General features: G+C 42.8%; 2 protein-coding genes and 1 long non-coding RNA gene across 9 annotated transcripts; all 3 read left to right on the forward strand.

The window, feature by feature from the left end:
• Window positions 1-2719: 2719 nt before the first annotated feature.
• Window positions 2720-55031, forward strand: LOC138117963 (uncharacterized). Of its 4 annotated transcripts, XR_011154927.1 has the most exons (7): window positions 2720-2807; window positions 3349-3401; window positions 11132-11236; window positions 29111-30342; window positions 46349-46511; window positions 50243-50432; window positions 50898-55031. It is a non-coding gene; the product is annotated as an uncharacterized lncRNA (long non-coding RNA). The 4 variants fall into 4 exon arrangements; XR_011154926.1 differs by lacking the exons at window positions 46349-46511; window positions 50243-50432; window positions 50898-55031 and adding an exon at window positions 36704-37264 and having other exon boundaries at window positions 2730-2807; XR_011154928.1 differs by lacking the exons at window positions 46349-46511; window positions 50243-50432; window positions 50898-55031 and adding an exon at window positions 30447-37264 and having other exon boundaries at window positions 2730-2807; window positions 29111-30334.
• An 8812-nt stretch (window positions 55032-63843) lies between these two features.
• Window positions 63844-80451, forward strand: VDAC1 (voltage dependent anion channel 1). 4 transcript variants are annotated; one of them, XM_069028663.1, is made up of 9 exons: window positions 63844-63907; window positions 71446-71515; window positions 72075-72124; window positions 72343-72495; window positions 72586-72638; window positions 74790-75017; window positions 77984-78134; window positions 78620-78677; window positions 80047-80451. In XM_069028663.1, exons 2-9 carry the CDS (start codon window positions 71449-71451, stop codon window positions 80208-80210), a joined length of 924 nt encoding a protein of 307 aa, XP_068884764.1. In that variant the 5' UTR covers window positions 63844-63907; window positions 71446-71448; the 3' UTR covers window positions 80211-80451. The 4 variants fall into 4 exon arrangements, with proteins under 4 accessions (XP_068884764.1, XP_068884763.1, XP_068884766.1 ...); XM_069028662.1 differs by lacking the exon at window positions 63844-63907 and adding an exon at window positions 64948-65063; XM_069028665.1 differs by lacking the exon at window positions 63844-63907 and adding an exon at window positions 65022-65063 and having other exon boundaries at window positions 79507-80139.
• Window positions 80452-81448: 997 nt separating this feature from the next.
• Window positions 81449-87385, forward strand: C13H5orf15 (chromosome 13 C5orf15 homolog). Its single transcript, XM_069029052.1, has 3 exons — window positions 81449-81593; window positions 84477-85063; window positions 86115-87385. The coding sequence occupies exons 1-3, from the start codon at window positions 81491-81493 to the stop codon at window positions 86244-86246; spliced, it is 822 nt and encodes a 273-aa protein (XP_068885153.1). The 5' UTR covers window positions 81449-81490; the 3' UTR covers window positions 86247-87385.
• The last annotated feature ends 56051 nt before the right edge of the window (window positions 87386-143436 follow it).

Here is a 143436-nt window from a genome sequence, read left to right on the forward strand (position 1 = left end):
TTTAAATTTTAAGAATAATTGTGAAAAACCTGGGTTAGGTAGATGAGAATGAGGATCACTGATGACAATGGGGCTGGATGGCAGCAATGAACTGCTGAAGTGAGTGGCAGACAGTGAAACTGGTTTTAGTTGTGGTGACCTGGGACATCTGAATGGAAAACTGCTGTCTCTGGATGCTTGAGAGGAGAGTAAAAGGAACAAGACCCAAACCAGAGGCTGCTTCACCAAGAGGTACCTGCAGGGACTGGTGCTGCTGAGGAAAAGGAGAAAGGGCTGGCTGCAGCTCTCTCTGTAATCCCCACATTAGCACATCGAACTTCTGCAGAACAGAGCTGGAGGCTTTGGCGGCTCCTGCCTTACACGAACACCCGTTTGAGCCCCATGGCAGGAAGCCCTCCCTGAGTCTTTGCAGTCTGACCAACTCCTCCCCAGTGCCAGAGCCATGCAGGAAGAAAAGGGGAGTGAAATGGAAGCAGCTGCTAGGAAGTGAGACTAAAGGGAAATTGTCAGGATAATGGTGGTGGGATAGAGTGGCCAGATCAGAAACTAAAGGAAAATTATTCCAATGTCTAAAATTGACCCATGTGACTTGGGGTTTATTGGCCACTTCTGATACATCCAGCATCACTCCAGACCCACACCAAAAGATGGGTTTTTTTCTGCACTGTTTTGTTTTTTTTTAATGATTGTTAGAGATTGTTTGTGACAAAGAAGAAAATAATTGAAGAGATGAAGTGGAAAATGAAGCAGGAAAAAGAATATGGGATTAAGAGGGATGCTGAATTTATAAATGTTCACACCAAAATTACTGAAAGAAAAAGGAGGAAAGAACTGAACTTATTTTAAAATTGGAAGTCATCAGGGCAGAGCTTTCTGTTGATGACTGCAGAACACTTCATTTCCAACTTGGAATATAGTTTTATTTATTTTGCAGACATTACTTCTTTCAGGTCTTTACTGATGACTTTCTCAAGACACTCTGACAATGAACCAAGGTGAGCTTGTCAGCATCATGCTTTTCTGTGCTTCACACTGAAAAATGAAAGGAAAGTGAGGACATGTAAAAGCAGAAGAGAGGATTATATTCCTGTATCATTTATGACACCCCCTCTATCCTTGATATTTCCCTCTTGCCAACAGGTTTGTTACTTCCCCCAGCTCAAATGGGTGTGGGGGACCTTGTGCGGAGCACAGCAGGGCTGCTCCTACTGACTTCTCAGTGTTTCTGAAGTGGCTATAAAGAAACCAGATTAAAGCAGCATTAAAAGCTGTGCTACAAATCCTACCATATTAAGCAAGACAATTCTAATAGATGTTTTGGGCTAACTGAACAGAAGGGGTGCCTTGGAGTTGAACTACATGTTTCAACAGTATGTTGTTCTGAAAAGTGTTGTATATGTGCCGACATCCGCTGCTGGCATGTGTGCAGACTGAAGCTTGCCAGCTCCTCCTAATCTGGAAAGAGGAGACATGCAGTGTTAAATACATGTGTCATCACTAGTCTTCCCCCACCCCCCCACCCCAAATTTTATCATTTGGTTGTGCAACACATTTGAACCAAGTCAGCCCATTTAGTTTAGATGAACTGAGGCCAAGTAACTGTACTGGAGCTGACTTCAGAGGCTTGAGAGGAGCTGCTGGTGTAGCTCTTCCATAAGTAAGCGCAAACACTGTGTTGTGCTCCTTATTCTACTCCTTAGACAAAGGCCTTTTGGTAGGGCTGCTGTTGGAGGGAGGGAGAGCCCCTGAGAAAACAAACAAACTGCAGCTCATTGCATCATATGACTTTTGACTCCCATCGTGTTAAATCTTACAGGCAAAACAGGGTCAGGCCTAAGCAGGGCTTACAAAGGGGACTCCAAGGAAACCTATGGTGCAAGGGGTGGTTTTGGTGACTCAGTAGGTGACACGGGTTCTTCTGAGTCAGGATTGAACCTGTGTTCTCGCATGACGTTAGCATACCCGAGCTTAGGATGTGTTTTAGACTGACAGCCTACTACTCGTGCCAGTAGGGGTCCTGGGAGACTTTTGCACTCATACAGAGGGTGATTTTAGTCTCCTGGTTGGAGTCCAGCTGGGTGAATTGTGCTTTGCCCCCCAGTATCTACTTTGTATGGTGTTAGTCATTGCCCCCTTTAAGGCTGTGACCATGGTCCCTACCATGGCCCTGAAGTACCTCTGGAGCTGTGCCACACCTTTAACTTGTCAGGTGGAAGTGAACACCTGGCACCTACAGCATCAGCTGCACAGGATTTAGGGAGGGCTCTCAGAGCTCCCTTCTTTCTCTCTGATGATGGCTACAGCATCAGTGGTGAGTGAGCCCAGTGGTTTAAATGAGCTTGAGTGTTATCCCCAGGGGTTGGACACACTCCCTGGGGCTCTTGGGGTGACTGGAGCTGTCTTGTGTGGCTCTGCACTGCATCACCAGCACTTCACTTGTGTGCTCAGTAGATACCCACAGCTCTCCTCTGTTTAAATGGCTTTTGTGTTCTTTATATCGTTCAATAAGTGGGCTGAAAACAGAAGCCCTGAATACAGTCAGGAATACAGAGGACATCTTGGTGGACCCTGGTCCAGACTTTAGCTCTTAAGACCTTCAGTTTTAGGTTGTATGTGAGTTTATTTCCTTAATTCTGTGGTGAATCTGTTCTGATCCAGAATGATGCAGTAGCATCAGATGAAGGCTATGGAGATGTGGAAGGTGTGCAGTTGCCATAGGCAGTTTGCTAACAAAGAGAAGCTGTGAAAAGTTGGTGATTAGAGAAGAAAGTACAGAAGCAGAAACTTTAGAGGGACAAGAAGAAAAAGTATGTAAAAATGTGATCCCCCATTTTAATGGCTAAACATGAATTATGTTATGAGATGCTTTCATCTTAGTATAGGTTAGCATTCACCAGCTTTTATATTTGTATATAAATATTTTTCTTGAAGTAAAGTCAGCCTAATTGGAAGTAAGAGCTATTCTATGTCGTTTATTTTAATACTCTAATATATTTCCCCTAGTTAATCATTGCTATTTCTAAATATAAATTTCCTTTCCTTTTCTTTCAAGTCACTTAAAATGAAAGGGCCTGCTTTACTCTTTGACCTTCTCTAACAAGCAGACCCTTGAAATGCAGAATTTCCAGAAAACGAGCTGTAGGAACAACAGATGGATTTAGTAAATTACAGCCTGCAGATGAATTGTATGAGGAGTCAGTTTGGGATGGAGGCTTAAAATACACAGAAATTTTCTGTGCTGTAGCTTGTTTCTTGCTGTCAAACACTGCCTGGTAAATGTGTAACTGGTGTGATGTTGGCTTTCTGCACTGATTGATTTATAAAAGCTATTCCGTCCCAAATTACCAGCTCTTTGGGTCTCAGCCTACAACCCTACTCAGCCAGGAGACTCTGTCCTCTAGGTATGTTTTGGTATTTTGCATTTCTTTTATTTGCTAAAGCTATTCTGACAGACTACTTACCCTGATCAGCAGATTCTAAAACTTGTTTGTGGTTTCCCAGGGATTTCATAGACAAATTATTAGTACATGTGTATTTGCAGGACAGATGACTCCTAAATGATAAAAATGTAGTTTATAATCAAAATGCCTTGCTTGTAACAATAATCTTGAGCTAAACATTTGCTTATCTCCTAATATGTTAGTCCTTTTCGGGATTAACAACTCATTTTTCAAAAGCGTGGTCTTGGTTCTGCAGACCATGTTGACATAACTAAATCTTTGTGGGTTCATGAGATGTAATTGTGTGCAAGGACTGCAGGAATGGACGGTCACCTCAATAGGTTTCCTCAATGTGATTTAGCTCTTGCTCTGGGGTGTGAAGCTCCATAATGTATTTGATGCAGAGCAGAAGCAGTAAGTTGTCATTGTGATCAAACACAAAGCTTCTGCGGGGAAGAATAAATTATTTGCATGGGTGTGATGAATGCTTGAAGGGAATTTGATAAGTGGCATGTTGAGCACTGGGAAAATTTCTGAATATGATCCATGTTGTTCTTTGCAGTGTCAGAAACTTAACATAGGCTATCATCCTTAGCTCGGGTTATTGCACAATTTTATTAAAGGTCTTAAAAAATGAATCTAAGATAGAATGGCCATCAATATGAGATCAGGTAGGCTTAGGGGTTTTTGCATAAATAAGGATTTATTTCTATCTACTCTTGTATTCGTAAGATGGTCAATAATTTTCCTTTTACAACAATTTCCTGTGATACGTCTGAGAGTGCAGCCCTTGAAGTCACTTGCATTTAAATCAGTGTGTGACAGACTTCAGTCTGCACTGGGGTTTTTTGCATGTAGCCTATATTTTTCACTATGGGACTCTCAGGAATCCTGTCTACTTGAGCTAAAATATGATTCCCTTTTGTAAGGAAAAGATGCATATGGTAATAATAATCTCATCAACGCTTGGGAAACTCATGCAAAATACCCTCAGTGCTGCTTTCTGCTTGCCCTCTGAAAGCAGGCAATGGTATCAGTGGCTGCAGTTCAGTACTGCCCTGGTCCCACACAAACCCAGTGGCACCCCTCAGGGTGCAGCCCAGCTCCCATCCCCAGGCATGCCCTGACACCCTTGCAAAGGAAATTAGTGCGTGTGGGGGGTGGCTGTGCATGCACACCCCTCCTGGAACGGAGACAGTGTGGGGCCAGGGTATGTACCCAGGGACACAGGTAGAAGGGAGCATCTGCCCAGCCATGTAGATCTGCCTCTAGGGAATCCTCCCATACAAGGGTGTCTGGAACTGTAAATGTTCTGCTTGCAGAGCAGGTCTCAGTGCCGCAGCACTTAATGTGCTGTTAGCATCCAGCAGCCAGGCTGCAAATGCTGTGTTCACAGTTGGTAGTGGTGTTACGAGACTGCAAAATTTTCCCACAACTCACAGATCCAAGCAGGACTGCTTCCATGAGAAACAGTGACACAGTGCAAATTTGAACAATTCCAGTAGAACAGCAACCCTCGCCTGTCTCTATGAGCTTCTTCCAAAGCAAGACCTGTGTACCTTCATCTACGAGAGAAGGTACAATATGTTTGCCTTTTCAGAAGGTCTGTCCCACAAAAGTTATGTGCACTGTAGGTTTCATGGCATTCCTAGAGCTGCTTCGGTGTAAAAGGGCTGCAGTGATGCACAGTAACCCAAATAACTTTTCTGTGGCATGATTAGCTACCACTCTAAGGTTTGCATCTCCATAATATGAGTTGTTGGCACAGAATATTGTTGAGTTGTACAGTCCTTTTCTTGAGCCACTCACAGCAAGGCTATGTAACGGGTCAAGGGCTGAAATGTCCAGCTGGAACTCTACAGAGAACTGCTCAGGAAGGCAGAATGTAATTACCTGTGTTGGAGTCTGGCCAGGTTTCCAAGATTAACACCTTTCATCTTGACATCAAATCTTTAATGACCACATGTGGTAAAGACATTTGTTCAACATCTCATTTGGGAATGTGCCATTGTCACTGTGCCTCTGTTGTCTTGTATTGGTTCAGTATTGGTTTAAAGGAAAAATTGCTCTCAAAGTCCTTCATAGACAGCCACACATTTCCTCTGGAAATTCCTATTTGAGTATAACCAGGACCTACTGGTCTGAGTTTTCCTTCCTCCAAATGATCTAGTCCTCTGTCCTCCTTACAAGCTAATAGAGAACACTGTAATTACCCTTATTTTCAGGCTGCCAAATAAAGTAATTAGAGAAATAGGCATTATGATTTTGGAAAGATACATTAGAGAATGAAGGGGAGTGATGAGAGCATGTTCTCATAGAGCCAACTAAAACACTGCTGAGGAGATTCAATGCTTCTTCTTGGCAATCCAAGCAGACAAAAGAGATTCACAGGGATTTACTCAAACAGAAGGATGGCAAAAATTCTCCTTTCTTCTTCTAAGCATATGACATTTGGAAATCCAGCTAGGGAAATAACTTATGGAGAGACTTTCTTGAGCAGTACCCACCATTTAGAAATGGTGGAATAGTATGAAGCATCTTTCTTAAAGGTATTTGTTGTGATACTTGAGATGGTCTAGCTGAAGCAAAGAATATTGAGTTGCATTTACTTATTAATTAGTCTTGTTTATACTCTGTAAAAGACTTCTCCTTATGACCATTAAACACATTAAAATTTTCATGCTATTAATCTCTGTTTAACTGTAACTTTTGCTTAAAAATAATTTAAAATATCTATATTATGAGGGGTTGATGCACATTGAACAGAAGCACAAAAAGAATGTGTGCACCAAGGGCCAGGGGTCAAGGAGATCAGGAGCACCTCATATTATGCTGAATGAAAACTCTATGCATGCTGTAATTTTTAATGGCTTTGGAGAAATGCCTCTTCCTCAGCAGCAATTTTAATTGCTGAATGAACAACTGGATCCCAGTTTTTGCCCCTCTTATCAATGAACTACATGGTCCTCTCCACATGCCAAGGTGGTGCATAAGGCTTCAGTCTAAGCCTTGGGTTTCTTCCCTTGATTGCACATCCATGAAGCTCTTCACACCCACTGTTCTTTAGGTACTTTGCAGTGAAGATATGTAAGTGTTTTCATTTCACATATTAGAAAAAAGAAGTTTAGATGTTGCTTGTACAAAGTTAGAGAGAAAAGAAAACTTTGTTAGCCTCTCTTTCAATACTGATATTGGATCACACAACTGTAAAGTAAGGGAATTTCCTGAGCTCAGTGTGAACCTTCCTGGGTTCTGTACAAGGTATTTTTGTTCATATGAAGTAGCATTTGAAGTACAATAAAATTCTAACCTGTGAACTGAAGCAAGAATTTAACTTGAGCTAAATTCTCCTCTTCCAAAGGCCATTTTGTCCCAGATTATTGACAGGTATATGTTTATCAGTACAATCTGTGATCTTCAAAACAAATCAGTCCACTTTATGCCTGGCATCTGTCCCACTGGAACATGTATCTGCTATAGTGAGCTCATATGCTCACAGGTGTGAATGCTGTGTCATTTTGCTGTGCCCCTGTTTAACTGTTCCTCTGCACTGTCTGAGGTGGTGCCTCTCCTAAGGGGCTGTAAACCAGCAGGAGTTTGGTGCTTTCTTGTCTAGAGTGTGACCATACACTGTGGCAGTTTCCATAGAAAGAAGTGTTGTAAGCCAAGGCAGAGAAGAGGTTTGTAAAAGCTTTGGTTGTTTTTCCTTGAGGCGTGTACAGCCCATTTGGCCAAAAAGAAGCTACAGCAGCAGCTGTAAGCACTGTGTGCCTCACCTCTTGGGGTGCTGCACCCCTGATCAAAAGGAGCAAAACGATCTCTGTGTTCTGTGCAGGTCTTGCTGTGGATGTCAGTACGGTTCTGTCTTGGTGCATTTTGTAGCAATATACCATATTCTTTAAGAAAATGAGCATGATGACTTTCAAATATTAAGTACAGAAGTGAAAAGAACAGAGACTGTAGCATCCAGACAAGACTGATGATAGGTCACATACAGAGACTACCTGGACCATCTAGAGACTAAATCAAGATCAACTTGTTTATTACAATAGAAATATCTGCGATAAATGTTTTCTTTTCTTGGGGTTAAACAATGCATATCTGAATCCAGAAAAGGTTTGGGATGGGGCCCTTTCCATCTTCCATCAGAATCTGATTATGTGCTTTGTTTCTCATTTTTCTGTCAGTGGCACTTCAGCATTCCAAAATATTGGTATATTTATGGCTTTCTCTAGAAGTAATAGTAAGAGGCATGTGCTCTTCTTCAACTGCTCTTCCTGCTGTCGCTCTGTCTGATCTCATGAATGTGCTTTTGATGCCACGAATAGTTGTGAGGCAAACCTGGAACCACCCCTTGTAGCTCCCCAGCAAAGGGGAAAAGTCTTACAAATGCTTTTTGTTTTAAGGTATTGGAAAGCACAGAGTTTCCCCCAATTATCACTCTTGATGCCACAAGACTCTCACAGTGGGGAGGCAGTGGGAATGCCAAGTCCTATCCCATTCCCCTGCATGTCTTGCCCTACTGACCCATTCTTGCCCCTCTTCCCCTAAGGCACTGAGTGTTTGGGGCATAAAATATCTCTTTGCTCTTTGTCTTAGTGACTGAGGAGACTCCTTCCAGGGCCTGAAAAGGTTAAATGCACAGAATCAAACTGTTTCTCACTGGTTTTGATGCTGTGGGGTTGGCAGGACTGTGGATGCTCACCTGGCCCTGGCTGAGGAGCCAGCTGTCCCTGCAGTGCTGGCTCAGGGGCAGCCGTGCCTCTCCATCCTGCTGCAGGATGAGCCGAGCAAACCTTTCCCCCTCCTCCTGCCCCTGTTGTGCTCAAGTTGGCCTCCTTCCACAGCCAGCCATTGGATCTTCGTGTGGCCATGCCCCGGCAGGCGCTGAGCCTCACTCCCAGCAGCCTCTGCCCAGGCCTCCACTGCTCCAGCATCCTAAATTTTATCCCCATCTATGTGAGAAGCCATAAAGTCCTTGCTCCTGCAGTCCCAAGGCTTGGCTTGCTCTCTATCTCATTAAAAAAGCATAGTAAAAATTCTGTTTTTCATTACTCCAAAGAAAAGCTTGGAAAAAAGGTCCCTGTTGTCTGAACCAGATAGGAGGAGAATGCCTGAGCGTCTTTATCCATTTTGGGACTCTTTTATAATCACATGATTTTTTAAAAATCGACCTCTCTATTATTTAATTTTATGAGCAGTCTGACTAATGACTTTTGTAAACTTGTGTTGGCAGAACTAACAACTGCTTAAATAAAATGAGTAATTGTTTTCATTCATCAGTTGCAAGAGCAATTACAGTTTCAGCGTTCTGCCCCCAAATGGGGGCCGAATCTTCCGGTCATGGATTATTTATACTACCTGTCTCCCTGTTTACATTCTTCAGCCCACTGATGGCTCTATTCAGTGTCCAGGCCCCTTCTTGTAAAATCTGGTTGCTTCAGATTTGGCTAATCCAGGTAACTGCTTCTCCTTTTGATTTCAAGCATGAAATAAGTCATAATGAATTCTTGTAGCTTGTTTTGTTCATTTGGTGGTAAGTGGCTACTAAAATGGTAAGATGTTAAATGTTGAGAGTCCTTCACATAATTTTCTGACATGTAATGTTTTAGGGAAAAAACCCCATTGAGTCACATTGAATGGTTTGGGTTGGAAGGCATCATTAAAGATAATTTTGTTCCAATCCCCAGCCATGGGCAGGGACACCACAGCAAACCCCAGGTTTCCCTGATCAAGCACACCCTGTGAAAGAACCAGAAATAGTTCAATTTGAAAGGGTTAAAGAAAAGACTAATCTGTCACCTGCCTGCTGAACGAGAGCTGTGGGACAGTGAATGAGCTGCTCTGGGAATGGTGCTGGTGATCCCTGGTACCCCGGGCAGGAGTGAAGGATGAGTCTCATTGTCTGGGATTTTGTCGTAGTTGTGTGGTTGGAAATCGTACCAGGATGGAACAGCTCAGCAGGGATTCAAGTCATCTCTCCTCCGAAGGTCCACTTGTGGTCATGTACATGGCCTGGAGCACAGGGAGTGTCCAACCCATGGGAGCAGTGGGAGAGATGTGTAGCAATGGAGTCATATTGCTGTAGGCACCTCTGTCCCTGAATCTTTATTGCTTTTTGTGCCACTTCACTGCAACATGGAAAAGGCACAGGAATTATCTACTTTGGCTCTATCTTAGAGCTGAAATTGAGCCAAAAGCCCAAGAAAAGACAGCTTTACTGGATTCTGCAGTATTCTGGGCACAGATTGAAAGTTTGTAATGTTCTCTTTTCTTTCTAGTGGGAAGAAGTAAAACTGATGCTTTGAAAATCATTGAAGTCTAAATAGCAAATTTCTCATCAAATCCAAATTTCATAGCTTTCTCCTATTTCTGCCACTGCAAACTCCATTTCTGTGTATGACACCTGGAAAGGCACAGTGTTCATTCCTAACCTCCTGATCTGCTTCTTGTCCAGAAAGCAGCTGGTGTTGATAGGAAGTAATTCGTGGGGAGGGGGTGGGGAGGGGAACATGGAATCAAAGTGGTAATCTTGACAGTCTACTTTGTACTTGGCAGATTTCAAAACACTTCCCAAAGTGAAAGTGCCTAATTTTAAATCCTTCAGCCACCCAATGTGCTTGTTAAGAGGAAGGAGGGGAAACATTTGTTTGTGACAGAGCTATTAAATGTAGGATTTGTGTCTTATAAACTGGTAGTGTTGCTTTTCCAGGCTGATTAGAAATGGTGAATAGATTTGGGTCCCATGGCCCTTGAAATGAATGCAAAACTCACTCCACTCCAATAGGAGATGGATAGGGAAAATTGTTCCTATTCCAGTGTCTTCCCCTGTGAGTGTCATAGTAACGTTGTCTTGAATTGCACAAACATTGTAGGCAGGTTTTGAATGCTCTGGAAGCAATCCTTAATGCTAATGGGTAGTAAAGCGATACCAGAGGTATGAATCTCCAAGAATTTAATTTTAAATGGTGTATCTGAAAGCAATGCAATTCTATTACAACATCGCACCTGCTTTGCATATATATATATATTTCTCTTTTCAAGGCTCTCAATATGATTTATGAGCAGCAATTAACTCAACCTTTTAACAACGTGTGACAGGTGTTGCTGAGCCCATTTATGAACTAGGCAAGCTGAGGCACAGAGGTGTCAAGCATAGTTTGGCAGCGATGGTATTGCAAAATGAAGACCAGAACCCAAGAATCCTGAATCACAGCCCCTATTCTGTGAGCTCTCCATTTATTGCTAGGAGAGAAGATCATTAAAATCCACTGGGCTTGTCTGGCAGACTTTATAAACTTATGAGTGCTTTTAAATGCAGTGGGGTTATCGTTATTAAATGATGAATGTAGGAGGGTTTTTACATAATGCTGAAGAAACACATTAAACCATGATGGAATGAGAATCAATATAGGTCATTAGAAATAAGAATTCTGCTGAAACAGATTTTGCCTGTCATTCAGCAATGTTTATATACTGTGCTTGCTTTATGCTGCTCTACCTATGTAATAGAAAAGATTTTTTTAAATGTAAGTGTCAGGTGGCTTTTAGAATATTGTACTTTAGTGCTCACAGACCTTGGGCTTCCTTCCCCTGGTCAGCAGGACTGAGACTCTGTATCATAGCCTGCAGCATCAGGGGAGGTGTGGGCTCTGTGTACTTTATGCTCACAAGATAATCTGGGGTTTCAGATCCCTGCTGGAATACTGGCCTCGGTGCTCTCACTGGCAACTTCATAGGATGGAATAATGCTCCTGACTGGGCAAAGGTGATGGGAAAAAGGTGCTCCAATCAAGGTAAAATTTTCCTCTCCTTAGCAGAGACCACAGCAGTGCACAGACCTTGCAGTGTCCCTTGGGGACCAAGTTCATCCTCAAATGCATCACTACTGAGACAGAGATGGAATTAGAGATGAATATCTACTTCCAGTCATGGTCCTCAGAGGGTCTGAAAAGTTCTAGATCAATAGAAGAGGGGTACTTCAGCTGAAACCTGGTTATAGCACCTGTTTTGGAATAGAAAAAGGGGGTCTGAGCCTCTATTTTTTCAGCTCTGTGTGCAAAAGAAGAAATTTGTAATGTATATTGTAGTTCCTACCTGCAAGTACATTCATATTAGTAATACATTAAGAATTCCAGAAGTTCTACCTTGCTAACTGGGGAAGGATAGAAACATGTGAAAACTTGATAAATGCAGCATGGGGATTTGCCATGTGTTTAACTCTTGGAAAGGGAAATGCTTTATTCACATCTGAAACTCACAGCTAAGTAGTAGTGGAAATAGCACTTTTTTTGTGTTGTATGGAGTTTTCTGCTGTATGGCAGATGATTTAATTAGGGGATTTTTTTTAATGAAAAAGAAAAGTAGAATACAGATGTGGGTAATTGAATATAGATTATCCTGTTTCTGGTTTTAGTGTAAATGCATTTATTATTTGTAAACCTGATTCATTTGTAAAGTCATACACCAAAAAATGGACACACATTCAGAATTATCCATGCCCTTTATGAGTGTGGGCAGTACTTTATAAACTGGTGTCAAAATGTTCCCCAGTAATAGTCTGGGCTACCAGTACATTTATTGCTGTTACTGAATAAATCTTCTATATGTTTATTTTCACATGCAACTGTATTAAACTCTGGGCAGTATTTCACCATTTGCAGATAAGTACTTACAGAGAATCAGGTAAGCCGTTAATATGGCTGAAAATAACCTCAGAAATATAAAACCCATTCCCAAAATCAAAACCAAATGCAAAAAAAGTGGCCTTTTAGGACCCTGTAACCCAGCACAAACATCTCAGCCCATGAGAATGGATGGTCTGATGATCCTTATGTTGCTCTGGACTCTTGATTCAACTCCAAATTGTGCAAAATTGTAAGGCAATCCCTGCCTATTGTTTGTTTGGTGTGTTGGTTGTTTTTTTTTTCCTCTAGCTGAAGGTGCAAAGCAAAATAGGTCTGTGGTCCCGCTCCCATTACAGACTGTGAGAGTTTGCTTACACTGAAGTCACTGACAAAACCCTCAATAGCTTTAATGGGGGCAAGAACAGGCTCACCGTGATTTAATCTAAAGTGTTCAGCTCAAGGCAGAAAGACGGGGGCTCTTTGAAAATGACAACTTGTGGGTTTTGGAGAGGTTATTAACATATTTGTCATGGGGGAAAGAGGGTAAATAAGGAACTTGAAAAGAAAGACAGATATTAATTACGCTTCAGACAACATTGTTGTGTGCTGATGACATGCTGCGGCTCTCCAGACGACTATAATTTGCAAGGGAACCCAACGAGTAGGAGACTTTACAACAAGCTGAGCAATTAGTTCTTCCTGAGTTGCAAGAGTGACATCATGTGTGCAAAACATGCCTTCGCCTTCAGCTAACAACACATACTCATTTATTCTTCCTGTAGGGTCACTGTTGGCTGTGAAGGCCATTAAATCATTCCTCTGATGGATGCGTTAACTTTCGGAGCCAGGTGAATAAGGGTCCCTGAAGTGCAGATGAAGGAACACGTGTCCAAAGCACCAACTATCAACAAAAGCACCCCCAATGTTTGATTTTATGTGCTATAGCTGGCTTACAAAACTCTTGTATTCTTTTAAATACCTTAAGTTATTCTCCATGGTCTTGAAAATTTGTCCCTGTTGTAGGGTCTGACCTGATAAGTGAGTGGGTTTTGGTTGTGTTTTTTTGTTTGGTTGGGTTTTTTTTTTTTTGTTTGGAGGTTTTTTTGGTTTTTTTTTTTTTTTTGGTGGGGTTTTCTTGTATCTGAGATTTGTCAAGACATTGTCGGACAAGCTGAGGCTTGCTTTTATGAGCTCTTTATACAGAGTTCTGGGGAAGAAGCAAGGATTTTATTTGACTAGGAAATTTAATAGAAGTTAAATACTTAAACAGTAATGTTAATATATATCTGGGTATAGATTTCCAGTAGTGTGTGCTTGGTTTCGTAAGCTGGATCACTTAGTGTTTTGCACTGCATGAGTTTATTGAAGAGACTATAAAGATCTATCTGATACTCAATGAGGAGTAAATTATGTCATTGATCTGGAGAGACAATTACATTTATTCTTTAATCAGATACATAGTCCCACTGGAGCCACATAACAACTTACCCACAGTAAACTAAGCTCCTGCTTAAGTGCTTTGTAGAATCAAGATCCAAAAAAACCTAACTTGTGAAGATATTTCAGATCTGCTGTCTGTTAGAAGTGTGATGCAAATTGTCATGTAGGTTTTTTTTTTCCTCTGGATTAATGAAAAAGAAGAATGAGATGTGAACAAGCTTGACTTTAGAGATCCATTTCATGTGTGAAAATCTGTTGTATCTTTTGAAGAAAGCTGTTACTACAAATACAAAATGAGCATTTTACCACTATATTTTTTCTAAATATAGCAGTGGGCACAAAGATTTGGCAGAGCAGATGCAGAACGGGGCTTGGCACAGAGAGCTGAGGAGTTTTGCATCAAATGAGAGAGGGTTTCTCTTACTGTGATGATGTTCTAGACAGGGCTGTGCACATCCTCTTTGCCTTTCCCCAGTATGATAGCATTTGCCCAGTGTTGGTGGCTTTCAGTGCATCTTTATCTGTCCCAGATTTGCCATTTCCCAATGAAGCAGAAGGGAAAGCTCCTCTTTTCAGCAGTAGCCCAGCCAGACCCACGATACCCCTGTGCTGCATTCTTCTGTGGAAGTCCAGGGCAGTGACTTCAGTACAGCAGGATCTTTGGATCTGACCACCCACCCCAAGATTTCAGCAAGTAATCTATATGGTTCTTTTGTTTGTTTCCAGCTCACATGTTTACATAGTCCCCAGAAGCTTCTAAAATTAGAACCTGAGGAAAATAGAAACCTGTTCTCCCAAGCCAGCAGGATGTTTTAATAGGAACTGTTATTGCTATTATTAAGAATAATAATAATCTTATGTTAACCGAAGGCAGGGATGAATCTTGCTGGGCTGTGCCTGAATGTGTGCCATGCCTTTATATCCTTGCAAAGCTGTGGCAAGAAACTATCCCAGAGAAATGGAAAAGCTGATGATGGCTGTTCTGTAACAAGTGATACAAAAGGAAACTGTGCTGTCTTTTAGTGCCTGAGACACTGAAGTTTCCTGGTATTTCTTCTATTTGTGACAGTTCATCCAAGCAGAGAGAGGCAGATCATGTACAGCACTCAATTTAGTTTTCTCCAGTAAAGTTCCTGTTTTGATCACAGCATTGTAGGCAGGCAGACATCTGAGAAGGTGACACTAAAAGCACCAAGAAGAGCTGAAAGAGAGGAAAAGAATTCTGACTTCTGTGAAAAAGTCTGAACCCTGCTCCTCAGCTACAACTGCAGGGACTTTCCTCCTAACTGAACCCTGAGGATCCCTTCATATGAGCCTGTTCAGTTAACTCCTTTATCTGTAGCTGCCAGCATGGCCACAGATGCGATAGGGGAAGCCACTGGTTTTGGTGGTGTGGTCAAAAGAAGGGTGAGGCATGTGTGCAGGAACTGTCTTTTTGGCTACAAGCTCTGCACAGCCTGAAGAATGAACCTCCCACAGAGCCAGAGCCTGCCTGCTTCGTGGGACATTCTGATTGAATTATTCCTCTGGCAATGCACCCCCTGAGCTAAACTTAAATAATATAAAGCTGGTGACAGGCTGGTTTAGGTTTTAAGTGCATGTTTTTGATTAATTTGTTATATTTCAAGAGAAAAAAAAAATGTGTAAACTTGGTCTTTTTAAAATACTACACTGCTTTTCATGAGTTGTGAGTCTACAAAAATTGTATGCCTTTTTTGCCTACCTAATGTACTTTTTCATATATGGAAGAGGCAGAGTTGGGACATTCCACATTTAAATAAATACTCAGCAAAATGGTGTAGAGCAAACGGAGGTTCTGTAAGGATTAGGGTGAAGCTTTAATATGAAAAAAAAAGAAGCACTAAATGCAACTATTAAAACCCATACATTCTTATGCTCTGTTCCCCTGGCCATACTGACACATGGTGTATAGAAGAGGTGAAAGTTCTCTCTTCTACACCCACACATTCATGTGTGCCTGTGCTCATACCCACCAAGCTCCCACATAGCATGTAAGAGAGAACCTATTTAGTGGTTTTAATAAAACTACAGTTTCATAGCTCTAATAATCCATAGTTGGGAAAATACATGCTTTCTTCCTTCATCTTTAGACTTATTTGAGAGATTTTTGTTTTGGGGTTTTACTGGGTGACTTTTCCAATGAACTGATTTAAAATCATTTCATTTCTTCGAAGACAGTAGTGGCTACCATAGAAATACGTCTGCTGCAAAACAAGGAATAATTAGTTTATGTGTTCCTTTGTGTCCCTTAATTTCTTCCATTCAGGATTTTTAAGCATATAATTATAGGGATTATTCAGCTTCATGATTTTTTTCCCCCCTCTATAAATTCATTTAAAGACAAAACTCTGATGTTTGTAGAGCATAAATAATAATGATTATATGTGGTAATTAGTCCAACCCGTTTGTCCACATAGCAGAAACAATGTGTTTTCTGTCAGAGGCTGCAATGCTGACTAGTGGCCACTCTGAGCTTCCACTGTGGCATCTTCAGTTATCTGTCTCATCCCTTACTGCTACTCAACCAATGACCCTTAAAAGTTAGAAATGGGACTTTTGAGAGCCCTGCAGGACACTTTCTCGTGCCGTTCAAGTTCTGGAACGGGCTAAATTTGACAAGAAAGGCATCAGCAGGCTCCAGAGGTCTCTAAGGTTGGGTGACAATTGAGCAAGGATGGGAGTATTGCGACACTGGGGTTAAAGGTTGTTATTTAATACCTCTGCCCTGGCTGGATTTGCCGAGTAGGCAAAGTTCTGCCTCTGTGGAAGGGCTGAAACTTGTAGGACTTCTCCAGCAACGATTGTGATGGATCAGGCTTTTTGCAAAATGGCAGCTTTCCCTGAACACAGGGAAGGGTGCTGGAGCCCTTCAGAGTAGTTCAGATTAAATCACCTTGCAACTATTGTCCCGTGAGAGAGATGTTTTTTTTTTCTCTAAAGGTCCAAGATGAATAAACAGGAATAAGAAAGAGTCTTGTCATAGACTTTTTCCTTTTCTCCAGTCCAATCTGTCTGGAAACATTCCAGACAAGGGAAAAGCATCAGGAGCAGGGGTTATGCACAGCCTTTTGTTGCCCACAACCTGCTGCTTGGGAGCCAGGATGCTGTTTATGGATGGAATAGGTATGGCCCTATGCTCCTGAAATCCTGAACCTGGGGAGAGGCAAGGCCCTATGCTCCTGCAATTCTGAGCCGGGGGAGAGAGGTATGGCCCTATGGTCCTGAAATCCTGAACCATGTCGTAACTCTGAACTCTTCTTTGGAAAAGAGGAGAATACTGCCACTACCTGTTCTGGTAAGTATATTCCAGTGAATCTCCTGGATCAAACCTTTAAGGAAAAATAATAACCAATGTCACGTGGCTTTCAAGGGCTCTGGTCCCAGCTAGGTTAGAATCATGGAACGGTTTGGGTTGGATGGGACCTTAAAGCTGGGACCTTAAAGGGACACCTTCCACTAGACCAGGCTGTTCTAAGCCCCGTCCAGGCTGTCCTTGAGCCCCTCCTGGCACGGGGCAGCCGCAGTTTCTCCGCACAAGGCGGCGATCCCGCCGATCCCGGCGATCCGGCTGTCCCGGCCGCCCGGGGCCGGACCCGCGCGTTCGCTCCGCGGGCGGCCCGGCCCCTCCCGGCACCGCCCTCTGGCGGCCGCGGGCGGGCGCTGCGGGCACGGGGAGCTCCGGGCCGCGCCTTCCCTGCGGGGCGGTGCTGCCGCTCGTCGCGGCCTGTCCCGCGCGGGTTGGACTCGGAGGGGTGTCGGCTTGCTGGGCAGGGCTCGGGGCTCCAGCGGGTGCTCAGAGTGACCACTAGTCTAGCATAAGACTCTTATTCCTGTTTATTCGTCTCGGAGCTTTGAAGAAAGAACATCTCTCTCAAGAGTCAATAGTTGCAAAGTGGTTTAACCTCTGAACTAGGGAGCCATCCCTGCTCAAGGGGCAAAGCTCAAGTCCCTGGTTCTGACGCTGCTTTCAACGAGTTCTGATCTTGTACAAACCTAATTCACACCTTGACATAATCTCTGATAGTCAGAACATAATTTCCAGTGCTTTTTTTTTTTTTTTTTTTTTAATGCTTTTCATAGATGAACTGTCAGCTTTAGTTTATTGAAATATAAAATTAACTTCCTAATGCAAGGATGGCTTTTGGTAATAGAATATAATAACCAGGAATGGACACTCAGGATAGAGCATTCCACTTAATGCAATTCTTGCACAATTATGAGTTGCTTACCTTAAGAATTATTCAGAGGAGTAATAAAAAAAAAAAAAAGTAAGAAAATTCTAGTTAATAACCTGGACAAAACAATTATCCTTCTAAGAGTCTTTATTGAATCATGTATGCAAAGCAGAGGAGTTTTTCATAACAGATGTATTTAATCTTGATGCAATAATGGTTTTAACCCCACAGTGTCTCTCAATTCAGTTAGAACTTAGACTAGTTCTGATGTGCTTGAATAGAGCCTCTGGGATCACAAACAAGATTCTACTATTGTGGAAGCCCCTCAAAGTCGTGTTATTTTCCAGCACTAACCATAATAATGAATGCCTGGAAGATCATTTATATAATGGCTCAATGGTTAGTTTTCATAACTGCCTACAGCAGGCTTTTGGAAGCTCTCCCAGCGTTTATTGAAACAAATGTTGGAGTGAGACCACTGTGTTTGTGTCGTAGATGTAAACTCTGGAGCAGTGCGTGCTGTGAGGTTGTTCTCCTTGTGCCAGAGTTTTACCCTTCCAGGGTGAGGGCAGCATCTGGCAGCTCTTCCTGCTCTCTGATTGCCATTCAGACTGACACCATTTATACTTGGCTCCTGCTGGCACTGGTGGTCATATCTTGGAGCACAACAAAAGCTCACGTCCATGGACCTGCATCAAACACAGCTCATGTGGAAGCAGAGATATCAAGAAAAGACTCTCCTAGAAGTGAGGATGTTGAACTTTATCTCATTGCATCCCATGATGTGGTCAGGTATAAATAGAGCACTGGATCTTACATCTGGCAAAGCATTAGTGGATCACCAAGACCATTTCCTTCCTTCACGAGGGATGATTCTCCTTGCTGAATATTTGCTGGTGTTTTATTGTGCTGGCTTTTGAATTCTCCAGTGAAGAAGTTTCTACAAATTACCCTTTTACCCCCAAAGTATTGCACATTCTAATTTTCTTCTTTGATTTTCTTTCCTTGTGTTGAGTCTAAATTTCTCTTTATTCAGCTTCCTGTAATTGCTCCCAGATATCCATCCTACCCCACCCCACCTGCTCTGCCCCACCCCCCTGTGTGAAGCAGGTACCTGTCAGACCTTCCTGGACTGTTTCCTTTGGTCAAAGATATACAGATGTAATTCCTCTAATCTTCCCTCTACCACCTGTTCCCTCAGGCTCTTCATTATTTTCTTAGCCCTGCTCTGAACAGCTTCCCATTTATCAATATTATTTTATGATGGGTTCTGAATGGCTCCTTCTGCCATCATTCTCTCCTCTTCCCAAATCCACACAATGCATGGAGGTTGTGTTTTGGGTACAGACCTGGCTGATCCCACTCTCTTAGCTAAGGGACCTTTCACAACCAGAGAATACCTTGTCCCACCATGTAGCCATATGCTCTGCAAGCAGGAGTATGGCACATCAAATGCTTCTTGCAGTTAAATATCTACCCAGAATAAAGCATCCATGGCAAGCGTGACTGATGAGCGAAGAAGACAGTTTTTTCTGATGACTCAAAAATCGTTTTCTGAGGACATCTTTAGTGTCTGAGATCTTGTCTGGCTTTTTTTTACAGGTGGGAACAGTCATTGAGACACAGTTATAAGTCATGTAACTTGCTTTTTAAATCACGATTTAGTCTCCATCAATATTATCTGCTGAGTGCAGAAGACCAGAATTTGTGCTTGCAGTGTCGGTCTCCTGTGTGCTGGAATTCCTGCTACCATGGTATTTCTTGTGACAATGATGGAATGCAATGCTGGAGAGGGACTTTTTACAGTGACGTGTAGTGACAGGACAAGGGGGAATGGCTTCAAACTGAAATACAGTAGGTTTAGACTGGATCTTAGGAAGAAATTCTTCCTTGTGAGAGTGGTGAGGCTCTGGCACAGGTTGTCCACAGAAGCTGTGGCTGCCCCATCCCTGGAAGTGTCCAAGGCCAGGTTGGACGGGGTTTGGAGGAACCTGGTCTAGTGGAAGGTGTCTCTGCCCATGGCAGGGGGTTGGCATGGGATGTGCTTTAAGGTCCCTTCCAACCCAAACCATTCTGTAATTCTGTGATTTCTGACTGGGTGTGGTATATGTGCCTGTGTTGTTTTCTAAGGACTTTTATATTTATCTCAAAAATAAGTAGTTGAAGTCTGCAAGTGGAGTTAGTTTTGGATAACAACATTTTGAGACTTGAGTTAACCTAACCTCTTTGATACAGCATACAGATTTCATTCTGTAATGGACAAGTAAGTTTGGAGAATATGTTTAGGAGTCTTTTTATGATAAATTATGTGTATACGTAGAACAAACCCCAACTTCTAAAACACTAAGTACTAGTAGTAAAATATAATGACCACCAAGTATTTAATGTCTTGAAATAGAGCCCCAGAGAACTATATTGGAGTGTTTTGTCAGCTGAACATCTTTTTAAGAAGTTAATCTTTACAAGAACAAAAGAAAAAGCTTGAACAATAAGTCTGCATGAAATAATTGTGTAAGTAAATATCAAGCCAGTTAAGGGAGGAAAACCCCTGTGAGCCTTGTGCACACAGTGTGTGTGAACAATAATTCAGACCATGGCTGAAATGGGTGGCCACACCTTCCTTTGGGATAAATCATCAGTGTAATGTGTGGATTTGGCCCAGGGCTTGCGATTACGATGTCCTGCTTCTGCTTGAAGTGCAGGATGTTCTTTTGGATGTTTACCTTTGCCTTGGCCAATGCTGAGAAGAATAAGGGAAGGATATGGGTATAAGGCAGGAGCTCCTGGGACAGCAGTTCTTTTGCTCAAGGAAAAAGATCTGAGATCTGAGCCAGTGCTTTTGTTGTTATTGTTGTTAGACAAAGACTGTGAAAGAAAATATGAGCCCAAGTCTGCCATGGAGATCATCCTGTGTAAAAGTGCTCCATCCTCCTCACACAAGCCAAGCCTGTTCCTGGAGAAATCTTGAACTGCAAGTGAAAAGCAATCAAGGTGAATTCTTCCCTGTTCCCACCATAGATCTCTCTCAGCAGAGTGAAATTGCATCATCTCTGTGGACTTTCTGGGTAAGGTTGGTCACTAACTGTTGTTGAGGGTTTAAAAAATGTAGAAAATTGTATCATTACAACATCCATGAATCTGAAGTTGCGTTGTGCTTGGTTTAGTGTTCACTTTGATCTGCCTGGAGAATCTAACCATAGTTAGCTGTTTAATAAGCAGGGAAAGGACTTCTTGTGTACTTTTGGCTGATCCCCTGAACCACTACAGGAAAAACTGCCTTCATCATTCGGGTGAAAAACTCTTTCATCTGCTCTACATGACTTCCCATGTGGGAGCCCCACACCTTCTCCAGTCAGCTGATTCCAGTGCTTTCCTCTCACTAGAGGGTTTTCTTGATGTCTAACCTGAATCTTTCTTGCCAGAGTCTAAGTCTATCCTCCTCACTGAATTTTCTGCAGACATGCCCAATAAAATATTTTCTTGCTTGGATGTCTTTTAGAAACCATGGTCATGTCATTCCCTTGCTGGTGGCCCATTCACTGAGCTCAGCAACCTCATAATTCTTAGTCCTCTCTAATGGGCCATATATTCAGGTTGTCTGATAATTCTTCTCTTTGGTTTTGTGTTCTTGCACTCTCTCCAACTGTTCCAAATCTTTCTTGAAGTTGAATCCCCAAAATGGCTTGATGGTAGCACTGACCACATTGACACAGAACACAGCTGTTGCATTTTGTTGTGTATTCTACAGGAAATACTGCATGTTCCTTTTATTATTTTTTTTGTTTTTGCAAACAAACCACAATAATTGACTCCTGTTTGGTGTTACCCTTTCACAAGGTATATCTGCAGGGGTGTATTTGTGCTTATTCATTTCATTTATACTTGTCCACATGGGACTTCATCCACTTTTATTTCTGTTGTAGAGATCATGTTGCTCTTCCTCTTCTTCTCTGATGTGTTTGCAAAGGCTTCCATGTCCACATTATCTGGAAATTGAGTTTCCTTAAGATCTGTGATGAACCAATGTGATAATGAGGTGTTGATTGACTCTTTAGCTATGGCTGGACACGCAGGTCCTGGGGAATGGGGGTAGCCACTTTGACACTCATGCTGCAGAATCAGTCAGACTTTATAGGGCTAAAAGTGGCCAAGTACCCCCAACTGTTTTGTCTAAATATGACCGAGGCTTTTTTTATGGCTGAAAAACTTTTTTTGTAGAAAGTTCAGATCAGGAATTACTGAATCCCCCTGAGGGCTAAAACATTACCTTCTTTGGGAAATGGAAGCAACCTGAGAGCCACAACCTCATGAGATTTCCAGCTTGTACCAAGTAGTTTCTGTTTGGGTAGGAAGCACTGCAGTAAAGGGATCTGAAGATAAGAAGGGGCAGAAAACTTTCAAACAGAAAGTGCGAACCAAAGCTCAGTGAAGTCGATGGAAACTCTCTGACTGGTAGCTCGTGGCCATGTGGAGGGCTGTTTAAGAGGAGCACAGAAAGAAAAGCTAGACTGTTGAAGCAAAAAGACTTTGAAGATAGGAGAGGAAAATACATTTCTGTAGTAACTTCTACGGCTCTTGAAAGACAGCCTTCCACAGGTAGCTTGGAAATGTTTAGAGAAAGACCTTTTGAGTTAAATAATAATGGTAACACAGGACTCAAAAGAGAGAAAAAGGAGGTGGAACAGAATAAAACCAAAACAGAAATACAACAAATTTAGAAAAATTAAACAAAACTACTGGCTTTCTGAAACTCCAGGTGGTGTGCGCTATCCTGCATCCTTTTAGGGTTTCTGATTTGAAGATTTACTTTCTCCTGTCGTACAGAGCACACCATGGTTTCCACAGAGAAAACTTCCCATTGTTTTCAGCGCAGGAGCAACAGCTTCTTGGGCAGTGGGGATGATGCAGCCATAGGCTCTGGGTGTCTTTGGGACCAAATGCTATGCAGATTCTTTCCCGTTGTCCTCTTGTACATTTTGCTGCCATTCAATTAAAGGTGCTGTGTGATGCGGCTGGCTGAACGCAGCATTTTCCCCAGACAGATAATTACTCTGCCTTTTGCCTTGTCCTTCTAATTGCTATTAAAAGTGGTGCTGTTGGCACCTTTTGTGAGCCTGCAAGTGTTCGTGTGTTTACATAAAGTCTGAGGGCAGAATTTGTCTGTGCAATAACGTTTTATCAGCAGCAGGTAGCAATTGCAGGAGAGTAAGTCCCTGTCTGCTGCTTGGTTTCCAGAGCCTGTAGACTGCTCGTTACAATAATGAGAAATGTAAGTAAGCAGCGTCGCATCAGCACTTGCAGTCCCACTTTCTATTGCTGTCATCAAAGGGTTTAGGAAAGTTTGCATTCAGAGTAGTTTTTTTACTAATGCACATATAGATGTGCATATTACTGTCTGGGAAATCTTGTGCTGTACCTAGCAACTTATGAGTAAGGCACGATCTGGGTTTGGGCGCTTGGTTCAGTGGTTGTGGCCAGGTGAGAGCTGGGATTGAGTGCAGAGAGTCAATGTAACTCCAGATATCCCAAGAAAGAAATGTGTCTGGGAGTGGGACCATGACCAGAAAGCTAAAAAAGTGAAGTTGTACCACCCTGGAGCATGAAGGTGGTGTGGATTTTAACCAAAAATCTGGAATCATCCTGACACTCACAAAGTACTTAGGGGAGGATTGTAGTATCCCACTTTGCAGATGACTCTTGTTAATTTATGCCTTTTCTTTTGTTTTGTTTGGGGAAGTGGAAGCTTTGTCCTGGCACTTACACACTTGTATTGTATTGCAGGGACAGAATTACTGCTCTTAGCTCGGATTTCCAGCTACTGAAGAGTTAGTGTGGAAATCTGGTAGTAAATCCCATGGTGATTTCCCAGCGTTGGATTTCGTGCAGTACTTTTAAGTTTACCAGCCACACATAGGCTGGATAAAATTGATGCTGGTAAAATTAGCAAGAAATGTGTTACTACAGAGAATCTTGAAATGGCATCAAAAGGAGCCCCAGGAACTCACCAAGGCATTATAAGCAGCCTCTGTTGTGGCCAAAAATAAAACATTTACACAACCCAGACCTTGAAAGTGAAAAAAAAAAAAAAAAAAAAAATCACAGAAACATTTACTACAAATGAGAAATCAATCAACTGAAAAATGGTATTTGTACCCTGAGAGTAACCTTTTTCTTTTAAGAGCAATGTTTTCAAATTTAATAATTGCTTTATTTTTCTGTTTCTTGCTTTATATTGTCCCTCTACCTTGGAATAAACTAAAGTGGGGGATTGCCACAAAATCTGTGCAGCTTTTACAGCTCCTGTGAAATTTGAAGAAAGACATAAAATGGAAGATACCAAGCTGGCCTCATCCAAGTGCCAACTTTCATTTCATATGAACACTCAAAATTTGGATTTTGCACAAGCTGAAACACAACTATGTGTTATATTAAAGGATCTGACATTTTACTTGTGTACCTGCCCATGTGTTAGATTTTCTCTTGCACTCAGACGCTATTTTTGATGTCCAAGAAATACTGAGGTTCCAGTGTACTGCTTCAAACCCCCAGGAAGGGTAAAATTTGTTTTAACCTATGCTACATTAAATGATTTTACAGTATTTCAGTTCACATACCCTTTTTTGGTGTACTTCAAGAATAGCCTTTTTTTTTTCTTTCCCAAACCTACTGCAACACAATTCTTCCTGGTTTTGGGCACTGGGGGAATCTTTACTGGAGAATGGAATGATAAATTCAGGAAAGCCTTCAGCCTATTACTCGATTTCTGTTTCCCATTCTGGTTTTACAGACAAATTGTACTATCAAAGTTTTACATTTAAATTTTTTTTTACCAAGACCAAGAAAGAAACCATCAATTTACAACTGAACTCTATTAACCATGAGGAGAGAAGAAGACTCTTGAAGCCACTGGATTTCTGTAAGAAAGCAAAGTTAGTCAGTCATCATCTGGATTTTACTGGATTTGATTATTTCAATTAATTTTTAAAGTTTCATTGCAAAGAAATGTATATCCTCTTTGGAATTTCTTAAGTGTTGGGATGAATATTTAACACAGGATTCCCAGGGATAGGGCTTTGAAACACAACGTCATAGCTATTACAATATAATGCATGGTCTCTTAAATATTTTTTTAATATCTTTTGCTTCCTTAAATCCTTGCCAGAAAAAAGGAAAAGAAAGCTTAATAAAAAATAAGCAAATTGCTTTTCTGTTTACTAGAAGCAGGTGATTTCTGTGAACACTTGAATGACTCTTCCAGCAGTGCTGGGAAATTAGCACATGGATCTCATCAACTTCTGGATTGGCTCCTGTCGTCTGAACTGAATCTTGTGTGAGTTATCATAGTTCTGCTGTACCCCCAGGGCTTTACTGATTCCCACTAGCTGATGATGGAGTCTCTTTTTCCCCCCAAACATGTGCTCAGTTTTTTATAAACTATAAATAAAGCATTATCTGGGTCAGAGGAGCTTCACTGCGGGTTCAGCTGGGGCTCTGGGCTTTGGTACAGACCCCACCTGTCCTCTGGGCAGACAAAGCCACGGGGACAAGCAGTGAGATGCAAAGTGTACAGGTGAATTCTGCTTAGGATCTTCCATGTCGCAATTGCTTCGCTCAGGAGTTCAGAAATTGTTTTTCTCCTAAAATGCCAAAGAAATATTTGAATTAAAGAAAATTATTTCACTTTTACATGTTTGGTTGTGCTTTGGTGCAGGTCAAAGCCAGACCCAGAGCCCACAACTGCTCTCCCAGCAGTGCTGGATGCTTTGGGATTGGCTGTAACTCACGGAAAGCACATAAAAATTTATTACTGAAGAGGTAAGAGAGAAATACAGAGCTGAGCAAACTATGAATTTTAAAAGTTTCCATTGTTTACTTATCTCATTAAGAATCTACCTCCATGCAGGCACACAAGCAGCAGGTACAAATATATCTTGATGTCTATCTTTGTTCCACTGTACGTTTGCCTGCAGCTCTCTATAGATAGAAACATAAACTGTGTGTATATCCTGCTGCCTTTTGAAACGTGCAGAACATTACCAACAGTTTCTTTTCTCTAGTTTGCTCAAATGCTTGTGGTTAGATATTCTGAAAGTATAGAATTAAAAAAAAAGAAAAAGACAAAAAGATTTTGACACTTTGAAAATGAGTTGCTTTGTTAAAAGTATGTTTTCAAATATTTCTTTTATTTTTAATAAGCCAGCAAACTACTTTGTTTCTCGGCTTCTGCATGTTGTATTTGATAACATAAAATCAGATAATATTGTTGATGAATGTATATTAATTCAGAGCTGGAGGCACATATAGTGTGTGGCAGTTGATAGGTGGAAGTTGAGTGATACGGTGGAATTTTCAGAGCAGGACTGTATTGTGTGTTTGTTACCAGGAAAGTCTGGATATAAGAAATAAAGCTTTGAGTACACAGAGTTCTTTTTGCACCTTATTGGCTGTCTCAAAACCCAAAATAAAAGCAGAAGTTGAAAAGAAGAAATTTAAGTAAGGCAAAAAGGACTCTTGTTATTTTATTCAAATAAGAGAGCATTTGGTAGCAGCATTTAAACATGAAGAGTTAAAAAGGGAAAATTCCTTATTGAAATTGTACTAAAAGAATATAATGAACAGAAATTATATTTAATAATTGAATTAAGATTATCTCTTGGATAAATTTGATTATCTTCCGGATTGACCATTAACATTCAAAATATAGAAAGATTATGAGCACACCTGGCCTTATTATTTGCTAAAACAAGACTGAGTCAATAGGATCAGCACTTTGAATGTAATAATTCACATCGGTTCTTGGAGACTCAAAGGAACAAAGATCTGTAATGTGTTATTTCAAAGAGTTTTACTTCAAAAGTTATTAAAAAAATTGCAATAGATTAGTACTTAAGACAAACTCTTCAGTCTTGTAAATTTATAATGCTGAAGTGCTGTAGATAAACAACCAGGGTTCCCACTTTTTAGTATTTTTCACTGCCACCGTGTCATACTGAATTAATTCAATATTACTTCTAGTTATGATTCTACAGGGTTTTCTTTTTTTTAATGCAGTTAGTTTTCATCTTTTAATACTTTTTTTAAAAAATACTGTACTTTTGATAATACAAGTCCATTTGGAATGACACTGGTATGAATTACTACAAAAAAATTTATGGCTTAATCTCGATATCATAAAATAAATAGTAAGTGGTCAATGATTTTGGTGCCAGGAGGATTTACAGCTGTGGTTTATGAAAGCTCTTAACACAGATATTAAGTTAACCAGGGGAATTTCTGTATCAGACCATTGGGAACATACTGTTAATATTGCATTTGTGTCCTCTGCACCAGAACCAGCACTTAAAACCCAGCTGGCAAAATCCATCCAGGATCATGGGGAAAAACTCCTACTCCACTAAGTTTACAAAAACTAATGTAGAAAATCATCAGTTTATCTGACAGGGTTCTAGCTTGGAAATGAAGAGAAACACAGTACTTAGTATTTTAAGTGGATAATTATTTACTGAGTTTCTAATCCTTCAGCTGTGTACTCTGACACTAACGTGCTGTGACTGTAAAGGGGAACAGGTTTGTAAGGAACTTGTAGCTTTTTTTCTGCTTCAGGCTTATTAGAAGTTACTACAAGTAGCTCAAGAAAGGCTTTTGCATGAAGTGGATTTATGACTAGCCCAGATAAATTCCAACTGTTATTGACCCACAACTGGCTGGTGTTGTTCTAGGGAATTGTTCTGTCCCTTGATTCAATGGTTTTAGTTTTCATTTGCTTCCATGTGTATTACAGCCTGAAAAGTGAAAACCTGCTTCCTGTGGGCACTGACTGTAGTAGAAGCAGCTCACATGTGAGCTGAAAAAATTGAAATAAAAATAAATCATGGAATCCCTGAATGGTTTGGTTTGGAATGGATGTAGTGGTCTCCTGGTAATGTATCAAGGTGCTAATGTTCTCCAAGGAGAGTGTTCCTCCTGGAGCACTGTGTTCCCTTCCTCAGGGATGTATGCAGAATTGCCTCTGGTTTTGTTGGAAGCTCCTTGCATGGGCTCGGTTTGGGCTACAAGAGCTCTGATGGCATCAATTTGTGATTCACAGTTTTGAGGAGAGCTTTGCCTCAGTGAATGAGCCGAAGCAGCTCTAAAATGCTCATTAAGCTGACATGGAGCTCTGAATGAGCTGTATTCCCTGATACACCTGGGCTTAGCAGGGCTCTGGGAGGCCTTCTAATAGAGTTTTTGAAAGAGGTGTTTTACATTAGAGTGTGGGGAAAGTGGAGGCTTAGTTTTTTGTATACAAATGCACTGTACTGTGATGTTGGGGTGGTCAAAAAGAGAAGGCATTGCAAGTGTGCGAGTGCAGATATGAGTGCTGACTTGGAGAGCTGCTTGTCACAAGGATGGGACCAAGCAGGGCCCTTTGAGCTCTTCACACCTGGAGTCCTGGGCTGGAGGGCAAGCTCCTGGTTCAGGGATGGCTGAACTCCTGGAAAGTGTCTGGTCAGCTGGTTAGACTTTGCCTCACACAAAGGTGTGAGGAAAGAGGAATTTGTAGGGATTGATCTTTGATATGGGAGGAAGCAGTATCCTTTTGGCTGTGCTGTGAGGGAGACAGGGCTTTGGCTTCAGTTTTGACTGATCACTTTGACCGGGCACTTTGGGAAGTCTCTTACAAATGGTACAATTCTCACCAGCCCCTCTCAGAGCTGGGCTGGGTGCCCTGGTCCAGTCCTGTCCTGTTGGCTCACCAAGGGCTCTGCCTGCTGCATCCCCATCCAGGTCTATTCACTTTCCTTGCTGCTGGAGAATAGTCTGTACCACTCACACAGAATCTCCCCGTCTGTCCTCGCTGCAGGTTTCCCCTTCAGAAACCATTTGAGTAGTTCTGTTAGTGAAAATCATAACCAAGGAAAGTTTTTTAATTTGAACAGTCAGACAGACACACACACACAAAAAAAACCCCCAAAGAATGATCTGGAAAAAAATCCCCCAAACTCCATTCGCCTGCCACACAGTGACAAATGGAAAGAAGGGTGGCTACTGCCTGTACTCGACAACACTGCGATGTGATATTTTCAGAGGTATCTCGGGAGCATCTACCACATTTACAGCATGTGAGGCATCTCATCTGGAGCCGTTTTGATCTCCTGTAACCTACTCACAAACGCACATATTTCATAACAGGCCCTGCACCCTGATAAGGATCTCTGAGTTTCTTCTGCGCGGTATCTGCAAACAATTCAAAGCTGTTCCACACAAACAAATGTGAGAACCCCCTGACCACAGACTGCCTTTAGAGCAGACCAAGATTTGATGTTACTCATATCTTCCAGTACCTGTCAGAGTTCAAACAGGAAACCTGGTTTTTCCTCTCATGTCAACAACTTTTTTTCTTCTTTTTTTTTTTCTATCTGAACAGGCGTTTGGCAGCAGGCTCATGCTCAAGCGGTGGAAGTCCTGTATTTCTACAGGACAAACAAGTACGTGCTCTGGTACGTCATTGCTGACATTAACAAGAACTGAAGATGTGGTTTTCGGTGATCCTGTGGGTGCTTCTGTAGAAACGGACACATTGGCTTTGAACAACCACACAAAAAAGGGATTCATTCATACAGGATATAGGTAATGTGCAGCCGAGGGCTCGCCGCAAGTAGTGCTTTGCTTGGGAAACGTCAGAAAAAACTGGCTGCTCTTTCTCCTGGTATGGCTGTATTTTGTGCTTACACAGTAACACTTTTTATCACTTCAGCCTGTTTGTCATTTATATGATATCCTGCTTGCCAGGGCTCCAACAATGTAATGTGAAAAGTTTAAACTAAATAATTATTCGTATTCACTGATTAGGAAGTTTCATCTGAACACCTAAACTAATGATTAATTATCATGTCTCCAGAAAATATGAAAAAAAACTCTTGTCCAAATCAGCAATTTGGCCATAGCCACTCATGAATGTTTTGGCACTGCTGGGACGAGAAATTAGGAATTATAGCTGACGTGCATTCCTCTTACACTGTACTCATTACTTGATCTTTCATAATGCAGATCAATAAATGTAGCAACTTTCAGAACTTTCCAGTCCAGGCTTGGAAATGCTTCAATAACATTTAACTTAACCTCTCCGTGAATGCTGGAAGTGGAAATTTATAGTGGAGAACAATTCTTGACAAAGACTAATATTTGTGACAGAAAACACTGACTCTGTCAAGGAATGGATGACTTCTCAGGATTGTTTTCCCCCATTTGATTTATGCCTGACATGCAAAAAAACAACTCAAATACAGCTGTGTTAAGAAAAGAACACACAGGCATTTCCATGACTTTCATCTTGCTTTGTATTTATGTCATGATAAAACATGCTTTTGTGGCTTGCATCATCAAGGGGCAGAACATCTGGAAAAGTCTTGTTACAGAAAAGTGTCCATAAAACTAAATATGATTGTTCTCTTTTTTTCTTTTAATAAAACTCTCAAAGCAAACAGCTGGATAACAGTATGACTAGTAGTAATACTTGCTGTGAGCTGGAACGACAGTTATAGGCTCCCAAAGGAAGAGGCAAAGAGGTGTCACGGAATTTCTCGGTGGTGAGCCGCGGCAGAGGAGTGTGTGACAGTGGGTACCCCTGAACTGCCCTGAGGAACAGCAGGTAAAAAGGTAAAACAGCCTTTGGGAACCACCTGCCACCCTTGAAATCACACAGACCATTTCAGTATTTTGCTTTTTTCCTCTTTATCTCTTTATTTCTATATTTCCAATAGGATTTCTGCCCAGATGATTGAGTTTGATTCCATGTGTTTTTCCAGTAGCTGTTTCAGGAGCTAAAATCTGTTATCAAAAATGGCACTGTTTTGACATTTGTACAACTCTGTATTGGTGCTCTGTATGTTCCCACTGAGCAGCTGCAGGCCTGGAAAGACCTTCAGCACCTGCTCTGTCTACCCATCTCTGCCTTAAATGCTTGTAAACCAGTGGCAAGAAGAATGGAATCATCTGTGTTCAGTAAAGAAAATATTTATTTTCTAATTTTCTTTACAAGTCTTAATATTTCATGAAGCCTCAGTGAAAAAAACATGCCAGGTATGGGCTGCTTGGAAGTCTGATTCAGAGAAGAAACACAGACGTAGGTTACATTGTTAAGGTCAATGCTGTAACAAACATCCTGCTGAATAAATGAGTACCCATGGTTCAAACCAGCAGCTCTTATCAGAAATGAGTATTAGAGCATTTACAAGCTTTTAATTATTTGCCTTCTGCTTTGAAAAATATCTTGACATGTCCACTTGGTTGATGCCCCTCATTATCCATGGGATCTGCCCTTACTGCCCGCAATTCCCTGGGGCTGATCCTGACTCAGAGTGCTGGTGTGTGAATGTGATTCTGCAGATGTGCCTGGCTGGGCTTTCCTTGCCTCAGGGTGGCAAGAGAGGGGCTGATCCTGAGAGCCATCTGGTATCACCAGAGTTACTGATGGAATGGATCAGTTCTTGGGTGCTCACATTCCCCAAAGGCAACTCAACGCTCCATGTGCACCACCATCTTCAGAGGGGTTTTCATAAAAGTGCTGCTGATCCCTGCATAGTCAGGGGTATGATGAGCTGAAATTGGGTAAATATAAGTAATTACAACCAGCTAGTGTTCTAGGGCAAACTGGGCTTTACCCAGTAATTGTAGGTATTGCTGTCACCAGTGTGTGTACAGTGGCGCATATTTTTATTTTACTAGTAATTGAATGATAGATCATGGCTACTAGCCTGTGTATCTAGGAGAAAACAGATAAATTAGGTTCTTCTTGAAGGGTTCTCTTACAAATAGGAGACCTGATCACTCTGTAACCTTTAGAAAACAAATGGTTCCCATTGCTGGAGATTAGCACATGCATTAGGAGCTCATATAACCCAGCATTCACAGCAGTTTGGATGAACACGTTCATTGGTATTTATATAGAGTTTTGAACTGATTGAATGCGCCTGTGGAGAATGTAACATCATGCCCCAAAGAGCAGTGCAGCTCCTGACCCCCTGCAATGTGCCAGTGAACTGGACTCCTACCAGCACAGCCAAGTTCTGGGAATTCAGTTATAGTAAAACCTGTTTGTTACTATATTTCATGTTTTTACCAAGGCCATTGCACACTGGAGTTGCCCAGACCCAGCCTACCAGCCCGCCTGGGTGGTGCTCTCCCAGGTGAGTCCTGTGGGGTGTGATATGAGTGTTATCTCAGCTCCCTTCCCCTTTAGTCTGGCCAGAACCGCAGCAGGGCCACCCTGCCTGATGCTGCCTTTGTCAGAGAAGGAGCTAACCTGGTGCCCCAGACTTGTTTATATCAGCTGTTAGATGGAAATTCTTTTGGACTCTGGGTTGGATTTTATGTTTGAGATGGAAAACTCTATACCATTATCCTTCCATGTATCTTCCTATTGAATTTTACAGTACAGAAGACAGAGGGAACAACCGGTTGGATTAAATAAAGTGTTTTACAGATTCTGCTCCAGAACCTTTGCTTGATCTCTCAGACTTCATATGGTAACAATATTGATTTACTGGGGACACCTAAGCCTCTAACAGAGCTCAGAGAGGGATCTGGACCTGCCTCTGATGCTCTGGTACCTGCCTGCTTTACATTGGGCAGCAGGGCAGGGAGAGATACATGCGAGAAACCACAGCCTGCCCTGTTCTGGGTCAGCTGCCTTAGGATGCCCTTTTGAGGGATGACTTGGGACTTTTGGGAATGTGCTTCGTGTCTTCAAGGCCATAAATAACCTCTAAGATGTCAGGGTGGCATGTAGTGGGGAAGAAGAAGGTCCTGCCTTCCTCTTTCCCTACACTTTCCTCTGTGCAGCTTCAGCCACACCTGGACAGGCTGTCTGCAATGTGTGAAGAGTTCACCAGGGAAAAACAGGCATCCCTGTCTGCTGTGCAGAATCCTATTCTGGTTAATACCCACCACAGGAATCACAAGATCATCACTCAGGCCAGTGGCAATCTGCTGAAAACAAAGGGTTCCTTAATAGTCAAGATAAGCAGATAAGGCACTGCTGTGCTATTTAAAGTGCAGTGTTTATGCCTGAATAAAGTTACTCCAATTTTGGAGCAGAGTGTTTGCTGGGAAAGCTGTATTTACATTCCACCCCAGGGACTGAAGCGCCCTTGCACACTTTCATGTATCTCCTTTCTTCAAAGTCAGATGTTTCACCTACAGCTTCATTCCTGCCTACAATTACAGCAGGCAGCTCCCTTCAGTCCTTTTGTAGCTTTTTTTTGATTAACAGTGGTGGCAGGCACAGAGGTGGCTACGAGCTACGTCTGCACCTCATTACCTCACTCAAAAGAAATGTTGTGTGCTTTGGGACAGCCCTGTGAGTTAGGAAAATGGTGATTTACAGATGGGGAAGAGAGACAAAGAGCGGGCGAGCGCCTTGCTCGGGATCCCACGGGATGTTGGCAGCAGGGAGTTGTATTTCTGTCTAGTGCCCTAACCACTGATCCATCCTGTCTCCTGCTTTCGGGCGAGAGAGTCTGAAAATGCCATTGATTTGCACTTTCTAGGTCTGGGGAAGAAAGGTAGGGCTGACTAGACTATACAGGGAGACATGCAAAAATAAACAGAAGACAATAAACAGCATAATGTAAATTAGCTTTGTAAAACTTTAATAATCTAAGATGCTATTTAGAAAACACAAGCAAGGAGATGTCTGTTAAAAAAAAAAAAAAAGAAAGATATGATTTTAACCAGATAAAATCCCTTTAATTAGTCTGAAATTCTTGCCTATGTTTTATAGCAACACACTTCCATATGCATGCCAGAAAGTCGGGGAAACATGGAAATCATTGTCAATTTGCAGCATTCACTGCTGGGATACAGCAGATTATTTCAATGAAGGCTAGATAAACTCTGTGTCTGTAGAAAACCTTTCTTTGGTGGTCTCTTTGCATTGACATCTTCTACCACACATCTGGTTTGGGAAGGAATAAATGAGCCTATGCTCAAGAACCAGGCTGTTTATATGATGCAATATTTAAATGATTTTTGTTTTTCATAAGTCTGGAAAAGTAATTGTCATCTTGGTGGCACTGGTTATAACACTGAATCCCTCTTGTTGTTGTGGGTGAACCTGGGCCACAATGGAAAGCAGTATTCTCCAAAATAGAGATTTGTTTGCCCTCACTGATATGGGGACAAGGCTTCTCCTACATCTGCTCAGCACCAAGGCGGTCCTGAAGGGAGTTTTGGAGTGTACCATGACATAGGCCATGTGGATTAATGGTTGGAATAAAAGTCACGAAATCTCTTTGTTCATGGAGATGCACAAAAATGGATGATGGGGAGTGCTGGGACCCAAAGGTGTGGGGCACAGGAGGAGCTTTGCACCAGCTGTGGAGTAGGTTCAGGGCAAGTGTGTACTGGGGAAAGGAATGTTCTTGCATATTTTCCATTGCACTAACCACAGGCAGTTTGTTTTCAAGCAGTTCTGTTATTGCACTGTGGCAGGAATGGGCTGCGTGTCCCTCCCATTGCTGTGTCCCAACCTGACACCCGAGGCATGTGGGGGCTCTGGGGCTGAGAACACAGTGCTGGCCGGGGAACCAGGACAGGAGCTGCAGATCCTGAGGGCACCTGCTTGCTCTTGCTGACACCCTGCCTCTAATCTCGAAACATTGAAGGTGTTTTCCCCAAATCTCTGGTTGCCTCCATGAGGTGTTTGTTTGGCCCAAGCTTTGCTGCCGAAGGGGGGACACCAGCTCTTTCCCATCCCAGCTTCCCCAAGAAGGGTGGTGCAGCCTTGACCGCAAGCACCAATTAACCACCTGTAAATTAGTGCTAATTATATTTTCCCATCAGGTTTTAAAGCCACTGTGGTGTTTGCAGTGACAGTGGACAAGCTTGGGTGTCACCTGCAGCAATCAGGCAACTTTTCAAGGTCGTCTTTCTGCTGTGCAGATGCAGCACAATGAGAAAAAGGGGTGATTCAGAGAATCCCATGGTTTGGGATGCATGTTGGCTTTCAGCTCACAGCCCAGGGCCTAGAGCTGGCATAAAGGGGGAAACACAAAAGATATATCACAGCAGGGAACCCCCTGCCTTCCCCACCAATGCCCCGTGATTGGAACATGGGGAAAGAAATTTCCTTTTCTGTCTCAAGTTCTTTGCTGCCTTTGTTTCCAGGTGGCTCCATACATGAATGGTCTTTTGGTCTCCAGTTTTCACAAAAATGCTTGTACAGCTGAGAAAAAAATCAGAGCACAGCTTTGAAAAGAAATATTTTTTATTTATACCTTCTAGCATAGTATTTTTTTTCATAGCCATACTCTCCACAGCCGAGTCTGTGGTTCTACCAGAAGAACTGTTAGCAGCTGAGGACACCTCCATCCTGGGGAACTCCCCTGGAGCACCCTATATCCCCGTGAAAGGACCCACCCATGTCAGGTGTCCCCTTGGTGGCTGTTCCCTCAGGAGAGTTCAGGGCATCCCACCTTATTCCAGAGAAGAACCCCAGTGCTAAACTGGGGTATTGGCAATGTCTGCTGTCAGGGGTTATATGGCCTTGGAAGAGGCAAACCCTTGATTTTCCAGTCACTTACCGGCCTGGGTAAGAGAAGAGCTGTGCAAATAAATGCAGTGTTTAATAAAAGTGAAAACTGACAGAACTGGGTATTTCACACTCACTGTAAAATTGAAACCTGAGTTTTTTGGTTGAAAAATTCACTGGCTTTTTTTTTTTTTTTTTTCCATTTAGACGTGAGTGATTTTTGAACAAAGAGAGGAAACTGTTTAGAAATGAGTAAAATTGGTGCTATCATTAAGCAAAGGGGATTTGCAATGGGAATAGCTCAGTTTGTGCTGACATATGTGTGTGTGTTCCCATGTGAGAACTCAACAAAACACACGTTTGGGGCTAAGCATTAACTAATGTGTTTGAGCATCACTCATGAAGGGAAGGTGAAAATGCTCTGCAGATGCACTTGACAGCTGTTTGCCAAGTCAGAGAAGATATCTTTTCCTTTCTACATGCTCTTGAACTGTGGTTTTGTAAATGTTTTTTTGTTGGGCAGTAAGGCCCCTCACTACAGGAAAGACATTTGTAGAATCAGAATTGTTAAGGTTGGAAAAGACCTTTAAAATCACCCCATTCAACAATGAGGGGCTGGAGCATATCCAGAGAAAGGCAATGGAGCTGGGGAAGGGTCTGGAGAACAAGACTGATGAGGAGCAGCTGAAGGAGCTGGGGGGCCTCAGCCTGGAGAAAAAGGAGGCTCCAGGGGGACCTTTTTGCTCTCTATAGCTCCCTGAAGGGAGGTTGGAGCCAGGTAGGGTCCATCTCTCTCCCAGGGAATAAGCAATAGGACAAGAGGAAGTAGCTTCAAATTGTTCAAGGGGAAGGTTTAGATTGGATATTAAAGAAAATTTCCTCACTGAAAGGGTGGCCAAGTCATGGCAAAGGCTGCCCAGGGCAGTGGTAGAGTCACCATCAGTGGAAGGATTAAAAACATGTAGGTGTGGCGCTTGGGGACATGGTTTAGTGGTGGGCTTGGCATCAAATGGTTGGATTTGATGATCTTAGAAAGCCTTTCCAACCTAAACAATTCTGTGATTCTAAGAATGCTCTGTCCCTCCAGGAATACTTGCCATGCTTCCTTTGCATCCCATTCAGCCATGAGTACGGGAGTGTGGTTTACAGTAGTGGTCTGAAAGATGGGATTTGCTCTGATTTGCGCTGATCTGAGGCTCAGCACAGATCACCTACATCCCCTTTTGTCTCTCTGAGTGCAGAGCCCTGGCCTGCAGTGCTCACATTATCTGACTGATGGGGCTGCACTTTGGGAGAGAGGAGAATGTTTTTGCTGGATTAAGGAGCTAAACAAAGCCCAGAGTCAGATAATAATTACGGATCAGTAACCCTCCTCTTTTTCAGAATTACCCACAGGTTTTTTTATCTTTCCATCTTTGAAAGAACATTATTTTTCCTGTACTTTTGCAAATATTATCGCTGTTTCTCTACGTTTTCTGTCCTTTCCAGACATTCCCCTCTTCTCATCATGTTGCGGATATATTTAACAGAAGAAAACCCAGTGGATTTGTTGTCTGCTCTGTGGTAATGATGGGATCACTTAGCTTTGCTCAATGCTGCTCTGAAGCAAGTCAAGAGGGAGCACAAGCCTAATAAAGATCAGGTCACAACATGCACATGGATTTTTGAAAAATCTGGGTATTGTAGGGTTTTTTCAAGTTGGGCTCCTTCTCATGTTTTAGACGAGAGTGTTACAGTGACAAGACAACCAGATGTAAATGAACTCTTGATTTTGAGATGACAAAGATAATTAAATGCCAGGAAAAAGTTTCTCCTCTGCTGCCATTTATTGAAAAATTTACATTTTCTTGAATGCATCCTTTAGGTGATTAATAAAAAACAAAAGACAAATCCAATATCTGAAGATGTGTCACACTCATATGAAATGAAATAGGTGAAATAGGTACATGAACCTGTTCATTCTCATATAACTCTGATTTCAGGAAAGTGGCAGAGAAGCCTTTTGGAGGATAAAACATCCCTTACACGAGTATTTGCACAGGAAACAAACCAAGGTAACCAGGTACAATCCAATTCCTGCTTATCAGCATTTATAGATTTTATGGGTTATCTGTAACCACCCATTTTTACTGAATTCAAGATTATTTAGTGGACTGCCATAAAGCTGCTAAGGTGTTACTTTGAATGTGGTGTAAACCAAGAGCTCGGAACAGAAATGTGTTGGAAAAGCAGTACAAGGGCAGTGCCCAGGTGGGTCACCAGCAGCAGCTCTTACACTGGGCTCCTCCTGTGCTGGGACAAGTGGCAGAGCAAGTGAAATCTCTCCGTGGAAGATTATCAGCTCCATTTGGGAATGTCAGGGGGATCCCACAGCCCAGATTACACTTCATCCCAGCCTAAGGACACTGGAGGTGCAAGGGAGCGGGCATGGGGAAATGAAGAAAAACAAGAGTTTATCAGCTTCTAATGATGATGATGCAGAAATAGCTCATTTCACACTCACACCAAGCAGGTGAATTCATTCACTCTTCTATTTATCAGTAACCGAACACCTCTTGGTGCTCTTGCCCACAACACCAATTACATTAGTTCTCATTCCTTAGAAACAAAAAGCACTAATCATTTATTTCCAACCCATGCTCCCAGCTGGAACAGTTCCTGGGTAGTTTGGTTTCTGTGAGCACTGTCACCACCTAGTGGCACCTCCCTCTTGCTTTGCGGGGGCAGCTGTTGCATTATCCTCCTGTAGGCTTTGCCCCAAGGTCACTCATTTCTCCCCTTTATCACCGCGGCTTTGCCAATTGGCAAGTTAAAAGCCTTCAGGTGGGGTGGCAGCTATATCTGGCATATTTTCCCTCTGCGCCTGCTTGGGACCAGTTCAGTCTGGTTGAACGTGGAGGATTTCTATGGTCAGGTGGCTCCGGAAGACTGGATGGTTGTGTTTAAAGGTGTTTGAGTGCCGGAGGAAAAGGTTGTGAGAGACTTTTGTGCTCTTGAACACTCAGGCTATTGCAAAGTGGAAATGTTGTGAGTTGTGACTAGATAACATATAACTACTAGCAATAACACAGCAGGGGTATGTTAATCATACAGCCATGATTGTGTTGTTTAGTGGTTTGATTCAGTTTACAAAGGAAATGTAGAGTGAAGACACCCCTTGCTCACTGCTCAGGTCTCTGTGCCATCCCCCCCCCGTGTGAAACGTTTGCATGTCAGCATCAAAGCTGAGCGCTTGCTTTTCTGTCTAATGCTAAAAAAATTTGAGATGAGCAATATTGTGTGTTTATCCTGATTTCCCTCCTTTGCTCTGTCCTCGAGGCCCTTAGTGGGTTCTGTGATGTCCCAGCAGGGGGCTGAGGCATTCAGAATTGCTCCCACACAAGAGCTGGAGGGTGACACAACTTGTTGTGTGATGATGCCTTGATTTTAGAGGGGTTGTTTCCATGCAGAAAAACAAGCTATGGACCCATTAATCAAAGCAGAAATTTTCCATTACTGAGGCTGAGAAGGCACAATAAGCAGGACGAGGGTTGTGGCACTCTGCCTGGCATTGTGGGTTTCTCAGAAATGATTTTCAGCACTATAGACCCACTCACTTTACATAATAATGTAACTTTTAGGCATTCCTCCCCCCCCCGCCATGTGCAGCTTTGGTTTGAGTTTTCCTTGGTTGTGAGTCACTGGTGGGCTATGGTGTGTGCATCATCAAGGAATCCATCCATCAGTCCTATTGTGAAAGCAAAGCCTGGGCTGGTGGATGCATCTGTGTCTGCCTTTCCCACAGACACCATGCAAAGCCCTGAGGAACTGAGCTGCTTGTAAGGCACTCTCTTGCTTAAGAGAGGAAGGAGTCATAAAAGTAGTGAGGAAAAAGGTAAAACTCTTCAGTGTAGTCTGGGTTATCTGGCAGCCTCAGCAGAGCCCCTGCAGCTCCCCCCCCCCCCCCCCGCTCTTGGGTGTGTAGCTCAGTTTAGGAGAGACCTTCAGAAAATGGAAAGGCACTTGGGCTTCACTCTGTAACTTTTCCCACCACCAACACCTGTGCAGCTGCAGGACTGAAAGGTCTTGGCTCTAAGCAGGCAAAGGGGATGTGGGTGGATCAACCTTGGGAGAGTCTCATCCCCCCATGAAATGCCATCAAGGGGCCTGTGCGCTGCCCTAGTTTGGCTTAGAACAGCCCTGCAACCTTAAATAATGCCCCTGGTTGTGTCTCATCCATAGCAATGAACAAAACTTCATGTGGTTTTCCAGTTTCCAAGTTTTAAATTTAAAAGATGCTTTTCCCTATCCCTCTGCCTCTCCAGCTCACAAGTGCTCTGTGAGCACGGGAGAGAGCAAATGAGGAGCTGGTCTAAGAAAAATGAAGGTAACCACATCTGAAAACACAGGAGCATAACCCTCACAAAGAACAGAAAATGAAAATGACTGCTTTTCAACCAATTAAGCTAACTGTTGGGTTTTTTGTTGTTTTGCTCTTGGCTGGAGCTTGGAGCTAATGAAGCACAGTGAAACAGCAGATAGCTTTTTTGGAGATACCTACTGCTCCTTCTATGATCATTTGATACAAACTGCTGTAAGAATTGTGTGAGTGCTGGTCAAAATTTGAATTAAAGTATAAGAGCTGAACTATTACAAATTTATGGCTATATTGTATATGTGACTTATAGGGCCAGATCTTTCATAGTGTTACTGATGTCTTCCTGGAGCCAGCGTTGGATATGTTGTTGTTGATAAACTCCTAAGAATGGCCCAAACCAGTAAATGCCAGTTCTTCTTTCCAGAATATACACGAATTTCTCTTCAACCAGAGTGGAATGTGTGCAAATATAGGAAAAGTTTGGGTGTTAAGTAACTTTATATTGTGCTGTTAATGCTGAAGCTTTGCAGCATGTTAGGTAGAACTACAGCCTGGTGGAAATCAGTGGTAAAGCTGTTGGCTTCCCTGGGACACCTTCTGTCCTGCCCTGGGAAAGGCACCGTGCATCCGTGTGGGGAGGGGATGAGACCTGTGCTTGGGCAAGGTGTGGGGACCTTGAAAATGGCCTTTTTTATTATGTTGTCATGGTATTTGGGAGGAATGTGTCTTAACAGCATTGATAGCACGTTCATATTTTTTCACCTCAAAATCTCAGGAAACAAATCAAAGAAACAACTCACTGTTCATTTTCCCTTTATTGACACACTTTGAAAAAAAAGAAAGTGATTGTATTCAGGAAACCTGCTTCTGGGGTATTGCCAGTCAAAATATTTGGCAAGCCCAGTCCTGATTAAAAGGCAGCAAATGGAGGCCAGTTTATCTCCAGGAGCAATTCTGAGTGCCGTGGATATCATGCAGAAGGGGAACTTACGCTCACCCAGCAATCGAGGAGGGTTCCTGTTCCATTTCAGCTTTGTTCCTGGAAGGGCCAAATCTATCTACAGGTTGCCTTAAATACCTAAATAGCTGATAATAATCTAATCAGTTCTGATCCCTGCCCTTTGCACTGTTCCTCACTGAAAGCCAAGTGCAGTGAGCTTTGGTGGGGCTCTCTGGACCCAACATGAGAGATTCCCTTGGTTGGTTCACACAGCAGTGGGTGCTTAAAGCCAAAATGTAATTAGCTATTGGTATTTTACCAGGATTCTGTGGTCAACTACTGTGAGAGGTCATGAGGTCTCCAATGACCACAGGAACATGGTTTTGCATCCCATGACAGGTGTGATAAACCTTCAGCTAATGTCTCTGTATAATGTTTGGGCTTTGATCTCTCTCTACAGCCATCCTTTGCACCCAGCATAATAAACCATGTCTAGTGCACAGGAAAAGATCCACTAACTCCTTCTGCTGACTTTGTCCAAAAGAGCAATTGGACACCTACTCTGATACTTGCTTCTGAGTTTGTGAGTCTTCACACTGGTAGATTTTGAATTCATCTATAGAGAAACAAAGACTTAAACTTTGCCTTCATGCTCCATAAGAAAAGCAAAGCAAAAGGGGTATAATGTTTTACACAGGTGTTCTGTAGAATCTGTTTTTGCATCTTTTGTGAGAGGAAGTTTGGGGCTTTGGCTCAGTTTCAGCTGAGCTGTTATTACCACAGAGCCAGGGTACATCTCTGGGAGAGCTGGAGCACGAAGGGCTCGGTCAGGACTTGCACAAATGGGTGATGGACCTCAACCATTAAATGCAAGTTCTGACAGCGTGGGTCAAACTCATGTGTGTCAGTCTTTGGGTTCCTCCTTTCTCATTCTCCTAATTGGGCTCATTTTCTGTTTAAAAATAATTGGCAGAATTTTACGATGTGAAAACAAAAATAAGGCAACTCCTGCTGAGATCTGTGAAGGCAAAATGTTTTCATGTGCTTTGAGTTCACATAACAAACCTTTCTGTCAAAAGATGGGTTAAGAGATGCATTTTGCTGTGACATGCTTTCAGCCGGGTGTTATAAGGGGCTGCTTTCTGGGACTGGAAGAAACAGGACTTTCAAGTTTAGATCATGGAAAGTGGTGTGTGTAGTGGTGCATTGTAGATCAGTCAGGACTGAGGGGGAAAAAACCCAAAACAACAAAAACCCCCAAATCCCAAAGTGGAAAACGACAATTCTTTCTCCCCATTGATCTCCAAATAGTCAAAAATAAGGAAAATCAGACAAAACTTTTTTTTCTTGTCATATTCTGGAGAATGAAATGCTGGGCATGACTTGGCAACATGCCTTTTCAGCCTGGAAAGCCAACAGTATGCTGGGCTGCACCAAAAGTTTGACCAGCAGGTTGAGGGAGGTGATTCTACCTCTCCACTCTGTCCCCCTGAGACCCCAGCTGCGATGCTGCTTTCAGCTTTGGAACCCCCAACATCAGAAGGATGTGGACCTGCTGGAGTGAGATCAGGGAGGACACAAAGATGCTCCAAGGGCTTGAGCAGTTCTGCTCTGGAGCCAGACTGCAAGAGCTGGGTCTGTTCAGCCTGGAGAAGAGAGGCTCCAGGGAGACCTGAGAGCCCCATCCAGTGCCTAAAGGGGCTACAGGAGAGCTGGAGAGGGAATGGGAACAAGGCCATGGAGTGATAGGACAAAATGGAATGGCTTTAAACTGACAGAGGGCAGGGTTATAGTGGGAAGAAATTCTTCCTTTTGAGGGTGGTGAGGCCCTGGCACAGCTTGCCCAGCGAAGCTGTGGATCCACAAGGTCAGGCTGGATGGGTCTTGGAGAAACCTGGAAGGTATCCCTGCCTATGTCAGGGGGCTGAAAAAGATAACCTTTAAAGGTACCTTCCAAACCAAACTATTCTATGATTTTAGAAAGCTTTCTTGCCACAGTACTTATGAAATGAAGGAGAGAAAAAAAAAATCATCTCCCAACACTTGGAGAGAGGATTTAATACCAAATCCTGGCTTACCAATTAAGCTGCAGTTCACCTTTTTGCCAATTGTTTGCTTAAAAGTAATCTGCATGGAGTTGATGTATTTTAAAGCCTTCCCAGCAATCCACTGGGAAATTAAAAAGGAGCAGGGAGGAAAGTTAGTGGGCTGATTGGACAGCAACAGTCCTGGACAGGATCACAACCCAGGTGACTACAAGACCGGGCAAAGACCTGCAGTGCTTGACCCTGTGCTGAGGCAGGGCTTGGGGCATGTCTGTGCTCACACTGAAACCTGTCTGAAAATAGGCAGCTGCCTCCTCTGTTTGCTCTTGTTCCAAGGAAGGAGCAGGCTGTGCCACAGCCATGTGTGGTCCAGCAGGGTCCAGCATGCCCTGTGGTGAGGTGCCATGGCCAGGAAACGCATGCTCTGACTGGCAGATCCACGGTGTGCTTTCCTCTCTATCTCTAGGAGAAAGCTCCTGTCTGTGCTTAACTAAGGTCCTAGCAGTTATTTGCAGAGTATTCCTTATTCCATACCGTCCCCTGAATCAATTCTGTGAATGACTTATTTCTGAGCAATTTGTGGGTGTCTCTGGACTGTAAATTCATGTTGTTTCCCACTGAATGTATGTGTTGCACAATATACTTCTGCTCCCTCTTTAGGAGCAGGTATTTCTAGGTTCCGGTGTCTGGTATAAGGTTCGACTTGATCAACTGGGAAATGTGCATTTTGCTTTGATCCTGAAATATGGAATTATAATTTGCTCTCTTGGTGACTATTCCCAGTGGTGACTTTATACATTTAGGCTTGGAATTTCATGGGGTCTTAATGGAGGAAACTCCCTATAATGAAAATATTCCCCCTATATATCCCTTCTAGAATGAGTCCAAGGGATAAGGCCGAGTAGTTCTTTGAGTGTCCTCTAAAAACTCCAACAAAAATATATGGACAAAACCAAGGAAAGTGGCTGTGTAACTGATGGAAAGATATTAGATTAGCAATGGAAATAACAATTCACAATCTGGGAGAAGGGAAACATTACCCAGTTATTCAATGGGCTGGTCTAGGTGATACGTTGTACGTGCCTTAGATGAGGGTTTTACTTTCATCAGAGTGAAATTTGCTGCTTTGCCAAAGTCACAAGAAATACCCTTTTTTCACAGTTTAAGGGGCATTTAAGTGAAATGTAGCCCTTGTGTTGACTCTGATGGTGAGTTTCACTCCAAGTTAGCCCTTAGAGCTAAAGATTTATGTCATGTGAAGAGGCATCCAGAGACTTTGGCCACTCCTAACATACACTGCAACCCCTCAGAGTCCCTCTGACATCCAAGTATTGGAGGGACTTGTAGAATTTAATATGGCTATGAAGATTCTGCTGGCTTTATAACCATTGCACAAATAAGGCTCATACAGAATTCTACAGGATGCATCAGGAGAGAATATAAACAAAACTCCATGGTTTTGCAGCACTTATATAGAAACCTTGTAATGTTTAATAGTTCTGCACTGCTTTCATCCCCATGGCATGACGGTTTCCTACAACCAGTGCTTTCACATGGGGGAGCTGAATAGCTGATGCATGAGTTTATGGAGGTATTACCCCTCTGCCTGCATCCTATTGGAGTTGCCCATGAATTTGCACTCTCTTCCCAGATTTTGGATGCTGAAGGCACTGCTGTAGCTGCTGCAATGAAATTTTAGCTGAGAAAGAGGAGAAAAGGTTGTGGAATATTTTGTGAGGTCTAGATCCAGCCTCGAACTGCAAAAGCCTTGATGATGCCTTGGCACTGCTATTGCTCTGCACAGATGTCAGCTGCCAGATTTGTTTTTATCATATGAGGAAACAAACTCTTTAATGAATGAAAACAGATGCACAAGATTGTGTTGAAAGTAATTTTGTAAAGAACACAACACAGAAACCTTGGAAAAGGCACCTAAAAATATTAATGGAATTTATTCTTGGCAGTGAGAAGCAAATACGCATTATGCAGATATTCTCTTTTAACTGCACTATACTCCTTCCTGTAGGAGTGTAGGACTCCAGCATGGTTCCTCATCATCCTATGTAGCTCATCATGGTACACTGGCCATGGAAGCAGGTCCCCTGGATATTTTGTTCACAGAACATAAAGATCCAGAAACACAAGTAGTTGAGAAGATCAGGTCCTCCGACAGGAGGTAGAGCAAATGTGAGTTAAAGCTTGAAATAAGCCAGGCCCATATAAAAGCTTGCACAAACAGCTGGTTTCAGTTTGGACAATTCCCACTGACCTGAGTGGTTTCTCCAACAGTACCTACACGGATTAGTCAGTACAGGCTGCTTGTCATCCACAGGGCACCCAGCACATGTTGCAACATGTTATTCCATGAAACAAGCCAGTTAAAACTCTCTGAGAGCTACTGAAATGCTCCTAAACTGAAAAATAAGATGCCTTGTTAAAATTGGATTGAACCAGAAGATATCTTGCCACTTTACTGCCCAAATCACTTTAAACTTCTTTGATGCTCATTTTATTAATACAAAATCAGATGAGAACCCACTGTAACTGGTTTGGGGTTTTTAATCTCTGAAATTAATGATTAACTTTTCCCTAAGAGACTTATTTTCACCTTAATACAGTCAGGAACTGCTATTAGAACATGTTGCATTGACAGCCTTGACTGCTGGTCAAGGCGTGGTGCCACCAGCCCAGGTTTGCAAACGGACAGCAACGACATCTGGGATGGAACAAGGATGGGCGAACACAGCCGATGCCATTCCCAAGTGGGACTAGCATAAGAATATGGGAGAGCCAGAGTTTTCCAGGTGAATCTAAAATGAAATTAAATCATTTGTGTTTGCTTTAATATAGGGATGTCTGATATTATCTGTCTACAGCATTAGTCTGTGCTGCTGCCTTTGAAGCTAATAATTGGCATTAGGGTGGTGTGTTAGTTACCATGTTAGGCATGAATTTGGAATGAATCTTAGTTATCCAGACAAATGGGCATTTTCATGGTATTACCCACTACCACATGATGTTACATATTCCTCATCAGTGGCTGTGCTCAGGTTTGGGCATCGTTGGGGTTTGGAGCTTTTCCTTAGCTAATTAAGACTTGTGAGAAGGGCAGAAATATTTGGGGTGTTGGAGAAGAAAGGTTAAACCAGCAAAATATGGCAAGCTTAGCCAAGAGATGCTTAAGGTGGTCATGGCTTGTGATGGTGGTGGGACTCAGCACTGGGGATGCCACCATTCATTAGTGCAGTGTGCGGAGTGGCAATTAGGGATGGGGAGAAGCCAAATGCAGATGAAACATCAGGATGTACCCTTAAAAAAAGATCTTTAAAGCCCAGGTTACTTTGTTGAAAAGTACATTGCTATAAATCCCAGGGAGTTTTGGTAGAGAGCAATCCCAGTGGGAGAAAGGCAGGCTGGAGAAGCCCAGGAGCTATTCACAGGCTTTGGTTCTTTGGTTTTGGGTGTAGCTGTTGACTCCATTGCAATGGGCTTGCATTAGGGATGAGTTGGATCTGTTTAGTGCAATGGCCTGAGTTCTTTGGATTGTGAGTTCTTAGATGATGCCCACAATGGAATTTTAATTAGGAAAGTAAGAAAGGTTCTGCTGGGAGATGGGTAAACCACAATAATTACTGGCAGTGAGAAAGTCAGCAAAGAGCAAGTAATCAGGGGATTTATAGAGGTCTTATTGAGAACTACCTAAATTCCAGTTTTAAGGATACCTGTGAAATAATCTTTCATAAGCAAAATTACCTAAAACAATAGCAATTCCACTCCTCTGCTTTATCCAGTGTTCAGCTGTACCTACAAGCTTTAATGAGTACATGGATGAGGATCAAACTGGCTGTGTGGCCACTGAATGTGGAATCACCACAACGCAGAATCTCCGGAAGAACCTCCCAAGGGATGCTGATTCCATGCTAATGGCCATGGAAACTCCCATGCTCTGGCAAGGTAATCAAGATGCACAAGGAAGTTTATTTGTTTTGCTGGGTAATAGAGCCAAAAATCTCTCACAAAATGGCAAATTGCAAAGTATAAAAACAATTCTGAAGGGTTTTTATTTCCAAGTGCATAATCTCTCTTGAAAAAAGATAAGTGAAACTTCAAAATAAAATGACACTTTACATTTTTCTTTAAGAAATAGTGTGTAGCTTTGCTCTTCTGTCCAAGATTCTGAATACTAAGTAACCTGACAAGGAGATCATTGCCAAACCAACATAACACATCCCGTGCTTTGAGTTCAAACTACCATGACCAATTTCACATGAAAATGTTCTTGGCATAGCAAAATGCTTGCTTGGCTAAATCCAACCTTCTGCTTCTGTCTGCAGAAACAGCTGCACAAATTCCCCTCTGCCACTTCTGTGTATAAGAGGAGGGTCCAAAAGTGTCACTCTGTACTGGTGATAAAACTTTACCTTTTCTCCATAGGTCAGTTGATGGGATAGGCAGACTTGCCACACACACAGTTCTAGGCTGGTATGAGTATGGGATGCCTTTACTGGACAGGCAATGACACCCACTGCTTGACCTGGAAGACGTGTCTGGGCTGGGCAGTATCCACACCTACGATCTTCTCATGGGAATCGTTCTCTCATTGTACATAAGGGCTCTTCATGGCTTTTGTGGTATCGTGTGTCTCAATCTTGTGGAAGTAGCTTGGGAGAAATACCTAAAAAGATCATGCCCTTCCTGTTCTAAATCCCTCCTCTGTCCCTGGCTGAGCTTTGAGTCACACTGTTCAATCAGTAGAAATGGGTTAGGCTTCTCAGGTGTGCTCAGAAGATCAAATCTCATTTCCTTAGACTCTGTGACCCTGCTCTGCCACCTGCTAAGGTCACCTCTCTGTGTATCAGCAAATGGGGCTGCTACTGAGGTGGAGGTTTGTGCCTGTAAGAACGAACCCAGAATTTGCAGCAGATGTCTGTCTGAAAGGATCCTGGCTCTGACCCCGGAACTCCACAGCCCCACACAAACTGCTTGGGGCCAGACTGCCAAGGTGTTTAGGTGTTGGTCACCTTTTAAAGGCTGGTCTTTAACCTCTTGATCTTGTATTCATAATGAAACAGGAAGGATAGCAGGAACTTGCACTTTCTGATGTGGATTTTGCTAATTAGCTCAAGTGCTTCTATAACACTTAGTGGCTCTTTAAGGCCATGCATGCCATTAGTCCAAACTGCTTACTTGTAACGGGGTAAACAGCACTGGGAGGCCACATGTGAACACCAGCAGGCTCCTGGCTGGGAGTCTGTCAAAAGCTGCTTTTTGTGCCCAGTGCATGTGGGAAGCAGATTTTGCCATGGTGCAGCTGTGTGTTCTGCTGATGTGCAGTGGTCGATGAAAGCAGCAGTGCTGAGTGATCATCACAGACAGCATCTCACGCTGCTGCTGCTGGAGGGGTATCCAGTGCCCCATCCATTACTTGGAGCTGCAAAGCCGTGCTCCTCCCTGGCTTGTTGGGTGTTTTTGGGATAGAGGGGAGAAGGCATAGCCCAGGAGGTGGTGGTATGTGGGTACTTGATGCCACCCTTATCCAAGGAAGAGACCTGATGAAACATGTGTCCAGCTCTGCTTAAATATTTCTTGATCAAATTGAATGGAAACTGTTCATTAGCTCCTACAGCCTGCAGAGACCATTTTAGTTTCAATTAAGATCTCCAGTCTGACTAGTGCAGTATAAAAGGGCCTCAGCAACCCATGAGCTACTCTAAAGGGAAAGGAGGATTTGCTGTATAAATAAGGTGTGTGGCAGATGTCACAGGCTGAACACATGACTGATCTATGAAGCTTTTCTCTGCATCATTAGAGTTTGTATTACTGCTAAGCACAGAAAAACAGATAACTCCATTAAGTAGTTAATTGAATATACAGAAGTAAAAGAAAGAGTAGGAGGAAGATGTAGGTCAAGTGCTTCAGGAAGATGCCAAGCAAATGTTCAAAGAACCGCAAGGTTGCTTTTTACCAGTGTCAGAGGTAGCTGCATGTAGTTTGGCTGTTGGTATGGAATTAATCTTGCTCCTATTAGACAAAAACTTAAAAAAAAAAAAAAAAACTAAAAAAGAAAGTAACACTATGTGGTGCTGCTGGGAAATGTGGGGGAACTTTGGTACAGCTTGTTGGTGTTTCTGTTTTGGAGAGCCCTCTTACAATGCTGTACTCATAGCCTGGAATGTGCTGCAGTCAGTGTTGTTCTCCAGAGCCATCTCCATCCCTGCCCAGCTCAACCAGTCTTTATTCCTGCTTGTAGGAGCATAAAGAGCTGGAGGCAGAAACTGCTGTCCCTTCCTTTTTAATACTGTGAAAGAGTAGGATTTTATGACTGATTTTCCTGATTTTGGAGGTATTAGAGGATGTTTGTGACTCTGTAAGAAACTGGGGAAATTTGGCAGACTGGGAAAAATCTGCCACTAAGTCATTTTTAGATGAGAGGCTGAACAAAAGAGCCTTTAAATCTTGAGGGACCATCAGACTAACCCAGAAAAAAATCCCAATTCTAACAGCAAGGGTACTGGCCAGCAGTGTTCCAGCTCTACTGTTTGATCTCTGTCCCTGCTGGCACCAGCTGCCTGCTTTGTCCCAGACCAGGGGTTTGGATCCAGGTTAGTCACACCATGCCTCTGCCAGGCAGCTCATGTGGTTAGGGCTGGCAGGCTTAGCCTGAGGAAAACCTCACCAATGCAATAACATTATTTGGGGGCTGGAGAGACCTGATGTTCATAAGTGATCTCTGCACAGACACTGCTGCCTTTGATCAGGAAACCCACTAAACAGCCATCATTAAAATGAATTACTTTTTCTTAGTCTGACTTAAAAAAACCAAACTAAAAACATCCCCAAAACACTCCAACTCCTTTCCATAAAGCTAAAAGGTTTTAGCCCCTTTGTTTTCGTATGACTGTTTCTGAAAAAGGTTGTGAATGTGACTTTGCACAGCAGGCTGCAAGAGCTGCCTCCATTGCATGTTCTTTGCCACATAAAGAGCACGTGTTTCTTCTTTCATGAAGGGGAAAACCTTGTGTTATGTCTCCTGTGACCTACTTGGCTGCGAGAGCCTCTGTGCAGAGCAGTGCTCTGCACCTTGGCTTTTATGCTCTGCTGGTTGTATGGCTTGTAGAGGTACAGTTTTGTGTGGCTCTTGCCAGCCCTTCAGCTGCTCAGTCTCAGCCTGGACTGCGCTCATGGCATGGTCTCTGGTTAAACCCTGCTGTGTGCTGACTGAGTGTGGGCAGTGGAGTGAAGAGTAGAGATGTGGCAGAGCTCAAAAGCTTCCCCTGGACCTTGAGGCTTTGAGCTGGACAGAAAAGGTAGTGAGGTGGGAGGAACAGGGCAACCTCTGAGTTGCTGTGCTGCTTCAGATGAGCTTGTTTATACCAAAGGAACTAAAAGAAAGAAAAAAAGACCCAGGTTAGGTTAAACTTGGATTGAAAGGACTGAATATTAATGCCACATGTGTGACCTGTGCTGGGTTCACAACCTGTTCCCATTTTGGGGTTCATGTGTTCATGGCCATGCTGCTGCAACAGAGAGCCTGTGAACAGGGTACCTTCCAGGAAGGCTGGGGTGTGAGGGCTGATGTTTGTATCCATCCCCAAAACCAGCATCAGAAAGTAAGATAGTAATAATAGAGTAAATTAACTTTTAGTTTTTTCTTTTCTTCTGCCTTCTTCCTCTGCACACTGAAGACTCAAAGAAGGAAGAGTTTGCAACCTGGGAAATGCCATCCATGGTTTTGGAAGTGATGAATGGGAGTTTTACCCTTTGAGGAATTTTTAAATTGTAATCTCTGAATTACAAGATTAAATTTAGAGCAGCTACAGGGATACCCATCAAATGTATGCTACCAGCAGTGCAAATCTTACTGGTCCTAAAATGGTAATGATTTAATTTCTTTAACTCTTGTCTCTCTCTACTAAGAACTACTAAGAAGGAGTTAACTAACTAACTCCATTAAGAAGAAGAGTTATGACAACCAATCTCCCCAAGGAAGGCAGGAAAGCTAAAGCTGAGTGATGTTTTTCTCTCTAGAGCATAAGAAGCTGATAATTGGCAGGATACATAGTGCTGGCCATAACATTTGAGAGCTTTGCTAATTTTTTGGCTGCTCTTAATCCCATTCCTGCACTTCAGAGTTCAAGTCTTGTTGGTGAAGTCCTGAAATTTATTTAAAAGGAGACAAGACCTTATGAAATCAGCTGTCAGTCACAATTTTTTGGAGGCCATTCCATTCATCCCATTTCACCCTCCAGTGGAGATCTGGTTTTGCCTGCTTTAAAGCATTTCCTATAACTCTGCAATAAAGGCAGACTAAGATCTTTTCTCTCTTGTGGCATATCCTAGGCTGGAACATATGAGGTGGTGGATACCTGGGAGAGGACAGCAGCTCTGAAATCAAGGGGGGGAAAACAGGACCAGGCAACAGCTCTGCTGAAGCTAAATCTGTACAGAGATGTGGTCTGCAACTGAAGACGTTCAAGCAATGCTCCTCTTGGTGGGTGTTTGTGGACATGGAGCCAGGCTGTAATGCATTTGGTGTGTTTAAAACCTTGCAGTTAGCTCAGAGTGGTGCTGAAGGTCCCTGCAGCACAGCTGTTGGAGGAACACCAGCCACTGCTGGAGACCAGCAGCACCCTCTCATGGGAGTATGCAAAATGAAAGAGGAACTATCTCTGAGTTTGCAGCTTGCCAAATCCTCCGCGATCTTCTCCAGGAGATGAGGTTTTTGAAAGTGAAGAAGAGAGGCTGAAGTCCAAGTGATGGAATATCCCTTGTTGCTGCACTGAGAGGACAACTGTCATGGGTGGAATAACCCATGACAGAAAGAGGAAAAGTATGATCCCAGCTTGGGTGAAGGAACCCAGCCTGGGCCAAGAGGATGCAGACACGGAGAGACACCACCACAGCAGAGATGGAGGGACTATCAAAATACGAATGCAAATAGGGTATTTATGGCTTTTATGTTGGCATTTTATGAGCACCTTAATGTCTTGCCAGAAACAATGCTCTTAATGTTAAAAGAAAAGCTGCGGGCCATGAAAAGTGAGCAAGAAAAACTCGGGGCTTTCAGGGATAAACTTAAAGAAATATGGGAGTAGGTGTATAGGGAAATGAGAGATAAAATCAGTAGTTATTTCAGGGGAAAGGGGTTGAAAGTGAGCTGAACCATTCATCTTACTAAGGAAAAAGAAGGGGATTAAACAATTTGGGGAGGATCTTGGGGTGCCTTTCATATGGCAGATCTGTACAATGCAGGACTTGAAACAGGGAAAAGTCAGGTTACATCCCTGAGATTCAATATCCCTGAAAGCCAACCCCTTGGGGAGGCTGAAGACAGGTGTGAGAGAACAGATTCCCAAAGGGGGGCTGCCTGCAGTGAAGGCAAAACCTGATTCCTTCCTTTCCCTGCATCTCATGCTTTGAGAAGGTATTTCTTGGAGTAGGAGGTGGCTACAACCATCCTGTGTGAGATGTAATTGCCTTGAAAAAGGTTGAAAATACTCTGCAATCAAGGAGGGTAAATGGAAGCATGAAAGATGGAGATGTTATTTGTAAATATGGAAACTTCTTTGGATAAGTTGGACACCAAACACTTGTGTCACAGCTTTAATTGAGGGTTTGGGATTAGCAGAGCCTGGGCTGCAACCTGGTCAGTCCCTGTGCCCTCAGTGTGTTACTGCTCTGAGTGACAGTACCAGCCCAGCCATGGAATCAGGTCTGAGCAAATGTCCCTAGGAAGCAGCTGGATTTGCGGCCTTTGGTCACTCTCCATCCTGACCTTCTCATCTCATTTTCTCTGCTGGAGGTGCTCTGAAGCTGCCCATCCCACTGAGCTCTCGAGGAAGTGCCTCTTCACCAGCGCTTAGCAGTGAGTGCTGAGGTTCTCCAGCCCTCACCAGTGTGACATGAAGTGGCCTCAAGCCCACTGCCACAGGAGAGGCTCTTGGCTCTGGGGCATCTCCAGGCCCATCTCCTCCCCAGCTCAGATGGGAAACTCCACATAACTTGTTCTTCATCCCAGCGACAAATGCAGCATTTAAGCGTATTGGCACAAGGCATTTCCATTTTTAATTGGATGGTTATTCCCACATCCTCCTTCAGACAGTGCCCTTCAAACCCACTTCCAGTAATTAAAATGGTAAATGTCTGCCCTTCATTTGCTGCCTCTGGTGCTTTGTCCCTATAAATCCTATGCAATGCCAGGGCTTTGATCTTCAATTAACATGTTTTTAGAAATCTTGGTGTTTCTTCAGATTTAAGCATTGGTGCCTTCTACTGGTGCTATTTAGTTCAAAGTTATTAGTTCATCTAGTTATAGAGTAGTTATTGTTTAGTTCTTGGCTATTTAGTTATACTACTTTTACTGAGTGTATTTTTTGTACATGTGCACAAAAGAATATATAGACTTGAACACAAGCCTTGCTACTATTGATTTGGGTTATTTTTGGCTCTGGGTTCATATCAATCCTAAGCCTGTGCACGGAGAGGGCTGCACTAGCAGCCAGGGGCTGTCAGACACGGCTGCCTGTACAGCTTTGCTGGTGGCCATCCTCGTGGCTATGGGCCCTCAAATCTTGCTGAGTATTTTTGGTCCTGCCCGGAGAACTCCCAGTATATGAAATATCAGCATCACTAGATGGCACATGTGAGCTGTTCTTGTCTGACTAGCGGAGGATAAGCCAGGCAGTGAGGTTTCTTCCCTCAAAGTTATATTTTTCTATACTTCTGTGTCTGCTTCTGGCAGCAGGATGCATTTAATGCATCCACACCTGCCCTGTAGCCCCATTAAGTACTGCTCTGTTATCCAGTGTGGTTCTGCCACCTCCCTGTTCCTGCCCTTTCCATCCCAGGGATGCACTCAGATAGAGCTTTTACTTTGCCATCCTTCATGAGAATGAAATATAAACCCAAGAAATAACATAATAAATGAAGAAAAATCATTATAAAGATGATCTTAGCATATTTCATGAACTGTCTTTCTATAAATAATTGCTTGTAACAATATTTTATGAATTCTTTGTATACATAACTGCCTGCAAAAATATTGACAATCAAAGTCTAAAACCGTAGAATAATTGTAGTCTAATGGTCTTTGCTGGCAAGGGACAGGGGGGTGGCTGTCCCACTGCATGGCCCTGAGCATCTGGTGCCCTTCCCCTGAGATATCTGTCCCCTGCTGTCACTACAGGGGTGACATGCATCTAAGTTACGGCCTGAAGTGGCTGAAACCAAGTGTCAAACATGCTCCTAAAGTGCCCTGGGCTGCTGTTAACATCTGCTGCCTAATGGGACCTTTGTTGCGAGGAATTATGCTGTTTGTTGGGTGCCTTGTTCAGGGCTTGGTGTGCCAAGTATGGAACTCATGGAGGAATTTCCTTCGCTAAAGCTTTCAATTGAAGTTTAGGAGCAAAGATCAAAAAGAGGCTTTTGGACAGACAGAAATAAAACATTTTGATCAAAAGAGAATAGAAAATGGTAGCACTAATTACAGTCAATGGAATAGAGGCTGATGTGTGTGTGTAGGGAGCTGGGGTTTAATGTCAGCTTCTGCCTTTTCTTTCATAATTAAGGCTGTCATACATGAAGTCCCTAATTAGCTTGGTCTTTGCATATTAAGTGCTTTAATTAATTAATTTTGAGTTAAATATTTTTAAATTGAATGTTAAAATTAACCCATCAGCCCAGGTACACAAATCAAGTTTTATTATTATGGTTTTCACTTGTTCAAAGCAGTTTATTTGCACCCTTCCCAGTAAAAATTCTCCAGTTAAAAGTTCCCCAGTTAAAATCCCTTTTCAAACATTAATCACTTGTACACCATAAGAGTTATCTTTCCTGTGTTTACTGTATACTTTTACAAGTGTTTTAAGATATGTTGGATGTATTTTTTGGTGTTTTTACTTGTACTTTGGTTCCAAGGCAAATTTCCAAAAAAACTCAGTTCTTAACAGCCAGCAGCTATTTTTAGCCCCATAGCCACCACCCTGTAGGCAAGTACCATAGCAACTTGAATTTTAATGACCCTTATCTCAACTAATACTACCCCTCTGACAAGGATGAGCCATTGGTGGACAGAGATAATCTGCCAAAGGGAAAACACCAATCACTTTAAACTGGAGGGGTGGGCTGTGGGCGGGCTGTGGGCAGACAGGGGTGGAGCAAAGGCACTATAAAACAAGGGGCAGAGGGAGACACGCCCCTTTCTCTCCAGCCTTGCTGAGGTGGAGTTCAGTGCTGGGAAAGCCTACTCCTATTAAGGAGCCTTTAGAAGTATTTTTACCAGCCAAAAGCCGGCCTAGCACTGTAAGCCCTTTTTCTCTACCTGAGGTCTAGTGCTGTTTCAGCCAGAAGATCTCAGATCCCTGCACTCCTGGGGCATACCATCTATCGAGCCATAGGATCCCAAATTTTTATATTTTGCTAATTTTTGTAATTTTTCTTTTTTTTCCGTTTTTAATAAATTATTTTAATTTTTAACTAAGAGTTGTCTCATTTCTCACAAAGGCTATTTCCACGTGGTGACTGATGTATCTCGGGGCTAAAAGGAAAATCACCTTTTCCTTCTCTAGGGTGGAATAAATCAAAGGGCAGAGTTTCTTGCAAAAGAGGAAATCCACATCCTTACAGGATGCTCTGCAAGCTGCTGTTACTGTCCTACTCTGGATTTTATCCAGGCTGGATGCAGCAAGGAAAGCAAATATCTGCTGAGCTCTCATGGTTTGCATTCCTGGGAGATGGGCTGCTCCCAGCCTCAGCAGAAGTGCCAGATATTGGGTAATGCTTTGGCTTGTGCTTGGGAAATAATCGTGTCTGCTCCAAATTCTTTTGGGATCTGTGGAAAGGCTACACTGAGCTCAGATGAGTGCAGTGAAGCATCTAAACTATTCTCTTACCTGTGTCTGAGCAAGTAGGTGGAGATTTTGCCCTGATCTTCCCTCTGAAGTGGAAGGGAAGCCCTGCTCACCTCTCCCACACGGACTTAATTTGTAAGATCTTTTGTACCAATTTTACCCTGCACCTGCCTTTATTTTTCTATAAACACCAAACCAGAAATTTTAAGGATTCTTGGCTCAAGTCACCCACTTCTCCTCCCTGCAAGGCTCAGTGGGATGACCTTAAGGCAACCAGCAATGCTCATCACCAGCTCTAGAAAATATTTCTTTAGGAATAAATCTCTTTTTTAGGCATTTCTATAGGTGTAAAGAGGGTTGAAGGAGAGCTCCCAGACAGCACTTTCTGTGAGATCCTTGGCTGGAAAGTGTGAATTGTAAGGATCATAAAGAGCCCCCTTCCAAGTGATAGATGTTCTCAGCAGTGTGGCCCAGCCTGCTCCCCCAGCAGGACCTGTGTCCTCCTTCACAGTTGAGCCATCTTCTTTCGTCTTCCAGAAAAAACAACCCCTCTTTCCCAGAGCAGCCCCCAGCTTCTATTGCAACCAGCAATTTGTCTTGTGCTAATGCAGCCCTCCCATTCCTGCCCGGGATGGGATTACAAGTGCACTCAATACCCAGCTTTAATCTGATGCCAGGACTTGCTTGCAGGGCTGTGAAAGGCCTTTTCTCTTGCAGGCTCCTGATCACGTTGTCTTTCCTCTCAAGTTTCTGGTATAACATCCCTACTGTTCTTTTCAGACAGTTGTTGGCCGGTTCTGATATTCTGACTTTTTTTTGAAGAGGAAAACCCATGTGTTGTGGAATGGAGATGAGAACTCTGGCTACTCCTGTATAATGCCAAGGATGGGCCTAAACCCTCACTGAGGTGGGAAGGACCCATTGGCACCTTTTGTCCCTCTCTGTGGGGGCTTTGCTTCTCTGCAGCACTGAGGGGGAGTGCAGCTCATTGGCTAGGGCTGTTCTTCCCTGAACCAGAGATGCCCCTTGCTCCCATGGGAAGAAGAAGCTCAAAGGGAAAAGCTGTAGGGCTGTGTCTATCCTGCTGAGGACACCTGTCGCAGTGACCGCTAATCCACAGCCTGGCTATCACTTGCGGTGTGCAGCAGGAGTGGCGAGCAGCTGAAGGCACTTGGCTTTAAGGCTGCTCCTCCGGAGTCTCAGCTCTGCCCGTGGGAGCTGGAAGCTCCAGTTACTGTGATTGTCAGCAGCCCCGACGAGGGAAAGGGGACAAAAGGTTGCGAGGAGGCTTGTCTCTGGATACAGTTCCAAGTTTATTGCCAGGAGGGAGTCCAGGGAGAACAAGCACAGAGCAACGGTGTGCAACAACTTGCAAAGGGGGTGTTAGAAGGGGAATGGCCCGATTAGGGTCCAATAGGGATCTCTGGGGGAGGGATATGGACAGGGATAGACATATACACAGACTAATGGCCTTAAGGGGCAGAGGGAAAGGGTGACATGCCCCAATGGGGCGTCGAGGTTTAGGGGATTTCCAGAGGGGAGGCACCAAAAGGGGCAGGGTCTCAGGGGATTGACAAGAGCTATATAGGGGTAATCAGGGAGGGCCTAGGGCACAGAACCGTCTGGAACAACGGGAGGGGTTTGGGTGATTGATGGAGAACTAACTAGAATGAGGGGAGGAGAGTAACCATGTAGGGAGCATTGGGGGATCGGCTAAGGTTTGGGGTGTACCAACTGGGAATGGGGGCAAGGGAGTAACAGGGTTGAATATACAAAACATGTAGACAAAACAAACAGCAAAACATTGCATCACCACAAACACCCAATGATTCAATGGACCCTACTTATTACACTACATAAACAGGTAAAATTATTGTATTGTCCAAGTCCAGTGGTGATTTCCACTGTCTCCTTCAGTGTTTATCCCAGCTGTATCCACTCAGCAAGAGCAGAAACAAGTTGTCACAATGCTTAGAGAAGTTCTCTATACACTCAGTTTTACCTGGAGGAATTTAAAGACTTGTAGCCTAAACCCACATGTTCTGTTTCATTGGGTACTGCAGTTACAGCTGCATTTCAGTCTGGGATGCTCACACATAACCCAGCCACATTTAGATTTGATCTCATGCCTTTGGTTTAACTGCACAGAAGAAATACTACAGCTGAAGAACAGATGTTCTTAGCTTTGTTTGTTTTTTTTTTTTTTTTTTTTTTTTTTTAAACAGTGTTACACATTTGTATTTTCAGGTTTATTTTATCAGGCAACCTAAATATAACCTGATTAAATAATTATTTAAATAGAGCTGAACCATTTCCCCCCTCCCTTTTTTTTTTTTTTTTTTGTTTTTTTAAATATCAATCCAGTGTGAATATTTTACTGCCAAGTCTCTGTTTGCTTCTAGAAGTGTTCCAGCACTTAAACTCCATTTGGGAATATGGCAGAAACAAGCAACCCCTCAGCTCCAGCAGCTCTTGTTTGCCAAGGTGAATTTTCCTGGACCATTTTACATTGCCATGAATCTTTCTGCCATGCCTATGCTGGCAATCAGCAATGAGCCATGGCAGCTTCTTCCTTCCCTGAGTCCTCTTGCCCATCACTGCAGCTTCCACTGCTTGACCCTCACTCAATTATTTTTCCCAGTGGCTCAATGACCTTTGTTTCCAATTCTATTCAGCAGTCTGGTCCTGGATAGGTAAAAGATGTGTTAGACTGTATAATAGCTAATAATTTTGTCTGTAGCTCTGTAAGCACAATGTGGAAACTTATCTGCCAGATTAATACCAATGCTTCCTGAATTTAAATAGCCTACAAATAATGTTTTGCTTGGCATGTATTTATCACCTCTTTATCTGACATGACGTATCTTCACTGCTTCACTAGTGTTACTTGTAAGACAAGATAATCATGATACTTATAAAATACTGTGGCCTGTGATTTTGGGTTTGATTTTTTCTGAGAAGTGAAGAGGGCTGAGACATTCTTCAATATATGCAGAAAAGATGTATGATAGGAAGTCATGACTTCAGCTTCTTTCTTCTCCTTCTTTTTTCTCTGAAGAAGAATTCATGGCAGTGCTGGGTTAAGTGCAGTTTGACTTAATGATCTTAAGGGTCTTTTCCAACCTAAATGATTCTATGATTCTCAGATCTCTTTAGTACCTGCAGGCACAGCTCTTTGCAATGATGGCACACTTGATGCCTCTGTGTCACTCACCACTTCCCTGTGGTTACTGATGTCATAAAATTGTAGAATGGTTTGGATTGGAAGGGATCTTAAAGGTTTCACACCCCCTGCCATGGGCAGGGACACCTTCCACTATCCCAGGTTGCTCCAAACCCCATCCAACCTGGCCTTGGACACTCCCAGGGAAGGGGCAGCCACAGCTTCTCTGGCAACCTGTGCCAGGGTCTCACCACACTCGCAGGGAAGAATTACTTCCTAACATCTAATCTAACTCTCTCCTCTTTTAGCTTAAAACCATTCTCCTTCACCCCATCACTATCTGCCTGTGTATATATTGTCCATGCTCTGTCCTCAAGGAGGCTTCTACTCCAGCCTCACCTGACATATTGAATTTCCACCTCTCCCCAAACAATTCAAGTTGTAAAAGCCATGACATCTGTTTTGACAGGTTGCACCCCATGAGGAGGGTGTGTATCACTTTCCCACTCCCCTGCCTGGGCGGGACTCATTTGCCACTGCAGTGTGAAGATGAGGTTACTGAGACCATGGGAGTTGGTGCTCCTGCAAACAGCTCTGTTTGAAGCAGACCACTGGTCCAGGACAGCCACGAGAGAAAGCATTGCAGCCTTTGCAACTCTTGTTTGGAGTGAAAAGGGAAATATATAGTGATGGAGGGGCTCTTGGCTTTGATCATTACTGGTTCAGGGAAATAAAAACATAACCCAGAGGGCGTGAGCGAGGGGTGTAATAACATCAGCTCAATCTCTTTGTTATTTTCCAAGATCAAAAGGAGCTGGGGGAGTTTAGCTTTTATTGCTTTCCCCTTTTATTTTCTACTTTTCAGCTTTCTTCTTCAAAAATCAATACAGCCCTCTCTGGGGTTCTCACACCTATGTGCCCCCACTCCGGCCAGCCCCCAGCCCACTGCAGGCTGTGTGGTACAGTGCTGGTGTAACACACTGGTCGGGGGTGCCCATCACTGCTTAGCCTGCTGGGTGCTACTTCAAGAGATGTATGATAATAATCCTTTCTTCAGTGTTTTGAACTGGGGTTTACTCTCTTGACAGAGTTCACCCTGCTGTGTTGATGAAGGGTGTTTGGATGCAGCCAGGACAGAAGCCCAAACAGAGCTCTCTCACCCCAGAAATGTGCTGATCAGCATCCATCCACAGAATTTCATTAATAACATCTTTTTCCTTCAGCACCAGCTCTAGTGTTTTTTGCAGCATCATGAAGGACTGAGTCTGCTATGCTTGGGGAAAACCAGGCTCTGGGCTGGTTTATCTGGCTAGGGCAGAACACAACTTTCTGGGTGCTTAACATCTTGGTTAAGTAGCTGAGCAATGCCTGGAAATTCCAGGCAGGTGGTACAGTGGACAAATGGGAATAGGAACAACCAATGACCTTTCTGACCTGAGCCCACATCTTGAACCAGTTCATCCCTTCCCCCGTGTGAAGCTACGGTAGCTTCAGCCTGTTCTGGCTGCAGCTGGGCTGGCTGGCATGGCCACTCTCTTGGCTGCTTGGCCCAGAGGTTATGGATCCTCAAGGATAGCTTGCTTGGTCCATACTGTGCTTTGTGAAAATAACCAGTTAAAACTACACAACTATTTTAAAGAGTTTTGAAGATATTTGTATTTAGAGAATGTTAGAGAACGTTTAGAGAATGGGGAAGGAGGGAGCAGTGACACGGGTGGGTGTGAGAGGGCTGTGCTGGCAGTGGCAAATAGCTGCTAAGACTCATTTGTAGAGACCACCAGCAGCCCACTTACACTGGCCCAGGTAGAAATTGTTTATTCTGACACAGAGATGCTCCATGAAGCATCAGAGCTGTGTAAGCATCTCCAGTGCAGGGTTTTCTGCAGTGGAAACAACCTGTCTCTGACATGGGCACAGCAGGCAGTGAGGGCTTGGCTCTGAGGAACACAGCCTGGGTTGAGTTTATAAGTGTAAGAGGCATGAAGACATGTTTAGGTAGTGTGATACCCAGCAGCGAGGCATCCTTGCTTATTTTATCATTCCATCAGCATGTTCTTGACTGATTATGAATGGATTCCTTGCAGGTTAACAAGCTGAAACATTTTTGTTACTAAAGAGAGCCAAATCAAACTCTACTGAACAAATACATCTTGGATCTCTGGCTAATGAGTTTTTCTGCTGTTCAAACAGGTTATGTGATATGAATGAAACTGCAGTTGAATTAGACTTAGCTGTTCATGTAGAATTCAGAAGCTGCAATTTTTTTTCTCACAGCTTTATTTTAGGCAGGTAAGGTACTTTTGGAGAAAATGACAGTTTTGCACAATTCAGCTATGTAAAAGTGATTAATGAAAATAGTATTTACTGGTCCCATTTTATGAAGAAATTGAATCAGAAGCGTACTTTGAAGTGCAGAAGGGCTGATCCTTCCATGCATTCCACCTTTTCACCACTAACTCCTGAATACAACACTTGTTTTGTGGTTTGCACTGTAAAGCTGTGTCCTGTCAGGGGAGCACAGGGCACAGCTCCTGCAAGCCAGCCCCAGGACTGTCACCTGATGTCATTGGTACCTGCAGTGACTTTACTGACTTTGATTTATTCCAAGCTAATTTGGTATGAATGGTATCAGAACCAGGGTCACAGCTATATCCATTAGTGATGCACAACAGAGCTTAAAAAGAATCCTCTGACTGACATGCAGATTTATATCATGAAAGATGGTGCTATTCCAGATTTCTCCAGCAAACTGGTGTCAAACAAGCTGCTCTGAGTGCTTGAGACCTAAAGCCTGTGATGGCAAAGGAACATTTAGACAGAGCCTGTATATGAGGCATTTGTGGAATTATTGTTAGTCAAATCTATTATGATGCATTCCCTTCTGTTCCATTTTCACCTGTTAAAATAAATTAAGATGTAGCATTACGAAAAACCAAGAGCTGCTAAAATAAAAGAGGGAACTGACATTTAGAGCATTTTGGATATTTCTTATACTGTAGGAGGAGTTTGTAAAATTTAAACCAAAGTCACAAGAACATACTTTCTCTGTTGAAAACATCTAGTGTAATCCTCCTGTTCTTCTGGCACTCCCCAGGATAATCTACAGTTCATAACCCAAAGGAAAAATAGAGCCCAAGAGAGCAGATGACATAGATGCCCAACTCCAAATGAGGAGACTTGCTGCCATCTTTTGGTAGATGAGTGTTCCAGAAAGTAATGAAAAATTATCTCTCACAGAAACGAAACATTTTCTCCCTCTTCTCGTTCTTAGCCCACCTACAGCATCAACCCCTGGAGGGATTTAAAAAATGTGTGGCATTTGGGGACATGGTTTAGTGATTAACTTGGCAGTGCTGGGTTAACAGCTGGACTTCAAGGTCTTTTCCAGTCTAAACAATTCCACGATTCTGTGATTCTGTGCACTCAGCCTCTACTGCAGGTGCAGCCTATGAAAATTAACCTCAGCCAATGGCACCCCAAGGAGCCCCCAATAACCCTGTGGTTGCCTGCAGGACTGGAAGGGCTGAATGCAGGGCAGGGGCTGGGCTGGTTTCTTCGTGGTCTTGCTGCTCAGAGAAAAGCTGTAGGGAACAGGCTGCAACCTCTGCATGTCTGCAAGTAATAAAATACTTCTTTGTGCCCAGAGGAAATAAAATAATATATTTGATAAGCTGGGCAACAGCAGGATGATGCAAGGGGACGGAGCAAGGCTGGGAGTCAGCGCTCCACAAATCACACTCATGATTGTTATAAACATATATTATAATACTGGCTTCTTGCAAAGTATAAAGGTAGATATTATATAATTTAGAAATGCTTTTTGCTGTGTGGATGTAGTTTCCTCTCTTTTAGCAAGAATGTTAGCAAGTGTGAGCCAGTAAGATAACCTCCAAGCGAACAGAGGATGAGGCCTGAGAAGCTGCTAATCAACACTTTGTCCAGAGAACAAAAGGGCCCAAAGGCTACTCTACCTGGAGAACAGGGGCGGGGGGGGGGGGGGGGCAGGAGAGTCCGAGAGCCGCTATCACCGCTCTGCCCGGAGAGACAAAGAGGCCCAAAGCTGCAATCAGCCCTGACTGTCTGGAGAATTAAGAGATCCACCCTACCTTTGACTCTTACCTAGAGGGCCCAACCCCAAGAATCAAAAGAAATAAAACCACAAGGCAGAAGAATACGCATGCTCTAAAAAGGCGGAACCAAGGAGTAGCCATGCAGAACAGCTCCGGGAAAAGTTTTAATATTAATAGAGAACAGAGAGTAAAAATGGTATAAAAAGGACTCACCTCGAGCATCAGGTGTGCTCTTGGCAGAGCGCCAAGGCACCCGGCCATTACCCCTTTGCTTTATTTTATGTGTCTCTTATTGCCTTTATATTAAACCCTTTAAATTCTCACAGGAGAGTGAACCTCGTTTTTCACATTACTGTGAGGTTTACCTTTGCAGAGGGCAAAGAGCTGAGGCTGCACTTTGACAGGGGCAGGTTTACGAGCTGCTGCTCAGGGTGAAAGTGCACCCTTGTGACTGACAAAGAGATGAAGGGGAATGTCCTGTGCCCCTGCTCCCCCCCGGGGTCCTGCCTCTGCACTGGCAGCCCCCTCGCTTCCCTTGCTCCTCTGACTCCTGGAGGAGGAGGTTCAATGCACCCCAGCAGAAAGCTGCCCACTGTTTTTGCTGGGCTACATCTTTTTTGTGGGACAGTGAGTGAAGTCCAGGGCAGGCTCTGACAAACCTCAGGATGCAGGAAAAGAGGGAAGGCACCAGCTGTTACCAGAGGGAGAACAGAGAGGGTGTTGAGAGCTGACACTTCACCCTGAGTGCAACTCTGTGCTCTGGTTACAACACCCACACTCGTAGAGAGTGCCTGGAACAACAAAATGACTGCGGTTAGAAGAACTTTCAAAATTTGAAAGAGACCTCTTGTTTCTGTGGGTTCCTACCCTGGTGGTAGGCTGCACACTTTATTTTAATGTGGATTTGGTATCCGGCACAATTCCTTCAGCCTTTGCTGCCTCAGCTGCCTTTCTAAGGTCGATATGTGGCTACACACAATCCTTTACCACCCTGTCATGCCAAGAAATTCCTGAGATCCCACTGAATTCCACAAGCCACTTCATTTATACACTTCAGTTCAACATTAAGTTCCTTGCAGGGTTTATTTACTTTGAACCCTGACCAAAGTTCCCAAGTGCTGTGTGTGTGCTCAGCTGGATGACTCCAACCTTGCTCCTGGGCTGTGCTGGGGCAGGCACCACTTACCTGCTGAGGGTACAGCCCTGCCACATCTGTGGGAGCAGTGCCCTTCAGAGAAATGCTGTTGGGAAAGCAAAGGCAGGAACCAGGTAAGAGCACAAGCAGGGAAACTGCCTTCTTTCACCATCCAGTCCCACTGTGCAAGGGAGAGAGAGTGGGAAAGAATTAATTAAAAAAAAAAAAAAAAAGTGTTCCTGTGGGTGGGATGTGAACTCTTAGACATGACATTTTTTTTGACACGAACATCCTTTGTGTGGTGGGGGCAGAAGGGTGACCAGCCAGACCATCTGCAGTTTCCTGGCTGGAATGGTTCCCCTGTTTATCTTGTGGGTGATCCTCTGAGTGTCTGAGGAACCTCCAGAAATGCAGGACTGGGTTTATATCTCATCCTGAAAGTGGCCCACCTTCACCTCTGTTCCTCTCTGATAGCAGAGCACTCCCTGACTGACCTTTTGTCACCGGGAGAGTGTTGCTCTGGACCCAGCCCAGCTTCTCTGTAAGCTGTGAGGGCTGATTGGTGTGTCTGAGGAGGAGTTAGGAAAGATGTCAACTCCCTAATTCATGAGAGCGTCTCCACGGCTCGCAGTCAGTCCCCACGGTGGGAGTGTTGCTGCTGACCTCTGGCCCTCTGACAGCTCCTTTGGACACTCACCAACCATCATACAAAGACCATCTGCTCACAGACCCTCTTTCAGTCTCTCCCTTCCTCCTTTCCCACCACTCTTGCCTCAACCAGGATATAGGGAATTGAAATTTTAACAAGACGTGGAGTTAGAATTACATTCTAAATCGAATTCTAGGTAATTCTAATTTAGCTAATTCAAACTAAATGGGGAGTTTCATCGAATCAGAATGGTTTGGGTTGGAAAGGCGCTTTAAAGGTCACCTAGTCTCATTTCCAGCAGAGCTGGGGATTCTGGTACCCAGGAGGCTGCAGGTGTCCCGGATCGTACCGGGGCTGAACTAGTGCATCTCGGGGATGGCGCAGCCGAGGGCCCGTGCGGTCCCTTGTGCGGGTGCCGCTGGGGCGCGGGATGCCGGCGGCGCGCCGTGCCCGGGGAGCGGCTCCCGCAGCCCAGGCCGCCCCGCCCGCCGCGGCCGCCCCGCCCCGCCGGTCCCCGCCCGCCGTCACGCAGCCGCCGCCGCCGCCGTCGCAGAGCCCGGGGAGGCGCCGGGTAGGGGCAGCCGCCGCCGGAGGAGGCCGAGGCGGAGCGGAGCGCGCAGCTGCCGCCGCGGCGGGGGCAGGTAGGGCTGTCCCGGACGGGGAGTCCCGGGCCGCCCCGTCCGAGCCGCGGCGCGGGGCGATGCGGGCGGCGGGACCCGGTCACGGATCACGCGTGGGAGCGCGGAAGCCCGCAGCGCCCCGGGCGGGTTTGCCCACCCGCGGCCCGTCGGAACGGGGATAACTGTGTCCTTACGTAATGCCGGGCATTGCGACACGGAGGCCTCCTGGGAGGCGCGGGTGGCCGGGACATCGCGGGTGGCGGGACAGCGGGCGCCGCGGGGTCCCGGCGCCGCATCCCGGGATGCCGCCGGCCGCAGCGCGGAGGCCGAGCTGGATGAACCGGGCGCTGGCCCCGTGACAGGAGCGGAAAGGTCACTGGGCCACGGCGGGCGTGCGGCTCCGGAGGAGCGCTTCAGCAAGCGGGATCGTTCTGCTGTTTCTCGGGGAGCAAAGGTCGAAGGTGGCTGTCCGGGTTTAGCACAGTCTTGGCTCTGACATCTCTTTCACTTCGCTCCTGCGCACCCCCGGGATCCTTCTGCGGGTTGGCAAATTCTTTCTGATACGTATCAAAACCCCAAGCCTCAAGCCCAGCAGTCAGACCAATTTCTTCTTCCATTTTATTCTTCTTATTCTCAGAATGTAGCTTTTTACTTATGTGAAATAATGTCAGTTTAAAAATCCCCACGTCTCTGCTTTTGCCTCCTGCACGGAGCACTGTGGGGCCACAGCAGCAGCTGCCTCCATTCTGCCTTGTCACAGCCCGTGCTGGGAACAACTCTTGCTGGAGGGGAAAAGTCTTTGAGTCATTCAGTCTTTAGGTATTTGCAAAAAGAAAAAAAAACGGTAACAAATTTTTCAGAAAATGATGTAGAGCTGACTCATTATCAGTGACCAATGCAGGATTGTGTCTCAGGAATATTTATAGCAATTCCAGCAGAAACAGATCCCAGCTTGTTTCTCAGATGGTTTAGTGAGAATAGACGTCTGTTGCAGTTTGTTTCGTTGGGTGCAGTGGTTGGTTGAATAATCACCTTTCTCATGGCATTTCACCTATGAAATTTTGTCAGAAATGGGCTTTTGCACTATTGCAATGACATTCTGGAATAATGCCTCCCTCAGCACTCTCCAGCAAAGGTTTGCACTGATTAACCTTTTCTTCCTGCCCACATTTTGGGTGTGTGTATGGGGTGTGAAAGTGTGGGGGACATCACTGTTGGCTGCTGTGGCTGCAGGAGGGTATCCCCAGCCCCAGCACTGTTGGAATGGAGGCAGGACACACAGCTCAGGCCCTTGTGGGCTTGGCCTCTGCTGCAGTTAGGCAAAAACCCATCCACTGGTGTGGCAGATGCTCCTCTTCTGTGTGAGATGTCACACTGTGCTGGAAGACAAGATGCCATTTTAATTACTCATCCCCATTGATCTGGTGCTGGGTGTTCCTGCAGTGGGGCCAGGAGTGAAGGACATGTCCCTTCCTGAGTGTGCTTGCCGGGGCATGCGCTGGCCTGGGCCCTGCCATGCTGGTGGCACGGGGTGGGACAGCAGCACTGCTCTTCTCCTCCTTCACGGGTATTTAACAGAAAAGGTTTAATTTAACATGTAGGGTCTGTGGTTCTGTGTCATTCCCATGCAGTTTAGTAACTACAGTAGCTACAGCAAGCAGCAACATCCCCCAAGTTTACCTAATTGGTACTTACATGTGATAGTTTAATAGGGGGTTGCCATACAACACTGCAGTTCTTAATTTATACCTGTACAATTAAGAGCAGGCTGTCTCTTTCTTTAATTCCGTAGTTAGTATAGCCTAAATAATAATATTTACATTTGCTTTTAAGGGGTTTCTCTCCTCTATGCTCCTCTGTTCATTGGTCTACAGAGGTACTGCATAAACCCTTCTTTAAATCTGCTCCATCATGCGTGCAGTTCCAGAGCAAAGCTCCAGCAGGAAGGCTGGGATCTTGCAGTGTCACAGGGACGCTGCACGGCTTTATAATGCCTGCAACAAAAGAAATTGTGGACTCCCAGTCTAAAATTTTGAGTCATAATGGTGCACGGATTATATGATGTTGGCATAGTAGCAAGTTGGGACAAAAAGTGTTGTTAAGTGTTGTGTCTAATAATGCTGAGTATTTACAAGCCACATGCTTTTACTGGCTTCTCAAAAGCCTCATGAATGTGCCCAACTTGATGTTTGACCTCTGCGTGACTGCGCATGTATTTACGGGTAAGTGTATTCTTAAATCTCTGTACAATGAGGCTGCTGAACCTGATTTGAAGCAGACTGTGGGCATGACTTACAGGGATTTGGGATCTGGACCATAAAACCCAAAGTGTGGAGCTAGCACCATGCTCCCCTGGCAGCCTGGGATGTTGGACAGGGACACTGGTGCCAAGTGGAGCTGGTGCCTCCAGCCAGCCATGGGACGTGGAGGGAGCTGGGCCCTGCTCTGTCTGAGAGCAAAGCCTCATCCTTTGTGGTGTATTGATACAAGAGACGTTGGCTGGGAAATGACACTGCCCAGGCTGGGGGTCCAGAAAGGCACCTAAAAGCTGCTTCATTCCAAGGAATAATTTTTCCTTTAATGAAGGAGATAAATGACAAATAAATTAACATTGTTTTTAACCTTGAGGCAGAAGACCCTCACGTGGGTTTTTCCCCATGCAGACTGTACCTTGTCTCATAACCCAATGCTATCTGTCCCTCCCAGCTGTTCCCAGCAGCTGTAACATGTGCACCCTGCAAGTAGCATCTTTTCATGCTTGTGGAGACAGGGAGCTGGAATGTTCAGAACTACTGGTACCATCAAGAAATGGTACATGAGTACATCCCAATTTATTGGGAAAGAATGTTGCTACATAAGAATAAATCCAACCTTTTTACTTTCTTAGCCTTGAATCTGATAGATTTCCATTGTCTTAATGGGAATTTTATTCTTATAATGGATTTTATTCTTATCTTAAATTTTTAGATTGTTCCTTTCCCCATGTAAATATCATAAATTTGATAAATATGTGCAGGGAAACTTTAACCTAGGCATGCATGAAAGCTATCAAGCAGAGATGAGTTTTCCTCTGGTTGCAGCCAATCCTTGTATCTGCCAAAACCTGTGGGTTTGCTGCATTTTGGACTGAGTTTGATTTAATTGCCCAGAACTGCACCACAGAGTGAAAACATTGGCATCTGTGACACTGGGAAATATTCAAATTTGCCCTGCTGTAATGAAATCTTCACTGGGGCTGCCTCTTGCATCCTGCAGCACCAAAGGGAGCTCCCGTTTTTTTCTCCCTGTGGCAGTTATAAATCCGGCATTCCTGGAGGTATGCTCACAGCAGCACTTGGAGTTTACTCCTCCTCAGTTCAGATTTTCTTCAGTCATCACTTGTGCTATGGTGTTTCTTACTCAAGAAAACCAAAAGTCCCTTTCCCACTTCAAACATGTTACAGATATTCTACTTGGCCTGCTGTGTGCAGGAGTCGAGGTCCGTAGTCACGCTGAGCTATTCGCACAGTTGGACAAGGATAAAAGCAATGAATTCATTTCAGTCCAAACCTAATCTGAGTTAATGTGCAGGGATCCCACTGGTGAAAAGCAAGGGCACTCGGCCACAGCCATTCCTTGATCCTTTAAGAGTTTGAATCCCTGCTAAGCATGCTTGTCTTACAACCTGTACTCGCACAGGATGTAATCAGTTTTGTTTTCCATCTGTTAAACAAGAGGCTTCTGATTAGCCAGTGCAACCAGAAATAATTATTTTTGTTTTGTTCTCGCTGACAACAGGAAGGTTAACCACCAAGTACACAGCTCCTGGCGTTTTCCACACTCAGCAGTTTTAAACACCTTGCTCTCTGTGTGTTACAATATTTGCCTTACAACCGGCAGGGATTTGGCTTTCAGTATTGTCCCCTAATTACAGTAATTGTCTAAGTGGAGCTCTCATGTCTCCCACTGTTCTGGGCCCAGACTGCAGCAGTGGAGCAGCCTGGCATAGCTCATGCACCTGATGAGCCTGGGTCATCAGCCAGAGGGGATATACAGGTGTCGGGGAATAAAACTTGGCTTCATGGGTTTGGAGAAGGGAAATACATAACTGAGAAAATCCAACCCAAAAGCATACAGCGTTCATTTATGAAGAAAATATTTTGATTTTATGAAGTGACTCAAAGGGACTGTTGATAAAATAGATCTGATAGATTCTGAGGTGCAGCTGGCAGAGCAGTGCATTATCTTTCAAAGCAATGCCTATTTGATTTTTCAAGTGTAGGGATTTGTAATTTTTTAATTTTTGATGATGCTAAATGGCAATATCCATCAGAGGGTTCTCAGGGGGCTGGGCTGCTCTGGCAGGGCAGAAGCATTTGCTGTACACAGACAGCTCTTAGTGACTCCTGCCATCCCTCTCCTGAGTGCTGCCTGACTTTGGGGGGGAGATTTCCAAGCAGAGCATTGTATCTGCTTCTAGTGACTTCAATGAGGAGCAGAGGAATTACTCACATAAATTTGGTAATACTTTCTTTGGGGTTTTTTTCTGCTTATGTTTTTGGAGTTTTTTTCCCCTTTTATCCCCCCCTTTTAAGGCTGGTTGATTATGTTTTCACAAAATCAACCCAAGCAAAGACACTTAGGTCCAATAGAAGCAGCTAAAACTGCTTTGGAATATGAAGTAAAAAAAAAAAAATTAAAAATTTATTTTAACTCTTTCGCTGCTTGTGTATTTGGGGATACATTCTAATACTGGACTATAACTGGAAAGAGATGACATGCACCCAAGTAGTCTGCAACTGAAGCTACATCACATTATGTGCCCTTGTATCCTACTTCATGTTGTGAAAAGAATGTTTGCTTTTATTTAGCCACCAGATCTGTTTTGTTCCCTCTAGGATAGGGATTCTTCCTTTATGCAATAGCAATATCCTGCCTTAACAGGCCCCAGCATGTTGTCTGGAGTGCTTGGGGTGCTGAGTAACTGCTGAAAGTCCCTATCTGATCTTCATGGGGTGGTGAGCTTGCCTGAGAACTGCATCCCAGTCTGCAGCCAGAGAGATATTAAAGCACCCTCGTGTTCAGAGCTAGTGGGGTTTGTGTGGGATTTAAAGGAGTAGTTTTCTGCTAACATTGAATACTCTGGAGTAAGAATGTCAGGCATTCTTTTAAGCATTTGCATGCATATGTAGTAAACTGCTTATTACTTTTGAATAGCCAAAAAGTTTGTGAATATGGAATTTTAGTGCAACATCTGGTATGGAGAGGATTAGCTTTATAAGTGTGATTTATCTTCTTTGCTGTGTAGAATTCAGAAATCTTGTCGACAGAGACAGAAGATATACACCATTTCAGATTGCTTGACTTTGTTTCCCCTAAAGAAATGACTTCACTTGAATAAGAAAGTAGAAATTATTGTATTTGGATAAAAAAAGAGATTTGCTTGGTTTGTTTCTCTCAGGATCCTATTTTCTCCTCCGTATATGGTGAGACAGCTTTCCCAGTGGCTGAGAAAATGGGATGCATTTATCTCTTTTGCAGGAGGCCACTGAACTAAGAATATCAGGGCCTACTGAAGATTGGCAAGTGAGGACCTCCATGGCACCATGGGCATCCCTAAGAAACAAAACACAGTGGAGAAGGCTGCCCCTGCAGTGTCCCCACCACTGGGCTATGCCTTTGCAGGGAGCTCCAGTCTGCATTTGGCTGCTGAAGCGGGGTTGTGGCCACCCTCCCGATGGCCTGACTTCACAAGGTGGCCTCCCTGCAGGCTGAATTTTTCTCAGCAAGCTCATTTTTTCTCAGGTGCACAGAAAAACACTTAAAGGTCAATGTTTAAGGAGGCATCTTAACCCATTAACAGCAATAGCAAAGTCAAAGAAAACAAGCACAAGAATGACCATTTATTGATTTTGCTGACATAAATGTTATCCATTTGCTGTTCTGAATTCGGGGAAGAGAGATGTTCCTGATGGTAGATGCTTGTCCTGGTTACATTTCCTGAGCGAATAAGTTGGGCCCTAATGCTTTACATCAGATTGAAGAGATCCATTGCGAGAAACAGGAGAAACATTTCCAAGAAATGGTTTGAAAAAACCATTAGTTCATTCATGCAGTTACACTGATAAGAAAACAAGAGTTAACTCTTCAGAAAGGCATAGACAGTTCCGTTTCTTTTAATATGTACTTGCTCTGCAGCCTGTTTCACATCCTCAGTGGCAAGTGCATGGTCATTGCTGCTGCTGGCTCCCGAAATCACACTGTTTGCAATAGCTGTTTTCTTCAGGCTGTATTTCAGTGGTGGGTGGGGAATACAAAATGGAAGTGGCTGAAATGGGCTTAAGTTTCTTGTTGCTTAAATGAATTAAGTAAGTTTCTGAACACTGTAATTTCCTTTTTTTATTTCTCAAATTTTCCCTTCCAGAAAATGGCTGTTCCACCTGCTTATGCTGACCTGGGCAAATCTGCCAGAGATATTTTCACCAAGGGATATGGTAAATAAAGCCAAAATAAGTTTGGTCTTTTGCTGTCTACCTGATTCCTGAAACTGTTAGGATTTTATTACTTTCCCCTGTGAAATACTCCAGTTATTTCCATTAGAATCCACAGAATCACAGCTTCACATTGCCCTTGCTGTTTGGAAAGGGAGGGTAACTTACTTTTCTTTTGATAAAATTCTTCCAGTTTCCTATAGAACTGTTGTTGGTTTTGAGAGAAAATTGTGTGCTGTATTTTGGCTGTGCCTTTGTATTAATGAACAGGATCACTGCTGTCAGTAGTTTGCTTATGAACAGAATGCTGCTCACTGTGAATAAAAGTATTATTACCTAATTTGGTCCCAATTATATTGCTGAGGTCAGTAGGATTCATCAGACAAGTGCTATCTGAAGTTAGTACAAGTTGCTTCTTAGAAACACATGGTTTGATAACTGTGCCCTTGGTTTAACTATTTAATAGTTCACAGGTGATTTAGAAGAGAGTTCTAAGAAAAAAATCAGAAATGCTTTTCAAAATCAACATATATATGATTAATATTTTTTACTCACCCTCTAGGTTTTGGGTTAATAAAGCTTGATTTGAAAACAAGATCTGAAAATGGACTGGTGAGTTTGGAAGCACACTGAAATCCTAAACATTGCAGTGTTTTTGTGATTTCTGTATATTTCTTTTTAAAATAAATATATTTGTATTTATCTGAACTAATATTTAACAAATTATAATGACTGATACGTTCTACAAGTATAAGCATTTGCCTGATTGCATATATGTATATATTGACAAATACATATATTACATGTATAAATTATTTTTTTTCTTTCAGGAATTTACAAGCTCAGGTTCAGCAAACTCAGAAACAAACAAAGTCAGTGGTAGTTTGGAAACAAAATACAAATGGGTGGAATATGGATTGATGTTCACAGAAAAGTGGAACACTGACAATACACTAGGCACTGAGATTACTCTTGAAGATCAGGTAATTTTTGGCTCCAAAAAAGCAATTTGAAAATTCACGTACGCCAATCTCTAATTAGAAATCCAACCAGTGAATTTCTTTTCTGTTCAGCTTGCACGGGGCCTGAAGCTGACCTTTGATTCCACCTTCTCTCCTAACACTGGGTAAGAAGTGAGTAAGCTAAAGTGACAAAAAAGGCATTTTAAATCTTTTTTCCTGAGATACCAAGACAGGTCATAATCAGCCTATGTAAGATGAAATCATGTACATCTCTCTTAAATCTTAGTGTTAACAATCCCTTTTTAATCCTAAACTATAACAAGCAAACTTTTACACACAATAGCTTGAAAATTATAGTTAGAATTAGAGAGTGAAGAAAAAGTTGAGATTTTGCTCCCTGGTGTATTTCTGGCCATGTCAGAGGATGAGGTGCTGCCTGAATAAAAGCACTAAACAAGTCAGCTGTAATGCAGAGCTTAACAAGCTCCAGGATCCAGTTGGCCACAGCTCTGATAGGCTGACACAGAAGTGGGCTCTTGTCCCGAGCTGAATTTATCACCTGAATTCTTGCTGGCCACAGTGTGCCCTGGTGGTGGATGGATATTTCTGACACGGCGATTGGATGCCATGTTTTATGTGGGCCAGAGGGATTAAGCAGCAGCTGTAGGTCTAGATGTTGGTTTATTTTTTCCCCTGATTATCTTTGTGTAAGCAGTGCTGCCAGTGAGTCAAAATACTCTGCACATCAGCTTCCCAGAGCAGCAAACAGCACTGCAGGCTTTCAGGGTTATATTCCCAGCAGAACTTTCACCCTGTCTTTTAGATTCAGTGTTCTGCATTGTCAACTGCTTTCAGTCCACTCCTAATTCTAGATTAACGAGATATTTTTGTTAATCAGAGTAATCTCAAGTGTTTTTTTATAATTATTTCGTAACTGATAGGATTCTTAGAAAAATTTAAAGGAAAAACCTTGTACAAGAATGATGTTACAGGTCTAGAACTATTTCTTGGGCACTTCACAGATACTGTAGTTATGATTGCCTTGAGGTGTTAAATTTGGGTAAGTGGAGTGAGATTCAATCCTGGTGAGACCTAGCTTAGTTTGACAGGGATGCACTATGTCTCTATAAGAGACTACTTCTCCCCCTCGTTATTACTTACTGACTGTGATCAATCTTTCAGCAGGTGAAGTCATTTTTAGGAGCTCTCTGTGTTCTTACCTCTGTCCCTGTGACATTGGTGGGAGAGGTACTGCTGACTTTTACAGAAGTTGCAGATGAATGCTTTTGGCACTCCTGCACTTTATTTCTGATTGTGCAAAACACAAGAAATTCCTGAGTCTGAGCTAATAACAATAAAAAAGAGATCCGTCTCTGTGTGGGTCTGATACAGCACTGATACTTTTCTTGGAGGTTGTTTTTGTTAGCTGACGTGAAAGGTTGATTTGAAATTTCAAATTAGCCTGACTTTTCCAGAAAGATTTCAGTAAAGATTTGGTCAAAGACAGAAGACACTTGTAAAAAGAGAAGAAAAAATCTTAAATAAGAATAGCTGAATATATTAGACGTAACTCTCTTGCCTTGTGAGGGTCTGCACTCTTGATGTAAGGACACATGAGAAAATAGTGTTCTGGCCAAGAGTATAAAAATAAACAGGTGACTCAGGAAAGTTTATTTCTGCCTTAACCTGGCAGCTTTCTGGTTGCTGTCAATGGCTGTAACCATTAAAGTTCATAAAGTACCCTAAGGAGAAATGGGGGTGTCAGAGCCGCTGAAGCAGCCTGCTTGCTTCACAGCCCAGACTTTCCCTCAGGAAGCTGCAGGCAAAGCAGTGATTTCTTAATGTCTGCCACAGTAAATAAAATTACCCAATTCACTAGGATTGTCTAAAAATTGTTTGCTTGGGACAGGCAAGCAAGTCCACTACTGTGGAGTTCTGGTGGCAAACCTGTAAACTTCTACAGTTTCCATTACTTCCTTGGATGTACCAAACTTCCAAAACCATCATATCAGTTGGAGATGAGGATATGGTTTTGTCACTTCCCATCTGTGTGCGGCTGCTTTTCAGAAAACAGCCCAGAAGTGCTTTTTGGGGCACCACACCACATTTTATTGCTCATTTGAAAAGAATTCGCTGTAGCTGCCTTAGGGTTTTGTGAAGGTGAACACTAAGAAGATGACATATCATGTGGTTCTCCAGGGATGCACACACTGTCTTCAGGAGCTATTAAACTGAGTTAAAGTAAGTGATATGATGGAATTGTTACCTACAGGTGTACCTTTTCAAAGATACAAGATACTTTCTTTTCTCTTTAGGAAAAAGAGTGCTAAAATTAAGTCGGGGTACAAAAGGGAGCACATCAATATCGGCTGTGACATGGATTTTGATATTGCGGGTCCTTCAATACGTGGAGCCCTCGTGCTTGGCTACGAGGGGTGGCTGGCAGGCTACCAAATGACTTTTGAGACAGCAAAGTCTAGAGTAACCCAGAGCAATTTCGCTGTTGGCTATAAGACCGATGAATTCCAGCTTCATACTAATGTGTAAGTACTGGCAGACCGGCATTAAAAAGGAATTTGGAAGGATTTTGCTGCTTACTAAACAGTAAAAGCGTCAGAGGTTCAGCAGTGGTGAACAAGGGAATTGTGAATTTGAAATTAATTCTTCATTAAAGACATCAAGCTGTATTTTTTTAGCTGTGTTACCTTTTCTTTTAATTGTGTGGGTGAGGGAGTGCATGATGGAAGGAACTGGAACTCACTAAGCACCCAAGGGTCCAGTGTCTAACAGATAAGGACTATTAGAATCCATTAGTGGTATAATAAAAAAAAGTAAGTTATAAAAATACTCTTTGTGAAAGCTGAAATAAAAGCAATGCTTTCCTTTTACACCTGTCAACATCAAACAAAATGGTGGTTTGATATGTAGATGAAAGAGTTGATCAGAGGATGAACAAGAACAGGCAAAAGGGAGTGACTGGAAGAGACAGGGACTGGGTTTGTTGTAGTACTGGAAAAAATGTGGTGTAAAAGTTTATTTGGTATTGCAACTCCTAATAATATATTTACACAAGTATTTGTCCTTTCTGAATGTATCAATAGTGGGAAACCAGGATCAAATTCCATGTAAACCTTAATTTCTCTGTCTCCCGTTCCTCCTAAAAAAGCAATTTATGCCTTTGGAGAATACAGTTTTTTAAGATTAGGCAATCCCTAATCCATTCTCCTGGCCCCCCCTTTCCGTGCCCTTGGGTAATTGGATATTTTGCATGTAGCAGAGCTATTCCAAGCTGTTTCCGTCTGGGGGCTGAACAACTGTTCTGCCTTCCTAGAGCTACTTCTTCAAAGGCATTCTGTTCTGTTTCATGCTGTTTTGCAGTGATCTGGTTTAGGAAGCTCCCGCTGCCTTACAGAACAATCGAACCCCCACATCCCAGACAGTATGTTTGAAGGATTGCCAAAGCACAAAAATGTGGGCAGAAAACTTCCATCACAATATGTGGGGTCCCCTTCCACTCAGGATATAGAAGTTCCTCCTTCAAGCACAGTGACTTTTCAACTTAGTTATGCTGTAGCAGTTCAAAACACTGTATTATTTCACTAGAAAATGCTGTGGTTATTATTACTCTTAATTAAAGCAATGGCAGAAATTCATAACAGCAGCAGGGGCTCAGATCTAACTGTTTCTTGGATTCCTGAGGGTCTGTTTCTCAGGTTGCTGTTACTGGACAAAACCATAGATGTATGATACGAATAGAAATTTTATTTATTTAGTTAGTTAGTTAGTTATTGTTAATAATAGATTAGTTAGGTGATTGATGTATTTCAGCTTTGAAAGCGTGTCAGAGCTTTTATATAATCCCAGAAAGAGTTGTGTGTGGAACTCCCCTCACTAGGCAGCTTGGTTTTTACATCTACAAAAGTTACTGTTTCACTGGGATGCTGTGGCAGAACAGATAACGTAACTAGGTGGGGCTTGAAGCATGTTTTTTTGTTCCTGGCATTACACAAACCAGCTGGGGACTCTAGCAAGTTACTTATATTAAGGGTGCCTTAATATATTAATTTTCATAGGGGGCTAGTGGTTGTTTTGTTTTTCTTTTTAATCTACATAAAAAGTGCTATTACCTGCATAGAAAAGTGCTATTATTACTATTAGTTAATAGAGTTAAAAAGAGGTTCGACTTTATTATTATTTAATAATAAAAATAAGGGAGGTAGGGCTGGATATTTTCTAGTTTTAAATATGACTTTCCTCATTTTTTGAGCATAGCTCAGACCGCCCCCCCCCTAATGTTGCAGGTCAAGACAGAGCTGTGTGGAAACCTTGCACAAAGTCTGCCTGTATAACCAGCTCTCCTCAGTCCTTTTTAATTCCTCCTTTTCTTGAGAGCCAAGCACATGCAGTTAATGTGAGCTTCAGTCTTATCTGAAGTAAGTATTGCAGTGTTTTTCTGGAAGAATTACTCTAACAATTTAAAAGGCTGTTGCTATTGCTTGAACTTTTAAATAGGCATATTACTGCTGTTTGTGCAACTGTTATGAACATCAGGCCAAAGGGGTAAAAGGGAAAAGATCCTAAATCTACCCCTTTTTGTAATCACTAAAGGTCTGGTGTACTCTAATAATTGGAACCAGATTATTTCACAGTTTAGAAATAACCCCAGATCTTCCTGGGGTTTAAAGCCTATTTTCTACAATATGTTTGTGTCCTCTCTTTAAGAAAACAACCAAAAATGGAAATTCAGATGCTCACTGGTTTACAAGGAGTGCAAGGCCTTTAGGAGTCTTTTGGTCTTGTTTTCATGATCTGCATGCTCTAACATTTTGCCTTTTATTTACCACATTTTATTCCTATGTGACATTGGGGGCAGTAGTAATTGGAAGTTGTGCTACTCATCATTCAGCTGTGGGCCAGAGCTCTCTGCAAAGCAAAATTTCTGTTTCTAGTGCACAGACCATAGCACAGATGTACCATAAGGACTGCTGCAAGTGCAATTCGTTTGCAAAACCCTATGGACTTGGATGTTAAATTGGCATCTTCACTTCTGATACAGTTCCTGTGTCTGGTAAAAGCATGCTGACATGGCAGTTTTGGGATGACTCAGGCTCTCTGACTGGCATACAGCCCTTTCAGGGCACAAGGAGACATTTGCCAGGGAAAATAATTATTTCAGAGACACACAGGGAAAAAGAAATCTCTCTACTACAAAGGCTCCCATCTATGGGAAAGGGAAAATTGGAAGCTGTCATCATTGGTCTACTTTTTAATAGTTTGTCATGGGGTTTTTTTTCAGTTTCAGAAGCTGCTGAAATATAGTAATCTTCAATGAATTAAAGTGTCTAAAAATAACTTCATGACCAATGTGGCCTAATGTGTCTATCTTAGTTGTTACAGGGATATTTAATGAGGTGTAAGTGGATGCTGTGCAAATACAGCTCTTACTGGAAAAATAAAAGATGATTGTTTTGGGGTGCTGTTTAAAACTACACTAATGCATTCCTTCCAGGAATGATGGAACGGAATTTGGTGGCTCCATTTACCAGAAGGTGAATGATAAACTGGAAACTGCTGTGAATCTTGCTTGGACAGCTGGAAATAGCAACACTCGCTTTGGAATAGCAGCCAAGTATCAGATTGACCCAGATGCCTCTTTTTCTGTGAGTCCTGTGCATGTACATTTATATGCATTTGAAAATAAGTGCTTAATAAATGGAAATGGAAAGCAGCCTTTCCGTCAGCAGAGTACAGTCTTGATGCACTTCTGTGCTGTGTAGTTGGCACATGGATCTGTTTGTTTTGGTTTTGGCAGCCTGAGAGCACAACTATTGGATTTTCCTTAAAAGAGACACAGAATGTTTTATTGCATTACTTTTTTGAGACTCTTTTTGTGTCAGTGTGGAAAAAATTAAAAATTATGTTAATAAATCCATTATTTCTACAGTGACTGTAGATTCTTTAGGGTTTGGGATTTAAGTTATAGAACAATTAACTCTAGATTTTTTTGGGATTTAAAACATGAAATCCCTACATGCTTAAAAGCTGTTGCTTAATTCTCAGGCAGGGAGGGCTTTGAAGAAAGATACTAAATTATTTGCTAAATTTACTATTATTACTAAATAATGCTTTATTTTTTCCCTTTAAGGCTAAAGTGAACAACTCCAGTCTGATTGGGTTAGGATACACTCAGACTTTAAAGCCAGGTAGGTTTATGCAGAAAAAAATCAGAATCAATAAAGTGATACTTTACTCTTGAAATATCAGAAGTTTTTGGTGATAAAGTATGATGGGTTTTGTAAGATTGCTCTTCTGCTTGGCAAGCCAGTGATGAACTTTTCCAGGGACTGTTCTGTTAATTTTGGATGTCTGTTGGAAGCAGAATTACTAGAGACCATTGTTGACTAAACAGTCAGATAGTCTTTTATGTTGATTTAAAATATGTCTATAATTATTTGTGTCACAGATAAGTAACTAAATTTTTAATATTTCAGAGGCTTCCTATTATTGAGTTTACTCTTAAAAATGTGACTTTCTCAAGGTCCCCTGGCCCAGGAAGATGACAATCTTACTGCTGCAAAATTGGTTTTAATGTAGTGTAATAAATCTGCTGCCAGAATGCTGAGCAGATTGACATGAGATATTACAGCAGACGGGGCTTGGGCTTTTTCATACTCAGATTTTAAAATGGTTTAGAAAGGTGAGTATGTATCAAGGTCCCAGGTTTTTGTAATATTGGACTCTAAAATTAGATTAATCAGTAGACCAGCAGCAGTGAATTGGCTCAGAGCTTTAATTACTCAGAGTGATAAAAAGCAGAATCTATCATCATGTTTTATTATAAATTTCATAATTCAGAAAGATTTCTTATCTGCAAATTGTTTTAAAATGCCCAGTCCTTCCAAGGCCAGCTGCCAAATCCCATTAACTTGGCTACCCAATAAATTAAAGCAGTAACAGACATGGCACTTCCTGAACATAAAGCTCATTCCAAGTTTTAAGCTGACTTTTCTCTCCCTTTTCTCCATTTTGCAGGTATCAAACTGACGTTGTCAGCTTTGTTGGATGGCAAGAATGTCAATGCAGGGGGTCACAAACTTGGTCTAGGGCTGGAATTTGAAGCATAAGGAGTGATTTCACAATTGCTAATCTGAAAATACAGCATAGCTACCTTCAGAAAATAGTGTACCTTTCAATGTTTTGTCTGGAGTGCAAGTACTGCTATGTATCTGTCCTGCTAGTCCTGGTTAAAGACAGCTAAGCTTTAAAAATGATATTAAAGAAGTGGAGACAAAATCATAAATAAAAAATCTGGGCTTTTTTTCTATATGTAATTGCTCATCACACCTGTTAACTGCCATGTGATAAGAAGAAGGAAGGTGTTGATTACCTCTGCTAATATATTGATGGCACAAGGAATGTGTTAATGTGTTTTAAAACCTGGGAAGTGCAGACCACTATATTGTACTGTTAATTGTATAAGCAAAATGTTCTGAAACCTAAAGTTTCAGTCAGTGAGGGAATGTGCAAATTTGTCTGAAAAAGGGATTTTACTTTTTTTTTTTTTTTTTTTAGATATGTATTTCATCAATGGTTTGTCTTATTTGGTTATCCTGCACCTACTGCTGTCTCCAGAATGCTTTAGGTTGTCCACCTTGTCCAAGTCCTTGTGGAGGAGGTTTGATGTGACTCAGCCAATACTGCCTGTGCTGTGTTGTGGTTCCTTCCCCTTGCATTGACCGAAAAGCTGGTAAAATGGACATAATCAGGGAAGAGTCTTTGCAACTGCAATTATGTAGTTGCATCACTAATTCTAAAACGGAGGTTTTTTTTATTACCACTTTTTTTTAGCAACTAAATGGGTACATTTTTAGAGAGTCTTCCATTTTGTGTGGAACTAGACCCCAAAATGCTGTACTTGACACTACTAAAAATGGATAAAAAACCCAAACCTGACTTGAATAAAATATTGAAATGTCATCTTCTACTCTGTCTTTATATTAATTATGAAAACAATTACATCTACATTTGTGGCTCCAGCAGAAGACTGGCAACGTCTTGGTGCAAAAATACTTAGAATTAAATTCCAGACGTGGCACTGTTCTTAGTGCTCTCTAAGCTCTGACAATTGCACATACACGTGTTCAGCTCTTGGATAAAACAAGATAACACGACTTACTTGTCTTTTATTACATTAAGTAAGTGAATTACCTCTCTATAAACAAGTAAGTGTGGGCAATGAACAGTTATCGGCTTGGATCAACTTCAGTGGCTGTTCGTTTGTACTTTTGTGTGTGAGCCATTGCCGTGGGTGGCTGCAACGATGGCAAGAGCTGAGGTGCAGGAGGATGTGCCCGATGAGGCAGTGCCACTGCGACAGCGTGAGACTGCAGAGCCACCTCAGCGACAGGCCACAAATTGGGAAATGCTGACTTCCCTCTTACCAGGAACCATTCCTGAGTATTTCCTACCTCAGATATTTAACCCAGCACTCCTGGGAGAAGTGGTCCCCTTCCAGACCTCACCGATCCAAATGAGCCATATGCAGACAGCTCCCAGGAGCATGGCAGATGCAAGCAGTGAGAGGACCAGAGCTGGCCTAAAGCTGAGATAGGAGGATTCAGGTCAGATATTATGCAAAACTTGTTCGCTGTCGGGGTGGTCAGGCATTGGACCGGGCTGCCCAGGGAGGTGGTGGAGTTACCATCCCTGGAGGTGTTTAAGAGGCACCCGGATCTGGCGCTGGGTGATGTGATTTAGGGGTTACAGTGGCGGTGCTGGGTGGAGGGTTGGACTGGACAGTCTAAAGGTCTCCCAAACTTGATGATTCCATGACTGTATGGTTCCATGACTGTATGATTCCACGATTCCAACACTACCATTCCACGGTTCCCCGTTTCTGTGACACCGTGCCGCTCCCCTCAGCTCCTGCGCGCGCCTCCCGCCTTCCCGTCCGTGCGCCTGCGCGGCCGCCTCACGAGGGGCGGTGCCATCGCCACGTCCGCGGAGGGGGCCCAAGATGGCGGCGGCCGGCGGCGAGCGGCGAGGGCCGGCGGGCCGCGCCTTGTGCTTGCTGCTGCTCTGCGGCTGGGCCCTGGCGGCCCGCGGGCAGGTTTCCCCCGGTGAGCGTCGTGGGGCCGGGTGGGGGGCGGGCTGCGGGCGCTGCGCGGCCGCCCTGCCGGTGTCTCCCACCAGTCTCTCCCACCGGTCTCTTCGATGGGGCTTGAAGCGCTGTGTGGCCTCGGCCGGCGCGGGTCGTGCCTTGAGGTGACCGGGCCCGACCCCGGGCCTGGCCTCGGCCTCTCGTCTGTTTGGGGTGGGTTGGGGCAGCGAGCGCTGGGCCCTGCTCAGGGGAAGGGCAGCGCCCGGGCGGGGGGCGGGAGGCCGCCTGCCCGGTGTGCACGGCTTTTGTTGCTGTGAAGAGCAGTTTAGCCGGTTACTTAATTCATCAGATTTGGGGTTTTTTTTTCTAACTACTCTGGCTGCGTGCCTAGTTTTAGTCTCCCCCTCCCCTAGAAATTAAGTTTATGTTAGTCTGCAAGTTGACCCCTAGTTAAGTGTTTTCTTTCTCCCCCTTAAACCTACAGACGGCTGTAACCAAAGGCTAATGAGTGTTTCAAGGGCAGTGAGTTTCTCTTTGTTTTAGATGGACTACTGGCTGGGCAGTGAAGAGAAAGGAATTAGTGAAGGAAATAAAGGGAACTGTTTGATCCCTCAGTTCCTTCTGTGCTTGTCAGTCAGTATATCCACACCAGCTCTATTTGTGTTGCCCCTCACCTGGTCTAATGGGTAGGCAGAAGAATTTGGGACAGAAACCTGTAGGAAACTGAGAATTTTTAACTTCAGGAATCATGAGACAACTTGCTTTCCAAATGCATTTTTCCTGGAAGTGAATTTTAACCGTGATCTGGTTTTTATGTGCGGTATTTACTAAGAGGGTTGTGTTGCTAATCCTGTCACTATGGTTGAACATTAGTATCTGTTTCTGAAGCTGAGGCATCTCTGGATCTAAAATCATCTGACAGTGTTGTGTAACTGTAAACAGTGCAACCACCGTTTATAATGCCAAATAGTTTTGGGTAAATATCATAAATCAGTTGTGGTTTAGCTGCTAAACTTCCCGCTGCTACTAAAATAAAAAAACCCTAAGCTTATTTTAGGAATAATAGGAGTTTGCTCTTTTTTAGTCTGAAGCTGCAACAATAGCTAGTGGGAGACCCTTGCATTTAAGCATATATCCTTCTAAAACCTCCATGTTAAAATGAATTCAAGAATAATTTGAAGTGTAAGGCCAGATGCAACATAGTTTTATAGGCAAAATATGCTTGTTTGTATTTCAAACAGTTTAGCTATTACTGTCTAATAGTTTTTGTCTGTTTGGGGAGGGTAGGAGTAAAGTTGACCTCACAACATGCCAACTAGCTGTAAATGTGCAACTGCCTTTCCTCGTATTTATCTCTGCATATGCAATTAGCTGGCTTGACTCCTGAGGGGAGATCAGAATTCCCTAAACTTGTCCTGGATGAGAACTGAACAAGTTAATGTTGATATGATAATTCAGATGAGTAGTTTTTTCAGCAACAAGAAGTGTATTAGATGTGAAATGGCTGACTGTGAACTTCAGCAAAGAGGCACCATGGTGTCTGGTTCATGTGAGATGAGTTGAGTCTTCTGTATTTTACAGTTGGTTAAAGAGTCATTCATACTGCAAAAGTGTGCCATGTAAACAAGAGCTCTGTTGTAACTGAGCCTCAGCAAATATACAACTTCCATGAATAACGTGATTCAGTGTCCCCTCTATAATATTTTACTTACAAGTAACCTGACACAAGCAGTCGGTTGACTGCTTCGTTTCTAGAGTCTGTAACTTTCCAGCGAGGCTTGGAATTGTTTAATGACAGTACTGTTGCTTTTGTAAAATGAAAAATTATTTTGGCATGCCAAAATACAAGGCAAGTATGGTTTCCCTATTTATATGAAAATGCAGACTGAAAATCTAAAATTTTTTATACATTTTTTGAAGTGCCTCTGGATTTGAATCTGGAAGTGATGTGCTGCAAACATGAATAGTTTGCTAATTTTTAGGTTTAAAAAAAATTGGCTATTCTTAAACTGTCTCTGCATCTTTTTTTACTGTCCTTTGGATAGAGAAGAGGGACAGTGGGCTCTGCATCTGGATTTAATGCTCACTTTGTTTTTATGTAGTTCTGCAAAGCCATCCCAGCTTTGGAGAGATGCTGAATTTGCCTGAGGGTGCATTGTTACAGTGCTCTTTCTGACTTACTTCATTACAATAATTGCTGCCAACAGAAGGCATTCCTCCAGGAGCACGGGCAGTCAGATTGTCCTTTCTTCAGCATTTCTTTTTAACCTGTGGCTCAGTAGTTTCATTTGAGTTAATACAAGGTTGGAAATCTTTTTCAGTGTCTACAAATTCAATAAAAATTAGTGCCTGGGAAGAGGTGCTTGGGACTCTGTGTCCTGGCTGAAGGGGACTTTGCAGTGTCTTCTCATTTTTTGTTGGGAAAACATGCAGTGGTGAAAGATGAAAAACTTAACTGCAGTAAAAGCTTTCCTGAGAACATCCTCCTTTGTAGACCTAAGCTCAATCTGTGGGAAGAAGAATTAGATGGACAAAAGGCTAACCATGTATGATTCTGCAAGACTTCATGAATCCACAGGGGGAAGGATGACATGTCTTTGAAGTTCTTATGTCTGGAAAACAGGCATGCTGAGTTTTTCAGGGACACTTTGCCATACTAATCTAGAAGGCACTGTACTTCCAACCTTTAGTTCCTGTCCCACTGAAGACTTTTCTTTGGAAGTTGTCAAAGTACAGGAATGTGTATTTCTGCAAATGAATTCTAAAAAGTTTGCAGTGTGACATATGCTGTATTCTTCATATGATTTCTCGTCTGTGAAAGAAATTTGTGGCAATAGTTTTCTGTCACAGGAGAAGTCAGTGCCTTGTGCATAGTACTGATTGTTTCTCATCCTTTTCTCAGGTCCTGTGAAACCAGAGATGTTTACAAGAAATAGTTCATCTAAAAGTGAGAATGAAACACTGAGTAGATCCCAAAATTTGACAGACAGCTTGCAGAGTTTAACCTCAGCAAGAAAGGAGGCATTCCCAACAGCAGCCAAAATCAATTCGATGACTGCAGGAAAGCCACCTACAGCAGACGGTGACTCTTCATCACCTGTTGTCCTTGCTAGTCCGGTATCACAGGTGGATGTTGATGGTTCTGAAGATGCTAAAATTGAAGAAGAGGATCTTCTAACAGATTTGAAAGACACACTAAGTAGTTCCCCACCCATCATAAAAGAAACTATGGAGTCAGATGGAGATGACTATGCTTACGAAATGACACCAAATTCCAGATACAACCCAGACCTTCTAGAGATGTCAGAAGATGACAACTCTGACACCATCAGTAACTACAATGAGGAGATCAAGACCCTTGATGAGAAGATAAAAGGTGTTTCTGTCTCTGGGTTGGATGAAGAAGAAGACAGTCATTTCTTTTTTCATCTGGTTGTAGTTGCCTTCTTAGTAGCTGTTGTTTATGTCACCTATCACAATAAGAGGAAGGTAGGTGTGCTCTGAAAGGTTGAGAGAAACAGCTGCAGTGCTTAAAATAAAGTTGCATTCCCTTGTACACTTCTTTAAGAAGCAGAACGTAGCTTTTTGAAGAATGAAATCTTTGACCACTTAGTCTTGTGGTGACACTAATATGCAGATCACTAGTGTCATTTTTATCTGCACAATGAAAATAGACTCAAATCAAACATTTACAATTAGAAAATGAGTTAATTGGTAACATCAGTAATCAGTCAGTACAGTAGTGGACACTGGCAGTGCACAACATGAGTTCTATAAAGGAGACCTGAGCCAAGTCAAGTGGGGGTGAGCGATTAACTAATTTTTTTTCTGCACAGGATTATAAACAACAAATTAAGGGAAGTTTAATTGCAAATGGTGTGGAAATGTTATGACTGTGATAATCCTTCTAATAGTTCACTTTAAGATGGTCTTCATAGTATAGATATTTTGAGGGTGTAACTACATACTTTTAGAAAACGTTTAACACTGTTTCCAGTTTTACATAGAGAAGCTACTAAGTTATTATTTTCAGGTAAATGTTTCTTCAGTACAAACTAATTCTCTATATTTCAAAAGTATCCTGACTGGTGTTATTTCAAAATTTATTGCTAGCAGTAAAAATTAACTCCAGCCCAACCAGACCCAATAGAGGTGCATGCACAAATTTGCATTAAACCATAGTTTAATTTTTAGTATGATGAAATTTAGTGTTTATCTTTGGGGAGAACACTGATTTGGGTGAGGATTTGCAGGATTCTGAAAAGAAAGCAGCTGAAAACCCAAAACCTTCTTTACTGTGCAGTGGCCTGTTTGTAATGTGCATTGCCAACTCTTTGTAGGGAAAGATGTTGAAGACTTGCATTTGAAAATTTATCTGAGAGCAGTTCAAATAAGTGATTAAAAATGCCTTGTCTTTGCCACAGTAACGCCCTTGCCAGCATGCAGGGTAAAACCATGATGTCACTACCACTGTGAAGCTGTCTATCAAACCCAAAATGTTCCTGCACAGCATCTATAAGTTGTCCCCTTTTTCTTTCAGATCTTCTTACTGGTGCAGAGCCGAAGGTGGAGGGATGGCCTGTGCTCCAGGACAGTGGAATATCATCGTTTAGATCAAAACGTTAACGAAGCGATGCCTTCCCTGAAAATAACCAATGACTACGTGTTTTGAAAGCACTGTGATTTGAGTTTGCTGAACTTATCACTCTTTGCCTGCCCAGTCATGTAATGATATTCAGGTATTCTAAATAAGCTGCTTGTATGGAAATGAGATGTACTCTCTTTGACCTGGATGTTTTGGAGATAAAATCTCACGGAAGATCAAGGGCATGATCCATCTGTTTGCTACTTTGGTCAGGTTTTATATCAACTGTAAAGATACAGAGTTTAATAAATTAGTGATATTTCCATTCATTAAGCATCATTCCCTTCTGTCTGGAGCAGTCTTAGTTATACTACAAAAAAAAAAGCATAAAATATTTTAGGTCTAATAAGTTAATGACACTGGCATCACTAAATCAAATTAATGATCTCTTTGCTAATCGCTTACATGGCTCATAAATTCCCCTATATTGCAAACTGAAAATATAATTACTTTTTTCTGTGCTTAAATTCTGATGCTGCAAGTCTTTCATCTCTTTTTTTCATATTCTGTTGCTTGTTGCATAATTTGATCCTATTTTAGGCAAAATGGCTAGAATGGCAAATTAATAATTTCTGTATGTGTTCATGCTGTAAATAATTTAAAAATAATTATGTATAACCCATTTTATTTCAGAAGTTTTATACCATATATTTCCTAAAATGCTTAAGGTGTTTGTGAAGGTATGCAGCTTCCTGACTGTCCTTTTTTTTTCCTCTAATGCTGTTTATGACTACTTCATTGTCTTTGTAATTAATGAATGGAAAACAAGCCTTGTTGAATAATCTTACTAAAATATAGATAGCTGACAGGCTTTCAATATATCAACGTTTTCTGTTGAATTTTAAGACGGTTGGGAAATGGCTATGTGATTTGTTATATTATTAATGGGAGAAACTGTAAGAATAATTTATTTGGTTGTTCTTCTGACCCAGGTAACAGACAGGTGAAAGTAAGGGTGTGGGGGCTGCCAGTCTCTGGACAGTGCACTCTCATTTTTGACAAACATTTATGCATTAGTGTAAATCAAGTTACTGGTACAGTAGTTCTTTTGGTGGTGGTTTTTTGGTTTTGTTCCTTTTTGTTTGTTTTTGTTTTGTTTTTGTCTTTCGTACTTCCATTATTTATGTTTTCATGAGTTGTAAAATATAAAATTTTAGTTTTCTGTACATTCTGTTTGTGATTTTGTTTTCAAACTGATAAATTTGTAAATAATGGTTAATCAGAATCCCATAATTAATGACTTGGTATTCAAGTAGTTATGTAATGTTTGGAAACAAATCAACTTCATGCCTGTTGGCATGAGGACTCTGAAGGCATGATATTGTCTTATGAATGAAGTGCTAAAAGTTCTGTATCCTACTGTTAAATGCATTCTTTTCATAACCACAGGAAGTAAAGCACAAACAAAATATTCCAAAACTTTTTCTTGCAGTAATTTTTATCATATTTGGACCTGTATCACTTAATATTTTGAATAAGGTTTTTAAAATAAATGATAATAATAAGCCTGTGTTTCTTAACTATTTCACTGCTTTTATACAGTAACTTATGATAAAGAACTTGCTTATGCTTGGAATTGGAAACCATTTCAAAACCATCTTCTCTGTTGCCCATACTGGGTGTATGAAGGTTTGTTTTATGCATCTGTTCAGTGGTGTGTAGGGTAGATAGCAAGGCTTAAATGAAATCTTTTATGCTATTGGAATTAATACATTCTTTAATATGATTTGCTTAGCTTAAGTTGTATAGTTAATAATTCTTACCTGAACATACTTTAAAGTGTAACACTGCTGTGGTCAAGATCTAAAGGGAAAGGTTACTTCTCAAAACTTCTTTAGGATATTTAAATATTGGAATTTGAGGAGGTGGCTAATGTTTTTGCACCCAAGAAGTTCAGTAACTTTGTCCTTAAATAAAGTTACTGATTATAAAGTGTAGTAATTTTGACAGTAGAAAATAGTATGTTCACCCTTAGCAGAAGCTTGTGTTCCTTTCAGCTTGGTATCACAGGCTTTGCACAGAGCCCACGGTGAACAACCTGACTGTGCAGAAGTACAGTGATACCCACATGAGAAGTTTCTTTTAAAGTGTTACTTTCTCTTCAACCCACCCAGTGAATTAGGCCAGCGAGACAGATGTTACATTTTCAGCCACTTCTCTCACTATAATAGCTACAATACTGTTAAAAAAATACAGAAAATTAGCATCAGTCTAAATTAGTAGAAATAAGGCATATTCTGTTATTTTCTGGAGTTCATAGATATGAATTTCATCCATGTTGGCTGTCTTCAGCCAACAGTTCAGCTGGTGAAGCACAGTTCAGCTGGTGGATAAAACCAATGTAAATGTGTTCTTTCAGCTTTCTGAACAACTAACAGTGTCTTCTTTAAGACTGTATGTTAATATGTTTGAGGAATAATCTTGCATTTCCTTGCCCTTCTTCCTTCAAATTGTCCTTGTGAATAGACTGTCTCTAAGGAGAGATATTTATTAATCTTTACAGCTTTTAAGCTGTTCCTTACAACAAACCCACTAACTCCTGGAGGAGGAATGCACACAGCTAATGGCAAGGTTGACAGCTTTCCCTAAAAAGCTTACAGAAGGCAAAGGCCTGGCATGAGCTTAGTAAACCAGGTTGTTTTGCAGTCATCACATTTTAAAATGCTTGTAGGTTTGCCTGTGCCATGTCAATACCTATCTCACAGATGTGGGATGTTCATTGGGTATTCATGCCTAATGACCTGCGGCTCCCTTGGGCTGGACTGCAAGTGTTAAATCAACTCTCTGCTGAATTGTCCATGTAGCTGTTCTCTGAAAATGCTCTTCATGAGGTTACCTTGGAGGAGAAAATCACACTATGAACATTTTGCTCATGAAGTCTTACCCGGACTGAAACCTTTTGAGTTGGGTAAGTAGTATTTGAGGTCATGAAATGATGGTTTGCACATGTGTCTTCCCTAGCAGAGTACAGCTTTGCCTCACTCGGGTACTTCAAACACTTAAGATGAGCAGTTACTCTTTGCTTGCTCTACTGTGGTGCACATCCTCTGTCAAGTAAGAAAAACTTTAGAAATATTTTTTAAAATTAAGTTCTTCACTAATGATAATAAGGGCAGCTTATAAGAATCTGTTAAAATTCAAAGGGAATTAATTTGAATTTGAAGTCCTTGAAGTTCTTTAAACAGTGGCTTTAGTTTGGGGAACTACCTACACAGATGCCCTGTTTGGATACTAATTTATTTTAAGGACTTCTGCTGAGTCTGTCACCGTCAGGTTGACAGTTACTGCAGCAAGTTGCCCCAGGAGATAGTTCGGTCACACCAAAGTTTGTGGATGCATCACAGCAAATGATACTGTCATCATAATATCAGTGTTCTTAAAACCTGTCCACTGCTGATGCACAGCGTTCAGTAACAAGGGCTGCAGTGCCAATTAACGGTGGTGATTTGTATCCTGAAAGAGACATCCTGCCATCCAGTCCCTGCTGTGTGACAGTATAAAAGTGTAGATGCACTTCTAGCAAGGTGACCCCGGAAACAAAGCTGGCAAATAGCGATCTCTCAGCTCCACCCTGGCCCGGGGCTGTGCCGAGTCGTTTGTCCAGCTCCCTTGTGTGTGATTCTCCCATTGAAAAGGGTCCTCGCAGTTGTGCAGGTGAAAGGTTTGACATGCATACAATGACTTTGACGTTTTTTTTCCAAGGATACTTTTTCATTCTCAATAGCCCTTGGACTGTTGCCTGAGCAAGGGAAGTGCTTGCTGAATTGGCTTGGGCAGTCAATAGCTGTTGCCTAATAGCACCAATAGAGGGAAAGGTTTTTCCTGATCCGGTTTTACAAGCACTCCAGCAGCACCAGGAGAGTGTGGCATATGTCATCCACTGCGATAAAAGAGCCATTTGCTGATGAGGCAATCAGGATTGAACTACTGGGTTTTAATTTCTTTAATTGAATTTGCTTGTGGAAAATTAAGAGCAGGCAATCAAAAATTCATAAAGTGCTGAGATCAAACAGGAAAAAGCGAGTGGATTTATGTCACATCTTACCAACAAGAAATGTCTTCATGAATTTCTTTAGTGAAGAAAGGAAACACTCTCACATTAAGGTGAATTATAACTTCCATCAGTATTCTGATAAAAGGAATAAAATATTCCTGAGGAGCTTTCTGATTAAACTTCCTGAGATGGAAGTTCAAGCTCTATTTATGTAGGTCCTTGTTAGTGGCTGGGTTTTATGAAATGAGGAAAGAAATAATGAATAGGATAGTTTAAACAAATCATACATTTCACTTTTACTATCCAGGAAATCAGGTCTTTTAAAATATTTATGGTTTAATTTTCATTTAGCACCAGTGCATATTATTCAGCTCTAAGTCAACTGTCCTTGGCTGCTGCTCAGTTGTGTACAGGGTGAAGAGAGAAGGGTTTATCTGAGCAGGGTGCTTTGAGTTATGGGAAATTAATTTGCAAGGTGGAGATGAAAAATGTCATATCTCTTAAATGAATTTCAATGCTATAAAAATAATAGAAAGGGAAAAGAGAGAGTTCTGTATCTCTAACACAGACTCCTATTAATAAAAACACTGGTCAGGGGTTTTCCAAGTTATGGTCAGTTTAGGAAACCTCTGATGAGCCACAGTAGGGCAGATTTTATTTGCTTTTATTGTTGGTGGCAACCTGGCATGCTGAGCAAAGAGAAACCTGGCTGGCAGCAGGTACCTGCTCAGGCTTTAATTTTCTGCCTAAATTTGGAGGCAGTGAAGCCTCCTGGGGTTGGGTGGCAGGAGGGACTTGTTATCTGGCAGCTGTTGTTGCTGTGGAAGGGAAGGAGCAGCATGTCCCAGCAGAGGAGCTCTTCTGAGTTGCTATCAGGGAGTGAAGGCTGCAGGTGTGTGGTGGAAGGTCCAGTGGGCAGCACTGGCCAGCACCTGGTTCACTGAGAGCCTGACACCCCGAGGGGAGGCTCTTGCTTTCCCTGCCTTGCCATGCTCCCTGCTCTGGAAGGTAAGTGGGTTCCTAACCCAGTGAAACAATTCCACTTTCTTTTTGAATCCTATTCCTAGGCTGATTTTCAGTCATTTTAGGGTGCTGAGCTGGTTCACTGTGCAGCCAGACCAGTGCCAGAGCTGGCACAAGGCAAGTGATGGGGGTGTTGAGAGCAGAGATGGGGCTGATTCCTGTTCAGTAGCAGCAAACTGTTCATTTTTGTTTCTCATTATGGTTTCGTCATCGTTACCATCATCAAGTTTCTCATAACCTTGTGTTGCCCCACAGCAGGGGAGGTTGGAACTAGATGATCTTTAAGGCCCCTATCAACCCAAACCATACTGGGATTCTATGGTTCTAGAGCTGTTTCTGAGTTGTCTCATAAAGCCCAAACAAGAGCATTTCGCACTGTAGAGGCCAGGTGAGCAATGGTTACTGCAGTCTCAGCATCATGATTTTTGTTGCTGAGAGGCCAAGCCAGACGGAGGATTTGGGGTCTCTTCTGGTTTGCATTGTTTTTTGTGGGAATTTTCTTGTGGGGAAATCTCAGAGCAGACTCTCTGGGGAGGCTGAGGGGTGGCGCTGCCCTGTGGCAGTGCTGGTGTGTGCATGGTCCCCAACACCACAGCACCCTCTGTGATGTGCAGCTTCCCTGTCCGGTCCGAAATCCAAACTGAAGCTGCATTTTGTGCCCCTACAAGGCTGAATAGCTTTTATGGGAGTGCTAAATCCTTGTATAAGGCTGATAGAGCAGTAATCTTCAAGGCCATATATCTCAGCCACCCACAAAGCAGCAGAACTAACAACATCATTTTTGCACCCTTTTTTTTTTTTACCATCAAGTGCCCTTTAAAGAGAAGTTCCTGTACTGGTTTTTGTTAAACTTTTCTGATACAGACCATATGAATATCCTTGCTGTAATAAAAAGTGGTTAATACGAGAACTTCTCAGCTTCACTGTTTCCAATATATCTAACTAGAAAGGGGAGAATGACATCTTTAATTGATCCTTAAATCATTATCAAAATAATTTAGCAGCCTCCTAAAAGTTATTTTTAATTACAAGGTCTATTGCCTTGTTAGTAACACTGAAAATCACTAATCTATGCAATTTCCTATCTTGAGTAAAAATAAAATACGTAGATTGTGTTATCCTTATTGAGGTTCACTCATTGAGGTTTTATTAGAGATTAAGTGAAAACAGATGTAATCCTTTTGTACTGTTCTGTAAACAATGTTGAAATGTTGCTATTTAAGGAAGCTGATGGGGTTAAGAACTGGACTTGAGTTTCACAAGTGTACCCAGGCTGCTGAAATATTTAAAATTCAGATTACATGAATTGGGGGACCCTTGTGTTTGTTGATCACAAAGCTGACCCTCATTATCAGCTGGCTCTGCAAGGCAGTAGGATTATGTTGTATATTTTTGTCAGCACTCTCCTGCCTTTCATCTTGCCATGTCACAAGGTGGCTTGTGAGGACTAATGGAAGTGCTTTTTGTCCCTGGGGAAAATGTTTATGCTCTCCACATAACTGTTCCCCTTCTGCAAGTGGGGACAGGGAATTAAACCTTCAAAAGTATCCACATAACAGCTTTTGCATTGCAACAAGCCCTAATGACTCACTTTAGAGGTATCTTTGCAGGTTAACTCATGGTTAATAGTTAAATTTCCAAATTGTAACAGGGTGAACATTCTCGAGCTGCAGTCACTGGGGCAAGGAATAGCTGATTATAAAGGTGCAAAGTTTTTTCAACATCTAAAAATTGTCCTTTTAGCATTAGCTGACAAATTCTAACAGTTAATCTGGAATAGGTTTTAGTTTATAATGCGTGCTGACTGTGAATCCTAACAGCTGGAATGCCAGATGTTCAAAAAAGGAGAATCATATTCCACATTGTTTGGGGAGGGAAAGAAGGTTGGAGCAAAGGGCATAATGGCATCATGCAGAAATTAAGCCAAAATCTTCCAAGCGACAATGTCACATTTTCAGTATCATTTCTGGGAAAGATTCTCTGCATTGGAATAGGTGATCCCTAGAGAAGGAAAAGCTGTCTTTGATCCTGAGTACAGAGGGTTTGGGCTGGGTTGCATCACAAACTGATAAAAAGGCTCTGTAACACATGATATCTTAGCAGTTTTGGGGCAGCTGGAGAGGCAACCATCTTTTGTGCAATTTGTTATAATTTTAGCTTAACATAAGGTGTGCAATTTATCCAGGGGCAGCTGTGATGGGTTCACAGGGAGTAGTTCAGGGACTGGGGGAGGAGGTGGCATCTGAAGTCCTCTGCTGTGGCTGAGTGGTTTGTGAGAAGGATGTCCTTCTGCATCATCCTTGGTCTGCATGGGACTGATCTGCAGGAAGAGCTTGTTAAAGAGAACCAGGACAGTGAACTGGGTAGTTTCTTTATCTTCCACCCCCAGGAAAGAGCTCACCCTTTCTCATTTCAGTGTGAATATTTTGGGTATCACAGTACAAACAAGATGTGTTTTGCTGCTGGTGGGCAGTGGCTGTGAGAACAAAAAGATCCTTCTGTCATCTCTGGTACTTGCCTGGATTGCTGCCTGCTCCTGCCTGGGCTTGGGCAAGCAGGCATTAAAAGCATTAAATAAAAGTTGCATTGCAAAAAGAAGAGGATGATATGTCATCTGGCAAGCAAGCTTACCTTACTGGGGCTGTGAAACCATCATTGTTGAAGAAAACTTTTCTCGAAGTAATACCCAGAAGAAAAATAATAATCACTTTAGATAGAAAAAAAATTATTTTTCAGTTTTCCCTGATGCTCACCATCTCTTGGAGCAGCCAGCAGGGGGGAGTGTGGCTGCGCCATGGAAGGCACCTGGCAGCCAGAAAAGAGCTGGAAAAGTGCAAAATAAGTTCAAGAATGAGTGTTAGGATAAATTTCTTTGGACAAAACAGACACTGTGAGACAGACAGCATGAGTCCATAGAGCCACCCAGATGTGGAGGGGTGTTAAGGGGTGTTTGCTTAAAAAAAAAACCCCCAGTTTATTTTATTTTAAAAAATCCTCAAGAAACAGAGTTTTTTACCTTGGAGCAATGACCTCGATGATCTTACACTGTCTTTTCCAATCTAAATGATTCCATCTCCTTCTTACACTGCATCCCCAGGCCTTTATTTTTTAGTTTTGTCCTGAAAAATGTGTGTCTCTAACATCATAAGCTCTTATGTATTAATCCATCTCAGCTGTAATAAGTTTGTAAGAATAAAAACTGTCTTTACTCTTGGGGGGCTCAGCAAAATAATCTCCAGCTTTGAAATCGGAAAGTTCTTCTCTCAGGGAAAAATAAATGTTTCCTCAATCTAACTTATATTTCTATTGTGCAAGAGGAAAACATTGGAAAACAAAGACATGAATCTCCCTAAATGTTATTGCATGGGAAAACAGCAATTAATAGAAAGCAAAAAATGTTGCTATTTATGGGATTGTAATATGATACATTTTACCTGACAGCACCTTTTTCCAGAGCAATATACAAATGATTGCTATATGCTTGAGTAAATACAGATTTAGAAATATGTCACCAAAACACCAGTTAATAGATTAATTACTTGCATACTGCTAATACTTAGTTCTTGTTGAACTTGATGTCTGAAAACCGGTTACTTTATGTCTGTAAATAGTTTGTCTGCCTAATTACTCGCTTAGTCATTTCTCCTTCCAATTACACACATGTGCAGTCGTCGCATGGGAATTGCTAATGCTTGCGGAGCTGCAGTGTTGGGCAAAGATATCTTAGAAACTCAGGGAAGAAATTTCTCCATTTGGGAGAAACATAAAAATTCTCATCTCTACAGCAGCTGCTCTGTCTGCGGGGATCTCTAGTAAGGCCTCCTTCCTTCCCCAGTGCTACAGGAAAAGAGCCCAGTGCTGAAAAAAGCTCCAGACCAACAAGCAACGCTGGGAATTGTGCATCATCTGCAGTATCCATTTGTCATCCTCCTTCTTTAAGTCTTGACATGCTCCACAGGAGTCCTTCAATGGCTCTTGAGCCACCAAAGGTCAAGAGAACCCTTCTGAGGGCTGTGGAATATGAAAAAGATGAGTTATTCAGTGCCTAACAGCTGAGAGCAGGAGAGGGTATCCTATCCCCGTCCTCAGAAACCCCAGTCCCTGAGCAAGTCAATCCTGTATTGCTGATTCATTTTCATGTTTACAGCAGCAATTAGCTTCCGTTAAAATTGATTATAACTCCCACCAGGGAGCACTCAGAGCAGAGTTCTGCTAATGTTCAGAGGACTCTGATGTGCCTCTGATCCTGGCAGTCCTTCATACTATTCCTCTTTATGCTCCACGCAAAAAATAAAATTGAATATAAAAGTTAAAACAGCCACTAAAATTGGTACAGCCATTAGCATGCCTCTTTCCCCAAGATTAAGGTGATAGATTTCCTAAAAAATGTTAATCATAATTGCTAAAAGAAAAAGAAAACTATCATGGTGGCACCCACCAAGACTTCGGGTTAGCTTCCTGCTTTATTTCTCTGTAACTTGCCAGTCCTAGAACGTAAAGCAGGATCCAGAGGTGGAAACAGCATCAGCAGAGATAATGATAAAAAATTTCTATGTATTTCTGTCCAGTTTCTGGTTGCTTTGAGTGCTGTTTAATTTCCCCCTACAATGAACTGCAAACAGATGCTTAGGTAATTGAGGGCTGAGGCTTTAGAGATGATGGTCCAGGCTCTGATGCTGTTACTCAGGCTGGATTACACTTACTTCAAAAGCAATCCCACCAGCTTTGGTACAATAAACTGAACAATATTGAAGGGGGGAAAAAAAGCCTAAACTAAACTTAGCACTGTGTGCAGCGCTGTAAAGGAAAGCTGTTCCTATTGAAATGCCACTGACAGCTTGTGCTGAAGCTGCAGGAAGGACAAAGTAGTCTCTTAACAGGTTTGCTTCTTTTTGCCAGATGGTCTCAATCTTGTTTGGGTTTACAGAGCTCTTCTCCCCTCTGTCTGAATGGCTTCTGAGATTAATGTCAGAGGTTTCTGCAGGAGGCTCCTCTGAGGGTGAGGAGCAGAGGGGCAACATTCTGTCTGAGTGAGGAAAGTAAAGAAAAGCAAATGCAGAAAATCATGGGGAGGTTTGGCTCCCTGGCACAGGGTTGAGAGCAGGGGGAATGTGATTTCCTCCCCTCTCTCTGCTGACACCTTGGCTCAAGGAAGGTTGCCCTGCTGGGGGTATGGGGAGCTACCAACTATGAAAGGAGGAAAAGATGCCACTTCTCTAAAAGTAAACAATTCTTTCTCCTGTATTCGTGGCATGTGCTGCAAAGCATGACTCAAAATGCCCCACTGACTGAGGGAAGGGGTTGCCTGCATTCCCCATCAAATTAGGGAAGTCTTCTTGGGAAGGTGGAGCCACATTAGTGTTCAGGGCTGGAGATGGGCAGGTAGATCTTGCATGAACACTCAACAAGTCTTTGGGTCTGAGGGTTTCTCTGCTGTACCAGCAAACCTCCCCAAATTGCCATCAGCCCCCTCAGCCTGGTTGTGTTCTCCTGGGAATGCACAGCTCAACCAGCTTGGTCTTGCTGAGCCTTAGTTTGTCGTGAGGAACCCAGCAGAGATGAGGGCATTCAAACAAGCAGCCAGTTTTCTATTTCAGGACAGATTATCTTGAAATATTTACTATAGAGGTGCTGATGGAACCAGCGTGTTCACGTCAAAATGTCTGACTGACATGTTGGTTTTCAAATAGCCCTTTGCTCTTGAGATACTTAAAAGCTTTTCCAAACATATTCTTCTATCTCTGGGGACATAATCTGCATGTTGCATTTCTGGTGTGATAAAGATTGTCTTTTTGCTTTTGGGTGAGAATATTTGAATGTCACAATTCCTTCTACTTGCTAAGTGGGGCATTTACAGATTTTTATACCAGCATTTACAATTTCTTGTGGAAATCACTGGTTGGATAAAGGTCTTCATTACAGAAATTATTTACATAATGCATCTCCTATTACCATCAATCCTCTTAAAAAAAAGAAAAGAAAAAGCCAAATCCTCAAATATTTTCCTCTATTGAGAACACCAAAAGCCTGTTTGTTCTAGCAGAGCCTCCTCATCCTCTTCTGCATGACTGAAGCTCAGGGCATGGTTTAGACTGCATATGCTAAGTGTAACTGCCCCAAACTCAGAATTGCAGGAACACGTGGCATCTGAAAGTTGCAAAATTATGTAGTTGAAGCCCTTCCTCTCCACTTAGAGTTTTCACTATTTCACCACATTTTAGGGCTTACATTTGAAATTTTGCCTTTCCCTTTATTTTAGACAGATTAACACTTTATAAATAAAGATATGAGAATTATGAAAACTCTGGAGAAAGATGGGTTTTGTGGTGATAAATTATGCAGCAGCCCTGTCAGTGATGTGTGTTCATTAACAGTGTGATGCTACATGTATTTTATTTGATGCCAAACTGTAAGATGAGCCTTTCCTTGCCTGTGCAGCTGATCCACACATCCTCATTAAGCAGCAAGATCCAAACTGTGCATGTGCCATAGCCTGGTGTGATCCCCGGGGGGGGTTGGGGGGCTGGACCACAGCTCCATTCTGGCACTGCTGCTGCTGTTGCTGCCTTCAGGGGTTGTTTCTGATTCCTGTGCCCCAGCTGGGCTCGGATATGCTATCATGTACCTACATCTCCTTGCAATAACACAGCAATAAAACTGCAAGATGCCTACAATCTGTTTGTAATCTCCAGAATATCACCACCTGCATCCCATGACTAAAGGATGTAAATACTTCTTTCTGCGCAGAGCGGATAAAACTTTCTCGAGGGTCAATTGCCAAGAGAGCAGTTTCAGTTTTGCAGAGGTTGTAAAGCCTTTTTTCCCCAACAAAATAGCTTTTTTCTTTTTCTTTGTTTGTTTGCTTTGTTTTGTTTTGTTTGTTTTGTTTTGTTGTTGTTGTTTCTGTTTTGTTTTTGGTTTTCCCCCTTTTGCTCACTTCTCTTTCCAGGGAGCCTGTTGTTCAAAGCTCAGCCCAAGGACTTGCAGAGCCCTGGGGTACTCCAGGTTACAGCTAACCTGGAGGCTTTAGATGAGATGCTTTGCAGCAAAATTGTGAACATCTGACTTGTTCTGTATTACAGAGGGAGAGAGGCTGTGAAATTAGGTATGTGTTTTCCAGTCCACCCAGGTGTCTTTTCCAGCTGCAACACTCTCTTAATCTGAGGTAGGAAGCTGGTATGAGCTATGAATACATTTATTATTCAACAGTAGCAACGGGATATGTAGAATGTGCAGGCAATAAAAACATGGACACTTTCCAACTGCTGTTGGCAAAATGCTTGATTTGGTTGAGATTTATCATAACAAATCAACTCTGCTGGAGGTCGGCTTTCAAATACTCAGGTATGTGAGAAGGTGTACAAAGGTGTTTGTGGTGGAAGAGCAGCCGTCACAGCAGTGGGGCTGAAGCTGTGACACACTCCAGCAGAGCTCATCCTTTCTGACACCTGCAAAGTGGCCATGTGCCTTGCCTTTGCAGTTCTAGAATTTGCTACAAATAATTTTATTGCAGTGCTGTCCAAAGGGCCACACCCCACTGAGAGCTGTGATGAATGGAACATGCTGTTACACTGTAAAAAAAATAAAAATAAAGTGCTCTTAGCCCAACCAGGTGATGCATCTCCTGAGTGTTCCAAACCTGTCCAGGTTCAGTATTCAACACTTTGCTCTCCTGCTTTTGACTATGATCTTTGCACAGCAATTGGCATTTTGGGGCGGTTGCAGCATCTGATTTATACCCAGGCAGCTTAATCCTCAAAGGGAATTAACACTTCAGTGGCAGCATCATTTAGGAATAGCACATTGCTTGCCTAGGAGATCATCTTTGCTGTAACTAATTAACCCAGCACGCTTAAGCGCTTTGTGCAATTGACGGTGGAGTTCCATTTACCTCCAGTTAGGTGGAGGGAGCCTGGTGAGCCCCTCCGTAGAGAGGGAGAGCAGCTTCACTGTCAGCAGCATCACCCCAGGGCTGCGCCAGAGTTTTTGGTGGTGGCAGAGCTGCCACAGGGAGTCTGACAACTAAAATTATTTCCATTAAAAAAATCTCCCATGGCTGAGTATTCAGAATACTTAATTAGCTGAAAGCCATGATATCTGTCAATCATGTGTTGCCTCAGATTTTGCGTTTAAAGGGCAGAGTTATTACTGAAGACTTATTATTAAAGGAAATTACTGGTACGGTTGGCTCAGATCTCACTAAGAAACAAGATTATAGATAGGTAATGTTACCATGGAAAGCCAAGCATTTTAATCATACCCCAGCATGTATAGAGTTTCAAAAGCCATGCTACCAGAAAACTTAACAAAACCCAGGTGCTGGACAGATACTTGAATATTAGTGAGCACTCAAGGGAACTTTTAAAGGATTGAATTTGTCTTGGGGCTTTGCTGCTGCAGCAGAGTCCTCACTTCTGTCTTGCAACAGAAGTGTGTTTGACACACATTGTGTTTGACATACATTTAAATGGATGCACAGTGTTACAGAGCAATGGAGAATTAAATCCTAGGGGAAATAAACCACCAAACTACTGTATTTCCAAACATTAGGAATCTCAGGAATATGTGTCCCACAGAGGCTGCTGTGTTGGCTGCTGGTTCAGTTCACAGGTGCAGTATGTTTTACTGGTTTGGTGCTCTTCCCAGAAGAACAGGACTCAAGTGTGTACTCATCATGAGATGAGGAAGCCAAAGGGAAAACCCTGGGATGTAAGAGAGCTGATTTGTTATGGGTACATTGAAGAAATAATAATAGAAGTAGTAGTAATAACAACAAAAACAACAACAATAATAATAATAACAACAATTCTATTCTGTCTGTTGCCATACACTTCCTGTGATCTCATAATGTTAATAAGATCATAAAGAAATTCTGGAAAATTTTGGTCTCAGTCGTGAAACCAGAAGGGGATGCTCTGGTCTTCTCCAGAGTGTCACAGGACAGTGGCTCTGTATGCAGCTGACTGATCATAGTTTCTTCTTATGCAAAGAGAAGTTATGACTATTTGGAGGCATATTCTCTTAGGCAGGATTTAGTGCCTGAACTGTGATCAGTGTCAGAAATGAGATAATACCATTCTTTACCCTTCTCCTGTCTGTGTGCATAAAGAGCACATATTATCAAACACAGCAAAGAGGTGAGTTTGCTGCTAGCCAGGAGAACTTTTTGATTGTATTCTGTGAAGGAAGCCTGATGTTTAGACCTTATGGACCTTATGGATGTGTGCTAGTGATTTCCATGGTGGAAAAATATACTAATCTTCTATTTGGGAAGACATTTTAGGTCCATTTGATTTGGCTTAGTTTGTTTCCTGAGCTCTAATTTCTGAACCTCATGAATCTGGGAGACAAAATGACAGCTGTTGCAAATGGATCAGTGCAGAGGCTGATGTAAAGAAAATATGGACAAGTTCCTTTCAAAGTCAGTGTGGTCTGTGAAATTGGATTCACGGCTCAACAATGTGAGAGGAGGCATGAAGAGGCCATGCCTAATCCCAAATGCTCTCAGAGTACGGGAATAGTCGCTCACGGATTTCAGGCTTTGCTGTCACAGTTTCAGACTCACTGATGCTTATTAATGGTCCTACCCAGTCATCTTCTCATTCACTGTGGAGTAATCCCCTTTATGTTAGAGCATAGCTCCTTAGCTTTTCCTTGCTCTTTTTGCTCTCAGGTTTGGAGGGATGCCTTCATGCCTCACTGAACTGTCGTGCTCTCCCCCAGGACAGGATTGCTGCCTCCTTCATGGCATGTGCCTGTCTGGACCACACCATCACCCTTCCTTGCTTTCCTTCCCACTTCCCACTCTGAGTTATTGAACTGGGGAATTATTGTTAGGCAAACTATGGGTCCCTCCCAGGTAAAAGCTTTCAAGGCCTTTGCATACTATGAGTTTGTTGGTTAAACCAAGAGAAATGGCCTCATGTCCCATTTTGTGAGCGGTTAACTGCTGTTGTTTAATAGGTAAATGAAGTAGGTATGTTTTCTTTTTGACCCCTGAAGATGAGACTAAATTATATCTCATTACTTAATTGGACACATGTCCGGTTTTAGTGATTTATTATGCCGGAGACATGGCAAAGGAAAAGAAAATGTGTGACTGGGGAATACTCAAGATAAAAAAAGCAAAGAAAAAGGTTGTCCTTCTTGGACATAGCTTTTGAGCTTTAATTATCTAATATATATTTATAATGTTATCTCAAGAAAATATTTTTTTTTACTAATTAGTTAATCCCTGTCTGGTGCTAATATAAAACTGTGTTTCAGGGTGGTTTGTTGTTGCACAGTTGAGGAGTAAGGCAATTAGTAGTAACATACACTATAGCTGAGTTTCCAAACTTAGACAAAATGTTTAATGAGACAACTGGGATACATATGATTGGGAGCCAAATGTGTTGCAAGTTGCTTGCTGTTACTAAACTGAGCACACGTGGTTTGGAGAATCTCCCTCATAACTGCCCTGTTCCTCCCACTCGGCTGGGTTGAGCCTCCCAGGACAGCAGCGGTTGGAATTGGGGTGCTGTGGGCTGAGCTCCCTGCCCAGATGTTTTACAGAGCTGTTGAGTGCTTTCTCCTGCTGCCAGATCTCCCGCAAAGTGAACAGCTTTGTTGTAGGCACTATATTGCAATGTCAATAATTGATTATTTCAAGTCCTACTGAGATCTTGGCAATCAAATTGCTGGCAGCCTGGAAAATCTCAGCAGTGAGGTAGAAGACCTTTTGTCTTGGAACCTTGTATTTTCTGAAGTTGTATGTTTAATTGATGAGGCTGTTATTTCATCTGGAAGAAGGTGTGTTATCAAATAAACACACTTCAGTCAGGAATTCCTGTAACTCCAGTCTTAAAAATCAAAATAAACATGGACTGTGTGGATCTTTACTTACAGCCATCATTCACTGAGCTGAGCCCCAAACCCATATTTGAGGGCTGTTTCTCTGCAGACCAGCTACCAGCCTGCGTGCAGGCTTTGGGTGGAGAAGAGCCAAGTTAGGCAGTGCTGTTGGGCACTGCTGGCTTGGGCTGGGCTTTAGGTGCAGCTTCTTCAAACCCGAGTTTCTTCTGGCGCTGGAGGGAAGTTATTCCCAAAGTGCTTGTGGTGGAGAGAAGAGCTGGGTCTCCATCTACTCAGGGCAGTGATGCTTAATTCAGGTCCATCAGCCTCACAGGGGATGGGGACCATTTTTCCCATGGGCTATGAGATTTATAGTTCATCTAATGGTATCTTGGATGTGAGTCCAGCTCTTTATCTCCTTGGTGATAGGACAAGGCTCAGGTGACTGGTAGGGTGGAGACCTATAGGTTTTTATTTTGTTTTGTGCAAATTGGACAGGGCTCAGAGGCCTGGTGTGCTCCATCTGTGTCCAGTGCAGCTCATGAGCAGGTGCTGAGCAAAATGAAAACATCGTTATTTGGATGTCTCACTGACTCATATCTATGAGGTCAGGATTAAGTCCTAATTTCTGGCTGTTTGTCTCAAAAATGACTTAAAATTTTTCTATTCTGATTTCATAGAGCCAAAGAAAGGTTTGGGTTGGAAAGGACCTTAAAGCTCATCTCATTCCAACCTCCTGCCATGGGCAGGGACACCTTCCACTAGACCAGGTTATTCTAAGCCCCATCCAACCTGGCCTTGAACACTTCCAGGGATGGGGCATCCACAGCTTCTCTGGGCAATGATTTCTCTCCAGTATGCAACTTTCACAGCGGAGTAGTCTCTTTTAATTTTCATTATGGAGCTGCCATTAAGAAACAAAGCTGTCCTTAACAGCCAGTGTGATGTTGGTGCCCAGCTTGCACCATCTCCCCTAGCTGCCCTCCAGCAGCATCAGTCTAAAACTCAAACAATTCATTTTCTTCTTATTTATTAATAACAGTCCAGAAAGAACTCCCAGGGTGTCTGTCTGCAAAAACGGTCAACTCCCTAGCAGTAAACAGCAGTGTAGTAAATTAGAAAGGCATTTCATAACTTCAAAACTGATAATTTTTAAAATAAATGTTAATAAATTCAAAGGAAATTCTGTGATCCAACTGTGCCAGCCAATGCAAGCATTAAGGCTAAGAGTCAATCGAGACATAATTTTGTGATCATATAATTCAGAGTGGCTATGTATTCTTTCTAACTCATTTTTTATTGCTGCGACTCTATTATGGATAGCTGTAAAATTCTGTTTATGCCTATTTGTTCCTTTTCTTGACCCTTATTTAAAATGTAGTTTTTTACAATTCATTTTAAGTTGACAACATGTCAAGCTCTGCAGGTCATAAGTGTGTTAATAGGAATACACTCTTTAACCACAGGCTTTCTCAATGCATTACACCTAAGTTGCTAATTGGACTTGGAGAAATTGCTAAAATATCTTATGAAGATTGGGTCTGATCCACAGAAGCATTCCTCTGGATCTGTGTCAGTGCAATCAATTTCCTGACATCTGGTGCCTTTCCAGTTCCTTAAGCCCAGAATAGCCTCCACATAGTTTGGATTTGCAGAGCACAGAATTAAGAACTGGCTAAAAGTGACAGAAGTGATCCAGGTCACAGAAAGCACCAATTAAGTTTCTTAACTTGGTTTCCTAAACAAACAACACTTGTGATATCAGGCTCGCAGTGTCCATGCTTGTGTGGGTGTGTATCATTTCTTCTCGCCACTTTTGACCCTATTAACACATTTTAACTCTATTTTCTGATAATAGAGGCTTTGAAGTGATGATATTCCTGTAACTATTTTTGGGACCAAGTCCGGAGAGCTGGCCAGAGTAACGACACGTACACCAATTCGATTAAGCGTCGTTCTCCCTTTATTGTTTAACTATGTAAGCTTATATCTACTTTTTTGCAAAGATTCACACCCAGTCCCTCTAGACAGCCTCTAATCAGCGGGGGAGACGACCAGTGTATAAATTTGCCACCTTTGCCAAGGACTTTCAGGGCTGCCTGCAGCCAGGTGCTTTCCAGGCTTGCCTGCAGCCAGGGGCCAGTTCAGGGGTTTTTCCTCAGCAGCCCTGGATTTTCCAATCTTTCCAGGGGTATCATATGCCTGTGTTCCACAAGGAATCCCTCTACATAAATTTAGTGAAAACAAACCTTTTCAGAGATTTAGACTAAGGAAAGGCTAAAGCATTACCTCAAGTCCTTGCTGAGCAGTGGGGAATCAGAGCAGAGGGATCCTCTCACAGGGGTGCTGCAGGTGAGCAGAAATCTTCCCCAAAGCTCAGGCTTTTAAAGGCAAGCAGGACCTGCACTGGCTCTTGCAGAACTGCTTGTTTAGATCAACAGGAGAAGAGCTGGATTTTCCAAGTGAGTCACAAGCCCTGTTTTTTTCTTAATTGCTATAAGACATCTTTCATACCCTCTATTTTATCTTTGGATTCTTTGCCTTGGAGTCAATCCAGAAATAAAGCAATCAGAAGGCTTTGCTGTGTGCACATTTTAGTATTACTGGTCTGATGTGCAAGGCTGTATTTCTTGCTAGTGTAGTGTGTTGGTACATCTAATTTTTTTCAGCAATCCATTTAAGCAGCCCCTTGCAGGGGCTGTGCCAGGCAGTACTTGCCTTCCTGTTCCTCTGTTGGGTTTATTGTTACTTATAATACACTCAGAAGGCTGCAGCTTGCTTTCATCTTGCCTTTTTACTGCCTTGCTTATTTTTGTCTTCATCCCACTGTTCTCTAAAGAGGTCTTTATGAAGCAGTGTCTATCTACCATGCATGTCTCTTTTATTAATAATTCATTAATCAATTAAACCAGAGGGAAAAGAAAAGGCACCAAAACCAACAGCTAGAAGTGATCACAGCTCAGGAACAATGCTGTGCATATTTTGCACCTCAGGCTGCATCATTTGCTAGTGCTACCTGCAATACTCCTGCCAGAGAGCACTGGAGCTCTGTCTCTGTATATCTGCTTAAAAAACTCCAAAAAGTTCTTTCTTGCTACATGGAAATATGCTCCCAGGGAAATCAAGTGATATTGAGCAAAAATGGCACCATGTTTCTGGAGCTGGTGTTTGATTTTTGCATTTGAAGGGATGCAGACGTGTGTGTGTGCTTACCTGAGTCTGCTGCACAAAGCAATTAGAGGTTCATCAAGAATTAAAATTCACCAGTGGCTGAACACTCATTTAGCTGAAGCTTCTGGTAATGAAGTCAAAATTGTTTCTATAACATGCAGGAATTAATGCCTAATTCTGAGCAAGCAGTTTGTTTTTAAGCCAACATAATTTACCAGTTACTTCTAATACATGTTGGACAGAGAACAGGCTTCCTTGGTCCAACTCACTCTGAAGAATCACAGAATGGTGTGTGTTGGAAGGAACCGTAAGGATCATCCTGTTGTGACCCCTGCCATGGACAGGGACACCTTCCATAGACCAGGTTGGTCCAACCCCTGTCCAACCCAGCCTTGAACAGCTCTGGGGACAGGACATTCACAGCTTCTCAAGAAGCTCTACCCCATGACAGGGCAGGACCAGGGCAGTGGTCTGTGGAACACCCAAAGGAAAGCAACTGGATGGCAGCTGGACAAACGAGTGTGATCACTGCTGTTGTGCTTGTATCTCATTATTCCCAAGTAAGTGCTGTGTAAGCACCAATGCTGTCTCCAGTGCTCTTCTGGCAGTTTGTGCAGGGCAGTTTGATCATGCTTCTTCTCCCCAGCTTCAGCTGTGCACAACTCCTCCACCCTGGTGCTCACCACTGAATTGTTTTGGCTATTTTTCCATAACCAACTTTGCTCAACATGCCTCAAAGCTTCATGTGAAGATTCACCTTTACTTCTGTCCTCCAGAGAGAAAACATTTGCTCATTTTTCCTAGAACCTTCAGCATGTTTCATGCTAATCCTGCAGTATTAAGGCAGTTTAACTCTCCATTAATTATTTTGGAGGCGGTCTGGGAACTGCACGTGGTAACGACTGCGCTGCTCATTCAATGGGAAGGAAGTTCTCAGCACAATGTGTCTGGTCATCAAGGAGAGGCTTTTTCCTCTAAGGAAAGTTAAAGCCTTTTCTTAGTCTGCTTCTGACCTGGAGTTTGCCCCCTCTAATCCTCCTTTCTGTAGGCACAAAGAAGCACATTATGAATTAATGGAACTCAAGCAACTCTCTGGAGGCAAATGAATCCCCAAATACGTAAGATGTTAAAAAAATTCCCATACTTCATCCAAGCTTCTGCCACTAAGTCACGGGAAGGGATAACATTGTGAGTTTGTAATTTATTTCCATATTCCTTAATCATATTTCAGTAGCTGTTTGGTTTATGACCTTTAAAACCACCTTAGATTTAGATTGATAAATGGGTAGCAAATAAATTTAGCAAAATAAGCAATTTCAGCCTATGGAAGGTCAGCAGAGGGCTGTGCAATCATGGCTTCCATTAATACGTTATATTTCAGTCAAAAGCTTTAAAATGCTGAAGGTTTTCAGAGGGAAAACCTATAGCTGTGATGAATGGGTTTCTTCTAATAGCTGAATGGGAAATGAAAATCAAAGTTAGGGGAAAACCGCTTTGTATCCACAGCACAGATGAAGTTGGACAGTGGTTTTCCTCTGGCACAGGGGCAAGACAGTCGAGAGGGCTCAGTAACATGCAAATTACATTTCAGGTCAAAGACCATTTGAATAGTTTTGTAAATTAGTTAACTGATAGAGATTATTCATAATAACTCTTATTATTGTTGATACGAGGCTTGAGCTGAGGAGAATGACACAGGACAGGTAAAATAAATAGGTATCTCTCTACTAGGAGAGAGAGGGGAGAGAGCTCAGTGATGTCAGCTCTCCATTTCCCACTGGCAGCTCTTCCAGCAGCTTCAGTCAAAGGAGGCTGACTAGGCAGGGGACTGTGCCTCTTTGAAGAGGAAAAGTTTGTTAAATTAATTGCTAGCTGTACATTAACTCAGCTGTATGCATAACCATGTGTAGGGCTCTCCTTTTTGCTGGGGTACAGAAAGTCAGATTAAAGGAGAAAGCAACACAAAATCTTCTTACAGGAGTGAGATGAACATGATAGGTTCATGTTTAAAGCTATGGAGCTTTGGATGGGGCCCTGAGAAACTTGATCTAGTGGGTGGCATCCCTGTCCATGGCAGGTGGGTTGGAACTGGGTGAGCCTTAAGGTCCCTTCCAATCCAAACCATTCTACGATTTTATGTGGTCTATATTCTGTATGATCTATATTCTGTGTTATATATAGGATGCAATATAATCAGTCAAAAACAGAATTGAGGGAGAATCATTAAAAGAGAGATCCATGAGGTGCACAAAAGCCATACATTAAAAGGTGAGTTAGAGCTTGTTTCTGCTTCTCACAAAAGGGTTATTTTCACAAGTGAAGTTAAAAATGCATTATAAAATCTCTCAGGGTGTTTTTTAAAAAAAATGAAATAAAGTCAGTTGTTGCTTCTAAGAGCTGTGGGTTGGAATAGCCTGGATAAAAATCTCTTGGATGGATCCCACAAGGCAAAGTTGCCTTACAGTGATGTGACCTGGTCTAATGGAAGGTATCCTGGCTCATGGCAGGGCAGTTGGAACTAGACAACCTTTAAAGAGCCAATCTGTGGGGCTGGGATTTGCACAGGACAGGGAGTTAGGATGGCTCTATCCCCCATGTGAGAGGTTGCTGGGGCAGGCTGTGGTTTGCTTCTACAAAATGGGTGGTTGGGTGGCCTCAGCCTGTTCTGCCCTGGACTGACAGGAGGACGTCTTGCAGCCTCCAGCCCCAGGGAAGAGTAATCAGGGATGTGCCATTGCCCTATTCCTCTGGTCCCACAGGAGGCACAGCTCAGCTGCAGCCTTCTCCCAGCACCTAAAATTAAAATGCATGACCTCTGAGGGAAAGACTCATCTGTGGGATCAATGTGCACAGCAGCAGTGTGGAGACAGGTTGGCAGGAGCAGAGTAGGGGCTGGCTTTGTGGGAAGCCGTGAGGGTTATGCTGGCAGAGGACCTGTTGTCTTTGGAGTGGGGAACTGGTTATTAATGCTTGAATTGCCAGTGATGTTTGTGTCTGATTTAGTATCACTTAAGTAAGTGATGTATGATTTCAATTAGGAAGCAAAGATGCTTACTGCATCTCCATGATATGTTTGGATGGAGAAAAGTGCTTTGCACAGCCTTTCTGTTTCAGGGGAGGTAAATGGAGCACAGGGTGTCTGTGGGTTGCTTGCTGCAAAGTTATTTCAATGTCGGCTGGGAAAGCAAACTGTGCCAAGTGCCAAAGTCGCTGCAAAGTCACTGGGGTGGGCTCAGGGCTCTGCCTGGCACCAGAGCCAGGCTGGTGAGTACCATCAGGGGATACTTTCTTTGGATTTGGTGCTCCCTGACAGTTGGAAGAAGAGCAGGTCTGCTGTGTGCTGTTGGCCCTGTGCTGCTGACACCCAGCAGATCTTTAGGGTTGTTAAGATGCCGTGATCTTGTAGAAAAATGAAAGGTTTATCCTTGTCACTAATATGAAGTTCATCAATGTCTGTATTTCATAGACTGCAGAAGTCTGAGGAGCCTCTGCATTTATTAATGTGCAAAAGATTTGTCCTGTAATAAGGGGCCAAAGCAAAACCCAATGCTGAGCAGGAGCAGGCAGTGAAAGGAGGGAAGGCAATATCAAAAGACTTTTAACCAAGACCAGCCCTGTAATGCTTGAGTCATTAACATCTGAAAGGGCTTTGTGTAGCTACACACATATTTCTGCCTGGAATTAGCACATTGCACACAAAGAGAGCTATATTGATGTCTGTCGAGGAGGAAACACCTCCTCCTCCTCCTCCAGCTACACCCTTGTGCCCGGATCCTGCTCCAAGCCTCAAACTGAGATGTCAGTGCCACCCAGTGCCACCCAGTGCCACCAACACCTCAGAAACACCCACAGACCCTGAGTCTGTGTTGCTGGTGTTTGCCTTCATCTCCTGTTGCGTGTTTTAGCAGGAAGCAGCCAGACATGAGCTGTGGGTTGTGAGCCCAGCTGCTGCAAGGGAAGGGAATGGCTTCGAACTAACAGAGGGCAGGGCTAGATTGTATGTTAGGAGGAAGCTCTTCACTGTGACTGAAGGTGTTGACACAGGCTGCACAGAGGAGCTGTGGCTGCCCCATCCCTGGAAGTGTTCAAGGCCAGGTGAGATGGGGTTTCGAGCAACATGGTCCAGTGGAAGGTGTCCCTGCCCATGGCAGGGGGTTGAAATGAGATGCTCTTTAAGGTCCCTTTCAACCCAAACCATTTATGATTCTATGTTCCCATGATTCTGAGATCACTGACTGAGAACAGAGAGCGTTAAGAATCAGATTGTATTTAGGAATAAAGTAAGTTTTAAAATTACAGGTGAGAAAATATAGAGTGCCAAGAACAGCCAAAGCCAGGATCTATGAACTGGTGTTTTTCACACTGCCCAGAATTCTTGCTTGGGCCAGCTGGAACCCTGCACTCTCCAGGTAGTTGGGCTTCAGCTGTAAAACAGAGTACAGAGTGTGCTTAGGTGTGGGTTTGGGTACCAGAGCTATGCTGGATTTGGTAGGAAAGTGAGATTTATTGGCTGACACACAGGTGTCCTCACACTCTCCATGTGAATGTTGCAGTAGCACTGTGGTTTTAAGCAGATGAACTGATAGCAGTGCTATTATACGTATAACATAAATGCCAATGGTGATTTAAAATGCTGTTTTCAGAACTTGGTCGCTGCTATCTCTCCTGGTGGGAGATGTTCCCATGTTTCAGCCAAATGAACTTTCAGACTGCTGAGCTAAACAAGAGATAATTTTCCTTTAAAATAACATGGTGAAGTGCTTATAAATGAATCAGAGTTACCTTGTGCTGATTACAGGAGTAGTTGGGAAGCCTCTGTAAAGCAGTAAGAGAGATGACTTATTTGCTCAGTGTGATGCATCACCAATTGTGGCAGTGCTGTTTTCCTACCAGAGCCCATCTGATTTGGAGGCAGAGCAGATTTCCTAGAAGAGGCGCATCCCAACATTAGTGTTTTCCTGTGGTAGCTGGGACCTTGTATTGCTCAGTGAGAAGACAGAAGAAATCTTTTATGAGAGCTGGGGTGACTGGAGATGCTGGGTAAGGCTGCTCTGCTGACTACTGGAGTGTCCTCTTGATGGTCTTTTCCAACCTTAATGCTTCTATGATTCTGTGATCTTCTAAAAACCACCATCCTTCCTCTACTGCCAATTCCTATCTTGTCTGTGACCATTCCTGCTTTACCTGCACAGTCCATCACTTTCCTGCATCACTCCAGCATGCTCACTCCGACTTCAGGAAGGGTTTCCACCTTAATTAAATGTGATTTAGTTACACTGTGCTGAACTTCAAAAGGCTTGAGAGCTCAGCCCCCTCCCAACAACCAGGATCAGCACCTGAGCATGTTTTCTATCCTCAGGCAAGGGATCCTTCAGGTCTGGATTCCCACAAGCCACATTTTCAAGCTGAAGGTGAGGATGACAGCAAAACTCTTCAGATTCATGCACTATTCATGCAGTCCTCTAGGCTCCAGTGAAGCCCTTATAAGATAATAACAAATTAATGAAACATGGCAGTCTACAACTCCCCTCCAGTTTTCATCCGGGGATCTCTGCATTTCACTAGTATTTATTAACTGAGTCTTGCGAGTCCAGCGAGGTCTGAGATTCATTTTAGATCTGGGGGGCACTTGCTGTGCAGTGAGTCTGTGCCAGGGTGGGGGTAAAACCTCAGCTCCTGTTTCCACCTTCTAATTGCTGTGTGAGGACACAGGCACCCTGTTTTGGACTTCTCACGCTCGTTTCTCCCCTTAGGGTGCTATGGGTTTTGGTGACAGAGTTCCTAGCACCTCTGGGTGCCCCCAGCACTGTGGGAATGAAAAGAAATCCTTGGATCTAGTAACTAAGGAAGGAAAAGCAATATTAAACACAGTTGTGAGTAGACATTGGTACAGTGGAAGGATAAAATGGGGGCTGAAATGGAGGACAAGGTCAAAAATCGTGCCTTATTTCTCAGCTCTCCTGGAGCAGATGGAACTGAAGTATCCTGGGACAGAAAGTTACAGATGAGAAAGGGCAGGAGATTAAGCAGGGAAGTTTAGGGAACGACAGACCTGAATGAGAAGGGAATGGCAAAAGCAGGAGCTGGAAGGTGGCAAGAAACAGGGGCAGGAAAAAGACCTTTGAAGACTGACAAAAATAATGGTCTGGGAAAATGAGAGTTACCACAAGGGATTAAGTGCCCGTGTGCTGCTCTGTCTGCAGGGTGGTTGTGGCTGAGTCAGTCCCTGAACATTTCCTATTTTTATGGAGGTGTAGGTGTTTTTCCAACCGAGGTTAAGTCTGGTGGTGGCTCTGTCTGAGATGACCCAGCACCAGGACTGTACTGTCCTGCTTTGGTATTTGGAGCTCCAGCCAGGGTAACAGGGTGACCCTATCAGTGTCTGTGCTGAGAAGCAGGTCCCTCACTGTCCTCCTGAAAAGATGTGCTAAAGAACATCCCTGCCATGACTGATGTGGCTGCATACCTGCAGCCTATTATGTGTAACAATGAATGGGAAGGAAAAGGTCCATAATATTTCAGGTTATTGAATTTGTCTGTGTAGCCCACAGATACGAGGCAGCCAACATTCTGTTTGCTTCAGAAATGAGAATAATCTAAACCCACAGGCTAATTCCCTCTCACAGAGATTTCATATGTTTTGTTGCCTTTTTTTTTTTTAATAAATTGAACAATTAGACTGGAAAGGACTTTTTATTCTCTATGCTTCCTAAGTAATATTTGGAAGTAAGCTCCTTCTTACTTGTATGGATTTAATTTAAAACTGTTTGTTTAGATCTGTGATATTAAGAAACTAAACATCTTTCACACATAGGTAGTAACATCCTTGCAGAGGCAAGGATGTTAAAAATTGCCTGAGTGACTCCACTCCAGGCCGTGTTGACTCTTTCTTGGTGGTGGTGATCAGATGCTGAAAGAGTCTCAGCATAGGCAGGTGTTAATCTACCTCTACCTCTCAATATCTGATCCTAACCCCTAACAGGCAGTGAGTGTCTTAGTCCCAGAAACTCCAAAGTCTGATATTCTTTGTAATGTTTCCTCCTGTTTTTAATTATAAACCTCAGTCAGTGTGGTTGATTTTCTGCACCTTCATCTAAAATTCTTGGAAAAAACCTCATCCCAGCAATTTAAACTAAGACTGGTGTAATTTCATTTCTCTGCCTACTAAAATTAGACTCCCTTTATATTATGTACAGTTGCTTATCATTCTGCTGCAATAAAAACAACACCTTTGTGGCTTTTCTGCAAAAATCAGTTGCTAACTTGTCGTGACAACCCTTCACACAACTGTGTGGCAGCACAGAGTGTTCCTCACGCGGTGTGTTCAAAGTCAGGAATGATTTACATCTGTGAAATGTCAATTCCCACCGAGGTTACTTGTATAAAAATCAGTACTTATAACAGCTGCTCACATGGGTTGTTTGTGCACTGGATTTTTTGCGGTATCTCACCCTCTTCTGTTGGTTTCTGGGGGAGGCTAAGCTTCAAGGGAATTTGGGGTCACATGGAATTATTCCTCTTCCCTAGAGCAAGGTGAGTCCCTGAGATCAAAGCAAGTGGTGACAGTGACAGATACTGCCTGGCTGTACCTCTTCTTTTGTAGCCCCAGGACTCTGGCATCAATACACGTTGTTGTTTTTCAAAGATAGGGGAGAAAGAAAGATTTCCAAAGCACTGAATGGGATCCTGCAATGCAAAGCCTTAGGGATGATGTATACCTGAACTCTTGAGTCGCTGTAAAATTACCTTTTCAAAGGAGTGGAGCAAGTGAGGGAAAAAGGTGTTTGGCTTCAGTAAATGAAATAAGATGTCTTACTGAAAACCAAGAGCTCCTGAAGGGTAGGATTAAGCAAAGCCTCTCCATCTTTGGGGTATGTTCATCATTCAACTCTGGAAATTTATGACACTGAGATCTCATGGCTGAGACCACCCATCTGAAGTGCTCGTGGTGACCCAGGGCTAGTGGCCAGGGCTGACCCCCCTGTTCCCTGCTACAGAGTAGAGAGGGGATCTTTGGGATACTTCCATGCAGATTTGAGTCACCCAGTACTGTACATGTCACCAAAGATGCAGAGGGGTATATCTCACCTGCCAAGGTGCTCTGCCTCTTGCACCTCCATGTGTGAGAAAAGGATAATATATTTAAATTTATGATGGCTAACGGGCTTATCTAACTGCAGTTAAAATAACTTGATGAATTACTTGTGTGATATTTGGAATCACGACTGTGAGAACAAATTAGGTGACTGAAGACTAGAGACTGATATTGCTCATTGATTATGCATGGCGGGAGGCTGGTGCTGGGTGAGCAGGTGGGCTGGCTCCGAGCATACAGATGGGGTGTTTCCATGCTAGAAATGTTCTTCCTGTGCAGAGTTTGTGTGGAAAAGTCACAGGTCTGAGTGGTCAGCTGTGATTGCAGAATCAGAAGTCTGTGTTTCATTGATCACGTGTTCTGTTCCTGGTGCTCAGAGTACTGGAGAGCTCAGCTGGAGGAGCTGAGGACCATGTCCCAGGAAAATGCATGTCTATCCCATGGGCAATTTGATAAGCTGAGGACCATGAAGAGCAGGGGGTCTGAGAAGCTGGAGGATCATCTTCCAGGCAAGTATATGGCCATCCCACAGAGAATTTCTGCTTTTAAAACATCTCCAAAAACACGTGACTGTTTCCAGCTTCATTTGTTCAAAGTAATCTCAGCAAGGACCTTTTGAGGTTCCTTTTAAAGATTAAGTGGTACTCTGGGCCACTTGTATTTAGCAGAGTGATGCTTTCCTTCTGTTAGGTCTTGTTTAAAAGGTCAGATAAAATGGTGGGTGTGTAAAGAAAGCCCTCTCATCACCTGGATGTCATGTAATAGTCATTGCTCTACACAGAACTCAGTTCTTGCAGCACAAAAGAACTAGAAAATATTTAAGGACTCAGGATTGCATTAGCCCTGAGGATTTGCAGATGGTTTGGTGTGCCATCAGTTAAGGATGATATAATACAAACAGGGCACGACTTGGATAATTGGGGGCTATAAGTGAAGTGACATGATTGCTTGATTAAGATAATAGTTGAAGCATGTGGAAAAGGAAATTATAATTTATATATTGCTGATTGTCAGGTTTATTTTAAGGACATAATTTGAAAATTGTCAAAATCAGAGAGGTCCCAAGCAAAGAAAGTCACTGAAAGAAAAAAGAAACTTCTACCGAAAAATAAATACCTGAGGCCAACAAGAGGTGGGCAGCAAAGGTTGGAGAAGCCAAAGGCAGGAGCTGCTGTTCTTAGAAAAGAACAGAACCAGGAGCCAAACACCTGTTGTGGCCAGGAAGGGCACTGGATGTGTCTACCTCCTCCTTCAGGGGTGGGTGCTGCTTGAGCTCAGCTGGATGCAGGAAAGTTCCTGTCCTCGCTCGTCCAACTACCCACACCCCTGTGCTGGGGACACCGGCACATGGTCTGAGCCATCCAGTCCTTGTGCATGGCTGAAGCCCCCTGCACAGTGTCACAGTCTTCAGCTGTGGGCAGGTATTGGAAAAATGGATTGCTGAACCTGGGGGAAATGATGGTGTTTTCAGACTGGGCCAATGCATCGTGAGTGAGTGTATCTGCAACCAGCCTTTGGTGTCTGGGTGAGGATTTGGTGATGGGGAATGTGGTGATGGTGGAATGCTGCTGGGCAATGGGAGACTGGGAATAGAACCAGCATGGAGGCCGTGGTGCTGGCATGGCCCACAGACATCTGCAGTGACATTTAGGCCTCCCTGTGTCCTCAGTGTCAGGGGCATGTGAGGACTTTCTTCAAGGCAGCCAGTTTCTGCCTGCATTGCTGATTTGTTCATCTGCAGTGTCTTTAATATGATTAATGTAGAGGGGTTTGCAAACTGATCAAGACAGACCAGGTCTGCCTGTAATTGCAGTTAAATTACAGTGATGTTCAATTTCAAGCATACCTTTGATATGGTAATAGAAAAAGCTAATTTAGCATACTGCACAGCCTCTGGGTAAAGTGGAGGTGATACTGAATATTGATCAGATCCATACACAGGTAGCAATATTGGGGAATAGTGATAGATATTTCTGTAGAATCTGAGTAGATTTATGTTGTTGTCCTTCCGCAAGCTTGTACCTTAACTCCTAATACCTTTAATTGAAGCTGTTGGAGGCAGGCTTTCAGCTTGCTTCCATTGTGTTCCCATTATGAATCAAAAGTTTATTTGCCTTTCCAGCTGATTTGTGGGAAATTATGATATGGCATATGAGCTCCCACCTAGCACAGCCACCATCAAAATGCCACGGGGAGTGAAACTATCCATGTGTTATGACCTTGATGCACAATTTAAATAGATGATTTTTCAAGCCAAATAAAACCTTTCACATTAGGCAGTAGATGAGCCACCCGTATATGCTACAAATACTGCTCCCCCCTCTCCTAATTATTAATACAAAATAGTGGTGGAATAGATTTATGCTTGTCAGCAGAGCAGTTAACTGCCATGCTGCTGATGAGTCAATGGCTTGTTGTATCATAAGTGCCATAATACCCAGATCTGGGCTGGGCACTAAGCTGTGATATGGCAATTTAGTTTCACACATCATTTAGTTATGCTTTTATTTCAGATTAATCTCTGTTTTTTTCCCCTTTTTATTTCAGTTCTAATTCAATAGGCTCAAAAGTGACCCAGGTCACAGTGTGAGAACTTGCTGTCACAGGCTGAACTTCAGCTGAGACTGTCCCTGAAGGTTTTGGAGAAGAGGATGCCTGTCAGAGCCAGGAAAACAACCAGCTCATAGGAGCACCAGCACCTGGTGCTACCTAAGAACCAAACTTGGAGGTCACAGGGATCCTAAAGGGGAATGCCACCATAGGTAATTGAGGTTGCATTTGCCTTTCCACAGCAGCATCCAATTCAAGAATTCAAATGGATTGCAAAAGGAAGAGGTGTCCTGTTCCCAGCCATGTATTCTTTAGAGGAAGGGTAATGTGAGGGCTCTTAGGCTGCACCACTGGAGGGCTGTTGCTGCTCCACATGGGATTTAAAGCGGGATTTAAGATGCCTTTAGGGAGTGCAGGAAAGGTCAGAACTTGGAGAACCTGAGCCTGAAAAACAGAGTAAGAGCTCCCGTGCACTGGGGAGAGTGGAGGGATCTCTGTCCTACAGCTCTTCTGTGTATTTTATCCCTCCTGGTGATATAGTGGAGAATTCACAATGAGTCTTTATTTCTGCTGCCCTAAATCTCATTTTTTTAAAAATAAAATCCATCTGAATCTTCTTTGGGCGTGTGACCTACACAAAGGAAAAATTATACTCCATCTGAAGCAAGGGCTGGAAATTTATTGAAAAATGTAACACATCTTTTAGAACTAACAGCAGAGTATTCAGATGGAGGGGGATGCTGGGAAAACTAGCACTGAAAGAGGAAATATTGTGTGTTTAGAGGTAGCTAGCTGATAACACTGCAATACATACTCTGCTCCTCTGCAATTAATGACTTATTCTATGTACCACAGTAGCAGATGGTACCAGAGACAGTTCTGACCATTTCTTTATCTTGGTGCTGGAGCAAACAACCTGTTTGAGGCAGATGTCCTGCATGCCATACTCAGCTCTCACAGAGGGACCTGCAGTCTCAGCAGCAACAACGAGATTTTAATTTTTTTTCCAGAGCGTACTCCTGTCTGGCAGTGTCAGCTCAGGAGTATGGACTCTCCAGGAAAGGAGAGAGGTACACAGCTGAAAGAGGGTAGACTTAAACTGGGTATTAGGAAGAAGTTCTTCCCTGCGAGGGTAGGGAGGCCTTGGCACAGGTTGCCCAGAGAAGCTGTGGCTGCCCCATCCCTGGAAGTGTTCAAAGCCAGGCTGGATGGGGCTTGGACCAGCCTGGGATAGTGGAAGGTGTCCTGCCCTTGGTGGAGAAGGGGTGGGACAAGCTGGTCTTTAAGGTCCCTTCCAACTCAAATAATTGCAGGATTCTATGAGTGTCCTTGTTCATTGAGGGGAGAACTGAGGTGCTGCAAAAATCATGTAGGTGTCTGAAAGTATCCTCAAATTGGTAAGGCAAGGCAGATCCTGCTTTAAGTATCAGGTTGTCCTTCTCTTGGGCACTGTGCCAACATTGTCATGTACCCAATACACCTTATGCTGAGTCTATTCTACCTGAGTTCAGGGAAACTGAGCTTGACTTGCCTGTGGCCAGTTAGGTCTGGTTTATATTCCCACTACCCATCACATATTCTTTGTTCATATACACAAGATAATAAGGCTGAAAGACAAAAATGAGTATGCTGATAGAGAATATATAAAAAGAGCAGATGATGGTAAGTAACGACCATTTAACTATGTAATAAATCCTTGGTGATAGTGCAAAACTTTGCATCTGCTCACAAGGTAGAATTATTTCATTGCTTGCAGGTCTCATACATGGAGATATGTCAGTGCATCAGCATCTTCAGGGACACATCCATAATAAAGATAATACTAATTTTCATAGCAATGTTTTTTCCTGACAGGCAAAGGTAATTAAGTGGTTAAAGAAGAACTCAGTTTTCTACCTAATGTAAAAAATAACTCATGCATTTTATGTCTCCTACTCTTCCAACTTTCACCAGTGTCAGGCCACATTGGTTTTGCATTTACGGTAACAACCTTTCAGAAGACAGGAGACAGAGCATGCTAAGTGTTCAGTTTCTAATCACTTTTCTTTTGGATCTGATGTCTTGGCTATCCACAGACCTTAAATGTGATCTGATCGTGGCTCTGAACTGAACAGATTTAATGGTGAAATAAAACAATATATCCAAAATGAGGTGGAACTAACAACTGAAAATAATAAGGAAATTAAATGTCAGTAATTGAAAAGGTTTCTAATGTCTTAGATGCAGTACAATAACTCTCTTTTATCATTTATCCAGCCTTGACACCAGTTATTTGCTTTTGGAAAGTTTTGTAAAGGTATATAGATTGATTATAAGTGCTGTATTTTCTACACTTACTCTACCTAGACTAATTGAAAAGCTGTTGCAGAGAGGAAATTGAGTTGGTGTTGGGAGTTTGTGATTGTGCTCTGATCTTCAGGAAGCTGTGGAAAATCTCCAGAAAATTAATTGTTTAGATTTGAAAGCGCTCCATTAAGCTGAGGTAATGGGCAGATTCAGCATTCCTCAACAGTGATCTCGGGTTTCTTCAAAATCTTACTACACTAATCATTATTACTGCACCATTCAGTCCTGTATTTTCTAAGTTTGCATAGCATAAATTGCCAAATAACCTCTGCAGTTGACAAGGCATCATGGCAGAGGCAGGTACATTTTGTAAGTTTTGCACTTACTGATTTAAAAGAAAACACAGTCCCAGGAGAGCCACTCCCAACACTAGATGGGTTGTTAAAAATCCCCATAAGAATAAACACACGTGTTGAATCTTCGTTTTTAGTGTGGTTCATGTTTGGGTGTATAAAAAGGAAGCTTGTTTTTGGGCTAGACCGCTGTGAAATCCATCCCTTTGAGGACCACACCCCTCCTCTACTGCAGGAGCAGTCCCTGTGCTGTCAGACCCTCTCAGCTCTGTATCACTGGTGACATGTCATCATAGAAGCATCACAGAATGGTTTGGGTTGGAAGGGACCTTAAAGATCATCTTATCCAGTTCCACCTCTCTGGCAAGGGCGGGGACACCTTCCACTAGACCAGGTTGCTCAGAGTTCCATCCAACCTGGCCTCCCAGGCATCCACAGTTTCTCTGGGTAACCTGTGCCAGGGCCTCACAGAAAAGAATTTATTTCTAATACCCAATCTAACCCTGGCCTCTGTCAGTGTGAAGCCATTGTCCCTTGTCCTGTCACTCCAGACCCTTGTGCAAAGTCCCTCTCCAGCTTTCTTGGAGCCTGCTTTTTCAGTGCCTGTTTAGGCACTGAAAGGGGCTCTCAGGTCTCTCTGGAGCCTACTCTTCTCCAGGCTGAACAACCCCAGCTCTCTCAGCCTGTTCCATGGTTTCATATCCCTTCTGACCTGCAGTGCCTTCCAAGTGCAGAAAATTCTTTTCTTTCCTTTTTATGCTTTCCCTTTTAACGGTGTATTAGTGGCACAGAAAGCCTAGAAATAAAAGCTTTCCACAAAAAGGCTGCAACAAAATACTTGATACCCGGGAGGGATAAAGGAGACCTTGAAATTACAGCCTGCAATATATGGCTCAGTCCTGCTCATTGGTACTAAAGGCATTAATTTCTGAATACTCTCTTTGGTAAGTAATTTTTGTGAAATGCCTGGAGAAGCTGTTGCATTTCCTCATATATTATAATGAAATATGGCAGGTTTTAGAGAGATGAAGGACTTTGCAAAGGTGCAGCAGCCTGACACCAGGATTCATTTTGAGCATGAGCTGGTTCCTATTTTATCTAAGCCTGATTCCGTCATCCTTGGAAAGGAGGGTGCTTGCTTTTGATGGTGAATCTTGCTATAAGTACTTATTTGGCATGCCAGTGAATAAGAAAAGCTATCATGATTTGACATGTGAAATGTGAAGTCTCAATTACTTTTATGTTGTTTTTCCTTATGTAGATTGGGAGTGAAAAATATATTTTAATTAAAAAGTGAAAGATGATATCCAGATCTCAGCATGCCTTGAGGAGAATAATCTGAATTTTGGAGTGCTTCCTAAGTCTTGGAGCAGAGCTTATGCTGCACTTCACAGGCACGGGCAGCAGCTGTGGCTGATAATGCTGACTGATTTATTTGCCCATTATCTGACAGTTTCTTTACTCACTTTAAGGGAAAAAGAGGTTGCAGAGACATCCTGCACATTCAGATAGCTGTTATTGTAACCATCCTTTGTTTATTTTATATTTTGATTCCTTTTCCCTTACAGGCCTATTTTTTTAATGCAATGGGAGTTATGAGAGTGTGTTCTCTACCTTCCTTCATCACCTCCTGCCCAAGCCCTTTTGAATCCTTTGACCAGCCTCACTTGAATTTGATCACAAGATGAAGGCTCAGAGATATTACATCTCTGAAAGTGCTGCACCAATAAGCGGGAAGGAAAATCAGGTAAAACCAGGGTGAATTTGATTATTATGCATTTTTGCTGATATTTAGGTTATTAGCTGGCATCTAAGAGGGGCTGGCTGCAGCAAATGCAGCAAACCAAACCAAAACCAAAAGCCACTGAAAATGCAAGGGCATTTCTGAACATGTTGTATGCTGAGGTCATGTTGGGAGAGTGGCTGTCCCTTGTATTAAGGAGCTGAGCCTCTATCCCCCATGTCACTAGAACCCGGCATTAGATTATTTTGCTGACCAGAAATATAAGCAAATTAGCTCTGTTGCTTAAATGAATGCCTGAGTTAAAATAAAAAGGATAAATCTTGGACAGTTGGGCATAAACATCTCCTAATGCATTTTGAAGAACTATGTCTGAAAATGGAGTGTGTTTTCCTTGCCTGTGTTTCTTTGTGGTCATTAAAGGCATCTCACTCTTAATAAACAGTAACACATTTCTTGAATGACTCTATTAAGGATAAAGACATTGGCTCCTACTCCATTAGGGTAAGTGGACTCAAAATAAAGCTTTTTATGGAGCTCCCTCTAATTTCCAGATGTAGTGCACCACTTCAGCAATAGAATAGGGCCTTTTTTTAAAATAGATAATTCTATTTACCCAACACTTTGCAAAGCTAAGGCTGTTGAAAGTAAACCATCTTTAATATCCACCCCATAATGATGATTGTACTTTCCTTTGAAAGCTCCAGCTGCTCAGTGCTGAGATCACCACATACTGACAGATACTTCAGCTGGTGCTTCCTCAAATCAGCCTTGCTAAGTGAGCCTAAATTTAGTCTATGTCTTGTTGAATAATGTTAGAACTGTAAGACCCTATGCTATGAGATTGGCAATCACTATGCTTGGTTGTGTGTGGTTTAAGCAGTGCTCTGTGTATGTAAAATCAACAGCTTGAAAAGGAACCAAAATCAGATATGACAAAAATATAGATGGTTAATTTTCAGTATTTAGAAAAATACTATATAGTATAGAAAAAATAGAAAAAAGAAATCTCTATTATCTGCCTGTCTTGCTCTCTTAAAAAAAAATAAACCAGAAAAGGAAAAATTAAAAAATGCAACTCCTATTAAATTAGAAAGTGCTGCAGACTTTTCTGTGCTTTGCTCCAGAAATAGCACAGAGGATGTTTATGGCATAATGACACAAAATCTCAGTGACTTTAGTACTGCAGTAGGTGGGAAGCTCAGGAGCAAGAAGAGGGAATGGGACCCCCTTCCCAGCCCCTCTGCATCCCTTAGCAGAAGGTTGTGTTGGGATATCAGCACCCTTCCCACAGCAATGCCAGGGTTTACACTCTCCCTGCCAGTGCTGGAACTGGTGGGAGATGTGGTGCACGTGGTTGAAGACTTCTGCTCCCATTCCCTGCTGAGAGACCTTATCCCCATCTCCAGATATGTGGGAATGGACAGGACTCACAGAGATCTGAGGGTGTTGGTTTAAGCTTCTCAATAGGGTCTGTTATACAGATTTGGTGTGTGTAGAACATGCTTTCAGTTGGGTTAAGGGGTCCATGAATGAATAAACAGGGTCTTCCTACATTAGCCTTTTTGACACTCAAAGTCAGGATAGAGCTCATACAATTGTTTATTTAATATTTAATTTATGTCACCAATCATCTTTACATGCAAGGAACTGATTATATTTAAGCCCTGGGAAGCCAATGAGTATTTTATTACCAATTCCATTAAGGCCAGCATTTTATTCCTTGCCATCTAAATCTCTGTGTTTGAGTAGGAGAGCTCATTACTTTAAATATGAGAGCAATGGGTGAACCTTCCCAATCACACTGTCTATTATTACAGTTAGTACTGGGGTAGCTGCAATGCTAGGACTCTTCAAATAAACAGTCATTAGGTATGACAGTGATAATGGAATGTGCACTGTGAAATTATCTAATTACTGACACTTTGAGTCTGTATCAACAATTTGTTTTGAAATAGAATATAATTAAATTATTTTGCTCCAAGTACACCCTGAAGAGCAATAAACTTTAAGACTTTCACAACAAAGAGTGAACAAAAGGTGCCATGTAAGGATGATTTTGAACATTTGGAGGATAATATTCTTGCAGAAAACGTTTGTCATGGCTACCATTCTTGGACCTGCTTGCTGGGCTCTATTAAAACCTGTTGATGGTTATGGAAATGAAAAGGATGTTCCCAAAGGAAAGGGAGAAGATGAGAATAGGAACAGATGCTATTGCACCCCAGAATGCTTTACTGTTGGTTATGGAAGGTATCCAGAGTCTGATTTGAACAGTACTTGCTTTGTTTGGTCACAGCTTTGAAAAGTAATATAGCAACATGAACAGATGCATCTAATCTGTTATTTGGAGTAAGAATGATTATAGATGCTTTTCAGGGTGGAAGGGCACCACTGCAATTTGTTGACACAGACTGTGAAACAGAAATATGAGTTGGGGTGCGAGTAATAATCAGAGTTAACCGGTGTCCTGGTCCTGGCTGGGATCAAAGTAATTTTCCTCCAGCTGAAACCAGGACAGCTGGACACTTGGAAAGATGTTTGATCCCAATCCGTTAGTTTTCCACAAACCTGAGTGTACGAATACTGCAGGGGGCAGGCTGTATTTCGCAGAGGTGGAAGCCCTGGTAGGAGCGTGCCTGTGCTGCTGGCAATGGAGAGCAGAGGGAATGCGGGACCCAAAGGAGGGATGGGGCTAGGAACCCACTATTGGAGGCCGCGTGGGACAGGGAGCCCGGATCCCCGGCGGGGGGAGCGAGAAACAGAAATCCAAACCAATATGGTTGATAAATGAACTCCGTTTTATTAGCAGTCTAAAGGCACTTATATAGTATACCAGCTTGTTAGCTCCTAAGTGGCTTAAAGCTTATCAAGACACATTTCTATTTCTACATAATTGGACTACATTGGCAGTTTTCCACAGTTTTGTTATCATCAAAAGAATTTTGTGCTTGCCTCCCTGTATACTCCCGGATAACACACCTGCAGGTTCTTTACTCCCTGTATGTTCTCAGGCCAAACTGTTTACTTTCACACAGGGACTTTCCCACGGAGAATGTCTCTCACACACACAAGCCTAAAACCCTCCAGCTCAATAGCTTGCACAGTTCTTTTATTGATCCCAATAATTCTATTCTCCAACAACCCACCCTTTGCTTGGCATCGCTTGTGCCATGGGTGCTGCTGGTCTGCTCATGGGACACCCAGATACAAGGTACTGTTATGTTTTCTGTCTCCTGGCTCATGGGAAAACATGGAATGAGCTTTGCTATGAGCCCCCAGCAGGGAGATGGACTCCAGAGATATTCCAAGGGAGGCCTTTCCAGCCCCTAGCACATGTACTCTTGTCAAGAGTAAGAGTAAAATTCAGAAGTGAAAAGACGTCAAAGGAAATAAAAAAAATCTGTTCCAGATTACACTGCTCATAGCTTGCTACAGCTCCTCCCTGCTTATGTCTCTAATAAGAAATCTAGGTTGCATGCATTTTTAAAAAAATATTGCTTTTCATCTAGTAGCAAAAAAACCTTGGGAACAGCATTCTCCTCTCATCATTTTTTGGAATTAATTAAAAGACATATAACCCAGCTGCATGAAACAGCCAAGAATGTCATCTCTCAAGTATCACAGCCTTTTATAAAAGTCAGTGGCACTGTTTGTGACCATCTGACGTTTACGGCTGCTGCCTTTGAAGTTCATTGTGTTTCAGCAGCCACCTTGGCTCGTCTCCATTCTTGCTTTAACCTCAATGACTTTGGCATAATTATTCCAGTGCTGAACGTCACCCATTTTGTCTTCCACAGAATACGAGGTCTGCTGCTTGCTTATCAAATATGAAACTGTGTACAACTGGGCAACCTCATGCTAATGGAATCAATACAGCGAAAGAGATCTCACAACCTCACTGCACTTTTTACAATTTACTTTGTTCGTCACCCATTAATTCTTATATTGATTTTGCTATAAAACACAAACTGCATTCCTATCACAGCCCAAGAAAAAAGCACATTGATTATATTGGAACAAGGTATGTTGTAAAAATGAAATGCCTAAAACATTTAAATGTAGTAAGCTCTGCTAAAGTCCATAAATCACATTGTTTAATGTTATGAATGAGTGGTGCTGCCTTAAACAAGGGAAAAATATGGCACCATAAACCAATTTTGACACAAAATAACAGTCTCTGTTTCTCTGTACCTGCCATTCTAGAAAAGCTATCAATAATGGTTATGGTTGTTTGCAGGTGTGGGGGGGAACATTCTCACTATCCGCTTTAGAAAGTTCCTTCAAAGTCACTTTGTAAAATTGACAACAGTGGTGTTTTACCTGGCTATAAATAAAGCCTGATTATTACCATGTCCTGTTTACTTTTATCATTCACTCATCAAAAACTTTTTGATGGATCATTACTAATGATCGTTTCAGGAGCCAAAGTCAGGCCATGTGCTTGACTGTTATTGATGGGGAGGGACTGCAGCTGCTTGCTACCAACCTCAGTGACTACACCACCTGCTGAGGATCATGGTCATCATTCCAGCTTAGAGGGAAGATGGTTCAAAGGGAATTCAACTTTCTGCATCACTTTTAACCCTGAGTAGAGAAAAACCACTGCCGAGGTATAATTCTGCACTGTGAGGGTATCAGCAGTGAGGAGTGAAAAAGGAGAATTTCACGGTGATTACAAAATAGGTGCTTTTTATCACCGAAGTTATGACTGCGGAAATCTACTCTAGTTGAGATTCCCATAGCGTTTCAAGCCTTAGTCATGATCCAGGAGTTCACTAAGCCCAGTACAAGGTCAGGAAAGTCATCTTGGAGAGCCTGCAGCCAACTACAAGACAAGTGACAACAGCCAGTCATGGATGGATTTGAGTCCAGCAGGAAACAAAGGAAGGATGGGGGTAAGAAGGATTGGGACTGCTGTCAGCAGCTTAAAATCCCAAGCTGTTTCCAAGGCTTTCAGGATCTATGGAAATAGATTGAATAGGAAGGAAAAAAAGAGAGGAAGGCAGGAAGAAAGAAACAAGGAGTGTGATCAAGATGGATATTGTGCATTTGCATAACATTTAAGCTGGTCGGAGAAGGGGGCCTTGGCTTCCTGCTCAGTGTTGTGTCTGTGTGTGGCACTACTGCATCAACCCTTGTGCCAGGTTTTCTTGAATGAGCTTGGGAAGGGGGAGAACAGGAATTAACATTTCTCAGGTCAGAGATCATAAAGCAAGAATGGAACTATTTACCGCCTTAACCTTGGATGGGTGCTTCTGTTTAGTTCTTGTTTCATCTTGTTTGATGCATTTACCTTTTTGATTCATTTTTTCTCATGTGTTTTTCTCATACGTGAACCAGAGCAGCTGCTGTAGAATCTGGGACAGCTCTGCCAAACTTTATCTGTCAGCTAAAGCCTCCCTGCTTCCAACTACATCACTCTAAACCACAGCAAAACTCAAGTGACTGTACAGAGGCTGCTCTACACTTTGTCTAGCGAGAGGAGAGTTTGTTCAATTTCTCTGGAAAGAACATGAGAATTTGTTCTAAAGGATGTGAAAATTCATTAAAGCTGCTGAGACTCTTCCCACAGATGGGCTGTCCCATGACAAGGCTGGTAGAAGTGAAGCTGGGTGACAACCCTTGGGACAGGCTGTAGCACTGGACAAGCACTGGGGGAAGCCAGATCATCTGGAAGATGTGCTGGGTACAGATCCTGTTTTGCAGGGAGGGAATATTATCTGTAGGAAGCTAGCAGATGTGAGACTGACTTTCCTGCTCAGCAGGAAGTTTGCAGCTGCAAAATTCCAGTTAATTCCTGGGTGCTTCATTATTTGAATTCATTAGCACCAGTTTTCCCTGTGTTGCTGTCAATCTTTAATCCTTTAAAGATGTAACAGGTCTTTCTGATGGGAAGCTGCTCTTGTCCCTTTTGGGTCAACCATGTTTTTTCCAGTTCTTTGGGAAATTGCACCACTGGCAGAGCACACTAATTCTGTCCTTCTCCATGGCTTTGCAGGAGAGCAGGACTTGTTCCTTGCTCACTTTCACTCTCACTTTTCCTCCCAGTCACGGGGGCAGGGGGAGTTAACAGAATAATTTTGATGTTGAAACGCCTGTGAAATGGTTTCCTATTCCTGCAAGAGGGAACTCTGTGAGAACTATGCTTATCTGAAATGTCACCTCCAAGGATTTTCTAAGTTAATAATTAAGTAAATTATCTCAGGTCTCTCATCAAGAAAGGCTCTGTTTTTCCAGGTTTAAACTCTTAATTTTTTATTGCAAGGATCAGTCCTGTAAGATCCTCAGAAGTTTAGTAGGGACATATTGTACTGATCATAGCTCCTTTGGTTTGGTGGCTGCAGAGCTCCCCTGGCCTCTGTGAGTGGCAGGGGGGTGCTGGTCCCTACTGAAACAGTTGTGGAAACACAGAAAAGCTGAGAAACTGGAGAGGAAAATAATGAAGAAAACAGCCTCATTTATTTTTTTATGAGTCTTAAGCCCATCTAGCTGTCACGCTTTGCCTGCAGGCAGCATGTCTGGGAGGGCAGGTTGCTGTGACAGATGGACAGGAGCTGCTCAGAGAAATAGCTTTAGATGGGCAATTTGCTGCAAGTTGGTGGAGCTTTACAAAGTCACAAGCATAAGGAATTAGAGGCAATCCTCTTGCAAACACTGGGAAGCTGAAAGTCTAGACCCAGCTTTTTTAAGGCTCTGCTCAAAACCCAGCTGTCGCCGCTCCACGCGGCTGTTTCTTTACTGATACCATCGCTGTGTGCTGGGGACGTGCAACAGTCACCAAGCCAGGAAATACAGTGTATGGGGTTCTCTGCAGGAAAAAGCAGGGCCTTTCTTTGAGGCCAACAAGCAAAGTTACAAGGGGCAAGTTCAAACGGCAGTCCCTGAGCTTTCCTTTTCTCTTTTGTGGAGCTTTTTTAATGAGCAGCTCCTGCTGCCTTCTTCCCTTCTAACTGCAGCACCTGCAGGAGGTTAATGATTGAGCCAGGCAGATCTGGGGCTCAGCTCACACATTAGGAGTCACTAAGTGCTTTCTTCTGTTAAAACTAAGGTGTATTTACAATCCTGCCTTTTATTTATCTAATGAGGATAATTATCCCCTGTCAGAACAATATGATCCACTGGTGCTAAGACATCACTTCTAGAGATGCAGATGTTTTCCTGCTGGTGGTTGAAGTGTCCCTGCAGAGCAGAGTGGTGCGGAACTGGCCTGGGGAAGCAAAAGCCAAGCTCAAATCCTGCAGAACAATGGTCCAGATCTGAGTAAGTTGAAAGGATTTCCCTTGTTCTGCATTGAGTGTGTCTCTCCCAAAGTGAAAACTGAAGTTGCTGTGGTGCAATGCCAGGAGCCAGGGCTGAAAGAGAAGGTGTGTGGAGGGGGAACCTGGACCTATGTAGTTTGTTGGTTTTTCTGGTGCAGGATATTTTTTGGCTTGGTTTGCTGTTTTCTAAATTTTTGTAGGTCAGTGTCATGGCTGTGGTATTAGTTAAGCAGTTGCTTAAACATAACTGATGTTGTGGAGAGGATGTAGTCCAACTTCTGATGTGCTTTAGACACCTGGTTACCCAATAGGTCTTGTTTTTGCTCCAGGCAGTTTCTCTTTTAAGCAAGTTGTTGTTAATTTTAAGTGCTGGTCTGTGATGGCTCAGTCTTCACTTCTAAGAAGGTGCTGTGCCCTCAACTTGAAGTGCTTTGTCTCTGTACTTACTTGAATTGCTGCTTTCTTCCTCAAACATAGGTAATTGCTTTTGCTGCAAAATGCTTTCTTGGATGATTATCAATTGACTTGTATTAATATTTACAATCACTTTTTCGTTAGTAATTTTTTTTGCTACAATAGGAAATGAAATGTAAATTAACAACTGTAAAGATTAAAACATAATGAAATAGGACATGAACTCCAGAGAACTAATGAGTAAAGTGGCTTGAAGGCACAAAAATATGTTCTTCAAAAATAAACATAGAGATAAATAATAAGATAAATAATTTTGAGGCATTAAACCAACAAACAGAAAGAAATACCAAATGTGGGATAAATTGTTTCATGTCAAAGTTATAATTGCATTCTTTTTTCCTAATAAAAAGATGAAGTTTCTCCCTAAAATTAACCAACTGAGTAATCTCTACATGGTAGATTTTTTCCTACCTTACAGATCAGCACTTCAATATGTCTCTCTGTTTGTTTACTATCCTTATCTGGCTACTTAACAACTGCATTGGTTTAGTGAACTGAAACTGTTGTTTGGTTTTTTTGGGTTGTTTTTTTTAATAGTATTTGCCTCCAGTACTTTCTGTTTTCAAAAGAAGGAATCTGTATCTGAAGCTGCTGGATGCTTTTATGAGGTGTTTAAAGCTTGTCCAAGCTAACAGGTATTAGCACCTGCTTCAGCAAAGCTCCCAAGCCCCAGTATCTATTTTCCTTCATGAGACTCAGTTTGGTGGCTGGCTTTAAGAGGGTACATAATTTCTCTTTTTTAACCAAGGGCTAGAGGCAAAAGTCTGTGCAAAGCTGTTGTTGGCTGCTTTTTGGGGAAAACCCCTCTTTGACTAGATAGCTGTGTTGGTGCATCTGAACCCAGAGCTGACCCTGAGTTAATTTGTGTTGCTGTAAAGGTTGGCTGTGTTTTGACTTTGGTTTAAGTGGTCTTGGATCTTGTGAAATCACAATGTATATCTGATTCAGTGTCTTTAATATTCTTTCACGTCCTGCTTAGAATGTTATAGCTTTAGCACAGTCCAAACATCTACATGTACACCTCAAGTCTTTAAGTATGAGCCTAAAATACTCCCCTATAAAATTGAGGAAGAGGTTCCCAAGGCACTGATCACAGAGGGGTTAATCCTCTAGTCTATTAATGTTGTCAGGGCTGGGCTTCTCCCTTCTGCTCATGGTTAACCATGTACAGAGGAGATGGAGAGGAGCCTTCAGGGAGTTGCTCTCCCTGGTTCGATAAGGTTAGGACAGCACTTGTTGCCAGGAGGATACAAATCTGTTCGTAATCTCAGGCCAATTGGGCTACACAGCTGTAGTCTGAGATGTTTCTTGTCTTGGCCATCTTCCAACACTTCATGGGGTTTTTTGGTTGTTGAGTGTTACAGTGGATACTGTAACAGATACTGTGTTACAGGGATACTGTAACGCAATGCACCAAACCAGGAGGCCCGTGGAAAAGAAATATATATGTATGGACAGATTCTTGGCAGATGTTTCAGAGATGTTTATTTCCCCAGCCACATGGCCGGGATCTGTCGAGGAACTCTCACAGTCTGGGCTGAGGGTCCTTGCCCGCGCAGGGGAACACAAACCAACCAATGGGGAACGAGGCTGACCAGGGGTAGGGAAACCCCGTGCCTCCCCCCCAGGGCCCCCCTCCCAGGGCTACATGGCAGAGGGGAGGGACCCCGACAGTGGAGTGTGATTTTTGTGGTTTTTATTTTGTCTGGGTTTGGGTTTTGTTGGGTTTTTTGCTTGTTTGGGTTTTTTCTGTGTGTGCTTTTGTTTTTTGGGGTTTTTTGGTGATTCTCTCCCCCATCCCACTGGGGAGGGGAAGAGTGAGTGAGTGGCTGTGTGCTGTTGACCTGCCTGTTATCTAGCAGGTTTTAATGGCCTCAAGGATACAGCTTGATCGGTCAGTTAGTGCTTTCCAACTTGGTAGCACCTCAGGATGAGCAATTAGACTAAACATAAATTAATATCTTGTATACTGTTTCCTGTAGAAGATGTTCTATCCTAGTAAATGTATCTGGAAGAAAAAATTCCTACCAACATTGATAAATGGTGTCCTCCACTTTTCCATAACCTTGGTGGTAGGTTACACGCATATTTTATCTGCTGAATGCAGACTTGGCTCTAGGAGGTGTGTGTTTTAGCTTTCCATAAATAAAACTAATGGCTGTAATTTTCATTTTTGCTAGAGACCACTTGTATCTAGTTGGATAGATCCTCAGCTGGTGCTCATTCTTGCAGTACCACTGCAGCCAGTGGAGCTTAGATGCCTCACACCTACCCACGGGTGTTTCATGGCTCTATTGAGTAAATGTAAATTTACACCCAATTGCGACGCCTTCCCCCTGAGGATAGCTCAGGGGGAAGGCGCAGCGTCACACGAGTGACATTCCCTGGCAGGGCTCTGGGTCATGTTCGCTTAATAGCTGGTTCCTCACTCTGGGAAGCGCACCCCAGGTTCAGGTGTAAGGCGCGTGTGCGGCGATGAAGAAGCAGGAGAGGACACTCCGTGTAGGTTCCACAAACGGGAGTTTATTGAAGGTGAAAGTCCAGGGATGGAGTGACAAAGATCTGAGGGTTACCAGGGGTTTTATACTGGGGACGGAAAGGCGGGAAAGGGGATCACAGCCAGTGGGAATAAGCGTACTGGGCGGAGTCAAGGGGAAGGGAACCAATGGGGATTACACAGCGGAGGGACTTAGGGAAGGGACCAATACGGTGTCAAGTTGTTGCAAGACATGGATCGTTGATAGAATTATTTGGAGCAATAGAAGAACTATACAAGCAATAAGCCTGCAAGCAAAAGGCCTGTGTGAGAAAGACTCTCCATGAGAAAATTCTTGTGTGAGAAAAGGCCTGAGAAACAAAGAGGGAGTTTTGAAACGTTGCAGCTGTCCTGATAAGATGTGCTAACCAGGACAGAAGGGAGGTGAACTCTGAATTCTTTTAATCATAACATAACTAGTAGAAGTTTGCCAATGTAGTCTAATTATGTAGAAGCAGAAATGCGCTTTGATAGGCTTAAGCCACTTAAGAGTTAACAAGCTGGTATACTATATAAGTGCCTTTGGATTGCGAATAAACGGAGTTTTGCTCTTATCAACCACATTGGTTTGGACTGCAACTTTCTCCCCCCGCCGGAGCCGGGCCCTTTCTTTTTTTACTTTCCAACATCAAGTAACATAGTGTTGGGGTTTTAGTTTAGTCCTAGTTTTTTTCTGTTAGAGGAATTTTCTCCCATATGCATGTTGCTAGGGGACAAATGACTGTACTTAAGAAAGACAAAAGCAGCAGCCCATTTGGGGCTTGGGGGTGGGGTGGGCCTGGCTACTCTTTGTTTCACCTGGGCGTGTTGGGAGTTCGCTCTCAGCGTCTGGAGAGAGAAGCCGCAGAGAGAAGAGCTGCTGGTTCCGTTTTCGGCGTCTTTCCTTTCTGCTGGAAACAACACCGGGATCCCAAGGCTGCTTTCCCTGCCCTGCTGGAGGCTGGACTGGGGCTGTCCTGCCCCGCTGCTGCTTCGAGCCTTCGCTGCGTTGTAGCCATGCTCACCCTGCCTGCCTGGAGCCCCGGGGGGGTTCCCCTTTTGGATACATCTCGTCTGCCACGCGGGATTTGTGTTTGTGCCTGCCATTCCGGCCTGCCATTCCAGCCTGCTGTTCCGGGAGTCCAGGATCGGCTGCCCAGCGGTTTGTGAAGCTTTTGTTCCACCCTTCCCCGGGATCCCAGGGCACCAGAGCAGCTGTGTGCTCCCCGAGCTCGCTCCGGAGCGCCCCCTGCAGCCGCGGGGGAACCATCGCACCCGCCCTGCTCACCAGGAGCCGCCAGCGATCCCTGTCGGCTGCGAGCGGAACTGCACCCGAGGGGAAATAGCCTGACAGCCGAGAAGGCTGGGACTGGGTTTGTGTTTGCTGTTACTGTCATAGTTGTTGTTGTTTTGTTCGACTGGTTATATATCTATATATCTATATATCTATCTATATAGATATAGTAAAGAACTGTTATTCCTATTTCCCACATCTTTGCCTAAAGACCCTTGATTTCAAAATCATAATAACTCGGAGGGAAAGGGGTTATATCTGCCACTTCAATGAGGCTTCTGCCTTCCTTAGCAGACACCTGTCCTTCAAACTGAGACACACAGAAACTTCTAGAACTTATACATATTAACAAAGGGGAATGACGATACATTAGACTCATACATAAAACAAGGAGAGGAAAACACTAACCAATCGTAGAAGAACATGTAAATCACAGAACAGAGGGATTGTGGGCTCTCGCTGTACCTGGAGAGCAAAGTGCTTAAACATGGGATCCTGACCACCACAGTTAGCTATTGGTGTCTTCCCCGGTGGTCACAGCAGCTGGAGCCACCTGCACCGCCACACCCAATCATTGCACAGAGCCTGAGCTGGAATGAGAAACAGGCCTAATTAAGTTTTGTAACTGAAATCATTGTTAAGGTCTTGTTCATTTTCACTATAAAAATATTCCAGCTGAAAGGATTATATTTACAAGTGCTATTTATAATTAAACATTTCACTTGATTCACCCACAAACAGAACGTAAATCATGTTTTGCTCCGCTAAAAGGCGAGGAAAAGGGAAAGTGTCTCTGAGTAATTTATATTACATTTTGTGGTTAGCAAAAACACAGGTTTATGCAAATAGGGATTTGTTGAGGTCTGTGTATTTTACTTGTGAAGGTACTTCATTTCGAATGGGCTCCATTGGGCAGAGGTTTAGGGAAAAGATGGACTTGCTCCTCCCCTGCAGTGCAGCTGAGCAGCTGCTGGGCTCTGTGAACAGGGTGGGATGGTGAATGCATCTCCCCATCAGTGGCTGTTAGAGCCAGCCTGGCTCACAGCAGGTGTTGGTAGTGGGAAAGGTATTTATTGCACTCTGTCTGGAGATCCAACTTCATCTTGAAGTTCTTTTCCAACTGCAATGATTCCATGCAGGCTACAGTGTTACGGGTGGCTTGAGCTGCTGGAAGATGCTGCAGCTGACAGATGGGATGTTTCTGACCCACCCTTGGCTGCACCAAGAATTTTCTCTTGGAGAAAGGCAGGGGATCCCATCCAAAAATGTTCCTAAAGAATTGTAAAAAATGAAACAAAAGGAAATGTTTTCAGGATCCATGAGCTTGAGCCTTCCCATGGGCATGTGGTCAGTAAAACTTTCACAACAAAGGAGTGTAGATTCATTCAATGATTTAATTTTATACCTAAACTATAAAAGCATATTGTGTTCATCTTAAATTACCTGCCTTTTAAACTCAATTTTTACTATACTTGAGGTATTTATCCTTTGGTTTTCCCAGGTACTTGAGAACTGAGTCTTCAATTTACATTTGAAAAGGAAGTATTTTCATTACCGTGCTGATTAGGAGCTCTAGCTAAGGGTTACCCTCTGCTTGTGTTAGATACTATACAATCATAGCTCAAAAAGATGATACCTGCTTTAAATGCCTCATAATCCAATAGGAAGACAAAGAAAATATATGTATCTAATTACAAGGGAAGGGTCTGATGAGCAGAGGCCCAGGAAGGCAATAACCAAGTGGCAGCTTTCATGGGGCTGTCATTAAACCCTTCCCTGCGGGGAGGGGGATGTGAGTTGTGCTGCCAGTTCTGCCTGAACAGATCTCCAAAATTAAGAAAATTTAAAACTAAAGGCCATCTGCTGGTAGATTAGGTAAATAAAAATACACCGTAATTGGATTTGGTGCTCATTTCAGCCTTCTGGGTTATAAATGATACGGAAAAGGTCACATTCCTTCAGGCTATCTGAAGTGGAGTGAATATATTGTCTCATCTTTTCATGACCCCTAGGTTAAAATGTAATATCAATTTCACTGTTGTCTTTTTTCAGCCGTGGAAAATCTCACTTGTGATGCTGTGAGCAGCACAGCATTGTCGGTGCTGCCTGGACCCCTGCCAGAGGGTTGCGTGTTTGTATCTCTGCTGACTGTGTTTGGAAACAAGTAGATTTTTAGATGACAGGACAAATCAGTTGGGCTGGAAGCTTCCAGATCAAGTAATTACAGTTCTGTAATTTCCTGTTTCAAATTTGGTGTTGCAGACACCAGCCTCCAGGTGTTAGGGGAATAGTGGGAGCTAAGCTAGCACAGCTGGATCCTGACTGGAGAGGTCATGTGGCACCTCTGCAGTGGGGTGAGCAGGAGGGGAGGGGAAGGATGGGAAAATGGGAGGGGAAACAGTGGGAGGACTTCCCAGGCAGGAGGTACATCAGGCTGAGCAATCAGAGGATGTGATGCAAGAAAACCATAGCAGTGATTAGTGTTATTTTGACTGTCCTTCAATTAGTTGTTGCCCAGAAAAGCTGTGTCCCATCCCTGAAGTGTTTGTTCAAGGCCAGGTTGGACGGGGCTTGGAGCAACCTGGATAGTGGAAGGTGTCTCTGCCTGTGGTAGGGGGGTGGAATGAGTTGAGTTTTAAGGTCCCCTCCAACCCAAACCACTTTGTGATTCTATGATAATTGGGAGGCTCTGAAGAGACATATGGTGTGAGGCAGAGATGAGGAATATAATGAACTATTTTCAAATGTGGAAGTCCCCATCTGGAATATTTGTATCTACTTGTCAGTGACACCAGAAGGATAACTGGATTGAGAAAACACAAGTTGGTGGAACACAACTGATGTTTAAATCATATGCACTCAGTTTAAAGCAATAATTAAATTTGGAAGCTGAAATAACTGTGTTTTTAGACAGAAATCAGGAGCCAAGACAGAATCCAAAGGAGGACAAAGATGTTGCCTAACTGTATCTACAAAATTCCCTCAAATGAAAATGTGACTGTGTGGAGGGCATTGAGGATGGACTTTTACTTCTTTCAGTAATTTCTTTAGAGCTTTTCTCTAGAAGTATTTATTTTCAGTTTGAAACAATAAAGCACTAAAATAAATTATTCTTTAAAAATGTAATTACAGAAATTGGGGTTTCAGTATGAAACTACACAGGTCTTAGAACTTTCAAGTTGATTTATCACAGGTAGGTGGTCTTTTTCACCTCCTCTTGCTGGTGGGATACACGTGCTGACTTGAACATGGGGTTTTTGGGTGCCCAAGGTACTTAGCTTCAGCCAGCACAAACATGTCTCTGGGCTGGGTAAAGCAAAGCCAAGGATTTCCTGGAGCACTGAAACAAATCCATGTGAATTCAGTCTGTGTTCAAGGAAACAAAGCCCATGAAGATAAATAGGGCTAATCTCACTGCAGCCTGCAAACAAACACTACTGTTCAAACCTGAGACAGATAACACAAACAATCCTGGGAAAGCATTTTGGAGAGTATCAAATCACATGACAAAGCCAATATATTGCTCTGTGACTTCCAATTAGAGACTTGCTGCTGTATAATTAAGTTTCTGATGACACGGTATTTAAAGTCATGTCAGTCCTTTAATTTATAAATACTTCTCTGCAGGTGCTTGAGCTTCCAGCTGGAATCTGTTTTTCTAGGATCTAATCGTAGAAGTGGTGGTTTTTTCCCTTCATTTAAATTTTGACTGGAAAAAAAATTCCCTCTGAACAGCTAAGGTACACAGGAGGGAAAAGATTTGAGTATTCTCAGTATGTTTTAGTTCAGCTGTAGGTCCCAGATGCAGATACGTATATTTTATTATCAGCATAATATGTGTGTCCCCACGGTTGCACATTTCTGTAAATCAGGAGTAATCGGACCTGGGACCTGTGCCCTCTGATGTATTTTATACTTTACAAAAGTTGCAAAGGACATTAGCTCACCTACTTTTTTCCCTTTCTTCTATTTATACTCCTTTCCTGAGAGGATCCATGCGTGCAGATCAAAATATCCTTGTTTTTCCTGCACTCTTTGAGGGTTTCCAAAATGATCCCACTGTTTGGGGTGAGAGAGGTTCTGGGGGTGTTTGGTGCTGAGGCAGCCCCTCTCCCGTGGGTGCAGGCAGACTGTGCTGCTCGGATGGATTTATTTGCGTGGTTACAGTCAGGATGTGCTGGGCTGAATCAGGGCTGGTGTGTGCCTGGCTGTCCCTTGGTGTGACAAAGACACTGACTGGTGCTAAATCTGCTCATGTCTCAGCACACAAAGCAGGGAGTGGAGGGGACTGGGGAGCAGCCCCCTACAGACACCAGTATACTCCCTCATCTTCTGGTGTGCCCAGAGCTGAGAAGATCCCAATCTGAGCTGGCTGCCAGCCACAATGACTATCCATGGGCTTGCACTTCAACTTTTGTGATAATAAATAAATAAAAGCAGATTTTAAAAGTTGTAATAGAGAGAAGAGCATCACCTTTGGACTCTGCTTTGCTCTGAACCCCAAAGCAGATACAGCCAACTGAAATTTTCACCCTCTGGTCATCAACATCATACAGGAGTGAGGGATGCTGCCTGGAGCAGGGATGAGTGTGGCCAAGGCTGTTCCCCTCTGCCAGCCTGGGCTGAGGACAAGCTCTAATCTGGGCTGTCTCTTCCTGGGCAAACAGAGCTCACAGCATGGTGAGAGGTGGTAATGCCAGGGACTGCTTTTCTGCAGGGGTCACATCCCCCAAACCAGCCCAACACCTGCTCTCATCAGGCTGCTTGGCTCAGCAGTGGCTTTGCCAGGCAGGGGAGTTCACGGCACGGCATGTGGACAGGACGAGGGACAACCCTGTCCATCCTCCACCTTGTCCTGAGCGCTCACTGCCCATGGCAGGGGAAACAGTTAAAGCTTTGAGTTGATTTTCTTCTTAACAGCTTAAAAAAGCACTCAAGTTGTTGGTCATTACAGTACATTTAGAGCCAGATGAGGGTGCTTGCAGGTCCTTTAGATTACTGGTTTTTCTGTGTTGATTGAGATTGTGTGGAGCCCTGAAGGATGGGGCATCTGCACAGTCCCCTGGGGTGAGAAGGACTGCCAGCCCCTTTCTGCCAGAGGGGTGGTGGATACAGGCCCTCCTACGTTCCAAGTGACATTTACTCCATCAAATCCAACAGACATAAATGATGATACCCACAGAGCTGCAAGAAGTGTGTGTGTACACTTCCTGAGGACTGAACCATTTGATTCCGTGTAGAATTTCTGAATGGACAGCTGAACTCCTGAGTCCATTATGCAAGGCAATTTATGGGGTTCTCAAGCTTTGCCCATGGAAATGCATTAACACAGTTTCCTATTTGGCTTGTCAAAAAGCCATTATTCTATATACAAAAAGGGGAAGAAAAGTAATATTTTTTTCAAAGTTTGTTGTGTTGAGTGGTGAAACCTTTGACAATCTTGAAGGGAAGTGGAGAGGAATGCCGTATTCCTGTGTTAGGGGTGCTCTCACCAGCCCACATCTTTCCAGGTAGCATTCGCTGCTGCCATTGAAATCTGCATTTTAGTGTTTTAGACATGATCTAGGAAATGAAGAATGAAGGTGATCCTTGGAGAAGACCAGGGGACATGTATCTTGGCATACCTGACTGAAATCACCAAAATATACATGAGGAGAAATGGTAAATTGTCCCTGGTGCCATCTCTGATAATTCGGCACCTCCAAAGAGATCTTTAGGACAACTGATAACTTTCAATAAAATCAGTTGTGTTTTGGGATGTTGGTTTTGTTTGGTTTTTTTTTTTAATCTTCTTCTTGATATGCTGGCTTCCACTCCCCACTTCCTCCCCACCCCCTTCACCCCTGAACAAGCATTTATCTCCTTTAGGTGTGAGAGAAAGAATGTATTTGAGGGTAACAGATATTATGAAAAGAAGATTTTGTCTGGGCTTGGGAGTACTTTGTCCCCCTTAGTCTTTGTTTCCCCTCCGTAAGCTGAGCAGTTGCTCGTGACATCCAGTTTCTTGCTCATGGCTTTGTCTGTCAGTGGGTTCTGTAGACAGAGCAGAGGTACTGGATAGCTCTAGGCATGTAATTTGTTTCCTGCAAGTATTGGCTAGTGACTTTTTCATTCTAATTTTGAAGAGAAGTGGAATTTATCAGTAGTTAATGCACTTTGTCTTGGAGAGGCAGCCCATGTAATCGTGCTGTTCGATTTAATGCATTAACAGCATTTTACTTCCTGTCAGGGTGATGCTGCCGAAGGCAGGGGCAGTTGTGGAAGGGGATACCAAGGTAAACAGGACACATTATTCAAGTAGATGAGTAATTTTAGCCTTACCTTGCTCCTTTATGTTTCCAGGAGAAAACACTTTCAGCACATCAATACTGGGACTTAGCAGCAAATCTTGTTGATCTGCCAAGCTAGCGAAGGAAACACTATTATCTCAGGCCCCCATGAAAAATTCACTTGAAAATGACAAAATGAGCAGGACTTTTTTTCTTGTAGTGATGACAGTATCTCCAGGGAGATCTACCTGAGGTCAGTGTTGTACAAAAATCGCTAAGTTGGGCATTAAAGTGTCTCTTTATACTGAGTTAATTGCTGTTTATCTCTGAATTTCTTGTGCTGGCCTCTATTTTGTGTTTTTTATTATTAGTTACTAACATGTAATTATCAGTAAGGGGGATATGTAAGTTTGAGTAACTGTGTTCTGACTTAGGAAGATGATTCCCAGCTCCCTTTGACAGTTCACATCTTGCAGGTAGAAAGTCCTTATTTCTGTTGACTTCAATGGTAATATTTTTATCAGTTTGCTGCTTTTTCAGTCAGACTGCAATAATCTGTCTAGCTGGTTTTGCTTTACTTAACAGTCTCTAGAAAATTGCTCTACCTGGCAAGTGTAGCTGAAGCCTTATGGGTAGTCAATAAGAGGGTGGTTTTGTAGCCTTTTTAGGGAAATGTGTTTTAAACACCAATTTCAGCTAAAGTAGCTTTCTATTGCATTTTTTTGCTTATGGCACAGCATCCAGCCATGGTGGTTCATTTTGTTTTTATGTACTAATTGCTATCTGCTGGCTGAAATCTTGGCAGTTTGTTTGAACGAGATGATGTGCACAAGTGTAGGAAAGAATGGAGAGTACAGATAGGCCAGCCCTGCAAAAAGAGGTGCATTTGCAGGAGAAACTCACTTCAAGCCTGTTTAGAGGTCTGACAGCTGAAAGATGACATATATGTACACACACAGGGAAAAATGGCCTTTAGAAAGTAGTGGGCAGTCTTTACCATTACTGCTTCTGTCAATACAAGTGAAAAAAAAAAACAACAAAACTTTAAAGATAGTTCCACAGCACACAGGTAACTGCAGCTCAGTGCCAAGAGGCAGACTTGTACCCAAATGCTTGAAAACACTTAAGGAAAAATTAGGCAGGAAAGAAAATTGGAGAACAGCAGTAAAGTTAACTCCAGAAGATTCAGAGACGTTAAGGTGAAAGAAGAATCACAGGATGATTTGGGAAGGGACTTTGAAGACCACCTAGTTCTAACCTCCCTGCCACAGACAAGGACACCAAAAAGTATGCAAACAAGCTAATTAATTCGAACGAGAACAGTGATGAGGAAAATGCCCAGACCAGGTATTTCATTGTGACTGTGAACAGTCAAGAGTGTGCCAGCATATGTGTGCTCACACTTCTCTGCGAGTGATCCTCAGGCTCGTGGAGATAATTTGAGAGGAGGTACTTGGGTGTATGGTTTTCCTTGTTCTTTCCTTCTTTCTTTCATGTTTTCTCAACTCTCAAAAAAACCAAACAACTTTTAGAAAGGTGGAAATTGAAGGTTCTTCATGTTCTTGCCCTGTGGCGCTCTCTCAGAACAGCCAATGTGGTTCTTCAGGCTTAATATGGACCTCAGCAGACCTTCAAATGTGGTGGGATTGTCCATTTTTACCCATCAGTGAAGGGGTAGAAGTGATGCAGGATAGAAAGCTGTTGCTGCTAAATTATCTCACTACACAGAAACTTCACTGGTGTCCCCCTTCAGAGCTGTCTGACTTTCCCCCAGCTTTCTGGTGAGATTTAGGGTTCACGGACCTTTTCCCAAGGCTCACAATTCATCATGGGCTTAATGGTGCTTTCAGGCTTGCAATGCAAGGTGAGGCTTGCAGGATCACTGTCTCTGGAGGTCACAGTCTGAAGGTCAGGCAAGCACCTCTCTGTAACGTGCTTTATAGAAAGCAGAATGTTATTTCCTAAATTATCTTGTACAACTTAACACCAGGCTGCAGTTTGTCCATCGCTGAACCACTGCAGCATGTGATAACCAACGTGATGTGAAGGCTCTGCAATTCCTGCTGATGATTCACAGCAGATCATTTGATATTTAGGGCTCTGTTCATTAATAAGTTATGCTCCATTTACCTTGTTTTCTGTGGAATTTATGAGTCAAAAGTGCAGAGTGCACCAAAAATGATCCATTCATCAAATTCCTCTTCTCTCTGTATAATTGGCTAACCCATCACTGCAGCCCCCAGGGGAACATTGTACAAAAGGTGTGTCCCGCATGAGAGAGCAAAGTGGCCTTAGGAGGGAAAACAAGAATTTGGCTTTTGTTTGAGTCTGCAGGTTGCCCCATTTGGTGTCTTTGTGCTGTGTGGGTAGGAAACTTCCCAAGCCAATTTGTTTTCTTGTTTGCTGCATGCACAGCCCAGGCTTTATGACAGCAAAGGAGGTGTCCTGCTTGTCCACAGGTCCCACTGAGTGCCACCATTGCAAGAGTTGAGAGGGAACAGAGGGAGGAAAAGACTGTTCTGATAATGTAGATCCATCTGCAGTTTCTGTCTACATGTTAGCATAAACCAGGTCCATGACCCAGAATAAGGGGGAGTTTGTCGAGTGACATAAAATCTCTGAGAAGACAGAAGCCACAGCACGAGCCAGCTGTGGGAGTGCATGGGATTGGTGAGGGGGGGAGAGTATCTCAAATCAGAAGAAATGCCCTTTGCTTGTAAAAAACAGGAAAATGTCTGCAGATCACAGCATCTCTAGTTGGCATATAAACAATAGCATTCTTTCTTTTTTTTAATGTTCTTTTTATTTAAGCACATAAATACTTACATGTTGGCACAATTACTTAGGCATTGACATAAGCTAGAGAAGCAGTTTAAGAGCTATGAAGACGAAAGAATAACCATTGCATATATCCTTTTGATTTCCCACCACCTAATGGGCAAAGCCCTAAGCAGAAGACAGAGAAATAATAATTAGAACGTACTGCTTTACAGGATGAATTGTGAAAATGTCTCTAGTGCTGTTGGCAGTGTAGTGTGAAGATACAACAGCTTTAAATGACCTGTCTAGCTGGTAAAGCAGGGAGCCTAATGTAGATTAATTCACCATTTTTAGCACTTGGTACCTTGTTTAAAGCTGCTGTTGGTATCTACAGCCTCCCACAATGTCCTGCAACCCTGCCAGACTCCCTTCTTTCCCTGGGTTGCTTGGTGAATAATCATTCACCATTGCGGGTATCTGGCATATGGTCTTGGCTGCCTTTGGGAAAACGGAGGGTGAGGAAAGTGGGATTTAGAAATGAATAATAAAACTTGATTTCCTGTGATATGAAAACTTAATTTCATATGCAAATTGCTAAATTCTGCATTGTTGGAGAGCTGGTTTTCACTCCTTTCCAGAGAGCGAAAATATGTTGAGATTTTCAAATGTCTTGAATATAAAATCAGAATATTTTATAACAGACCAGAGGTTTTGGTTTATGGTAAAAGGAGCAGTTGAAGCAAGCAGTTAGGATTCACCTACAAGCAACAACTCATGAGAAAATCTCTGTTAAAAAAATATCTGGCCCAACACTGCTTGCTACCTGCTGCGAGCTGGATGAGCTGGTGCTTCACCAGGCAGCACCAGAGATAGGAGACACAACTGTGGAAGACCCTGGTCACGGTTCCTGGCTTTCTCTGTTGGATAGACCTATCATTCCCCACAATTAAAAACATTTTAAAATGTCTTTAAGCTTTAAAGCTGAGTCAGGAGAGGCTAGAAATGCTCTTGGGGCTCCCAAAGCCTGTGTTTGGTTTCCACAGAGCACAAGAGGTTTCTTATGCTGCAGTCAGGGTGCATTGGTTGGTGGCTTGGACAGAAGGTGGTGAAGATGGCCATTACCTTGGACAAGTCCTGGCTGTTGGGTTGAAGTTGTGTGAACCTGTGTGCTTTGTATGACAGAAATGCAAACTGATGTTGGCTGGAGCTCTGGCTTCCCCACACTCCTGTGAGTGGAGAGCAGGCAGATTGGGAAGGGGGAATCCAGCCTTCCTGGCATGTAAGCAAAACTGAGGTATGATTTATTTTGCACTTCAGCTCTATGCACAAAGAATGCTTTTTTTGGTATCAAGCCGGCTGAGGATGTGCTCAGCCTCCTCCAAGAACGGAGGTTCCAGGCTGAACCTCTCCAGAGAAGCTACAGGACTACTGAGCTCAGGTCTCAGTGCACCTTCCTGCAACAGGGCTTGCATTTGTAGGTGGCAAGCTTGGAAAGAACAAAGCTTAGCCAGTAAAATAGAGGGAAACTCCTGGTGAGAGCCTAAAACAAGAAAAAATAATCTCCATAATTTGTCTTAATTGCTGTAGTTAAAGAGAAAAAAAGAAAATCTGTGTGTGTGAGTGGATGCAAGAAGAAAATATTTGGATGTGTTTTGGATGTCATGAGTATTAAAGCTTGCATGAAAGTAATTTCTGTTGGGAATCAAGTCTAATAGCAATGTAATTTATATGAAATTGTGTCTTGGTTCCGCTGAAGTTAATGGTAAAACTCCAGTGTCCTCAGCAGCGACAGGATTTGATGCCTGGAGAAATGTTTTGTTATTAAAAGTTTATTAACACTTCATGTGGAAGGGCTATCTTCCTGTGCCCTGTCTGTGCAGGTGTAAGAGGTGAAGAACTAAACTGTAGAAATAATGCACCAAACCTTCCTTCTAGCCTGAAATTCTCCACACAGTATTGTATTAAAGGACTGTATTGAAAACATTTGCCAAACAGATTAAAATACAGTTATTTTAGACAGAGTCCTCAGAGCAGGGTATAGAGAAGAGCTGTAATGGATTTTTATCCCCTTGAATTTTGCAGTATAGTAACTCCTACTGAATTACAAGAGGCAACCTGCAGAAACAATGGCAATTTTACTTGTTAATTTTCCATCTTTTGTCATTGTTCCTGTGGGATTGGCTCTTCACACATCTGATGACTCTTTCCCTTCTCTTGCTTCTGTTTGCCTGGGATTAATCTCACTCTTATTTCAAAATGTATACAAAAAAATATCTCACACTTTTTCAAACTTAAAAGAAATTTTTGGGCCCTACAAATATACTGTATGGCTATCTCATACCAGAAGTGCCACATGTCATTTTCTTTTCATCCATGTGCACTTCAATAGCATTTTTTATGATCTTACTGTCCTACCAAAGCTCTACTGCAGTTATTGATATTGCTCTGTGACATCACTTTTGGAGAGTGTTAATCTTACAATTAATTCCCACCACAATCTCAATTTAATGTGCAGACACCTTAGCTTGGTGCGCCTGTTGATGGGAAATGAATGGTCTCTATTGTGACTGAAAGCACATCACCTGCACTTGGAGCTG

The sequence above is a fragment of the Aphelocoma coerulescens genome, chromosome 13 (assembly GCF_041296385.1).
Source record: "Aphelocoma coerulescens isolate FSJ_1873_10779 chromosome 13, UR_Acoe_1.0, whole genome shotgun sequence".
Lineage (NCBI taxonomy): Eukaryota > Metazoa > Chordata > Aves > Passeriformes > Corvidae > Aphelocoma > Aphelocoma coerulescens.

Coding starts and splice junctions, on each gene's coding strand:
- VDAC1 (XM_069028663.1), top strand. CDS start 71,449: ATGGCTGTTCCACCTGCTTATGCTGACCTGGGCAAATCTGCCAGAGAT. Junction 72,496..72,585: donor AGATTACTCTTGAAGATCAG/GTAATTTTTGGC, acceptor TTTTCTGTTCAG/CTTGCACGGGGCCTGAAGCT. Junction 72,639..74,789: donor ACCTTCTCTCCTAACACTGG/GTAAGAAGTGAG, acceptor TTTTCTCTTTAG/GAAAAAGAGTGCTAAAATTA.
- C13H5orf15 (XM_069029052.1), top strand. CDS start 81,491: ATGGCGGCGGCCGGCGGCGAGCGGCGAGGGCCGGCGGGCCGCGCCTTG. Junction 81,594..84,476: donor CCGCGGGCAGGTTTCCCCCG/GTGAGCGTCGTG, acceptor TCCTTTTCTCAG/GTCCTGTGAAACCAGAGATG. Junction 85,064..86,114: donor CCTATCACAATAAGAGGAAG/GTAGGTGTGCTC, acceptor TTTTTCTTTCAG/ATCTTCTTACTGGTGCAGAG.